General features: G+C 47.0%; 2 protein-coding genes and 4 long non-coding RNA genes across 12 annotated transcripts; 3 read left to right on the plus strand and 3 right to left on the minus strand.

Moving 5' to 3' along the window:
• The first annotated feature begins 723 nt into the window (after positions 1-723).
• On the plus strand, positions 724-27,815 carry SCPEP1 (serine carboxypeptidase 1). Its single transcript, XM_070560789.1, has 13 exons — positions 724-899; positions 3,204-3,352; positions 6,877-6,966; positions 9,050-9,205; positions 9,563-9,637; positions 13,086-13,158; positions 16,651-16,688; positions 17,202-17,330; positions 18,211-18,304; positions 19,092-19,205; positions 21,459-21,596; positions 22,607-22,770; positions 27,027-27,815. Exons 1-13 carry the CDS (start codon positions 815-817, stop codon positions 27,087-27,089), a joined length of 1,368 nt encoding a protein of 455 aa, XP_070416890.1. The 5' UTR covers positions 724-814; the 3' UTR covers positions 27,090-27,815.
• An 8,765-nt stretch (positions 27,816-36,580) lies between these two features.
• LOC139073928 (uncharacterized) lies at positions 36,581-39,592 on the plus strand. Its single transcript, XR_011523118.1, has 3 exons — positions 36,581-36,761; positions 37,052-37,417; positions 37,978-39,592. It is a non-coding gene; the product is annotated as an uncharacterized lncRNA (long non-coding RNA).
• Positions 37,389-51,762, minus strand: LOC103546325 (uncharacterized). The gene is made up of 4 exons (XR_543666.2): positions 51,206-51,762; positions 50,857-51,000; positions 42,340-42,510; positions 37,389-37,524 (listed from the first exon to the last, which is right to left on the minus strand). It is a non-coding gene; the product is annotated as an uncharacterized lncRNA (long non-coding RNA).
• Positions 51,763-61,987: 10,225 nt separating this feature from the next.
• On the minus strand, positions 61,988-82,761 carry LOC103546324 (uncharacterized). Its single transcript, XR_543664.2, has 3 exons — positions 82,624-82,761; positions 81,156-81,243; positions 61,988-62,123 (listed from the first exon to the last, which is right to left on the minus strand). It is a non-coding gene; the product is annotated as an uncharacterized lncRNA (long non-coding RNA).
• Positions 82,722-116,230, plus strand: AKAP1 (A-kinase anchoring protein 1). 7 transcript variants are annotated; one of them, XM_070560788.1, is made up of 11 exons: positions 82,722-82,885; positions 101,419-103,060; positions 105,699-105,832; positions 107,437-107,563; positions 108,111-108,238; positions 110,130-110,307; positions 111,781-111,931; positions 112,396-112,463; positions 114,075-114,148; positions 114,654-114,716; positions 115,245-116,230. In XM_070560788.1, exons 2-11 carry the CDS (start codon positions 101,443-101,445, stop codon positions 115,317-115,319), a joined length of 2,616 nt encoding a protein of 871 aa, XP_070416889.1. In that variant the 5' UTR covers positions 82,722-82,885; positions 101,419-101,442; the 3' UTR covers positions 115,320-116,230. The 7 variants fall into 7 exon arrangements, with proteins under 7 accessions (XP_070416889.1, XP_008511045.2, XP_070416887.1 ...); XM_008512823.2 differs by lacking the exon at positions 82,722-82,885 and adding an exon at positions 82,903-83,116; XM_070560786.1 differs by lacking the exon at positions 82,722-82,885 and adding an exon at positions 83,682-83,812.
• On the minus strand, positions 92,381-93,420 carry LOC139073927 (uncharacterized). Its single transcript, XR_011523117.1, has 3 exons — positions 93,272-93,420; positions 92,673-92,918; positions 92,381-92,488 (listed from the first exon to the last, which is right to left on the minus strand). It is a non-coding gene; the product is annotated as an uncharacterized lncRNA (long non-coding RNA).
• Positions 116,231-142,141: the final 25,911 nt, after the last annotated feature.

Consider the following 142,141-nt stretch of genomic DNA (forward strand, 5'->3'; position numbering starts at 1 on the left):
TCTGTGAAGTGAGTTATTCAGTATACCCTAAAGTAAACTGACCTTACACACACACACCCATGAAAACATCTCTCTCATCCTTTTCCTCCCTTCCTCTTCCCAAACCTCCAATTCCCTCTTCAAAATGACGGTTGTGAAGATAATGTTAACACAGAATTACGCTGATGACAAATTATCGAGAGGAAAAAACACAATAAAAATTTTTATTGTATTTCAAAAGATGAAGTAAAAGACTAGAGGAAAAAAATATCCCAAAAGCCAACAATGATTATGTAAGATCTAAAATTTTTTTCAAATTTCCGAAATATCTAAAATATACATAAGTTTATAAGAAAAATAATTTTAAAAACAAATCTGTGAAAATGGAATCCCCCAGTTTCCAACGACCACCTGGTTCAGGCTTAATCTGATTTGGGGCAGATGTAGCAGTTTTTGAAACGCCAGGCCTTTTGTTAGGGAAAGAAAGGATAGGCGGGGCAGGAAGCACCGGCCTCGTGGTGTTCCTCCGTCGCACAACCCAAGTCAAATAAACGTACTAAACGCCTCTTCCTCTCGGCTAAATCCACCAAAAGGCAAAGAACCACGTGGTTGTGCGGACAGAACACCCACAGCGCCTTTGCAGAGGTTCTGGTTGGCCCGCCCCGCAGAGGGCGCGCGGGACATTGCTAGCCGCCTCGCCCCCCCAGGCCCCGCCCCAGCCCCGCCCAGGCCCCCCCCAGGCCCCGCCCCAGCCAGGCTCCGCCTCAGGCCCCGCCCCAGCCAGGCCTCGCCCGCCACCGTCACGTGCTGTGGCGCGGAGTCCAGCCTGTTGCTGATGCTGCGCCTGGTATTCGTCATGGAGCTGGCGCCGCGGAGCTCTCCCGTCCCTCTGCTCCTGCTGCTTCTGGGCCTGAGCACGGGTAGGTTGGGGCAAAAGGTGCATCCGCAGCCGGTGCCTTCTTCTTTCTTCAGAGATGAAAGTCTGTTAGTGGGATTGTGCTTTTTAAAGCAAATCTCTTCCCGCGGTTTCTACCTTGCGTAACTATGTTGCTTTTGAACTTCACCCTTTTTTTTTTTTTTTTTAATTCACAGTGCTTTTTCTACCCTTTTCTGGCTCTGGGTCCTCTGGGGCTCCTTTCTTCCCTGCGCCTAGATAGTAGCAGTTGTGCAAAACATGTGATTTGGAGAAACTGCTGATCAATGAGGTTTCCACGATTTTAAAGGCACCTCCCTTTTCCTGCCGTGATTGGCTGCTAAATGGGATTATGAGGTTTTACTATTTTCTGCTGAAACATGCGGCCCGAACGACCCCGAGAAATCCTACCACGAATGGGACGTTTCACTGACGTTCGGCCTTTCTCCCTCTACTTGATCAGAACGGACAAAGTAACATCTCCCCTCACCGTGCTCCTTTTGGTAAAAACAAATTCGTGTTTAATAGGATGACTTGCAAATTGATTTTTAGTCTTGTCTTTGAGCAGAGTATCTCTTGGTCTGAATCGAGAACTGAGAATTCGAACTAGTCACAAACTTGCCTTGTGATCTTGGGCAAGTTGCTTAACAGTTCTCGTTTTCCCTTTTGTAAAGTGGGAATCATGTGGCCTTCCAGCTTGTGTCTGGGAAATGTTGTCAAATATGTTGACCCCCACATTTTAGCAGTGGTCACTGCCAGGGAAGGGAAGGGTGCCAGAAGTTAGGTCAAAAGGGACCCGAGCCTTATCTGTCATTTTCAAGGAGACTGTAATCTCGTGTTACTGGTAGGTAGAATCTTATAGCCACATCTGTAATATTCTAGCCGTTTATTTTGCTCCTGAAGCCACTTTCTGGTTTTCTTAACCCCTGTCCTTATCAGTTACACAACAGCATTATCTATCTCCTCGTCTACTCCCTTCTCTTTTGGAGATGAGTTTTTGTTCTTTTACTTGCCATAGGGGTTTGAAGGGCTTAAGAAAGGAAGAAGTAGAAGGCAGAAAACTCCAGTCACTAAGGATCACCCCTCTCATTACCTTTTAACATCCCCTTTTTTTACCCACAGAATGGTATTTCAGAAAAAGATACTGTAATTTGAAAGTTGTTACTTTAGCAGAGTTGACATAGAAAATGTATTTAACCTACCCTCTTCCAATACATAGTTTACAGATGCTAGAAAAGTTAACTAAGGAAAATTGGAGATGCAGGATTAAAAGATATACACACACGCACACACTCGACTTTTGATATATTTTTTGCCAATTGCCTTCCCCAAAAGTTATGCCAGTGTGCACTCTTGCCAGGAGTGCTGAGGGCCAGTCTCCTGTCTCCTGTGGACATTGAGCACCTGCCATCATTTTTTGCCTATCAAATAAGCAAAGCTTTTTAGTGGCCTCATTATTGCTTTAATTTTCATATTTTTGGATATTAGTGATGTTAACCATTCTTTCACAAATTTATGAGACATTTATATTTCTTTTTTCATAAATTATTTCCTCACAGACTTTACCCATTTAACTGTTAGGATCTTCCGTTTTTGAATTGATCTACATGATTAAGGAAAATTACCTTTTTTCATATTTGTTGCAGATCTTTGTTGTTTGCCTTTTAATTTTATTTTTGATGTACAGAAATTTTGTTGGACAGGAATGTAACAAGTTTCTGTCCTCAACTCTGTTGATATTTTTCTTATAGTCTCTGGTGTATGCTTACATCGTTTTCCTATCCAAAGGTCAGAAAAACATTCAATTGTATTTTCATATTTTTTTAATATTTAAAATTTAGATACTTGATTCACTTGGAATTTATTTTGGTTTATAGTGTTAAGAGAGGACTACATTTCTTTTTTTTTTTTTCTTTCAAAAAAGCTAGCACTTGGGGGCCGGCCCGGTAGCATAGTTCAGGGCCAGTCTTCCTCAGCGAAAAGAGGAGGATTGGTGGCAGATGTTAGCTCAGGGCTAATCTTCCTCAAAACAAAAAAAACTAGCAGTTGTTCCACAATAATATAGTGAATAATATTGGCCCCACAAATTTGTTATGCCTCTTTAATCATATAGTAAATGAGATATAAAAACCAGCATGTTGCATTTTGAGATTTTTCTTTTTTCCTTATCTCCACAATATATTAGAGTGAGTAAATTGCCTAAAAGATAAACCAAATCGTCTCTAGCCTAGCGTGGCCGTCTCTACTGTGCTTGGAATTTGCCTGGACATTAGACATTCTTCAGGAAAACCAAATCGCGCTTCTGTTTCAGGAGCTGTCATCAACTGGCCCACAGAGGAGGGCAAGGAAGTGTGGGATTATGTGACTGTCCGGAAGGATGCGCACATGTTCTGGTGGCTCTATTATGCTACCAGCCCCAGCAAGAACTTCTCAGAACTGCCCCTGGTCATGTGGCTTCAGGTAAAAGTGGCTTCGCTGCCTGGCCAGGGTGGGCCAGGTTTCCCCCACTTATCACTTTGCTTGCTCTTAAGGGCTCACAGCCCAGGGGTGAAGGCCTGAGCTGGTCCAGCAGTCAGCTGGGGATCGCCTAGGCTTGGGGGCTCCAGCATCCTTCCAAGACAGGCAAAGGCAATTGTAGAGCCAAGAAGGCCAAATCAGAAGGTGGGGGATCCTAGCCTTTTGCCAGGGTCTTTTATATTATATTGCCAGGCAGTGGCAGGAACCCTTCCTGGAAGCTCCTGAAGACATAAGCTGATAGGAAGTGTTCTGAAGGATTCCAGAGCAAAGTCCGTCCTCCTCCCCCCTTTCCCTCTGCTCCCAGTCCTTCCCTAGACCCTAACTTCTTGCCCCCAGAAAAGCTGACCTTTGAAAGGACTCAGCCTTTTGCATCTTAGTGTTAAATATTGGGCCCTATCCTTCTCCCTAAGTGTGTTGCATTTTAATTGACCTCTGATTGTAAGTCGGAAGGTGGGGAGCTGGTTGAAAGGTGTTTAGGGGCAGGCAGAGAATCTTTCCTTGCATTCCTAAAATATCTAGCCAGAGGTGGCCCACACCCTCCCCACCCTCCCTAGAGATCGGGAGGGGTTGAGGCACACAGTCTTGCTTCAGCCTTTGGAAAATGTAGGCGTGGCCCAGCTAGGGCTTCACGTTGCTCACTGGTAAATAGGGCATCCTGGTTCTCGCCTCCATGAGATGCAGATGTCACCTCCTCTGAAAATGTCGGCCTCTTCATAAGCAGCCTCCCAGGCCAGTCCATGCAGACTTTCTGGTGAGACAGAGCGAAGATGAGCAGTTTGCAGGGGGGACCTTTATCTCTCAGGATTATCAGTGTCTCCTTTGAAGGCTGGTGGTTAGGCTCAGCCTGAGGGTGCAGATATGAAAATACCTCAGGAGAGGAAGCCATATATGTAGGCCAGGGATCTTCTGTCCACCCCGGGTGGCTAGAGATGAAGATGCAGCATGGGTGTCAGGAGGGGCGAGCAGGGGACAAGCCCAGGTCTGCCAGACTGGAGACCTGACTTCTCCATGCCTTCCTGCCACGTAACAGCTATGGTAAGACACTTCCCTTTGGGCTTTGGTTTTCTAATCTGGGGAATTTTAGTGGTTTTCAAACTTTTTATTAATCAGCAGAACTTTTTCTACCCCCAAGTGAAAGCTTACTTTCAGAGCCAAAGCAGAAGAAAACAGAAGTGCTGAGGCTGGGATGGGGGCTGGGCGCCGATCCCCACCCAGTCAGCTCCACTTTGTCACATGCTGCCCCTTGGCACTTTCTGGGCTCTCTGGAACACAATTTGTAAACCACCGAATTTCAGAGGTTGCAAACCTTCCTTTTGGTTGACTGCAGAGTAGGGTTGTTTTTTTTAATTAGTTGCCAACATTTTAAAATCAAGACATTTTCTTCCTTTTTCCAAAAATCAGGAAATGTAGCCAGTTGGGACCTGAATTTACTGTCCCAAAGCTGGGTGGTGGTGGCTGCCTTTCAGACGGGGCCTGAGGAGGAGCTCCTTTGAGAAGGGGATCCCTCTGCCCACATGTGACTTCTCCGCTCCATCTGGTGCACTTTCTGGCCCCTGGAGGCCGTCTCATTTGTGTCTTTTGATTAGATTAACCCTACGCCACTGAGATGCTACTTGAAGGTTATCAGCTGGCTAACTAACCAGCCTACTCTTCATTTCCTCAGAGGCCCAAGGGAGAAGAAAAAAGCTTATGATTAAGGAAGAAATAATTTATCTAGATTAAAAGGAGATCTTTTAGGTAGCCTACTGAGGACGCGTACACTGACTGCTCTGGGCGGGTCTCTGAGAATCCAGGTCATGTCATCTGAGTGGAGTAGTAAGCTATGTTAGGTACACTTTCAAGTCGTGTAAGCGTTTCAGTTGGTCCGCTGACACATTTACCGTATTTCAGAGTCACTGGGTAGCCCGGGACTATGACAGCACCCCATCCCAAAGTTCTAGTCAAAAAAGCTTTTGTAGTGGGAAGTTCTCAAATAACAGAAGTCTCCTCCAGCCAGCTTCTCGTTGCCATTGTCGGGGACGAGGGGGGTCATTGATGCCACCACAGCTTATCAAAAGCAGGATGGGAAAATGGCATTTCTCCCACAAAGACCAAGCTCCCTAGGAGACCCAGCTTCCCTCCTTTCGCTTGGTCCTGTCCCATCCCACTAAGTCCACTAGGAAAAAGGGGCCCAGCTTCCATTCGAGGATGCACGCTTGCCCTTAATTTACTGCATAATGCATGATAAGCATTTTTCAGTGCTGCCACATAGTTTGTGATTCTAAATGGTGGTGTCACATTCCATCCTGTAAATGTGTCATGAGTTACTAACCTGTTCCCCGACTGGGGGTCGTTGGAGTTGCGTTTTAATATCACTGTGGTGAGCAGCGCCCTCTGGTTTGTGAGCTTTTTTACCACTGCATTAGGAAGTCTTAAGATCAGAGTGTGGACAATTAGAGGGATTTATAGCCTTCCACTTTTATAATAGTTAGCTTGGTGTAGGTTCAAAACATTAAATGGTTTCATAAAGTCTTTCCCTGGTAGGGTCCTCTCGTTACCCCTGAGCCCCGCCTCTGTGACATCTTTTGTCTTTTTTCTTTGGATTTCCCTGTACAGATTGCCCTGACTTCTGTTTGGCCTGAGCTGTTCCCTTTCATCTTTGCGTATCTCCATCTGCTATCCACTGTGCTCATGCACAGGGATGGAGCACCCTTTTATTTGAGGCCCCAGGCCTGTCCCCTCGCCTCAGCTGATCACGCTCTCCTCATAGCCTCCTCAGTTCAGCTGGCCGCTGAGATTTTGTCCAGCAAAGCACTGACCATCCTTTGCTCTGACCATCTCCTGAAGGGCCTCCTCCCCTCTCTCAGCTGTCAGAACCCATGGAACCTTTGCTTCTCACCGTCTGGGCCCCCCAGCCCTGATTTCTCTTCAGAATCCTACCTCGCCATTGGTCCTGGATGCCCGCAGTATTGAGTGCTCCCTGCTCTGGGGTGTCCGCATTTGCGACATTATATCCTGGGGATAGACTTGACCAAATTGCCCCTCAGCCTGGGTCCCTTGTCCATCCTCAGGGACACTGGTGGGATGGAGAGTCACAAGGCCCTGGGTCCAGTCCTGGCAGAGCCCCTAATTACCACATCCCCTCCCTGGGCCTTACTGCTTTGAAACGAGAGGAGTTGGACAAGATGTTCTAAGGTCAGTGAGCCCCATGGCATGCCAGAGTTCAAGCTCGGAGAATCAGAGGCTGGAAAGTTCCCTCTGGGGGGCGCTTAGCCCAGGTTAGTTCCTTTTAGAAAGATTTCAGCTATTACCGGGGTACTCACTGCAGACGCCCCTGGTTCGCTGGATCAGTTGTGTCTTTTGTGTGGGGTTGACCCAGCCATCGCTAAATCATAAATCATTTATAGTGGATGTGGTCATCGTCGTCATGACTCATGTTTGATTAATGTTTTCTCTGGGCTTATTTTTGTTTCTTTTCTGTTCCACAGGGTGGTCCAGGTGGTTCCAGCACTGGGTTTGGAAACTTTGAGGAAATTGGGCCCCTTGACGTTGATCTCAAACCACGAAGAACTTCCTGGGTACAGTGAGAATGGCCCCTAACTGAATTGCCCAGTGGCCTCTCTGAGGCTGAGCCCCAGCCGGCCCTGCCCCTTCGTGGGTGGGGTCACAAGTTTAGCAGCACCATCCTGCCACCCCTCTCCTCCTCCCTCTGTAGGCTGGGACTTTGGGCACCTGTCCACAGGCCTCCTTTCTAGCCAGCTTCTCCCTTTTCTCGGGACAGTTTATCCTGAGATAAATTGTCTTTCTTGTTTTCCCCTCCTCAGTGACCTTTCTCTCCACTGGCCTGCAGAAACCTTCTCTAGCAGACACCCTGGACCTTGTCATTTCCCACATACTGGCCATCTTTGCAGTCTGACTCCCACCCTCTGGCCACAACTTCCAGTCCTTTCCCCCCTCTCCTGTCTTGCTTCCTGACTTCATCAAGACTTCACACCCCTTGTCCTCTGCCCTTTGGCCGTCTCACTAGTCCCTCCCCTCATTCTTAGCTTCACTTCCTCCCTAACCCCTCTCTGATCACTCCCCACCCCACCTCCTGGCTCCCTTATCCTTCTCCCTTTACAGCCTTGCCATGCCAACCTTGGGTCAGTCCTGCTGTACATCTGCTTGGCCCCTGCCCCCAGGCCGCCAAACATTAGTGGGCAAAACACACTTCATTCCTTTGGCCACCCAGTCACACCTACCTAGCTATACTCACATCTACTCTTCTTTAAGACTCAGTGCAGGAGCCAGCCCCATGGCGTAATGGTTAAGTTTGGTGCACTCCACTTCGACAGGCTGGGTTCATGGGTTTGGATCCCGGGCAAAGACCTACACCATTTGTTGGCCATGCTGTGGTGGCAACCCACATATAAAGTGGAGGAAGATTGGCAACAGATGTTAGCTCAGGGCTAATCTTCCTCAGCAAAAAAAAAAAAAAAAGAAAGAAAGAAAGAAAGAAAAACCCAAACACTCAATGCAGATGACCTCTTCCTGAAGGTCCCATCAGTCCTTTGAGTCTCCCATCTGTCTCCACACTGGTCTTCCTTAAATACATTTTACTCTTACCTCAAGGTTTTTAGACATGCTGTTCCCTCAGCCTGGAACATTCCTGTACTCAACTCCAACTGAAATATCACTTGCATTTGCAGTAGCAGAGTGCCCCACTGGCTTGTCCCCAAGGCCCCCAGAACTAAGAGGGTAATATAACTCAGATAGAGAGCCTGAGTAGAAGTGAGGGGTCTGGGCCTCAGTCCTAATGCTGCCGTTATCTACCCAACTTTGTGACCTTGGACAAGTCCTGGGCCTTTTCTGGGTTTTAATTTCCTAATCAATGGAGGGCATGCCTGGACTGTGTCATCACTAAGGCTTCCAGATGTAATATTCTATGACTCTAAGCCTCTTCAGGAAAGGTATTAGAATAATTCTTTTTTTTAATTTGAGGAAGATTAGCCCTGAGCTAAGTGCTGCCAGTCTTCCTCTTTTTGCTGATGAAGACTGGCCCTGAGCTAACATCCATGCCCATCTTCCTCTACTTTATGTGTGGGACATGCCTACCACAGCATGGTGTGCCAAGCGGTGCTATGTCTGCACCCGGGATCCGAACTGGCAAACCCTGGGCCACCAAAGCGGAACGTGCGAACTTAGCCGCTGCGCCACTGGGCCAGCCCTTGGTATTAGAATAATTCTGTTCTCATAGTGTACAGGGAAGCCAGGCCTGGGTGGAAATTGGCTTAATCTTGAAGAAAACTGACGTGTGGTATTCAGCCCTGGGCTGTACTCTCACTGCTTCGAGCTGTTGCTCGGACTGAAGCTGCCAGGTCTGCCTGTGCTAACATATTGCTTCTAGGGCATTTGTACCCTGTGAAAAGTGACAGCTGAGATGCTTTGATCCCCACGTATATGTTAATCTTTCCTTCCTGTCTCTCCTTTCCTTTGTCTGTCTTTGCTGTAGTAGTCTATGTTCTTGTCCCTTATTTTTTTAAATCCCTTTTAGAAACAAGATCATAACCACACCAATGGCCTCATATTTGTGTTTTTTGTTGAGCTCATGTAAGATGATCAAAAGTTAATTGGTGGCTGGCTGGCTGATGGCAACATGGGATTTTCCTCTGTGGCGTGTAGCTCCAGTCGGCCAGTCTCCTGTTTGTGGATAACCCTGTGGGCACTGGGTTCAGTTATGTGAACAAGAGTGACGCATATGCCAAAGACCTTGCCACAGTGGCATCAGACATGATGGTTCTCCTGAAGACCTTCTTCAGTTGCCACAAAGAATTCCAGGTAAGCAAAGACTTAGGGACCGCTCAGCAAGGGCTGGGAGTCACAGCACGGCGACCATCAGAAGAAACTTACACTCCCCCAAGAGTTCGATGCTCAGCGGGTTCCAGAGAAAACCTTTTTGCACCCAAGATCAGGTTGTGGACTTTTGTTTCTATCATCTCTCAAGATAATTTTTAGCTTGAAAGAATGACCCTGGTGCCAGTATTCTAATCAGACATAATAATCAGATATGGGAAAAACCAACAAAAGTAGACTTGTTGTGTCTGGCCATTACATGCAATAGAAACTTGAAATTAATTCCTGTGAATTAAGAGACATTCAGGGTATTTAATTCTTTGTAAATTTCTTTCTTGCTAGACAGTTCCATTCTACATTTTCTCAGAGTCCTACGGAGGAAAAATGGCTGCTGGCATCAGTCTAGAACTTTATAAGGTAATGGGGATATGACTTTGTTGTTTTGGTTTCAGACAGAAACTGATTGTGTTACTTTTTATACTCACCTGATATTGAATATACTTTGAATAGGACCTTGTACATACAAAGTAAGAATCTGTAATAATAACCATGAAAAGTTTCAAAAAGAACAGTAAAGGATGCCTTACCAGATATTGCACAAGCTATAAACCTATAGGGAGTAAAACAACATGGTACTGGCCTAACAACAGACAAATAGGTTAAATGCAACAGGATAAAGAATATAGAAACAGATTTTATATATATATGTATATGTATCTGTATATGTTTATAGCATATACATATGTATCATATTTACATATGGTCATATATAAGTACTAAGAGGGCTGGGGCCGGCCCAGTGGCACAGCAGTTAAGTGCGCACATTCTGCTTCGGTGGCCCAGGGTTCGCTGGTTCGGATCCCAGCTGCAGACATGGCACTGCTCATCAAGCCATGCTGTGGTAGGTGTCCCACATATAAAGTAGAGGAAGATGGGCATGGATGTTAGCTCAGGGCCAGTCTTCCTCAGCAAAAAGAGGAGGATTGGCGGCAGATGTTAGCTCACGGCTAATCTTCCTCAAAAAAAAAAAAAGATTTAGTCTTTAACAAATGAAGCAGTATATGTGCATAACAGAAAATTAGAAAGTACAGCAAGCACATATTAAAAAATTAAAATTTCTCCTTCCCACCAGATAGAGATCACCACAGTTAACACCTTTGTGTATAGCCTTTAAATCTCTTTCTGCACTTTTGTAAAGAAATCGCTTTTTTAACCAATATGAGATCATATTTTACGTGATGTCTGCAGCCTGCTTGCTTCCATCGCTAGTCCCCACCTTCCCACTTCAGCAAACTTTTGTCTCAAATATTCAGGCTTCCTTAATAATCCCAACGTGTCCTTTATGGCCAGTTTGGCTAAGCCAATACTCAATCCAGATCCGTGAATTACATGTGGCTGTGATGTCCCTAAGGTCTGTTTTCATCTAGCACAGTCCCTTTTTTATGACCCTGATTTGGTAAAGAATCCAGACTCCTCGATTTACAGAATGTCCCATTTTCTGGATTTGTCTGGTAACATCTTCACGGTGTTAATTTAATTTAGTCCTCTCTTCACTGTTTCCTACAAAACTGGAAGTTATATCTAAAGGCCCGATTCATTCAAGGTAAAAGTTTTGGCTAGATTATATTACAATAGGTCAGTCAGGAAACTGGGGCCCAGAGGTCATCTCCAGCCCACGACCTGTTTTTTATGTTTTCAGGGGGTGGGGGTGGGGAGGATTAAAAGAAGGACATTTCATGACACGTGAAAATTATATGAAACTCAAATGTCAATGTCCACAAATGAAGTTTTACTAGAACTCTCATTTGTTCCTATGTTGCCCGTGGCTGCTTTAGCAACACAGTGGCAGAGTTGAGTAATTGCAGCATAGACTGTTTGGTCTACAAAGCCTAAAATATTTAACATCTGGCCCTTTAGAGGAAAAACTGCCAAGCTCTGATATTGGTGATGTTGTCCACTTCATTTTGCTTCAGATCAGAAGGCTCATGATGTCTCGATCTAGTCTGATCCCTTCATCACGTTCTTACACCCTGCCCAGGCCAGAAAGTTATCTGGGCAGTGTGATTTTCATACTATAGGGACATCCGCTTCATCCATCTTTCACCGAATGACTTTAACATCAATTTTTAGTTCTCACATAAATCAGTAACTTCATTACGAGTTTCAAAGTGATGGTTTCCTCCTCCTGTCATTTTGTTCACGTCTCTTAGCTCATATTCTTCTTAAAGTGGAACTTTCTCTCATCTGGGACTATTTAGGTAACTTGAAGTAAGTTCCTTCTGGAAAAGCCAGTTAAATGTGTAATTCTTTCTCTTTAATTACCAGTGTTCAGTCAGGATATTCATCGTTTTCTTATTTCAGCTCTCTGAATAGCTTGTGCATTCACCTAATTCAGAATTCAAGAAATGTAGAAGGTATACTGTAACAATCCTCCCTCTTGCCTCTGTCACCCTCCCCTAAGACACTCTGGTATTAGTTTCTTCTGGATCTTTCTAGAGGTATTTCATGCCTGTAAAAGCTAATTCATATATATTCTTTCTTCCCATTTTTATACAAATGATAATATACGCTACACTATATACATTGTACGATATATTCTACAATAAATATATATCTACATACAGTCATGCGCCACTCAATGACATTCCAGTCAATGACGGATCATATATACGATAGTGGTCCCATAAGTTTAGTACCATATAGCCTAGGAGTATAGCAGGCTATACCATCTAGGTTTGTGTAAGTGCCCTCTGTGATGTTCGCACAATGAGAAAATCACCTAACAACACATTTCTCAGAAGGTGTCTACGTCGTTAAAGACACATGATTATATATTCTATGTATCTCTTTTTTAATTTAACAAAAATAAATAGTATTTTATATAAATGATAGTGCACACTACACTATACTATACATACTACTACGTATATATTTTATATATCTCTTTTTTTTTCTTGGTGAGGAGGATTGGCCTTGAGCTAACATCTGTTGCCAATCTTCCTCTTTTTGCTTGAGGAAGATTGTCACTGAGCTAACATCCGGCGCCAATCTACCTCTATTTTATGTAGGATGTAGCCACAGCATGGCGTGACAAGTGGTACTAGGTCCGCACCTGGGAGCCAAACCTGGGAACCCCAGGCTGCCAAAGTGGAGCGTGTGAACTTAACCAGTACACCACCGGGCCAGCCCCCAATCTCTCTCTCTTGTTTAATTTAACAATGTACCTTGGAGATCTTTTCATATCAGTCCCTGAAGAGCCTTGTTAATCTTTTTTCAAGGTGCATCATAGACCATGGAAATAACCATAATTCGTTTAGCCCATCCTATTGATAAATATTTAGTCTGTTGCTAATTTTCTGCTTCTGGACAGATGTATTATTTTTAAACATATAAAGGAGCAGAGGGGCAGGAGCTCCTAGTCCTAAGGCATCAGCACACCCTCGAGGACCTCCTGAGGAGGCCTCCCAGCCCTTGAGTGACTGTCACTTGGACAGTGCTGATTGTACCCAAGGAGCCCCCTGAGCACCTTGTGAGAAATCACAGACCTCAGGGGTGGCTGGGTCCCTCCTAAGGAAGATAGAGCTGCACTAGACCCCACACACGTCCTGCCAACCCCCTTGTGAAACGGTAGGGAGAAACTCCAACACCTCCTACTCATTTTGCAAATGGCGGCAGGAGAGAGTTACTCTTGCTCTCTAGTGGGTATCTGAGGTCTTTGGATGCCCAGGGAATCTTGGAAAGGGTGGGCAGAAGTTTGCTGTGCTCGGGAAAGGCAGCGTGTAAAGGCTTGGCTCCCTCTGTCGAGGACGGGATGGAGGCCCCTGGGTGCCCATGCAAGGCTGTTTCTTGGCTTCTTGTCCTTCAGGCCATTCAACAAGGGACCATCCAGTGCAACTTTGCCGGGGTCGCTCTGGGTGACTCCTGGATCTCCCCTGTTGGTAAGTACAGCATTTTCAGGTGTTTCTTTACTTCCTTTCCCCATCCTTCCCTGTGACTTTGGGCTGTGTTGTCCAGATCACACAGAACAAGGCAGCAGAATTTTCTGGGTCTTCAGAGAAGTCAGCCCAGAAAACATTTGCCTCCGGAACATCCAAGAAATTTGGGGATGAGAACTCGTTTACAAAGCACCCACCATGGGCTGCTACAGGCTGAAGCAAGTTCTCTTATTTGATTGTCACAACGAAAGAATCCAATGTTACAATTGAAGACGTTCTAAAGACTCAGAGACATGACAAAATCTGCCCTCTGACACACAGAATGAGTGGCCTGGTCGGGATTCAAACCCAGGTCTGTTTGTCACCTTGTCCCTTCCACCACCCTGATGCTAGAATGAACATTTGGGGTGAGATTCCCATATGTTGATGGGAATCACCATTATGTTGATGGTGAATCAAGCTTACTCTCAGGTCCTGCAACGCAGAGGGTTGCAGTTTCATGACCTTAGCATCGTTGAGAGTGCAGAGGAAAGTTGTTTATGTGGCAGACATCCAGGGTGTGGCTTCAGACACCTGAAATAACCGCCTCGGTGGGGTTAAATCTAACACAAGATTTCTAAATCCTAGCACCATTGACATTTTCCTTCGCATACTTCCTTGTTGTAGAGGCTCTCCTGTGCGTTGTAGGGTGGTTACCAGCATTTCTACTCTCTAAATGTATTATCACCCCAGTGTGACAACCAAAAATGTCTCCAGACATTGCCAGATGTCCTCTTGGTCACAAAATCGCCCCCAGTTGATGACTACTGTTCTCACCTAAACAAAAGGTGACTTTTCCCAGGCAAAACCAAACTGTACAGTGAGAAATCAGAAGAGAAGTTACCCCAGAGAAGTGAGGGGAATAAGCCAGGAAGGGACCTGAGGGAACTTTCTAGGCCGTCTGTGCTCCCTATCTTGATTGGGGTGGTCATTACATGGGCATATGCATTTATCAAAACTCATCTAAATGTATTTATGACTTGTGAGGTATGATTGTGCCTCAGTTTTAAAAAAATAATTTATAAAAGATAATATTTCCCCCCTAAAAGAGAGTTGGCTCCTCACAGAGCCATGTCCCTGATGGATTCAGGCTATTCTGATGCTCCTCGGAGTGGTAATTTCTTGACCTCATTCTTGGCAGCTCCAGGGTAGGACTGACATAGCATAACTGAGAGCCGTGAGTCGGCACTGGAAGAAGGGTTGTTGGTTTGTCCTTCCTGGATGGACCGCTGAGGACATCAGGAAGCTGCAGAGCCTTGACCAGAGGCAGGAAGGTCCAGCCGGTTTCTTACCAGACGTCTCACTCAAAATGACAGCGCTGGCCCTTACACTTCCTTCTGGGGTCTCATCACAGTTTCCTAACACCCCTGAGCACTTTGCATGTGTTAACTTCATTTAGTGCTTACAACAACTCCATCAGATGGATGCTGTCCTTATCCCGATTTTTCAGATGAGGAAAGTGAGACTCAGAGGTTAAGCACTTTTTAGAGTCACACAGCTCAAGCCAGGATTCAAATCCAGCGTTCAAATCCAGGCAGCAGGCACTAGAATCCAGGCACCTGACCATTACACTACACTACCTCCACAAGACCAGCAAGTTTAGCTTCCAGGCTTTGCAAGGGCTAGTCATCCTGGCCAAAATCTATCTTTTCACTTTGCCATGACCCACCTCCCCTTATAAATCTTCCTGCCCAGCCCTTACTCCCTCCTTCCAGATCTACTTTAAGTAGCACCCCTCTCTCCCAGAAGTACTCCCTTTTTGAGGGAGAGATACTGTTAATTTTCATGAACAATTATTCATTGCTTGCTTGGTAATAGGTGTTGTGCTAGGTGCTACGAAAGATGCCCAGACACACTCCACGTCTTCAAGAAGCTCTGCCTGGTTCAGTGTGGTACCCAGAGCCACCTGCGACTGTTTACATTTAAATTAATTCAAGTACATAACATTTTCAATTTTTCAGTTGCACTATCCACATCGCAAGTGCCCAGTAGCTACACGTGGCTATTGGCTATCGTTTTGGACCACACAGATATAGAACATTTCTGTCATCACAGAAAGTTCTATTGGACATCTCAAATCTACATCAGAGGCCAGCAAACTATGGCCGACAAGTCAAATCGGTCCTGCCACCTGGTGACTAAGTTTTTTATTGGGACACAGTCACACCCATTCACTTACATATTATGTGGCTGCTTGGAGGCTGCAACAACAGAGTAGAGTAGTTGCAACAGAGACAGGCTGGCCTGCAGAGCCAAAATATTTACTATTTGTCCCTTTGCAGAAAGAGTTTGTCAATCCCTGGTGTAGATCAAGTAGGGGATGGAATCCATGGGAGAATAACAGATGATTCTATATTTGAAGAAAATAAGGCGCCAGCTTGAAGGTTAAGTGGAGCGGAGAATAGTACTAGGTCCCGGGAGACCCGGCATCCCTGCATTTCTCAGGGTGTACTCTGAAGAATACCAGGCCAATGAGGTGCTAGACAAAGGGCTCTGTGGTCAAATAAGTTTTGGAAGTGCTAAACAACTGCTCCATCTCCTCAAGGTTTCACAGGCACATTAAAGGCTCTGAGAAGTCCTGCAGTAAAGAAATGTGTTTTACTTTGTATAACCACAAAGACTTACCTGAAGAATCATTTTTTCTTCCTATCCCTAGATTAAAATCCTTCAGAACTGAGGTTATTTGAAAAATACTTTGAGATGCTTGACTTTAGGGAAGCATTGAAGGCTTTTAAGCAAAGAAGTGACATTCAAATGTGCTTTATAAATTGTGGTCTTTGATACTTTGTTGGCACTTCTCTTGATGGCACTAGCCTTACCTGGTGTCATGGTAATTGTGAACTTGTCTAAACCAAGCCCAACTATTCTCCTTGAGGGCAGGCATTGTCTTACTCATATTTATATCTTATAAAGCTCCATACAGGCCCTTAGTAAGTTCTCAAAATATCGGTGGAATAGAAATGAATTGATTGGCAGTATAGTAGCCACACACTCTTGAATTACAAAATCATTAGTCTTTCTTCTGTAATTAGCTCTTGGCAGAAGCTAATGTCCCCAAATTGGAGGAGTAGGCAGGATGCAGAGCAGAAATGCGGGGGCGGGGAAATATTTTAAGCTGGCAGAAAGTCTGGAAGTCTTCAGATAAGAGCATCCCCTGTACGTGCGTGGCCTGCCTGCCGTGTCATCACTGACTGTGACTCCCTTGCTGGGCAGTATCAAGCCAGGTTAGCGTGCCATTAGTCCTGAGTCAGTACAAGGGCCCCCACCCCCTCATCCCACCTCCCAGCCACCGAGACATCAGCCCTGCATGGGCACTGTGAGTTAAGGAGCCCTCAGACCCAGGGCTGTTGCCTTTCCGGCTTCTGTCTCTTTCTGCTTCGGGAAGGAGGTTAGTTAGGTTTTTCTTTGGGAGAACAGAACCACAAACTGACTTTGTACATCTGTGGTTTCTTTTAGACTCGGTGCTCTCCTGGGGACCTTACCTGTACAGCGTGGTAAGTAGATAAGTTCTTACTTCTGCACCCTCCGTGGTAAGTGGCCCAGCTGACCTCTTCTGGCTCTGTCCCCAGGAAGGACAAAGCTAGCTGGGTTTGCCTGTGTGGTTGACCCTACTCCCTAGGGACTGTTAGTCCATATCAAATTGGAGCCCCCAAGCAGCAGCTGGCCTCGAGGACAAATTTAAAGAAACATCAGCACAGTTATCCCATTTCTCCAGGTACAAGAAACACCATTTTTCAAATCCCTCCAACTTTTTATTATAGAAATTGTCAAATATGCAGAAAAGACGAAAGATCATGGTGAACAACCATATCCCCACCGTCTAGACTCAGTTAACACTTTGCTGTATTTCCTTCATAATAAATATGTGGCTTGTGACAGGATGCTTTCGTCTGTAAGCTCCCTTTTCTCCTTCCTCCTGCTCGTCCTATTACCCATCCCTAACTGAGCAATGCCAGATTTGTGTCTCTCAGCCAAGCGGGCCTTTTTGTTCTTGGTTTGCATTCCAGTCTCTTCTTGACGACCAGGGTCTGACAGAGGTGTCTCAGGTTGCAGAGCAAGTGCTGGATGCTGTAAATAAGGGACTCTACAAAGAGGCCACCGAGCTGTGGGGGAAAGCGGAAATGGTCATTGAACAGGTATCAGGACACGCACGGGGGCCAGCCCACTTGGCTTTTTCTCGTGAGTGAAGGGTTCCTGGTTGGTGGTGTCAGGTTTGGTGTCTATGCTGAGACTCCCCACAAGTCTGAAAATGATGGCATCCTAAACAATAAATCTGACGGGTCTGAGCAGTGACAGGGTTAGACAGCCACCCAGGCCTGCAAGACTTGTCCCTTGACTGAATGTTTGGATTCTAGAAGAAGGACTGTGTCTTGCAGAGGTGAATGTTTGGATCCTGGCCAAGCAGCCATCTGCCCAAAGTGAGCCAGAAGGGAAGAAGGCCCAGCTGAGGCCTCGAGTGTGTCAGACCCTCTGCAGCTCTGTTCTCCCTGTAAATTAACACATGGGCCTGTGGTTTTCTCCTGCAGCCTCTGAGCTCCACTCACATGAGCTGTTCACTACCCCTGGGAGACTGGGCTGGCACGGCTGGTCTCTGAGCCTCCAGAGCTGCATTTCTTTCTGGTCCAAGCAAATTTACAAAGTCAGAGCTATCCCCAGATAAGATGGAGAGCCGGGTTCTTTTCTGTTTTGCAACTTCGATAACAGATACATTAGGAAACAGCCAAAGGGGCCAGCCAGTGGCGGAGCGGTTAAGTTTGCACACTCTGCTTCGGCAACCCAGGGTTTGCAGGTTTGGATCCTGGGTGCGGACCTGCACACTGGTCATCAAGCCATGCTGTGGCGGCATCCCACATAGAAGAACTAGGACTTTACAATTAGGATATACAACTATGTACTGGGGCTTTGGGGAGGAAAAAAAGAGGAGGATTGGCAACAGATGTTAGCTCAGGGCCAATCTTCCTCACAAAAAACAAAACAAAACAAAAAAACAGCCAAATATACTTTTTTGTATTTCAGAACACAGATGGGGTGAACTTCTATAACATCTTAACTAAAAACACTCCCGTGTCTGCAATAGATTCAAGCCTAGAATTCACGCAGAGCCACCTAGGTGAGTGAACCTTAAAGTTGCTAGACTCCTGCCTTAGCCTCCAAGCAAGAGGCAACCAATTTTTTTTAAAAGCTTTGTTGACCCATAATATACATACCATAGGATTCACTCGTTTTAAGTGTATAATTCAGTGGTTTTCAGTACATTCACAGAGTTGTGCTGTCATCTCCACTGTCCCGTTCTAGAATGTTTCCATCACCCAAAAAGATCCCTTGTGTCAGTTTGCAGTTGATTCTCCTGCTCCCAGCCCTGGGCTAATCTGCTTTCTGTCTCTCTAGATTTGCCTTTTCAGACGTTTCATATAAATGGAACGTTGCAATAGGTCATCTTGCATCTGGCTTCTTTCGCTTAGAGAGTGTTTTTAAGTTTGGAAACCAACTTCTGCACGCTGAATCACAATGTCAGTCCTCCTAAAGGCTGGATGGAGTTGTCTTTCGGCTGACTCAGCCTCACTGCGGGTGCCGAATGCTTGGCATCTTCCCTCCGTAAGAGGCGCATAAAGGCTGCAAGAGTCCTGGATTCCTCTTCTCAGCTGATTTCCTTTGGCCATGCCAGATAATCTCAGTGGCCCCGAAGGACATAAAATGCAGCAATCGGAACTATTGAAGCATCTCCACTTTCAATGTGTTTCAGACTTTGTCCCTCCATCTGGGGTGAATCAAGGTGATGCTTTTCATTTTCCAGCTGAATGCCTCCCTCTTATGCACAGCATCTCCAGCAGTTGGAAAAGAGGTTCTCTTGGTCTTATTTCCAGTCCTTTGACTCACCATGTACCAATTTGTTTTAGTTCGTCTTTCCCAACGTCACGTGAGACACCTACAACCGGACACCTTAAGTCTACTCATGAATGGTCCCATCAGAAAGAAGCTCAAAATTATTCCTGAGGATTGCTCCTGGGGAGGTACTTATGTGACTTACTTAAGTGCAATTTGTAGGGTTGGGGGTGATAGATGTGCAAATTTAAAGGCCTTAAGTTGTAGAAAGTGTTTTGTTGGTGGTGATGGTATGTTGCAAATAGAACAGTATTATTATCCACGTTTTATAGATGAGCAAACATATACAGAGACAGTAAATGACATGCCAAAATTGGTTCAAAATGAGGGGTTCAGTGGCCAGCCTGGTGGTGTAGTGATTAAGTTTGTGCACTCCGCTTCAGTGACCTGGGGTTTGCAGGTTCAGATCCTGGGCGTGGACCTACACACTGCTCATCAAGCCATGCTGTGGAGGTGTCCCACATACAAAAATAGAAGAAGATTGGCACAGATGTTAGCTCAGCAACAATCTTCCTCAAGCAAAAAAGCGGAAGATTGGCCACAAGATGTTAGCTCAGGGCCGATCTTCCTCACCAAAAACAAAACAAAACAAAATAAGGGGTTCATAGGGAAGTGAGTAGGGAGAGAAATGAAATGATCAGTTATGAGACTGGTTATAAGTTGATAATTGTTGAAGCCAGGTGTGGGTACCTGGGGATCATCAGTCCTCTATTTACTTTTGTATCAGTTTGAAGTTTTCCATAATAAAAACTTTGAGATAAAAAAGCCATGCCCAAGGCTTGCAGGTGTGGATTCCAGACAAAGGTCCTTTTGGACAGGCTTTGACCAGCTCTCTGTGGCCGGCCTCCCCAGGCATCCTGATGCTGGATATGGTCCAGCGTCTACTGCTTTCTGGTCTGAAGGCCATAGTGAGGAAATATTGGGGTCCCCAGAGACCAAGGCCAGGTAGAAATCTTGGCTAAGTTCCTGCTCAGTCCTATAGGGAGGCATGATGAGCAAGTGGGACTCCCAGGCTCCTGGAGGGGAAACGCTGCAAGCTGAGGAGGGTTTCGTCTGTGTCTAAGGTGCCCCAAACATGTGGTCGGGAGGCCTTTCTCGGGCGGCCCTGTGACAGCTGCTGAGAGGCTAAGACGTGGCTCTGGCCCTGGCTTCCTTGTGGGACACGGGCCACCCTCCCAACCCGCAGTCAGCGGAGAGCTCATCCTAGACCCGTGTCTTCATTCCCCCTCACCCATTAGAGCTTTCTAGAAATGAAGAAAAAAGTTAGATCAAATAAAAAGAATTACGGTGTCAGAGCTGTAAGGGATGGGTACAACTGTGGGGAGCTGTCATGGCACTGAAAAAAAAGCTCATGGAACACATCTTGTCAGCTCAGTGCCCTCATTTTATCTTTATGATGGTGTTTCCAGCCCGAGCTTCTCTGCTTATAGGGGACCCCCCCACCCCATTCCTGCCCGGTGTGGCTGGACAGGCAGGGTGACTACATTTTGGCAGAAGATGACTGATACAGAAAACTCTCTTTGGCTCTAGATGTGTCTTTGTGTGGTCTGGAAAGGACAAACTGTCCTTGGCCAGTACTCATAATGTCTTGAGCTCCAGTTTGTGGTTAAGCCTATGCATACTGTAGAGTCAGCCAGGCCTGCATTCATATCCCAGCTTGCCACTGACCAGCTATTTCACTCTGGGCAATTTTCTTAGCTCTCTGAGCCTCATTTTCTTTAACCATTGCACAAGTTAAGATTCTTTACCTCCCAGGATAGTGATGAAGAAGAAATGGGCTGTTGCTTGTAAAGTGCTTCCTTATTAGCACAGTGACTGCCAAATAAAAATAAATGTGGTGGTTGTTCAGTATTAGGAGGGTGGTGGTGGTGGTAGGAATCCAGCAGGAATACCGTGCTGCCCGTCTCCTCTCTGGCCAGTCATCCACGTGGCTTTACTGAGGACCAGCTTGAATTGGTTTAGGTCTGATTTGGTTTATTACGAAGGTAGCCCCACTTGTTCAGAACTTAAAACTTGGCCCTGGTGTCATTCAGCAAAGGAGGAAAATGAACATTGGCCCAGAACCACGGTTTATGCCCTTAGAGGACCAGCCTAGAGGGTCTCCAGGTCTCGTTTCCTCACTAAAATGCATCCGATGTCATCACAAGCGCTTGAGTGAATAAAGCACATGTGCTGTTTGTGCTTCTCGTCCACCCACCTGCTCGGGGCACGGATTTCTGGGCGGTGGGTCCCAATTGGTGAAACAGCCCTGTCTGCAGTCTTTGTTAGATGCTGCACAGTGGTTGCATGTGGGTGCCAGAGCCCAGGATGCTCTTGGCTGAAAAGTGCCTCTTGTTCTGGCAGATTCCAAGCTGCTCCCTCTTTCTCCTCCCCCTGTGCAGGCCAGGCTACCGAGGTCTTCCTAAACATGGAGAAGGACTTCATGAAGCCAGTCATCAGCGTCGTGGAGGAGTTGCTGGAAGCCGGGGTCAACGTGACTGTGTATAACGGACAGCTTGATCTCATCGTGGACACCATGGGTAGGAACCCCCTCTGAGGGGCACATGGAGGCAATTTCATGGGTTGAGCTGGAAGGGGACTGGCCTTGGACACATCAGTCTTGGGGCTGGTGACACTGAAATGCCAGGAGGAAGCCATTTCCTGTTACATCCCTCCACCCCTGACCCTAACTCATCGAAGAGGGCAGAACTACCTGAGGCTGTGACCCCTCAGAGAAGCCTGGGCCCTTAGGTACGATTAAGGAAAAGAACAACACCTACCCCCATCACAAGAATAAAAAAGAAGACATTTTCTTGGCCATTGGACAAAGACACAATTTAATTGAGGGAAAACCTCATTTTTGTGCATTGTCACAGCAGATGGTAAGCACGGCAAGGTGAGTTAAGACTAAACCCTAACAGCTCTGTAAACCCAAGGACCGAGGGGAAGTGGTCTTGATGGAGTTCCTGTTGCCCTGGCTGCCACCACGTGCTCCCTTCCAGTGTCAGTAGGGCCAGGTAGAGGCTCAGAGGCGGGTTCCCAGAACCAGCAGGCAAATCTAGGCACGTGGTCTGGTGGGTGTGATATGCTTCTTGAAGTCAGCAGGACTGAATATTTTTGCAACTTGTGAGCCAAGGGCACCAAGGGCAATTTGAAAAGGCTCCGCGTTTCTTCCCTGGACTGCCCAGGTGATCTGTGTTACTGTCCCCTCACCCCTGAGACTTCTCAGTCCTCCTGACAGCCCTGTCGCCTCCAGAGCTCCCCAGGCTTCCTCCCTGCAGAGCCTATGGCAGTGGGAGACTCACAGAGTAGCCACACTTCACAGTTCTCGGGTTTGCCCCGTCATCCTGGGTATCACTGGGAGCTTGCTAGAAATGCAGAATCTTAGGCCCCACCCAGCCCTCCTGAATCACATTTTGCATTTTAGCAAGACCCCAGGATGAGTTTTGTGCACATTGTGGTTTGGGGAACACCAAGTTGTAGGACCTGAATTATTTTTTTCTACTCCACCAGCTGTTAATGCCAGGCCCTTCTTTGTCCCTGTCGCCAGGTCAGGAGTCCTGGCTGCGGAAGCTGAAGTGGACAGAACTGCCCAAATTCAGTCAGCTGAGGTGGAAGCCCCTGTACTGTGACCCCGAGTCTTCTGAAACGTCTGCTTTTGTCAAGTCCTACAAGAACCTGTCTTTCTACTGGATTCTCAGAGCCGGACACATGGTGAGAGAGTCAGCTTTTGTTCCAGACTAAATGCTTCCGAGAGGGAAGCCACGGGCAGTGGATTATGCGCGCAGGCACTGTCTGGACTGGTCTTACGGGTTCTTTGGGCTTGGGCGTGTTTCGAAGTCTCTACCGAAATTCTGCTATTAGCACTTGATTCCTTTGGGCCTAGAAGTTCTCCATTTAAAAAGCAAATCCTCCGAGAGAGTTAAGCCAGGCTCCCGGTCCTTTACTCTTTACCTTAAATGAATATAGTGCTACTTTCCTCTTAACAATTTGTCCTGAAGGAACAATTCGTGCTGCGGGAAAAAGGGAGAAATTGTCTTTCCTTGACATTTTCGGGGAGGGAGAACCAAGCTCTGGGTTCTGTAAAGCTGAGTCACAAGCGCTTGCTATAAGGTGGGGGCGTGTCGTCCAGCACCGGCGGCTCCAGAGTTTCAGTTTGGAAGAAGCTTTGGGTGCAGCGATGGGCAGTGAGACTGTGCCATTCCTGCGCCTGCGGAGCGAACTTACTGTTTTCCCTCAGGTCGTATGTTGACTGAGTGGCTATCCATGGGCTGAGGGAGATGATGGAGGGATGCATCCACTACACCCTCGCGTGTGCACACAGGTGCGCGCACACACTCACCTGCAAAAGTGTCAAAGTGGGGAGTGCCAGGAGGCAGGAGGGCCCAGATGCTTCCCTCATGGTGATGCCTTGATCTGGTCACTTAAAGTCAGAGTCTCTCTTCTCCCCTAGATTGCGGTTTCCCGGAGGAGATTAGTTGAGAGTGACGTTAAGGCTCCCTCCAGCCTGCCCTCCTCTCTTAGCTCCCTTGTGCCTCCGACAGAACCTCCACAGAGAAAGGGCTGAGGGCAGCAGTCTGGCTGGCAGGGGGGCCCAGGGAACTGGTCTTAAAGCTCTGTTGGCACAGCAGGCACATGGTGTGCTTAGTTGGATGGCTTAGGAGTTACTAAGAGAGATTTGGGGGGACCAAGGTGCTCTCTCCACAAGCCACTCCTTAGGGCCATTAGTGGTTCTCAGTTGGGGTCAGTTTTGCCCCTCAGGGGACTTTGGCAATGTCTGGAGACATTTTGGTTGTCACAGCTTGGGGGAGGGTGCTACTGATATCTAGTGGTTGAGGCCAGGGATCCTGGTAAACATCCTACTATGCACAGGACAGTCTCCCACAACAAAGAATTGTGCCACCCAAAATGTCAGTGGTGTCATGGTTGAGAAAGCCTGGTCGGGAGGGAAGGCAGAGCTGGGGTATTTGATAGACTTGGTCTCACAATATTTTTAGGTGTCTGACCGCAGACCACTTATTCTTAACCTCTCTGACCCTTAGTCTTCTCTTAAGAACTTCCCAGAAATGAAGATGCTGCAACCTTTAAGAGAAACCAGCATTTCTCTTTGGTTCCTTTATTTGATGAGCAAACCTTTGAGTGTCTCATGGCTGCTAGTCACAAAGATGGATGGTACCATCTCTGTCCTTAAGGAGCTCATGGGCCAGAGGGGCAGACAGGCAGAGGCTGTAATAACATGGGGCTAGAAGTGTTCAGATGGGCGTTGGCCGTGGGAAGATGGCCCAGCCCAGGCTTGAGGGTCTGGAAGACTGGGCCCTAAACGATGAGTAGGAGTTAGCTAAGTAAGGAGGAGGTGTGGGAGCAAGGACCATGGCTTGTGCAGGTCCAGGGGAGCCTTCAGACACCCGAGGCCTCGAGGGACCCTGGGAGAGAGAAGGCTGGGAAGGGAGACTGTACCACGTTAAGGAGGTCAGACCTACCCTGAAAGCAATGGGGTGCCGCTGAGGGGTTTTAAGCAAAGGAGTCAAATTACCAGATTTGTCTAAGAGATAGCGTTCTAGCAGCAGAGGGCATGGGACAAGACTGGAGCAGAGAGCCAATCTAAGAGGCTCTTATGGGGGCTGGCCCAGTGGTGTAGTGGTTAAGTTCACCTGTTCCGCTTTGGCGGCCCAGGGTTTACCAGTTCAGATCCTGGGTGCAGACCTATGCACCGCTTATGAAGCCATGCTCTGGTAGGCATCCCACATATAAAGTAGAGGAAGATGGACATGGATGTTAGCTTAGGGCCAGTCTTCCTCAGCAAAAAGGGGAAGATTGGTGGCACATGTTAGCTCAGGGCTAATCTTCCTGGAAAAAAAAAAGGAAGAGGCTCATATGGTAACCTAGAGGGAGGGAAGTAGAGGGATCTGATGAAGTGTTGGAGGGAGAATTGGCAGACTTGGTCCCTGCCTGCAGAACAGCCAGGTGGGATGTCCACAGGGCAGTCAAACGTGTAAAGTGTGTGTATATGGATCTGGAATCAAATGTTTGTCCTTGGAGATAGAGATTTAGGAGTCAAATATGGAAAAGCCTGGGGACACCAGTATTTAAGAAGCAGGAGGCAAAAGAAGGACCTGAGAATGAGACTTGAGAAAGGAGTGGCCAGAAAAGTGGGAGGGAGACCATGGACACATGGCATCCTCAAAGCAGAGAGAGAGCAGTCGCGCGAATGCTGCTGAGAACTCAGATGAAGCACTGAAATATGAGCAGTGCTTTGGTTACACTGATGTCTGTAGCGGTCCTGGCGAGCATTTTTAGTGGAATGGCAGGTGCAAAAGCCAGAATGGAAAGGCTGGAGCAAATGGATGAGCAGTGAGAGAGAGAAGACCACTTCCTCTAAGAAACCAGAAACGAGTAGCCCCACTCTTTTTTTTTTTTTAAAGATTGGCACTTGAGCTAACATCTGTTGCCAATCTTTTTTTCTTCTTCTTCTTCTCCCCAAGCCCCCCCAGTACATTATTCTAGTTGTAGGTCCTTCTGGTTGTGCTATGTGGGACGCCACCTCAGCATGACCTGATGAGCGGTGTGGTGAGTAGGTCTGAGTCCAGGATCCGAACTGGTGAACTCCTGGGCTGCCAAAGTGGAGTGCACGGACTTAACCACTCAGCCATGGGCTGGCCCCAAGCCTACCCTTTTAAGAAGTTTGGTCTGGAGAGAGAAAGAACAGGCAGCAGGACACAGGGTTATGAGGGCAATTTTTTTTAATGACCCTAAGTCTCTGAGTGCCTTCAATATTGACCGGGGAAAAGCTAGTAGGAAGTCTTGGAGCACACCACTATTACTAGAGAGGGGTCCCCGTGGAGGCAGGTAGGAGGGCAAGGGAAGAGCTGACCATGCACTTGCCCATTTTCTCTTGGTTTGTCACACATAGAACAAGAGGTCTGTTGGGGGCAGCCTTAAAATAGCTCTTGGAGACTATTATTAAATCATCTGCCAACCACTTCCCCTTTGGTTGAGTAAATGTCACTTTCGTATTCCCCACTGTGCCTGTGCCTCCTGGGGACCTTGCTTGGCAGGAGAGTCAAGGACAGGAGTGGGCTGTAGAAGATCGTGGAATTTCAGAACTTGGAGCCATCTATTATTCTACTCCCGTCTTTGTGGAGGAGAAACTGAGGGCTCTGCCCCTCCCCCTTTTAATGCTGGGTGGGAAGGAGGTTTTTTTGTTTTTGGGGGGTTTTTTTGGCGAGGAAGATGGCCCTGAGCTGGCATCTGTGCCAATCATCCTCTACTTTGTATATGGGACACCTCCACAACGTGGCTTGGTGAGCAGTGTGTAGCTCCACGCCTGGGATCAGAACCTGCGAACCCCAGACTGCCAGTGTGAAGCGTGCAGACTTAACCACTACGCCACCAGGCTGGCCCCAGGAAGGAGAGTTTTTAAAGGAATTATTCAAAAAATCTAAGGGAACAACAGAACAAAGTTGAATAATAATACAAAAATGGGGTGCCGCTCAAAGTATCCTGTTTGTTTGTTTGTTTGTGTTTGTTGACACTTTTGCTGTTCGCTCCCCTCTCGGCCTGTTTTCTACTTCATTCCCAGTCTGGGATCCCTCCTTTGCAGAGAATCCTTGAAAATGGTTAGAATCTTCCCTCTTCCTTGACCAGGCTGGGTCCGAGAACCATCAGCACAGCCCTTATAAAGAAATCAACAGACCAGCCCCAAATGGAGTAGAAGATTCTTTCCTAAACACCACCTTCTCCAGAGCCACACCACCCAACACACCTGGGGCCCAGGAGAGCTTTTGTCTGGTGCAGGGGTCACGTCACAGAAGGGACCCCTCTGTAAGGGGTGCACCCAGGTGTAGCTGTCCTCCCAGTTTGCTATCAGAATGCTGGCACTCTTCCAGGGAGCAGGGTCTCAGGACGTTACCCCTAAACTCAGCCCCAGGAACAGAACCAGGGGTGCTAACTCCGATACTGCTTGGTTCTAGGTTCCGTCTGACCAAGGGGACATGGCTCTGAAGATGATGAGGCTGGTGACTCAGCAAGAATAGGACAGAGTGGGCTGGAGGTGAGCTGGCTCGGCCTTGGCACGGGAGCGGAAGCGAGCACCCTGAAGCTGTAGGAAGCACCGACCTCCCCTGGAATCCGCCCTGGACCGTGACTGTGAAGGTTCCGGTCAGCTCCACGCAGAACAAAATCATTGCCTCTGTGGCAGCTTGGAAATCTAGGGGTTTTTTTTAATGGATTTGTTTTCATCAAAATGAAGGATTGAAATAGATTAACATTTTCTTATTACAAAAGCAAATTATGAGGCCGGCCCTGTGGCCGAGTAGTTAAGTTCGCGTGCTCCACTTCAGCGGCCCAGGGTTTCACCGGTTCCGATCCTGGGCAAGGACATGGCACCGCTCGCTCATCAGGCCATGCTGAGGCAGCATCCCACATGCCACAACTAGAAGGACCCACAACTAAAAATACACAACTATGTACCAGGGGGCTTTGGGGAGAAAAAGGAAAAATAAAATCTTTTAAAAAAGCAAATTATGTGATTTATAGAAAAAAAGGGAAATACAGATAAACAAAGTCCAGGCTAAATATCCATGTACTCCTTTCTCAGGGATAAGCACTGATATCCTTGCAAATCTTTTTTTGCCATAAATACATATATATTTTTTACAAAAATGGAATCCTTACTGTGTCTTATTTCACTGTCTACTTTGTTCACATATCTGTATGGCCTAAACACCTTTTCATGCCAATAAATGTTCTTCTGTAACATTTTTAATGGCTGCTGAGCATTCCATTTTATGGATGTGCCATAATTTATGTACCAAATGCCCAATTGTTTCCCATAAGCAGTTTCTAGTTTATCACTATTATAAACAGTGCTTGGTGAGTCATCCTGATAGTTATATTTTTATGCACATCCTTATTATTTTTTTACAATGAATGCCTAAAAGCATGATCTTTTAGTCAAAGGATTGTAACGTTTCTTTAAAATTAAAATGATGGAGCCAGCGCTGATGGGCTAGTGGTTAAAATTTGGTGCACTCTGCTTTGGTGGCCTGGGTTCAGTTACCAGAACCACACCCCTCGTCTGTCAGTGGCCGTGCTGTGGCGTCTCACACAGAAGAACTAGAGGGACCTACAACTAGAATATACAACTGTGCACTGGGGCTTTGGGGAGGAAAAAAAAAAAGGAAGATTGGCAGTGGATGTTAGCTCTGGGTGAAACTTTTCCAGCAATAAAAAAAAACAAAGAATTGTTATTTAAATAACTAAAATTAAAATGAATTCAGGACTTGTAAGGGATTTTTTTGAATTTTGGAGGGTTTTTTGCTGACGAAGATTCACCCTGAGCTAACATCCACTGCCAATCTTCCTCTTTTTGTATGTGAGCCACCACCACAACATGGCCACTGACAGACGAGTAATGTAGGTCCACACCCAGGGACTCAACCCAGACCACTGAAGCAGAGCATGCCAAAGTTAACCACTAGGCCACCAGGGCTGGCCCCAGGACTTTTAAGTTTTAATTCGGGGCTCAGGGTCTGCATAAGGGACCTGATAGCTTCTATGATGGCCCTGAAAGAAACACCACCTCCTGTAGTTGTGGAGCTGAGATATTAAAAACCAAACCTAAGTCTATTCCTGCAAAATATGGCATAATACTTAATAGCAAGTTATGCCTACATAACCAGCCCCTTCTGATCTGAGACAGATGAGCTTCCCCGGGCAGAAGCTCTCCACACTTTCCCTATGGTTTGCTGTTGGAAAGAGAGCATTCCTCTGCGTGTGCCCTTGGACAAGGAAGAAGATGAGAGGCCTGTGCTGCATCTCCCTGGACTCCACCAATGCCTATCATTCTCCTGATGCTTTTGCTGGGTATCCTTTGCTGGAAAAAATTTTAGCTATGAAAATAACTAGTTACTGAGTTTTATGAGTCCTCCTGGCATTTGGTTACAACACAAATTGAATTCCTAACCTCACAGGGTCTCTTTTGTTAGTAGTTAGGGCATTGGTGGGGAAGGAATGCGAGTCTGAACATTAGGATGGGTCATATGCGCAGATTCCAAGGAAGCTAAGGACCTCAAACCTTTTTTGCCACTAGAAGCAGCCCTTCCATCCCTGCCTGAGGATGTTAATCATCTGTTACCCTGAGGTCTTATAATCAATTCCCAGACTTGCCCATGGCCCCTATTCTTGCTAGACTACATCCTCTCTCAACTGATACCCATGCCTTCATGGGGAGTTTCCTGTGATCAGTCGACTAAGGAAGAAAAGTCTTGGACTTGGTTTACAGACAGTCCTGCGTGATCTGTATGCATCACCTGAAAGTGGACAGCGACAGCTCTAGAGCCCACTCTGAGACAGCCCTGAAAGGTGGTGGTGAAGGGAGATCCTCCCAGTGGACAGAACTTGGAGCAAGTCACCTGTTTGTTCATTTCGCCTGAAAGGAGAGATGGCTAGAAGAATGAGTGCACCAAATCGTGGTTTGGCTGGGTAGTTGGACTTGAAAGGAAAGGGATTGGAAAATCGAAAGGAGGTCTGAGCAAGAGGTATGAGGAGAGACCTCCAGACGTCAGAGTATGAAGATATTTTTGTTCCAAGTGAATGTTCACCAGAGTAGAGGAAGATTTTGATAATCAAGTGGATAGGATGGCCCATCCTGTAAACATCAGGTAGCCTTTCCCAGCCACTCCTGTGGACTCATGAACACAGTACCCATGGTGACAGCGATAGAGGTTATTCACGGGCTCAGCAACATGGACTTGCACTCACTAAGACTGACCTGGCTACAGCCACTGCTGAGTGTTCATTCTTCCAGCAGAAGAGACAACACCGAGCCCCTCATATGGCACCATTGCTTGAGGGGATCAGCCAGCTACCCAGTGTTAGGTTGATTACATTGGACCACTTTCATTATAGAAGAGGCAGCAAGTTGTTCTTACTGGAGTTGACACTTCCTCTGGAAATAGATTTGCCTTCTCTGCCCACAATACTTCTGCCAAAACTGCCATCTGTGGCCTTACAGAAGGCCTCATCCACCATGATAGTCTTCACAGCAAGTGAAATGCAGCAGTGGGTTCAGGCTCTTGGAATTCACTGGTCTTACCATGTTCCCCATCATCTCGAAGCAACTGCCTTGACAGATGGTTGATTGGCTTGTTGAGGATTCATTTACAGTGCCAACCAGGTGGTGACCCCTTGCAGGGCTGGGGCAATGTCCTCCAGTATGTGGTATATGATCTAAATCGGCATCCATGTTTCTCCCATATCCTGGATTCAGGAGTCCAGGAATCAAGAGATAAAAATGAAAATCACTCGTCTCGCTATTAACCCTAGTGATCCAATAGTCAAATTTCTGCTTCCCATCCCTTCAACTTTAGCCTCTGCTGATCTAGAGGTCTTAGTTACAAAGGGAGAAATGCTTTCACCAGGAGACACAGCAAAGATTCCATTGAACTGGAACTTGAAGCTGCCATCTGGCCTATTTGGGCACTGAATCTGCAGGCACAGTACTGGCTGGGGTGATGGATCCTGACTATCGAAGAGAAGTTAGGTTGCTACTACACAATTGGGGTAAGGAGGGAGAATGCAGGAGATCCTTTGGGGCATCCCTTAGCACTCCCATATCCTCTGATTAAGGTCAATGGAAAACTACAACAACCCAATCTAGACTGCTGATGGCCCAGACCCTTCACAAAAGGTTTGGGTCATTCCACCAGGCAAGGAACTATGACCACCTGAGGTGCTTGCTGGGAGCAAAAAAATACGGAATAGATAGCAGTTGACAGTAGTCATAAATACTAGCTGTGACCTTGTGACCAGTTGAGAAATGAGAACTATAATAGTTATGAGTATTTCTTCCTTATTTTGATGTGAATATATTTTAATAAATATTAATCAATTTTTTAATCTCCTCTCATACCTTTATCATCTAACTTATGTGTTCATAATAAATAACTTTATATGTAAGTATTTAAGTTACAAGATGTCCAAAACTGAGTATGAATCAGCAGGAAAATAATGAACATTATCCAAAGACAAAGAAAAGAGCTCCAGTGCTCTTCCAGGGAAAAGGTTAGTGTTTTTGGTTGTAAGAGGGATAGTTGTGTCATTAAGCATGATTTTGGTACTTTTTTTTTTTGAGGAAGATTAGCCCTGAGCTAACAGCTGCCTCCAATCCTCCTCTTTTTGCTGAGGAAGACTGGCCCTGAGCTAACATCCGTGCCCATCTTCCTCTACTTTATATGTGGGACGCCTACCACAGCATGGCTTGCCAAGCGGTGCCATGTCCACAGCTAGGATCTGAACTGGCGAACCCCGGGCCACCAAAGCAGAACATGCGCACTTAACCGCTGTGGCACCAGGCTGGTCCCTAGTACGGTCTTTCTTTGGAGATTAACCGTGGTTTAAGGCAACATGTGTAGGTGCCAAGTCGATAAGGGATGCACTGTGGTGTCTTTGTAATGTTTCAAGTTGCCTAGGCTGAATTACACTTTCCAGATTTACCTTTCCTGTATGCTTTTTATTAGAATGGCTCACAAGATTAGAGACTGTGGTAGAGATTTGGAGGGTGGAAATGAGGCAGCAGCCATTTTTAGCTCAAACATGTTGTCATTTCTCTGCTGGCTGGGCTCCAGCTTCCCTTGCATCCTCCTGGAGCTTCTCTGCCTCCTTGGCTGGGTGAGTGTGCTTAGCTCTGTGGTGAAGGACCCAACTTCTGGCATGAGTTTCTGTCCCAGGTACTGTCCTCATGACTCCATCTCATGTTGTGGGATTCAGATTGTTCTTGCACTGCTCTACTCTATATCTGATGTCCCTTCCTGACAGCTTGCCCTGTGTCTGTCCATTTCAAACATCAGGCTTGAAGACAACAGCCTTAGGAAGGTTCCCTGTTCAGCTCCCACACTGCACAGGTCAAATCACTACAACCCACACATGCATGTGCACGCTCACTTCTGCTTCTTTGATTAAATCCTGACTGACTCAATTACTCAGATTTCGTTATTTCTTAATAGATTCAAAGTTTTCCTCAACTGGAATCTGCATATTTAATTATGTCTTTCTCTTGCCAATACATGTGAACAGCAACTTGATCAGACATAGAACTCTTGAGTCGCATCTTTCCCTTATTATTGGCATCTAACGTTGCTGGGAAATTTGAAACCGACTGGACTTTTTTTTTTTTTACTTTTATAAACAATCAGTTAATTTTAATATCAGGATGCTGTACACATCTTTGTTTAATCTTGTAAATTGGTAACTTCAGATGGTTATGTTAATGCTTATAGTTTTTAATTCACTTTGCTTGACATTTAGTGAGCGTTTGATCCACAGGTTCAGATCTCTCGTTCAGCAATGTTGCCCAGTGTGTTGAAATATTGTTTCAAGTTCTTTTTCCCACTTTATTGTCCTTTAGTTTTCATTTCAGGTACTTTTAGTCAAGACTGCCATGAATATCGCTACTTCAATTTTTGGTAATGTCAAATCTACACTTTGATGTTTCTAAAGTGCTTTTATTTTCTGTTTATCCTTAATTTATTTTCCCTATCTATGCCAGCTGCTGTTTCACCTTGTTACTGTTGTCTTCTCATCTGCTTTTTAATTTCTTATTTCATGGCCTCTGTATTTGCTTAATTTCTTTGACAAGGAGCAAAGTATTTCGAGTTTCCTACCAACCCTCCAAGGAATGCTCCTCGTTTATCATTTATATTTCATGTTAACTTCCTCCATTTTAGTTGAGGTTCAGTTGGTTTGGTTTTTTTCGTGTTCGTGTGTTTGCTTTTTTATGCATCCGTATCTTTGAATGAAGGGAGTTATGGGATCATCTGATTCCCCATCCTGTGCATCTGGTTATTTTTCAGCTTGTCCACTTAGTTCTTATTCAGGAAGATTGGATGTTGGGATCCTCATGGACTGTGTAGTCTTTCAGCTGCCCACAGGGAGCTGGATGCTGGGATCGTGGGCAATATGTACTGGGAACTTATTCCCTGTGGCCCACTAACGGCAGAGGCACTCAGATTTTTTTGTGTTCCCCTACTGCAGGAGGGACCAACCACTCTGGTAAGAAGGAAAGTCCAGAGAGACCTAAGGACTCCTTATCTGATGGGTGTGCTAGTTACCTTACCTATTGCTGCATAATAAATTACCCAGAAATATACGTAGTGACTTAGAACATCTATTATGTGACGTTTCTGTAGGTAAGGAATCTGGGTATGGCTTACCTGGGTCCTCGACTTGAGGGTCTCTCCCAAGGCTGCCATCAAGGTGTTGACAAAGTCTGCAGTCATCTCAAGGCTCAACTGGGGAAGGACCTGCTTCCAAGCTCACTCATCAGGTTGTTGGCAAGACTCAGTTCCTCATGGGCTGTTGGACTGAGGGCCTTCTTCATTTACTTGCCATGTGAGCCTTTCCACAGGGCGGCTCACAATGTGGCAGCTTGCTTCATCAGGGCAAGCAGGAGAGAAGAGTCAGAGAGGGAGCAGGAGCGAGATAGAGCCCACCGTCTTTTACAACCTAATCTCATAAGTGTTATCCCATCACTTTTGCCTGTTATATTCTTTAGAAGCAGGTCAATAGGTGCCACCCACATTCAGGTGGAGGAGATGACACAGGCCATGAATACCAGGAGGTGGACAGTGGACATCATCAGGAGCCATTTAGAAACTTCTACCATGGAGGGTCAGCACTCACTTTTCTCATTCTTCCCTCTGTCTTTCTGCACCTCAGCACTCTTCTCGTCAGGAGCAGGGTCAAATGAGAAAGCATGGTGATGTGTGGCCTTTCAGGCTCTCCTCTCTCCCCACATTCCTGTGGTAGGAGAATGGGCTTCCGCATGGCCTTAGGTTCAAGTCCAAAATCCTTAACTAGACCCAGAAGACTTAATAGAATCAGGCCCCTCTACAGTCTCATTTGGTGTCTCTCCACCCCTAGCTCTTTTCACTGCAGCCATATTAGAAGTAGGGTTCTTTGAGAGGACCCTGTAAATTGTACCCTTCTTCCTTACTCAAGTTCTGAAACAATTGAAAACAACACAAAAAAGTGCAGATAAGAAAAGTAAAATATGTGAGAGGACATAGCTTAGAGTTTGAGTCAAAATGCACTTGCTAACTCCCAATCCCCAGTCTTGACCTTGGACCAGCCCATCTAAGGGAAAAGTGGAGTGTGTAGGGCCCACACTGCCTCCCACTTATAACCATGGGCCCACCACGACCAGTTAGAACTGACCCCATCCGTTATCAACAGAGTGACTAAGAATTGTTTTTCAGAAAATTTGCAAAGTCATGTAGCCAAAGCACGCACAGAAGAGGAAATCTTGACCTGAAATGACCGTGGAATCAAGGATTCTCCCCATGGAATCAAAGGACCGGGACATGACCAGAAAGTCGGACTCTCATCAGAGGCCAGGGGTCTGTTGTCCAGGAAGATTTGGTGTTAAATCCCCTTCCCCACCTTACCATAAATGTTTAAAACCTTACTATAAATACTTAAGCCCTGCAGTCAAAACCTGCCCCACCAGCATCTCCGCATGCCAGCCAGTTTTCCAGACTGTTTTCCCTAGACTCTTAAATCTCACCCCAAATCCTGAATGGAGGAGACAGATCTGAGAGCACATGCCTCCTGTCTCCTTACAGTTTGATCTCGCAGTGAGGCTGCTTTTCTTCTCCCAAAGGCTGATGCTGTAATAATTGGCTCTTCATGCACGTCAGGTGGCGAGCCCTTGCTCAGTAACACACTCATCCCGGCAGAGATGGAAAAAGAAAAACCAAGTCCCCCAAACGAAGACCTATGCTAGATTGGCTCTACCCAGTCAAGAAATGTAGACCAGCCTCTGTGCCCCACTGTGATGAGTACTGTGGGTTAGCTCTCAACCTCCAGCCCACCCTTGTAGGCACCTTCCCAGCTGTAGAGGTCAGAAAGCCAAAAGCTATACTCACAGACTCCTTTGTAGCTAAGGTTCTGGTTGTAAATAAGGTGGAAATTAGATGGCGGCCCTTTTTTTTCCTTTGCTGGAAGCCAGGTTGTGGAAACGTGGTTTTTCTGCAGCAACATTCCAGCACCCATTTTTCCTGCTATGAAGAGGCGGCTGTGGTGGCAGCTTCTTGTCGGAGTTCTCCTGGTCCCTGACTGGCGACTATGGAGGTCTATGTTAAATCAGCAGTTCCAGCAGAGGGTCAGAGGTAGTCGTTCCACAGCGGGCCAGTTTTCCCATGTTCTCGGAGTCACCCCTGGAGGCCTTATCCCAGAGCCAGCTCTCCCCTCCTTCTGCTCTTTCCAGCGATGTTGTAAGCACTGATACTTGGTAAGTTCTTTCCTACCCAAAATATCTACAGTGCTTTCTAATTCCTGCGCTAAACTTTGAATGATGCTGTAGTGTAAGTGCCTGACAATTAGCTTTTTTTGTTGTAATGTAAGTGCCTGACACTAAGCTTTTGGTTGCCATTTCACAGACATCCATCTCAAATAAACATATTGCCAGCTACACAACCAGATGAGCCAGGCAGCCCCAGCCATGGATTTCCCCTTTTAGAAAGCCCTGAGTGACCTAGATAACTGACCACTTGAGTGACCCTGATTCCCTTCCTGTGCTTTAATTCCTGCTCTTATGTTTTAAATTCACCCATAAAGAGAGAACCCATGAAACCCTTGGCACCCCACTCTCCACCCCAGTAAAGGCAGAACCCAAGGTCTGTGCTCTCTCCTTACCCATGACCTCGGTGTGTGGCTTTCGGGCATGCCGTGTACCCTCCAGGGCTTGTGAGTAATAAGCCTTGTTTTCTCAAAGTTCCCTGTTGGTTGTTGTGAGGTGCATCTTGTAATCATAGTAAGAGCCACAAGGGCTGGTCCAGCTACAACATTGGCTCCAGTGTGGGGAGTAGAGGTTCACCACAAGTAGTAGGGCCCAGGGGAGTGCTGCCAGGCAGTCCTAGAAAACAGCATCCATATAGGCTGACATAAAACAGATACTCATCAGATAGCTCACCCTTCCTCACTGGTGAGGAATAAAGGGGGGCAAGAGGGCAAGAGTCTTTAGGGAAGACTTAAAACCAGAAAGAGGGAAGCAGCATTTCCCCGTGCCACTCTTCAACACCCAACACTGCACTTTTCGTCAAGTCCCTCCTGCCCCTCCCCACCGAGCTACTTTCTTGGTTATCTTTCAGGTCTCAGCAAAAACATGGCCCCCTCCTGGAAGTCTTTTCTGCTCCCCCAGACTAGGTTAGAACCCCCTTACTCACTCTCATAGCACTCTACCTGCACTTTGTAATCCTCAGTCTCCTTGTGATTATGTCCTGTGTCCCTGGTACATCGTAGGCCTTCAGTTATGCAGTGGTTGGCTGGCTGATTGGCATTCCATGGTGGGAATGGGGGAACCAACACAGTGCGCCTCCTCCACATTGTGAAGTGCAGCCGCTGAGCTGCAGGCTTGGTCTACATGAGTTTGCTCTATTGCAGGCAGCTACCTACCTCATTTGCTGTGACTGGGATTTCCACAGTCAATGATGATACCCACTTTTTGCCTTATCTGTTCATGAAAATTAGCCACATTTCCTTATTTTTAAAAACTTGGCCTTTTCATTTGTGCTGCTCTCTTTCCAACTCTCTTGGCAGATGTGGCTCACTGTAGCAGAATTCTTGGGAACAGTGTCTTCAGTTATGCCAAGAAGAATGGCATTTCTCACAAGGAAGTGTGCCGCTGACTTAGAGCTGTCTGTTGGAAGGTTAGTGGGACGTTATGGAGGTCCCTATCTATGCTGTAGTGTAGATAACTGAGAAGGTTGTAGATTGAATGTGCCAAAACTAAGAGCCTTCTCTGTCTTAAAATGGATTTGTCTTATAACTTGGGCCACTTCAACTGCCCAGATGGGTCTTCTGTGACTGCACCCCAACCCTGACCTCGTCCCCGGATTATGAAAGCTCTCTGTGCTCACAGCACACTTGGTGCAGTCTCTGACAGGACTGACTCCCTCAAATCATCATTATCTGTTTTTTCACCTGTTTTCCCCGCCAGGTTATAGAGCTCTTCAAGGGAACAGAGTGTGTCCTGCTCATCTTTACATCCCAAGTACTTGACCCAAGGCCTAACACATAAAGAACACTTGGTAAATGTTTGTCGAACTGAACTAAATTGTGAACATCACATAGGGAGCCTGTAGCCTACCTAAGAAGTGGAAAAATACATTTCCAGTTTATGCTTCCAGTTTCATTTGGGACTTGGGTGATGTCGGACTTCCCTTCGCCATGCAATCCGTCCCGGACATCGATGGGGCTGCCTTGGTGAAGAATGGTTCACCCATCCTTTCACCCATCTCTCACATCACTTTGAGACCTTAGATGGTCTCTTGCTGGGTGCACATTCATTGTATCATCTAAAGAGGTATGTCTGTTAGACAGTTGTATTGTCCAACTTGGATCCAAGCTTGGGTTTCATTTTTTCCATTATCTCATCAGGGTCTTGATGAGGAGTTTCTCGATGTGTCAGGTCTTGTTGGAGATACATAGAACTCTGATCAGTTCATCAACAGACACTTTTGGTTTTTTACTAATCTAAAAAAGTTTTCATATGATTTTTTTTCTTAAAAAAATATTTGATCTTAAAACAATTTTACACACACACAGAATTGCCCTTCCTACCTCATCATCTTATAACAATTTGCATTTCTTAATACCATACTAACAATTAACATTTATTGAGCACTTGCCGTGTCTAAAATGCTGGGCTGAGCATTTACATGCCTCATCTCATTTATTTTTCACATCAACCCCATGAAATGGACACCTTGAAAACTATCCTATTTTATTTATGAGGAAATAGGTTTAGAGATATTAAGTATAAGCTTTTCCAATTTTGATCCCCATGGAAATTTAATTTTATATGGTTTTTAATCATTGTGTGTTTATATATTTTGCCCTACCCTCTTTTTTTCTACTTAATAGTATTTCCTATAAAAGTTTCTGGTGATTGGAGCTTCTGGATTGGTGAATACATCAAGATTCTGGGAGGGTGATGTTCCAGGAGAGGGCATGGGAGCTCCACATTCCTCCTCCCATACCTTGCCCTATGCATCTCTTCCACTGTTCCTGAGTTGTATCCTTTATAATAATAATAGTCACAGTAAGTAAAGCACTTTCCTGAGTTCTTTGAGTCATTCTAGTGAATTATCGAGTCTTGGAGAGGGGACTGTGGGAACCCCCAAATTTGTAGCCAAGTCAGATCCTGTCCACCCTGTTTGCAACTGGTGTCTGAAGTGAGGGCAGTCTTATGGGACTGAGCCCTTAACCCTGTGGAGTCTGATGCTAACTCTGGATAGTTAGTGTCAGAATGGAATTGAATTGTAGGATGCCTAGTTGATGTCAAAGAATCAGAGAATTGGCTGTTGTGTGGAAAGCCTCCACACATTTGGTATCAGAAGTATTGTGAGTAAAAACAGCGCTTTTGGTGTTAGAAAATGTGGGATTCGCTAAAACAGCCCGTGCCCACTGAAACAGGTGGTTCGGGAAGAGAAAGAATTAAAGGATGCAGGATGAGAAACCTTTCATTCCTGGGTGGCCACGTGGCCACTCATAGGGTGGTGCAGCAGCTGTGCTGCAATAAGTTACTAAAGGTAAAAGTTACCAAGGGAATGTAGAGTTGGATCCACTTCCCAGGGAGTTGGTTCATTGGATGTATAAGAAATACAAACAAATAAGAAAAAAGCAAAATATACAGTCCCTTGGTTATTGGTATCTATAATAGCTAAAATAAATTAAAAGAGTGCTAGGTCAGATCTTGATGCTGAACCAAACTCAGATTTCGATCAGTCTGAGCTTCAACCACTAGTGTCAAAGCCACCTGCAAAAGGAAGGATTAAGCAAGACAACAGAGAGTACCCCTAATACCCCTGGTCACCAAGAAGATGGTCCTCGCTGAGGGAGGGCAAAACCAAAAAACTATTGAAACCAGGAGGTACAGTGTGAAGGAGCTGTTGAAACCGGAAAACAATCATTGACGATTAAGTATCTAGGTATTAAAGTTTTTTCCTTTTTGCAATTACTGATTATAGCTTTTAGCTGTTTCACCCACCCATTGTTAACTGTGCTGCTTAGGCAATATGCTGTCTGACTCCCACTAGGCTCCTATAGAGAACATCTTCCTGGAGCCTGGGTCACCATGGTAGGTAATGAGTGTGTGAGCTGTTTTTCAGGAATTAGAACTCCTTGTCCACTCCAAGCTGGTTGAGACCACCAACTCATCAACTGGGCCCACAGAGATGTCCAATAAGCGACCTTTTGATGTCAAGACGCTAAAAACTCCACCCTCAGATCATGCTAACACCATCATTTTGTAAACATGGGTCCTATGAAGAGGCATGAAGTCTGACTACGCTTGCGCACATCATCAATTACCTCATCTCTCCTCACCTCCAATCACCTCTCTCCACATTTCAGACCACCTTGCCCCCCCCATCCCATAAATATCCCTGAGCCCCTATTTTCAGGGAAGTGAATTTGAGGCTCATGCTCTCGCTTCCTCACATGGCTGCCTTGTGAGTAAACCCTCTCTCTGCTGCAATCTTGTTGTCTCAGCATTTGGCTTTCTTGGTGGCGGGCAAAAACAAACCTGGTTTGGTAACACTGTTGCATTTGTGGATTGGTATCATCAGCTTCTTGAAGAACCTTTACTGAAGTGAATTGTGAGAGTGACTAATCTAGGGGCAGTGTCTTTGGTTTTGAATGCCGCAGAGTAGAAGAGCATGTTTGGGCTGACATAGGACACACGGCTCACTGTGGAACAATCGCAGATGGCTGTACGTGGTCCAGACACATCCCAGGTTATTCCCGAGGAAACAGCCAGCCTGATGGACTGGATGTAATCCACCGGAAGGTCTGTTTACCCTGGGAAGAGGGACTATCTGACTCTCCCTATAAATGCCGAGAGGAACACCCCACATGAAGTAGCTGATATTCTCCATATGCAAGCCATGTGGGACTGACTTTATGACAACCAGATGAACATCCTTGTTACCCAGGCCGTGGTGAGTGCTGTGGTTAGGGGGGCCCCTTTTGCACAGGCACCCTACATAACCTTACTGCTGCAAAACCAGCAATAATCTCAGAAGCTTTATTGAATTTGCTGTCTCAGCTTCCTCTCAGGGGTTTTGCAGATGCTAATAAAAACATTAGGTTAATTAACAAGAGGATGCTGAGAGGCAGCGGGGAGGGTCAAGGAACTCATCCCAGAAGGTGAAACTCTTTAGAAACAGGATAAATAAAACTGGACATTAATGGGATTGAAACAGAGGTCTTAGTAACTATTAAGCACTAATAACTATATAGCACTATTGAAGGCTGGGTAGACTAAAGGGACCCTCTGTTGGGCCCCCAAACAAGTCTGGTCTATTTACTTCAGCTTTGAGAAATTTTTTTTAAATTTTTATTTTTTTAAAGATTTTATTTTTCCTTTTTCTCCCCAAGGCCCCCTGGTACATAGTTATATATCTTAGTTGCAGGTGCTTCTAGTTGTGGCATGTGGGATGCCGCCTCAGCATGGCTTGATGAGCGGTGCCATGTCCGCACCCAGGATCCAAACCAGTGAAACCCTGGGCTGCTGCAGCGGAGCGCGGGAACTTAACCACTCGGCCACCGGCCGGCCGGCTCAAGAGAAGTTTTTTATTAAATTTAAAAAGCCGGCAGGCAAAGATTACAATGAGAAACCTAACCTGGAATAGCCTGGGGCAATAGCTAGGCAGATTAACCAAGATAAAGACTGTTAAAGTAACCAGATTCGGCCCGAGATGGAGTCACTCATGCTAAACTCCAGGTCAGCAAACCAAAACTTCACTAAATTTCTACCCTGGGCTCTCCCAGAAAAGGAGGGCCTAGGTCACCCAATCAGCACTTGCTGCTCAGCATAGGTTACCTGACCCAGCTCAAAGACTTCCCTTTGCTCCATGTGTGGGAAGAACGCTGCCTTAACCAATCAGCAATTGCCCACGGTATCTTCCTTGTTGCTGCTCCCTTGTGCTTGTAAAATCTCTTGTCTTATACAGCTCTTTAGAAGTCCTTTCTATCTGCTGGATTGGATGCTGCTCAATTCATGAATTGCTGAATAAAGCCAATAAGATCTTTAGAATTTACTCAGGGGCCGGCCCAGTGGCGCAGCAGTTAAGTTCGCACGCTCTGCTTCAGTGGCCGGGGGTTTGCGGGTTCGGATCCCGGGTACGGACATGGCACCGCTTGTCAAGCCATGCTGTGGCAGGTGTCCCATATATCAAGTAGAGGAAGATGGGCACAGATGTTAGCTCAGGGCCAGTCTTCCTCAGCAAAAAGAGGAAGATTGGTGGCAGATGTTAGCTCATGGCTAATCTTCCTCAAAATAAAATAAAATTTACTCAGTTGAATTTTGTTCTTTAGCAAGACTGACAAAATGTTAGGGTCCCTAGGCTTGTCCCCTTGCTGAGGACCCAGTGCCTTAGGTACTTGAGTGGGTAAAATGATCCGGGAGTGAAAAAGAAAAGTTTCTGGGACTCCTTGATGTGAGACCCCCATGCACTGTGGTACCAAACTCATTGGTGAAGCCCTGATGCCGGCTTCAACAAGACAGAGAGAAATGGAAATGCAAGGATTGATAGGATGAAGGTGGAGGTTTGGATGAAAATTGGAAGGTTTAAACAAGCTTTATGTCTCCTTTACCTGAATGTTTTGTGGGAATGGATATCACGTCTGACTGGGGAATGCCTCCCCTGTCTACGTTAGAAACGTAAGGATTGATGAGATTAAAGTGAAAGTTTAGATGAAAATTCATGTCTGAAGTGGTTGCATCTCTTTTACCTGAATGATTATGGAGACGGACATTGTATCTGACCAGGGAATTTCTATAAAATAGAAAGCATGGAAATCCACCCTTCAAGCAGTTTTAATTGGACATGCTCAACGAGAACCAATAAGATGGCCTGAGCCCGAACAGTCTAGAGTGTGGAGAGCTGATATCAACAAGTTCTCTGTGCCGTAGCTCTAAGTGGAGCATCCACTGGGGCTTATTGTGAAAGTCTGTGAGTGCCTCCCAGCACCGACGACTGACACTTGGCTCTCGAGATTCCCATTCCAGGGTAATTACTAGCTTGCTATCAGACCTTAATTGAAACTGCCCCTATGACTGAAAGCCATAAAACAGCCTTCAGTCTAAAATGCCTGTGAGGTCTTGGGTGAGGTCAGAAAAACACTCATTGGGGAGGCCAATGCCCAGAAAAGTTCCATAATGAAATGGAAATGGTTACAAAGGATCATGCTACTTCTGCAATGCAAGGATGATGTACTTACAAGCAGGGAGCTTCTTTTCACCTTGGACTGATGTGTGAGGAGCTGCCAGATTCTGTCATCACTTGGACGGTGCCTTATAAACAGCTCTCAACTGGCCAGCAAAGAGCGGCTTGGTTTATTGTTGGCAGTTGTAAGGTAAACAGACAATATCCTCTTTGGAAGGCCAGCATCCTGGTCCAAGAAAGGTAAAAGCAAATCAGCTTGGTGGGCTGGATCCCATGCTATTTTCCTAGCAGTAGTGGAAGAATTAAACAATGATAAAAGCTCCTATATTTTGCTTTTTATCTACTCATGGACAAAGGCCTATGGCTAAGTAATGAAACCTCCATAAAAACCCTAATCAACAGGATTCCACATTGAGAGGTTTCAGATTGGTGAACATGTCACAATGCTGGGAGGGTGGTGCACACAGAGAGGACAGGAGCTCTGCACCCCTCGCTCCAGACCTGGCCCTGTGCGTCTCTTTCCTTTGACTGTTCCTGAGTTGTATCCTTTATAATAAACCAGTAATAGTAGGTAAAACATGGCAACAAAAAAACCTTTCCAGTTATTTATGTATTTTTACGGTTATGTATTGACTCATAGTAATTCCATGAGTTGGTATATAATGGTTTATGTCATTCAGCCATTGTTGGTTTCTCTATATTTATTGCCACAAGCTTTCTATATCTGCAGCAAGATAATATTTTGAAATATTAATCTTTGTGATTTTCTTTTCTGTCCTACTGAGTATATGATTCTTCACCTAATCATACAAGGACACTAAAATGCCTGGAGAAGAATTGGAGTTATTAAAACAGGAATGCAAACAGAAAGAAACAGTTAGCTTTTGACTTTCCGACTTAAGCTCTTGAAGAAAAGAAAAGGCATTGGGAAATCAAAAAGACCCTGCAAGGAAAGGGCAGAGAATATGTGTGTTCACAATAGATGGTGTCAAAGGTAAACAAAGCCAAAAACAATTAAAGTGGTGAGGACAGATTTTATTCAGTAACACTACCGCAGTAGGGAACGGAGTCCAGCATAAACTGAACTCGACGTCAATTTGTGCAGAGGTCTGAGCTAGAATTACAAATTTTGGATCAATGGTGTCAGTTGCCTGCCCAATATCAATTCTCTTCTTTTTTTTTCTTTTGATTGACATATGATTGACATGTAACATTGTGTAAGTTTAAGGTATACAACAGTGTTGGTTTGATACATTTATATATTGCAACATTCACTAATACTTCTATCATGTCACATATTGTAATTATCATTTCTTTTTTGTGGTGAGAACAATGAAGATCTAATCTCTTAGCAACTTTGGAGTTGATAATACAGTACTCTTGACTGTAATCACTATGCTGTGCATTAGATCTCCAGAAATTATTTATGTGCTACTTGCAAGTTTGTACCCTTGAATAACAACTCCCAATTCTCCCACGCCCCAGACCTGGTAACCACCATTCTACTCTCACTTTCTACCAGTTCACCTTTTTAAAATCCCACATATAAGTGATATCATACAGTATTTGTCTTGCTCTGTCTGACTTATCTCACTTATCATGATGCCCTCAAGGTCCATCTATGTTGTTGCAAATGGCTGTATTTCCTCCTTTCTCGTGGCTGAATAACATTTCATTGTGTGTGTGTGTACATATATACTTTTTTTTAAATTCCATCAGAGTCTTAAATTATTCAGAGTGCAATGTGCCCAGTTAAAGATACCTTCCCTGACTTGCTGGCTGCTAGACATAGCCAGCTCTGACCAATGAGAGGTAAGCAGAAGTTGCTGGATAAGAGTTCCAGGAAACTTTATACAAAGGGATAGATTAGACTTGGGTGCATTTTTGTCTTTCCCCCATCTTCCTGCCCAGAACGTGAACTTGAGGCAGAGGCAGGGCATCTGTCTTGTCATATGAGGCAAAAAGAACATGAGAATGAAAGCTATGTGAGGATGGTGGAGAGGAACAGTCGCAGGTCCCTGGGACGTTGATGACGTTGTGGAGCTCTGTGCCAGCCCCAGATCAGGAATTTGTGTCTCACTCATTTGGTTAAGCTAGTATAGTCACTTCTTCTGTTCTATGTAGTGAAATGCAATCCTAATACTGATGGCAACTGAACCCAAGGGCCTCGATGAAATTGCCCAGGGAGAGAGTCTAGACTGTGAGAAGACAGGAGGGCCTAGAGAGTCCTATGGGAACTCGTAACACTCAATGGCCAGGTAGAGAAGGCTGACTTGGAGAAGAAGAAACCTGAAACCAATGTTTAGGAAGGAGTACTTGGAAGTACTTCCAAGACCAGGAAGCAGAAGGGTAAAAGAACCAGCTCAGGGGCCAGCCCAGTGGCATAGTGGTTAAGTTCTTGCACTCTGCTTTGGTGCCCTGAGGTTCAAGCTTCTGATCCCAAGTGCAGACCTATACACTGTTCATCAAGCCATGCTGTGGCAGCGTCCCCATATACAAAATAGAGGAAGATTGGCACAGATGTTAGCTCAGGGCCAATCTTTCTCACCAAAAACACCCCAGCTCTGTAGCCAGATTACCTGGATTCGATCCTAGCTCAGGTCACTACTAGCCAGGTGACTTAGGCAATTGACTTAACTGGGCTCTGCCTTGACCTCCCTATTCATGAAATGGGGATGATAATAGGGCTATTGTGATGATTACATATGAATGGCATGCACAGTAAACCCCTGGCCAGCATTAGCTGCTATTGTTGTTAATCATTACATAGAAAGAAGACCTTTTTGGTTTTGTTTTTGTTTTTGGTAAAGGCTAATCTCTTGGGAAGCCTGCAAATGGTATTATCCTCCATGGGATTACAGACATTAGTCAGCAAACAGGCCTAATGAAAGACGGTTCCCTCCAGGGTGTAGCAGAGTTCCTCCTCCGAGTCTGCCTGGCTGGCCCTGTAGTTGTACGCTGGTAAAAAGCTTTCCATTCAAAGAACGCTTTAGAAGCGTTCGTTGAACCCCTTCCATGTGCAAGGACTGTGTTGGATGATGGCGGGATACAAAGATGAATGCAGTACAGCGTGCGTGCGTGTGTGCGTTGGGGCTGGGGGCAGGGGAGAGAGATCCCTCTGGGGCACCAAGAGCAGCTGCTACCCTCTTTTTCCACTGGGCTTGAACCACGGCAGATGGGAACCTGGAGAGACACCTCATGAAAGCTGGGGATGGAGCTCACTTGGCAAAAGGCAGAGCCAAGTGATGGAGAGAAATAGAGTCCCAGCACCATGACGTGTTTGAGCCCTGGATCAAATACCACCTGAAGGGAGAAGCCTTCTCCAACTTTTCATTTATGAGGTCCAAAAATTGCTAAAACCACTGTGAGTTAGATTTTCCTTCACTTGCAACTGAAACAGCCCTAAATGATGCAAGTGATACCTAATTAACATTCGCCTCCTGCCTTAAAATGTACTGCTTTGTTTGCAGCTGTTAATGCCTAATTAAATCAACTGTTGAAGTTGCATAGCCAGCCAGTTTCAGAAACTGGAGTAAACCCTAGGTATCATTTTAAAAAGATTATATTAAGGAAAATTTCAAATACAAAAGTAGGGACAATAGTATAATGAACCACTATGTACCTATCACTCCATTTCAACAATTGTCAATCCGTGAACAAACTTAATTTCACCTGCCTTCCACCCCGCAAAATGGATTGTTGGTTTTTTTTTAAGATTGGCACCTGAGCCAAAATCTGTTGCCAATCTTTTTTTCTTCTTCTTCGTCTTCTTTTTCCTCCCCAAAGCCCCCCAGTACATAGTTGCACATGGTAGTTGTGGTCCTGCTCGTTGTGCTATGTGGGACGCTGCCTCAATATGGCCCAACAAGCGGTGCCATGTCCACACCGTGGATCCGAACTGGCGAAACCCAGGGCCACCAAAGCAGAGTGCACGAACCCAACCACTCAGCCACGGGGCCGGCCCCAAAATGGATTGTTTTAAAGCATGTCCCATGCTTCATGTCACCTGGTTGGTGTCCCCAGGTGACAGGACTGCATCGTATCTGCCCAGGAGCAGAGAGAGGGGAGGTCTAGCCCACTTCAGACCCCAAGATTCCCATGGCAGAGGGTGTCCTCTGATGCTGGCAAGTCAAAACAGGTGACTTTCCACTACAAGTGGTATTAACAGTAATGTGGCAGAGAGACAGAATGATTAGGAAAAGTTTTCAGATTGGAAGAAAGATTATACTGAGCCCTATGAGATGCATAGAAGGTAAGTACCTAAAGAAACTAGAGAATAGGGTTTATTTTTATTTCTAATAAAATAAATAAGTGTAATAGTAAGGAAAATTGGAAAATAAAGAAATGTAGGGAAAATACTCATTAAAAGTCTCACTAACCAAAAAAGCCATTGGCATTTGGTTTCTAGTGCTGGTTGGTTGGTTGGTTTTTTTCCTCTCTCTTTACATTAGTTTTTTTTTTTTCTTTTTTTTTCTTTTTTTATTAATGTTATGATAGATTACAACCTTGTGAGATTTCAGTTGTACATTTTTGTTAGTCATGTTGTGGGTACACCACTTCCCCCTCTGTGCCCTCCCCCCACCCCCCGTTTTCCCTGGTAACCACCGATCAGATCTCCTTATCAATATACTAAATTCCACCTATGAGTGGAGTCATATAGAGTTCGTCTTTCTCTGGCTTATTTCGCTTAACATAATACCCTCGAGGTCCATCCACGTTGCTGTGAATGGGCCAATTTTGTCTTTTTTTATGGCTGAGTAGTATTCCATTGTGTATAAATACCACATCTTCTTTATCCAATCATCAGTTTCTGGGCATCTCTTTACATTAGTTTTAACTGTACTATATTTTTACTTAACAGGCCAAGCAGTTTTCTATGTTACTGAGGACTCTTTACAAACATGTATTTTTAACAGATACATAATATTTTATTAAGGACATATTCCATAGTTTATTTGATCAATCTCCCGTATTTTGGCATTCTGATTCCATTTTTTGGTGATTATAAAGAACTATGTGATATATATTGTTCTGCTTAAGACTTTTTCTGTATTTAGAGTTATTTAATTAGTATGGACTACCAAAAGCAAAATTATGAATATATGAACATATGGACATATGAAGTGGAGCATTTCTAATACTGATTTTACACCATCTCATATTGTTATACAGTAATCTCAAGAGGCACTTCGAACTTCTCAAGAAAAAATTGATAGAAACTGATTAATTTTAAGAACATAGACCCTAGAGTATATGGCATAGAAATAGAATTTTTAACTGGGCATATAGTCATCCAGAAAAAAGGACTACATTTCCCAGCCTCCCTTGTAGTTAAGTGTGACCATGTGACTAAGTTCTGGCCAATGGGATAGAAGCAGAGGTGTTCCCCCAGCTGCAACTGGAAAACTTCCCCAGTGGGTGCCTTTTGCCCTCTTTTTCTCCTCCTTTTTTCATTTAACTGCCTAGAATGTGGATGCTACCATGTGGGACAATGAGCATAATGACCAAATCATAGGCATGGTGGGGAGATGACTTAGAAGCCAGGGTCGCTGAGAACTTTGAAGAGTGGAGCCATCATTCCACTTCTCCATCACTTCTCTCTCTTTACATGGGAGAGAAACAACCTTCTATCTTAAGTCACTGGAGGTTTGGGTTTTCTACCACATACAGCCAAACCTAATTCTAATAACAGGGTGGTTTTAGAAACTGGGAATGGCACTGTTACACACTTTTTCATACGCCCAGAGAAGTGAAGAATTACTGCCAAGGGAAAAAGCATTTCAAATGTACTTTGAGACTGTGTCCTTCGATTTGGCTTCATCAGCACTCCTGATCACAACAAAAAAGAAAACTGTAGTGTCAGCCGCAGCAAATTCCAAGTAAAGCTATAGGATTCATGTCATTCAACTTCCAATTTAGTTGCCTCAAGTGTAAAGGAAAAGAAGGGAGTTGGTGCACAGTAAACGTCTCCCAGTTTATTATGTTTCCGCAGATTACCCTTTCTACTCCAAGAACTACTTACAGGCTCTCTTGAGAGAACTGCAATCAAAAATACAGTGGCATTTGGCATCTCTTTGGGAGCACATTTAACTCTGCTCCTAGAAGAATAACCTGTTTTAATTTGCTAAAGCTCAAGTCAAATCCTGTTTTCATCTGGGCTGGGCAAAAGAAACCACTGAGAAAATATTTTAAAATAAAAATACCACTCTGAAAAAGAGAAGCAAAATGCCAAGTCAAAAGAAGGTTGTGTTAGAATGTACTTTAGTTATAGTAAGTCAAATCTGGTGAAAACACAGAGACTTTGGGGCTCAGATCTAAAATATGTTAGGAGTGGGGAATCATGCTTTTTGGTTCCTCAGAAAAAGTGGTCATTTCTGGTGCAGCGAAGAGAGTGCAATATTTTCTTGTGCTATTTAGAAGCAATCCTGGTGCTTGCTTTTTCCTGCCATTAGAATTTGTCAGCAGTCAAAATTAGATTCAGCAATCTTCAGAAAGAAGAACAAAGCTGGAGGCATCAAACTCCCTTATTTCAAACTGTACTACAAAGCTATAGTAATCAAAACAGTGTTGGGGCCGGCCCCGTGGCTGAGTGGTTAAGTTCACCCGCTCCGCTTAGATAGCCCAGGGTTTCACTGGTTCGAATCCTGGGCACGGACATGGCACTGCTCATCAAACCACGCTGAGGCGGCGTCCCACATGCCACAACTAGAAGGACCCACAACTGAAAATACACAACTATGTACCGGGGGGCTTTGGGGAGAAAAAGGAAAAATAAAATTTCAAAAAAATCTTAAAAAAATAAATAAAATAAAAAACAGTATGATATTGGCACAAAAACAGACTACATAGATCAATGGGACAGAATAGAGAGCCCAGAAATAAACCCATGCCTATATGGTCAATTAATCTATGACAAAGGAGGCAAGAATACACAATGGGGGAAAAGACAGTCTCTTCAATAAATAGTGTTGGGAAAACTGGACAGCCACATGCAAAAGAATGAAACCGGACTACTTTCTTACACCATATACAAAAATAAACTCAAAATGGATGAAAGACTTAAATGTAAGACTTGAAACCATAAAACTCCTAGAAGAAAACATAGGTAGTAAACTCTTTTACATCAGTTTTAGAAATATTTTTTAGATATGGCTCCTCAAGCAAGGGCAAAAAAATCAAAAATAAACAAATAGGACTACATCAAACTAAAAACCTTTTGCACTGCAAAGAAAACCATCAACAAAACATAAAGGCAACCTACTGAATGGGAGAAGATGTTTGCAAATGATATATCCAATAAGGCATTGATATCCAAAATACCTAAAGAACTCATTCAACTCAATATCAAAAAGACAAAATATCCAATTAAAACACTGGCAGAGGACTTGAATAAACATTTTTCCAAAGAAGATATACAAATGGCCAAGAAGCACATGAAAAGATGTTCAACATCACTAATCATCAGGGAAATGCAAATCAAAACTACAATGAGATATCACCTCATACCTGTCAGAATTATCAAAAAGACAAGAAATAACAAGCGTTGGTGAGGAGGTGGAGAAAAGGAAATCCTCATATACTGCTGATGGGAATACAAATTGACGCAACCAATTTTTATGGTGCAACCATAAACCATACTGTTTATGGAAAACAGTACGGAGTTTCCTTAAAAAATTAAAAATAGAACTACCATACAATACACCAACACCACTTCTGGGTATTTATCTGAAGAAAGTGAAAACACTAATTCAAAAAGATATCTGCACCCCTATGTTCATTGCAGCATTATTTATAATAACCAAGATATGGAAGCAACCTAGGTGTCCATCGGTAGGTCAATGGATACAGAAGATGTGGTGTATATACATATACACACACAATAGGCTAGTGCGCCACTATAAAAAAAATGAAATCCTCCCATTTGTGACAACATGAATGGATCTGGAGGGTATTATGCTAAGTGAAATAAGCCAGACAGAGAAAGAATACCCTATGATTTCACTTATATGTGGAATCTAAAAAAAACAAGTCAAGTGAACAAACAAAACAAAACAGAAACAGACACATAAATACAGAGAACAAATTAGTGGTTGCTAGAGAGGAGAGGGTGGGAGATGGGCAAAACAGATAAAGAGAAGAGGTACAAACTTCTGGTCATAAAATAAATAAGTCACAAGGGGGTAATGAACAGCATAGGGAATATAGCCAACAAGATTATAATAACTTTGTATGATGAGATGGTTATTAGTCTTATCAGGGTGATCATTTTGCAATGTAAATAAGTGTTGAGTCACTATGTTGTATACCTGAAACTAATACAATATTGTGTTAACTATACTTCAATTTAAAAAAATGAACACAAAAAAATCAGGGACAGACTCAAAAGCAAAGAGCTATTCCCAGTTGACTCTCTCCAGAATTAAACAGCATCATCAATGATGTAGCTTAATTTGATGTCCCTTGGGTACAGAACTCTCTTTGGACCAGATCTCCCCTCGCACTTCCTCTCTGCCAACCACGTGTGATGGATCTGGCCAGTTTCTGCAAGATCCCCTCTTTCCCCTTAACTCACCCTGGACTGAAGCTTCAGGTACTTGCGCAGCCATCTCTCCAGCGAGCTGAGGGGCGGCCATCTAGTTTGAGATTGCACAGGGTGAGCCAGCTTCCTCCTGCCGGTCTGCATACCTCTGGACTACTCCAGTCAGTTGCTGTTCACCTGCGGGAAGCAAACAAATAAAGCTGAGTGTTGTTTTAGGCAAAGCCTAACAGAGATAGCAAATCTGTCTCAAAAGGAATCATAGATATATATGGATACATATATATAGTGTATCCCAAAGCCAATGAGAGTAAAAGAAACATGTCACCATCCTGGGCCATTCTATTACGATAATAAATAATTAACCTTCAGCAGGTCCAATTACCCATTTATGTATGGACTTCAGGAGGTTTCTGATGTTACGTCTTTTTCAGAATAGATATTTCACTTCCAGGGTAAAGGAGATGGGTGTAGAACTTGGCAATGAAATCTGTACTCTTTTGGAGGAAAAAGGACTGCGTTTAACTTGAATTGATGATAGATTTTAACATTATATTCCAGAGTGTTCCACCAGGGTAACAGCTCATTATTGCCCTGTGCTTTTTCTTTAAAAGCTGTCCGCCTGCTGCCAAGGGGCCCCGAAGGTTGCCTTTGCTCCTTGCTCGCTTTCTCTTTAAGAGTCGTTAGCTTTTAGGCTGGTTAAGTTCCAAGTGCCCTCTGGACTAATTGGCACCCTGTGAGGATTTTCCAATTTGGGAGAGAACGAGCTTGTTCTTCAGGGAAGGTTCTTCAAGGTAGTTGCTCTCTGAGAGCTTCTTGCCCCCGCCTTCGGCAGCCTTCACCAGAGACAGATTCCTCTTGCTGTTAGGAGGAGCTAGAAACTCACAGACGGAAGAATAGGAGCTCAGGGCAGACTTGCTGAGACCTTTGAAACCAGTGACCTTTCGAAAGGGAGCGAGCAGGGGAAAGGCCAGCGCAGGCAAAAGCAGCTGAACCACCCACCCCACCCCCCAGGACAGGCACAACAGCTCTGGCTAGACATTTCCATTCTTCCTTTTTCTAAAGAGCTTCAGCGCACGGGGTTGGTAGAGGGAGCTAATGTATTAACCAGGATTCCAAGCAGGGAGAGAGAGCAGCACTTACTTGAAATAAATATTTAACAAACCACCTGGACTGGAGGTAGGTACCCCAAGGATTGCTGGCTAAGAAAAGGTGGTGGCTCAGCCCAGCAAGACTCCAAGAGGAACGTGTGTGTGTCCAGGGGGTGAGTGAGGAAGCATGAGAAGAAAAGACGTGGAGAAGAGGGAAGTCCTCTCTGAGCCACCACTTGCCACCCCAGATCGGGGATGTGTGGGGAAAAAGGCTGGAGTGGAGGGTGGGGTGACAAATAAACAAGTGACCGCCTGGAGGGAAGCAATGAAGAGTAAAATGGAATGGTTGTTTTCTGTGAGTTGTGGGCTGTCGTCCTCTTCCCCAGCTCTGCTCTGAAATCTGCAGGGAAGTTTACATTGTCCCCTGTGGCGAGTGTGGGTGCATCCTTTCTGTGGAAACTGAGGAGGTGCTGAGTTGTATGGTCTGTTGACATTGGGTGAAGAAAAGATGAATCAGTGCTGGACACAGGATATAGGACCAGCTGGGTTGTGGCACCTTTGTTCCTCTGGGTGTTCACATTGCAGTCCTGGCAAATGGCAGAAAGGAGGTGACAGCCAAAGTTGGTTTTGGGTGGAAAAGAGGAGGCTCAAAACTGAACTGGGGGCCATCCCCCAGGGGAGCGCTCCAGGCTCGATGTGAACTGAGCACTGCCTGACTCTAAAGCTCATGCCTTGATCATCTGGATAGTCATGTCCCTCCTCCTGCCCCTGGACAGGGCTTTAGAACTGTTGGAATTAGTGCCTCATTGCGGCTGGCCCCAGTTTCTGGTAGGAGGAGCATAGCATGGGGCATAAATGCATGGGTTGTGGAGCCAGAGTCTCTGGGTTTGAATCCTAGCTCAGCCAATTACTAGTTGTGTGACCTTGGACTTGTTATTCGGATTCCCTCTACCTCAACTTCCTCTTCTGCAACATCAAGACAACAATAGGAGCTTCTTGTACAGTTGTTGGGGGAGTAAATGAGATTATGTCCATAAGAATTTTAGCACAATGCAATAAATGTTAGTTGTTATTTTCTAACAACAACACAGGACCACTCACTCCATAAACAGCCCTGAAGCTCAGCAACACTGATGTTATTTTTCTATCCATTGTGGGGACCTGGAATTGGCCACCCCAAGATATGTCTCTTTGGCATCAGGATTATTTGAGGCTGATTGCTTTTGATAAACTGGGACAGGGAAGGAGGCTCTGAGGAATGGAACTTGCCCTTTGTTAGGACACGTTTACATTTGTAAGGTAAATCTCTATCTGTAAAAGGTGCCTCCCTCTCTGTACCAGGAAGAAGAAAGGCGATGACCTTCTCTCTAAAAACTCTTAATCAACACCAAAGGCAAGGACTTAAATCTGCATTTTATTGTGCTTCTCTGGTAACCTCCTGTAACTGACTTCCCTCCCCCTCCCAACGTTGGCGTCTCCTTAAAGATTAAGCATCTTTCTTTGGGCTGGGAACCGATTGCGGTGCTCATCTGTGACCCCCCAGCCCGAGGTAACACACCCGCCACCCTGCGGCGCTCACTGTGACAGCAGACCTATCTGCCATTTCCATCAAGAGCTGTGCTGACAGAGCAGCCTCCTGACTATTGTAAAAGGGACATTTCAATCACATGTGAAACACCTGTTTGGGGGTATATATCCACTATGTGCACCCCACTTCTTCGGTGCCCTTTCTTCGTTCGGGAAGAGAGGCCCCGGGCCATGGTTCCTCATAAAGCTTTGTTTAATTTTCTCTTGCTATTCTCTCTCATGTGAATTTAATTCGTTCTCCGGCCAGACGAACCCCCATTTGGGGAGAGGAAATGTTCCTTCTCCCCTACACCATCTTTCTGATACACAGAAAGAGTTCAGGTCCTGGAGCCAGACAGACTCGGTTCCAATGCCAGCTCTACTCCTGATTGTGTCACTCTGGGCTAATTACTTAATCTCCCTGTAAAAGAGGTGAAAAACATGAAAACTTGCCTGGCCGAGTCCTGTCCATCTGGTTTGGTCATGAAATGATCTGGCGGCTCCCCTGCCCTATTCTGCTTTGCTACCCACATATTCTAAACAGCTCTGAGGTCTCCTAGGACATCAAACTTTTCCCATATTCAGTTAAGTTTGGCTGGAGTTACACTCACTTGGTGGGAAGTGTTCCCTCTGTGTTGTGTGGGAAGCCTGTGGGCCTCACCTTAGCACCTTGCTGGGTGGGTTGGCTGAAATATGACGGGGTCAGTTCAGCGATATGGGCTGTTTGGAGAACTGCTGGGAATCCTAAAATTGGCTAAGATGGGATAAACTAAGTCAAACACATTTATTATGAGGCAAACTTGTCTCTTTTTCCCTCAGCTTTGGGCAAGTCTCTGTTAGCTGCCCCTCCCCCTACACTTCCAAGGGCCTCCCCAAAGGCTTTTGTCACTGAATACCACCATCTGTAATGTTTTCTCCTCCTAGGATGCCCAGCCCCATTATAGCCCCTCCAGTAGGCTTGATTTCCCTCAGCGTGTCGCATGGGGGACCAAGACATTTTGTTTGGCTGTTGGAAGAGTAACTACAGGAAGTCGAAGGAATTGGGAGCATATATATCCCCATATATAGATAGATAGAGATGCGTTGAAAATGCCCTGGAAGATTATCTCTGAAGGCTAATGATGGCTATCTCTAAATGCGGGATAGCATGGTTTTATTTTGGTGTGGCTGTACTTTCTAATCTTTTCTGTAATGAAAAGGTATGGCTTTTGCAATAGAGGGAAAATAATTGTGAAAAATAAAAGTGATATTCTCAGCTAGAAAATTCATCCAACAGGTATTTATCCAGGCTGTATTGTGGCCAGCACTGGGCTTGGCACCCAATGAACTAAAGGGGTAAGATCCCTGCACTCAAAGAAACTGCGACAAACTGAGGGAAACCTTCAACAAGCAAATAAATGTCATGACAATGTGGGGTGCATGCAACAAAAGAAATGACCTGGGTGCTGTGGTTGAGAGTAATGGGAGGAGGCTGTGTCTGGTGGATCCTACTTTAGAAAGCAGTTAACAGATGATGTTTAGGCTCAGACCTTTAGGAGGAAAAGGAGCCTGCAATGCAAAGAGTGGGTGGAAGAGAGTTCTAGACACAGGAAGTGCCTGTGGGATGGTCTTAAGGCAAGAGTGAGCTTGACACGGGGAGGGACTGTTCGGGGAGTGAAGGCGAGATTGTGGAGGGTGCAGGCGCCAGCTCATGCAGAGCCTTCAAGCCTTGATAAAGAGCCTGGTCTTTATTCTAAATCCAAGAGGGAGCCAGTTAGGAAGCTCTTGAAAGAGAAGAGGTTGCGGGGTGTGGGTGGAGAAGGAAAGAGGTGCAGACTTAGGGCATTCTGAATGGAGAACAGATAGACAAAACATTGGATTGGAGGTGGGGAATGAGAGGCGGAGGTGCCATGGATGCCCTTTCCTGGCTTGGAATTATTTATCAAAGTGAGGCAGACTGTGGGAGGAACAGGCGTGGACATGTCAAATTTCAGACGTCTGGGTTTACTAAAAGGGCAGCATTCAGAGGCGGCTCAGCCCTCTGATGTGATCAGGCCCAGCGCAAACAGGAGAAACGATTCGCCAAATTGCTTTGGCATAACTTAACAACTTTAAAAGTTCTAGTTCCTTATTTATAGAACTCTTAGGGATCTAAAAGAGTCACATATAATTTTGCATTGTACTTTATTTCATTTTATGGGTGACAGCATGTGTATGGTGGCATTTGGTAGTTTGGGGTTTCATAAAGATAACGAGTGTAATCCTCGTGAATGTCAAAGGTCTACTATAGATACAATAGATGATGCATTGCACGAATTTCCAATAGAACTTTATGGAAAACATAAAGTGGCTAGTTGGTGTGTGGTCTGTGGATAGACAATAGTTACCCTTTATCGAGCACTTACTATGTGCTGTGCATTCTGTTACACTCTGTAAATATCCCATTTAGCCCCATAGTACTTATCATCCATTTTTGTGTGAGCAAAAAAGACTCAGAAAGGTTAAGCAACTTGCCTAGTGTCATAACTCTAGCAAGGGACGGAGTCTGTATATGGACCCAGGTCTGGGCTGACTAGGAAGCTTGGGTTTCTATGAAGCAAGTGTTGTCCTTGGTAGCAGAATAGGTTATCTAGGAATCCTAGGTTGGGATGGGGTTGAGAATGAAAACGGTTTATTGAAGAGTGACATTCATGGACAGACAAGGCCCCACTGCAGACTTGTCAAAGTCTCTGCCAGCCCAGCATGGAGCTCTGAAGCAAAGACTGCCCATTGAAGAGGTCCTCCATTGGGTAGAGATGGCTAGGCCCTTGTACAGCTACCTCAGCTCAACCCTTGGCTGGGGAGAGCACTCCAAGAAAAGCATGATCTCAGCTTGGAAGCTGGGCTGGACCCCAAGGGCTGTCAGTTAACTGTATTCCTTGCATCTGGGCATTTAAGATCCCCTTAAATGGGGATCTGAACAGTGCATCTCCTTGGCTGCCACCCGCTCTAAAAATTGCCAGCACTCCTTTCATCCAAGAAAAGACAGTGCATTATTTATCTATTGTTGTGTAATAAATTGCCCCAAAATGTACTAGCTTAAAATGACAAACACTTATTATCTCACAGTTTCCATGGGTTAGGAAGCCAGGCATGGCTTAGCTGGGTACCTCTGGCTGAAGTTCTTTTACAAGGTTGCAGTCAAGCTGTAGCTGAGGCTGCAGTCTCATCTGAAGGCTCCCTGTAGTTGGAATATGCTTCCAAGCTCACTTGCATGGTTGCTGGAAGGCCTTGGTCCCTCATCACATGGGCCTCTCCACAGGACTACCTCACAACATGGCAACTGACTTTCCCCAGGGTAAGCAACCCAAGAGACAGCGAGAAAGAGGACTCAAGGCAGAAGTCATGACCTTTTATAATCGAATCTTGAAAGTGACATCCCCTCACTTCTGCCACATTCTGTTTGGTAGAAGCAACTCAATAAATCCAGTCTATACTCAAGGGATGTACAACTACAAGAATACCAGGAGTTGGGCATCATTGGGGGCCATTTTAGAGGCTGCCTACGATAGGCAGGTGCATATTCAAATAAACAACACTGATGGCAATAATAATTTTACCTACCATGTATTGAACACTTGCTATGAGTCAGGTGTGGTATTAGGCTCTTACCTACATCATCTCCAGGCAGCTCCTTTATTCACCCAAGATTCATCAGGTATCAGGCCCCATGAGCTGCAGAGAACAGAAAGACAAAGGAAGTACACTTCCTGCTTTTGACGTGCTCATGTCCATAGGTATAATTTGTGTCACCTTTACAGAGGAGGAAAAGAGGTCACACAGTGAGCAAGTAAGTGGCTGAGGTAGGAGGCCAAAGCTGGTCAGTGTGACTTCAAGGCCATAACTTTTGTGAAGACAGCATACTCCTGTATCCACAAGCCCACAAACATCACTAGCCTAAGAACAACTATGAGGAAGGAACAAGCCACAAAGAATACATACAATATAATTCCATTTATATGAAGTTCAAAAACAGGGGCTTGTGTAGCAGAGCACAAGTAGCAGTAACACTAAAGAGAAAAGCAAGGAAATCATTTCCACAAACTAGGATAGTGGCCATCTCGGCGGGAGAAGGGGAATGTGATGAGAGGGTACACAAGGGACTTCTGGGGGCTGAGAATTATTCTGTACTTGGTGGTGGTGGTTATATGGGTGTCCAATTTTTAAGGACGCATTAAACTGTACGTACATGTTTTATTTATTCCTCTGTATGTATGACATATTTCCCAGCAAATAAAATCACAGTAAGAACAACTGTGTCAAGTGGAATGTTATTTGCCAGGTGCAGGCACCTGTGATGGCAGGTAAAGAGCTCTTTGCCAGAGACAGGAGGGGCATACGGCCTTCTTGCCTTTGGCAATCTCCCACATAGATGGATTCGCAGCCTGGCTCACCACTATCTTCTCGACGTGTGTTACACCCAGAATAAACTCTGAGGAGGACAGTGCTTGGCAAGATCCTGTTGCCATTTGATACAACGTGTCTGAGCAAGTTGAAGTTTTTCTGTTCCCGAAAGGGGGGTTGAAGAATGAAACCTGATTCACATTTTAACAACAGTCACTTAGATCTTTACCCAGCAAAGAGCAACTTTGTACAACAGCGTGAGAGAGCGCTCAATCCCAGGGTATCAGAGATGAATTAGGCTTTAATTTATTCCCTTTCAGAACCTGTTGAAAGGCAGAGGGCACTTTTAGGTTCGGTTCTGTTGGCGATGTTGAAGCCAGACCAGCTGGAAATACAGGAGGGCTTCCGAAGCCAGTCTGTCCACCGGGAGGATGAGGGCAGGGGACTGGGAGATGTCCTAACTCTTTGCGGGATTTTGAGCTCATTGTGCCCAGTCCCACCTTGGTCAGATGGAGCTTTCTTTGCTTTCTGAGTTACCAGCTCTCTAGATGTCCTGGGCTTACAACAAGGCTCTATATCTAGACTTGGGGAGTGGTTACCTGTACCTGAGGTAGGGTCACATGGAGCTGAGGTGTGTTTTAGGGCCCAAAGATTGCCCTTCCACTGTCAGTTGGAGGCAGGGAAGCAGGAGAGGTAGAGTTGCCAGATAAAGTACTGGACTCCTGTTAAATCTGAATTTCAGATAAACAATGAATAACTTTTTAGTATAAGTATGCCCCAAGTATTGCATGGGATATACTTATACTAAAAAAGTATCCATTGCTTATCTGAAATTCAAATTCAGCTGTTCAGTGGAGCATTCTGTCTTTTTATTTCCTAAATTTGGCTACACTGGGAGGGGACGGTACCTAGCATCTAGCAAAGGGAAGGACAACTGGGTGCAGCAGAATGCTCCCAAGCTCTGTGAAGCTAGCAATTGATACTGCTTTCTTGATCTGCTCACGATCTCCATTTCTCTCCCTTTCCCCAGCCCTTGGAGGCTTCTAACTAGTGTATAGGCTGTGCACCTAATCTGCACCACATATTTGATAATATTCAGGAATTATTATTATGTTGTGTGATAATGGCATTGTGGTTTTTTTTGAAAGGAGGTCTTATCTCTTAGAGATGTATACTGAAGTATTTATAGATAAGCGATAACATATCTGACATTTGCTTCAAAATAATATGGCGGGATGGGGGGGGAGCCAATATATATCATCAAATAAAAGGGCAGATGTGGTGGCCAGGGACTGGCAGCAGAGGAGGGGATGGACTGCATAGGGGCACAAGGAAATTTGGGGAATGACAGAAATGTTCTGTATTTTGATGATGGCGGGGTTTCAAATTAGTTAGAAACTTATGTCCACACACAAACCTATACACAAATGTTTATAACAACTTTATTCATAACTGCCAGAACTTGGAATGAACCCAGATGTACTTCAATAGGTAAATGGATAAACAAATTGCGGTACTTGCATACAATGAAATATTATTCAATGATAAAACGAAATGAGCCACTAGGGGGTTAGGGGTGGGAGAAATGGGGAGATATTGGTGAAAGGTTACAAACTTCCAGTTATAAGATTAACAAGTTTGGGGACCTAATGCACAGCATGGTGATTATAGCTAATAATACTGTGTCATATATCTGAATGTTACCAAGAGAGAAGATCTTAAATGTTCTCACCACAAAACAGAAATGGTAACCATGTGATAGGATGTAGGTAGCCGCTAATACTATGGTGGGAATCATTTTGAAATTTATAAATGTATCAAATCAACATGTAGTCCTTAAATTTATACAATGTTATGTGTCAATTATACCTCAATAAAGCTGAAAGGAAGAAGTGAGCCACCAAGTCAGGAAAAGACATGGAAGACCCTTAAATGCATATTGCTAAATGAAAGAAGCTAGTCTGAAAAAGCTACATACTGTATGATTCTAACTATATGACATTCCAGAAAAGGTAATACTATAGAGACAGTAAAAAGATCAGTGGTTGCCAGGGGTTAGTAGGGAGGGAAGGGAGGAATGAGTAAGTGGAAGACAAGTGATGTTTAGGGCTGTGAAACTATTCTGTCTGATTCTGTATATGACATTATGCATTTATCAAAACCCATAGAACTGTATGACACAATGAATGAGACAGTGTAAACTATGGCCCTTAGTTAATAATAACCCAGTATCAACATTGATTCATTAACTATAATAAATATATCACACCAATGTAAGATGTTAATAATAGGAGAAAATGTGTACTTGGAGAGAGGGGGTATATGGGAATCCTCTGTGCTTCTACCAATTTTTCTGTAAACCTAAAACTGCTCTAAAAAACTGTCTGCTAATTTCTTAAAAAGTAAGGAAAATAGAAGGAAAAAAATCCAAATGAGATATTTTGGAATTTCTCAATAAAAACCAGTTGCTAAAAAATCATTGAAATTAGATTTAATTGAGATAACTATGAATGACTGGAAGAAAATTATTAGAAGGATTTTACATTCAGGTTTCCTCTGAGTGACTCCAAGTTCTCATTGCACATTAACCTGAAAAATGGAAATTCTAAAAACTATTAAAAAGATGGACAAAAACACACAATCATGTTACTCTACAGATGTACTCTGCAAGCATGCCCTCCCATCTCTTTGTTTACCCAGCAGTAGTTTTGCATGTAACCGCGCTGTATTCGCCAACTTTGTTTTCTGATTCTGTGGGAGGGTTACTCATGTTCACAAAGGGTGGGGTATGCAGGGAGGCCCTCTGGAAATTTGATGAGAATGAGGGGGAACTTTAAAATATCAACCCAGCCACACTTACAAACACTTGTTGGAATTGCCTCCATGGAGGCTGGGATCCTGTGCTGTTAGAAGCCTTCCCCTGACGGGCTGGCCTCGGTTTTATTGCTTTGTAACCATTGGGAACCAGCTTCTGGCCAAGCATCTGGGAGGGCACACCCAGTTCCCAGCTCTGGCTAGATGTGAAAGTGAAAGGTTCTCATTGAACTCTGTGGGCTGGGAACAGAGCCACCTGTCAGGAGGAAGAACAGGTTGCGCCTAACTCGAGGGTGCTCCCAAGCGGCTGTGGACCAGCAATGGTCCCTGCAGAGAGAGGCAAGAAGTGTGAGCCAAACCGTAAGTATATAAGTGTGAGTACATGGAGAGCACAGAGGAGTCTGGGGTACAGAATCCTTGACTGTAACTTCCACTCGTGGCCTGGATATGCCAGTATTGTCACAGGGTAAACCCGGAGCTTAGAACAACTAATCAATGGTAACTGATGTTTATTCGGCACTTACTCTGTGCCAGGCATTGGGCTACACGTTTATGCAAAATATCTCATTTAATCTTCACAACAATCATAACAGGCAGGCCCTATTTGTACCTCCATGTTATAGGCGAAGAGATGGAGGCACAGAGAAATTAAGTAGCTTGCCTCAGGTCACAAAATTAGCATGTGGCAGAGCTAGGATTTTCATCTGGCCTGCTGGACCCCAGAGCTTGTTGTCTTCATCACCATGCTAGTGAGGAGGAGGGCAAAAAGATTACAGAAAGTGTTCCTTAAATGGCTACAGCGGCTTTCAGCTATTACTGCTTGATGAGGGAGACAGATGGGTCTGCTGATACAGGAAGAAGCTGAAAGGGGGAGAGGGGTGGGGCTGGGATGGCAAACAGCTGTGACAAGTGCCCTCCGACTGGAAGGAAGCTTTTCCAGGCCAGAAGTGTCTGTACCTCGAGTGCTTAGCATGGTGATGGACACAGAGGCGGTGCTCAGTAAAGGTTTGCCGAATGAATGCAAGAAAGAATATGTTTTTGGCCATCAAAGCCATTTACATAGAATTACCTCCTAGGCCCCTAATAAACATCTGATTGCCTGCTGATGATATTTTTTTTATTTAGGTAAAATATATTTCGCATAAAATTGACCATTTTACCCTTTTTTAAGAGTATAGTTCAGTGGCATTAAATACATTCACATTGTTGTGCTATATACAACGACACAGAGATTAAGAAACCAACAATCCCTTTCCTCTCTAAACTAGTCAGCATTAGAGTTGGTCAGGATGGCCTAAATTAAGCTGTGGGAACAAAAAACTCCAAAATCTCAGTAGTTGAAAAAAATAAGGTTTATTTCTTTCTCATGCTATGTGTCCGTCACAGGTCAGCTGGGGGCTCTGTTCCACGTTACTCTCACTCTGGACACCAGGCTGACGTGAGAAACACTAACTGGAGTACCGCTGGTTGCTATGGAGAGAGAAAGAAGTGGGAGAATTTGTATTGGCTCTTAAAATATCTGCTCCCATGTCATTGGTCAAAGCAGGTCCCGTTCCACATCTAACTTCAAAGAGGATATGGAAGTATACTCCCATCACGTGTCTGGAAAGAAGGAAACAGGATGTTTGTGAAGAGCGTGAGAATACTACACGACTCTTTCAGTTGCAAATAACATAAACCAAATTTTAATTGGCCGAAGCAGAAAAGGGAATTTGCTGACTCACGTAAGTGTAGGGATTGTTTGGCTTCAAACACGGTTGGATCTAGATAGTCAAAGATGTCTTCAGTGCTCCATCTCTCTTTTGTCTGGTCCTTATTCTCAGCTAGCGGCCTCCCAAGTCACGACAGAAACAGCCATCAGAAAGTTTCACAATTATTTTCCATCAACTATAAAAAGGAGAGTCTCAGGGCAGTGTGGTGGCATAGTGGCTGAGTTCGCACACTCCGCTTTGGCAGCCCGGGGTTCACTGGTTCGGATCCTGGGCATGGACCTACACACTGCTCATCAAGCCATGCTGAGGCAGCATCCCACATAGAAGAACTAGAAGGACTTACAAGTAGGATATACAACTATGTACTGGGGCTTTGAGGAGAAAAGAAAAAATTATTTATAAAAAAGGGAGAATCTCTTCCCACTCTGTTCCACAAAAGTACCTGGAATGATTTCCATTGGCCTAGATTGAGTCACATGTCCATTCCTGGTCCACTCTCTCTGACTCTGATTAGTCTGGCCTGATTCAGGTGCCCAGGCTTTTGGAGCTGGGAAGTGAGTCAGCCCCACTTGAAAACTGTGGATGGATAATGGGGGAGGGTTGTCTTCTCCAAATGAAGAGATGATTCCATTACTAGAAGAAGGGACACTGGGCAGGCCAAAACAAAAGATATTCATCGTGTTCTCTCTTCCCTTTTGTGGTGGGTCAGATGCACCTGTGATGGAATCCTGTTGGAATGTGTGACCCCAGGCTTATACCTGCTACCACCCTTCAATTTATGCTCAAGGAAAGGCTAGGGCTTACTTCTCTGAGCAAGGTGTGGTGGGGAGGAGCTGCTTAGAAGTGGGCTATGGAAGAGGAATGATCAAAGATAAGTTGAGATTGGAGCCCAGAGAGTGAGAGAGCAATAATGCCACTAACAGAAATTGAGGGATGAGAAGGAGAATCAATTTTGGAGGGGAGAGTTGAGCTCTACATCTTGAATTTGAAATGACTGGGATATGCACGTAGAGCAATCCACAGGCATTTGGAGCTGCAGAAGCATAACTCTGGATAAAGGGGAGAGCTAGATATTGACTTGAAAATCATCTGATGATAAGAGGTAGGCTATCCGGAGGCCTGAGACACCTGAGGGAGAAAAGGAAAGAAAAGAATGTGGTCTTCCTTGGGAAATATCCCCAGCTAGTGGGTGAGACAAGGAAGGGGAGCCACCAAATGTGACTGAAGAAGATTGGTTATAAGGATGAAAAGGAGATAAAGGGTAGTTTCTACTTCTCAGAGATGTCCTCAACTTGCCCAGGGAAAGGATGAAAAACACTTTCCATGTCATTTCCTCTGACCTCACTCTCACTTCTGATTTTCCTTCTTTTGATCCCGGATTGTATCATTATATCTCTGTGATCTACAAACACCCCTGCACATCCATGTATATGATGATATGCTTGATTATACTTACATTTGTTTCTGTATGTCTTTTGATTGTCAGTTGCCTGATTCACCTACTACCTGTTGATCTATCCCTGTTTTTACTCAAAAGATTATTAGAAGATGATGCTAAGCGGAAGTCTTATCATATTGATTAAAAACCTGAGCTTTCTCAGCAGAACTGGGCTCTAATCTGTGATGTCACTTACCACTTTTGTGGCATATTTTAAATTACTCAAGCTCTGAGATTTAATTTCCTAATCTGTGAAATGGGGATAATGATATCCACTTCCTAGAGTCACAGAAATGACTAAATGACATGACTTAATTGGAGCTCTTAGCATAGTGCATGGCACATAAAAGTAGCTACCATATATTGAGAATTTATTTTCAATAATAACGGTAATAAAGCAGAAAATTTGAAGCCATGAAAAGCCTTCATAATATTGTTGATTAAAAAGGCAGACTGTCAAATAGCATTTACAATATGACCTCATTTTTACTAAAACACATGCACACACACACACATACACACACACAAACACAAACACAGGACTGGAAGGATATATAGCAAAGTGTAGCAGTGATAGTATGGGTAGGATTACAGGTGATTTTTGTTTTATTATATTTTACTTTGCTCATCTGCAGTTAGCTGTATGTTATTTTGCTTATCTGTGATTCCTGTAGTTTGTACAATACATAGCCACTCCTTATGGAATAATAAGAAAACATGTCTCTATAAAAGACAGAGAAACAGTGAGTGATTTTTCTGCAAGACCCAGCAAAGCTGAACTCACAAGATGCCCTGGGGTGGGTAAGGTACCAGCTTATTTCGTCAGGCTTCAGTTGTCCTATTTTTCCGTGTGTTTGTTTTTTCACTCTCCCAGGCTGTCTTTGAGGAATGGAAGTACTGCTCTCAGGGAAATCCCACCCCACAGACTCTAGGCTCTTCTGGACATCAAAGAGCCTGGAGCAGTCCATCCCTTATCTGGATGTGGGCACAGATTGCCACTAAATTCTTCCCTTCGCAGCTACCCTTGAGGGTCTGTGGTAATAGAAAGGAGCAGCGCTGTAATGCACGAGAAATCTTCTAAGCGACTGAACCCAGAATGTTACCATCTGCATGTACTTCTTATTTTTTGGATCAGCAGATGTACTGCTCCAACAATTAGGGACAGCTTGCATCCCACGGTACACAGTGGCTGACAAATGGGGAAAGCACCTCAGAGGCTGGGACATGAGGGGAAGGTGGGGGCTAATTCATCCAGCAGATCAATCATTTGAATAATTAATATGTGACTTCCCTAACTCTTAATAGCTGTAGGAGTTCACACAGACCAATGGCCTTTAAGTAATTAGGCTTTGAGAGGGGAAGATTAGCATAAACTTAAATCTCTCTTCACTTCCCACAAGACTGGTACTCACAGTTCTCAAATACCAAATACTGGTGACCTGGGAGTCTGGAGGGTGGGAGAAAGGAGTAGGATGGTTTCCTCAGCTGGTAAAAGAGTTCTGAGTATTCTGAGTTCGCCTGTGAGGCCACTCCGCACACATGCTTGGTTTAGTACGTTTCACACTTTCAGAACTCTGTTGTAGCTACACACGTGCACTTGATCCTGAGACGCGCTGGTACATCAACAACGGGCTAGGTAGGTTGAGGAAGAAGCTGGGGATTGGGGTGACCAGGGCTTGGCAAACTGATGTGGCTGCACAGCGAGTTCCAGGAGGCTCTGAGGATCCACACCTGAGGAAGTCAGATCTGGTGGGTGGCAACCAGGCTTCCTGCCAACGTTTGTTGGGCCCAGGTAACAACACAAATAGAGACTCATGTACCATATGTCTAAATAATTAAAGTGTAAAATCAAGCTAGCAAACGGTTAAATAAAACACATCCTCTCTGCTTTAACTAGTTTCATCACAACAAAGAGAACATACTTTCATGACAACAAAATAAAAAAAATCCATAAAGCTGTGGTTTTTAAATGAGTGAAAGCCAGCAAAACAGCAAATACGATTGAATGTAATTATCACTGGAAATGTAAACTCAGGGAATATTAATTTCAATTTCCTTGGGTTTTTTCTTTCTGGTGGTTCATCAATATATATATTACTTGTTTCCATGACTTTTAAAATCTAATATATTACTTTTATAATAATAAAGAAAAAGAAATATACTACTTTTGATTATAGTTTGTAATATAATCTAATTAAATTGAGTAAGATTTACTTCTAAACATGTTGTGTATGAGTTCTCTTACTTTAAAACAAATTAATAATCTCATTTTGCATTCTCCATTCTATATGGTGATCATCTGATGCATTTTTAAACCTATATTATGTGTTGAATATTTTCGCATCACATTTTGAAATAATTTCTACGAAACCTAGAAAATTTCCATTATTTTCTGTAAATTTTGAGCTGTCATTGCCACAAAAAGCATCATGTTTGATTAAGTATTGGAGATAAATTTTATTTTATAAGGACATCCTACATCATATAAGAACATCATTTGTCTCTGTTGAATACTATTTTTGTTTGGCCCTTTATTCAGTCTTTAAAAAAATTAATTCTAGTAGTCGTGTATGCATTTTTTTTTGTGTGCACAAGTGATATTTCACTTTAGTCAAGAACCTAAGTGTTTCCAGGCACAAACACCTTAACTGGCCCAAACTGATCTTGTGGACTGGTTATAGAACTCTGTCACAGCAGTAATAAAATATTTGCTACCTAGGATGTAAAAACATATAAAAACTATTTCTACAATTTCTTTCTCTATCTAAAATAATTTTGCTGTAAAATTAAATACTAAATTTTCTGCCATGTTCAGGCAATGGAAAATTGTAATCATTAATTTGAATTGAATTGCATTTTGCTGGGAACATATTTATGCTGTCAGAATGTGACAGCCATTTTTCAGGATCTCTATCCAATAAGCGTAGTAAAGCTCCAGAGGTTTTTCGGTTTTCACATTCAATTGCAGCTCTTATAAATGCAATTTTCTTCATATGCTAATGGACAGGCAAGAATTGCATTTGGCTTTCTGAGTTATGACTTTATTATGAATAATTCTTTTGTTGTTTTCATTGTTTTAGTCAATAATTAAGTCTGCATTTAGTGAAGAAGATGAAGTTGCAGGAATTTCATCTGAGGTTTCAAATTGTGGGTTGGAAGATATTTTTGTTCATTTTCATTTGATTAGTAGTGAAATCTTTATTAAACAAAGAATGTGTAAAGTCCTGTCTGCAAACTTTAAGTGGGTCACACTCAAGAGAAGTCTGCCCCTCCCATTGTTTCCAGTTTTTAGACATTTAAGAAGACTATGTTCTATTTCATTTTCCTTCAGCCTTTTTCTTCTCTGAGCTCCACTTTTGTATTTTCTATCTCTATGGTGATCTTGACTTGTACTCATTTTCAAAATTATTTAAATAAAGCTGAAATTAATATCTAAATTGTTGGAAAATTTACATCTTATTAAAATTTTTATAAAGAACTATAATTCTAGCATTCAATGTGCATCTAGTTGATGATTCATATAATGTTTATATAGTGTTGCATCAAGACCTGCATTTATACAAATCTGAGTTATATGAGTTATGTAATGTTACAAAATATTCCTTAGCTGTCATTTGCAACTGTTGCAAACACCAGAACTATGCACCACTGGGAAAAGATACCTTGTTATGCAAGAATCTACTGCATTCATGCCAGCTGAGATGAAAGATTTGACAACTTAATAGATTTGTCTTTTTTTCTTAAGTGCTTCCTCCTCCTTGCACTCTGAAGCAGTGTCTAGCTCTCTGTTAGCAGCACTGCAACTTAGAAACCTTCATGGCATTAGATTTCAGTCCTTTTTGTTCCAAGGACATAGGGCGAGAAATGTTAACAAAGCAATTTCTTAGGACCTCAACAGTGTAAGTGATGGGAACAAATGTTTAGGGTTTATGGAGTGTGCCGTGCCAGTCCTGAGTGCCAAATCCCCACTGACGGGCCCCCTTACATTCCCTCATACACCTGTTGTGTGTGTGATATGTGGGATCCTCCAAAGCTCAAGGTCTAACCCCCTTTGCCTGGGTTAAGGGCAATAGTGGCCAATTTGGTTGTTGTCTTAGGAACTAGTGAGAGATCTTTGCAGAGTAGGATCCCTTTGGGAGTGGGGATCTCCCAGACTAGAGACTGGGAGAAAGGAGCCACCCCAGGGGAGATTTGGGAGAGAAGGCAGAGGCAGATAGACCATGAGGCTAATGAAGCTTAAGCTTCAAGGTCCCGCCCTTGCACAGATTGCTCCAAGACCCAAGCCTGATTTTGTGTTCTTTTCCTTAAAGCTGGCCCCCAGCTCGCAAAACTTAAGGTTGAAAGACTTAAGGTGGGAAGCCAGGGCCCAAGCTAGACAGGTTCAGGGTGATTCAGGGCAGGTGCCCTTCCAGCAGCGTCCAAGAGTACTCAACAGGAACCAGGGGCACTAGAAGCAGAAGGTCTCCGCCACTCAGCTGGGTCTCACAGTGACATCAAAAACTGCGGTAGCGAGATTCATACAAATCTCTAGAGCAGTGCTGATCCGTAGAAATATAATGCAAGTCACATGTGTAATTTTAAATTTCCTAGTGGCTAGGTTTAAACAAGTTAAAATAAACAGGTGAAAGTAATTTTAATAATGTTTTTTAGGTAACCCAATGTATCCAAGACATTAACCAAGTCCTTAAAATCTAGTGGGTATTCTACACTTACAGCACATCTCAGTTCAGACTAGCCATGTTTCAATTGCTCCACAGCCCTATGTGGCTAGTGGTTACCACATTGTCAGCACAGCTCTAGATAACCCCTCAGCCTCTACCGTCCAGACAATGCTGGCTGGGGCACTGTATTAGTATCCTATTGCTGCTGTAACAAGTTACCTTAAATTTAGCAGCATAAGACAACACAGATTTATTCTCTTACAGTTTTGGAAGTCAGAAGTCCAAAATGGGTTTTACTGGGCTAAGATATGGGTCAGGCTGCCTTCTTTCTGGAGAAACTGTTACCTTGCCTTTTCCAGCTTCTAAAGGCCGCCCACATGCCTTGGTTCACGGCCCCACATCACTCCAACCTCTGCTTTGTAGTCACATGTCCTTGTCTGACTCTAACCCTCCTGCATCTCTTCTATAAGGACCCTTGTGATTTCATTGGGCCCACACAGATATTCCAGGATAATCTCCCCATCTTAAGATCCTAACTTAGCGATACCTGCCAAGTTCCCTTTACCACGTAATGTAGCATATTCACACATTCTGCGGATTAAGATGTGGACATCTTTGGGGGGCATTATTTGGTCTACCACAGGTATTTAGGAGAGGCTTTGAGGCTTCGGGGGAAAGTGTCAGGGCCTCTAGCCAAAATAGGGTCAGGAAAAGAAGGAATAGCTCCATTTTGCCCGGAGTAAGAACAAGAATGAGCTGAAATTCCATTGGAAGAAAACTAGAGGAAGCTGAAGGTGTTGTTGAGTCTTAAGGGGAAAACCTGGCTCACGGTTATCCCAACTAGCAGCCTCTCCCGTTTTGTTTTTGTTTTTTTGCCATTTAGGAAACATCACAGTTATCAGTCCTAGAATAGAGCTTCTCCTCCAAGGACCATATTCATTCCACGCCACCCCCTCCCCCACTATCTGCTACACACGCACACCCCCTTAGGGCACAAATCAGAGGCAGGACTCACAATATGCTCATGGTAGAGTGGATCTTTTAAAAATTAAAATCCTCATTGAATAAAAAATTAAAATATAGGGGCTGGTCCCGTGGCTGAGTCGTTAAGTTTGCGTGCTCCGCTGCAGGCGGCCCAGTGTTTCATTGGTTCGAATCCTGGGTGTGGACATGGCACTGCTCATCAAACCACACTGAGGCAGCATCCCACATGCCACAACTAGAAGGACCCACAACAAAGAATATACAACTATGTACCGGGGGGCTTTGTGTAGAAAAAGGAAAAAAATAAAATCTTTAAAAAAAAAATTAAAATACACTTCATTTTCTTAAAAGAATACTACTAAAACGGGACAATGGGCTCCTGACCAAGGACTCAGCAGTAAATAAGTCAGAATTGTGGTAAAAATTCCATCATAAGAGGGGCCAGCCCGGTGGCATAGTGGTTAAGTTTGTGCGCTCTACTTCAGTGGCCCAGGGTTCGTGGGTTCAGATCCCAGATGCAGACCTAGCACTGTTCATCAAGCCATGCTGTGCCAGCATCCCACATACAAAATAGAAGAAGATTGGCACAGATGTTAGCTCAGTGACAATCTTCTTCAAGCAAAAAGAGGAAGCAATCTTCCTCACATACACACACACAAAACATGCTAAGAGAAAAGATTATAAAATCTGCAATCACCTAGAAGAACAAAAGTGTGCTGCTCCAACTTCTGCAAAATGGACTTAGATGGACTCTGCACAATGATTACACAAGGAGTCCAATGAGGAGTAGAGTGCATGGAAGTGCCATTGGATCATATGTTTGAACTACAGCCCAATTTGATGGCTATCATGTAGTCAGTGATAACCCCACTCAACTTGTTAGAATTTAGGATGGCTCATAGGAGATGATTAATGAGCCAAGCTATCTCACTGATGCCTTTATTTTCTCTTGGTATATTTCCCTGCAGCAAGCAGAAGTATTTAAAAGTATTTCCTTGACTCAGTACAACCAGTGTTCAATGTGTTATTGGTAATGATGGTCATCCTAGCCAACCTGCTCCAGAGCATTGAAGAAACAAGGCACATTGGAAGGGGTGGGAACCTGACACTTGACACACCCCCCCAGGGTATGTCCTGGGAATGCAGCTCACAGGTGTGAGTGCTGGGAGGCAGTCTACTTTGGCAGGCAGAACACAGAATCTAGGGAGCAGGGCAATTGATGATAAGCAGTTGTTCAGTAAAATAGGAGGCATCAGGGTCATCTGATATGACAAGAGGAGGATAGAGGGTAGCAACAGAGCAGTAATAAATTAACACCCTTGGCATTCCTGGATGCCACTCACCACTTAAAATACCTTTGAGTGACCCCAAGGATCTGTGACATGCATTCATTTGTCATTTGCCAAGACAGGCATCTTAAACACCTCGCACATGGGAATGAGTTGAGTGAATGATCGGTATTCCATCTCACCTCGACTCTGGTCCTTTGCTCATGGTTGGGCATGCAGCAACATTCCTTAGGTAATTACAAAATAACAATAAGCACAATAGTTTTTTCTTTGGAACAGAAAGTCAGCTGCTGCCGCCGGTATCAAACTAAAGAGAAATTCAACCAGAAAATGAAATACAACTGAATGTCGAACTCAGCCGGGTTGGGCTCAGAGGGATGAACAGGTCCACTTGTCCTCTACACAAAAAAAGAGACTGAAGAAGCTGTTTGAGTATGCACAGAAACTGTCATCAAGGGAGAGTCCAATTTTAGTGAAAGTTGAAAAGGAGGTGAATATGTGGTGCGAGGCTATGCACAACAAACAGGTGACCCTTTGGTTCTGGAGAACAAGTCACCTGCACAAACAATGTAGGGGTTCACAATGGCTTGGGAGAATCTTGCTCAAGCATGTCATGGGTTTGCCGCAATCAGAAATCAAACTTGTAGGAGCTGATATCTGGGAAAGCGCGTTTGCAGGTAGCAGCTGTTGCTCCGGCTGGAGTTCAGAGGCAGGACTCAGGTGGGACTTGGGGAGCAACGAAGCTAGGCAGGCACTTAGTCCTGGGAGCCCTGGAGGGGATGCTCAGCAGATAATCAAAATGGCATTTCTGGCTCCTGGAGCAAGGCAGAAGCCAGCCAAGAGAACCCAGGGCAGGGGCAAGAAGTCAAAGCTGACCTCGGAGCAAACTTACCTTTGTGCTATGTCGCCAGGCAGCAGACTACCCATCCTTAACCTTCCTGTTCTAAAGTTGGAATCAGTCCTAAAAATTATGGCAGGGCCAAGCCTACAGATCTGAGAGGAGGATCGAAGGTGCTTAGGTATAGAGAAGAGGGCTGCAGAGCTAGGAACCTGGGAAGGTGTGAGAAAAATCGCCCAAGGAGAAGCGCAGCTGGCAGCTCGGGGTCAGACTGCTGCAGAGGCCCCGGTCAAGTCAAGTATGGTAGCATCTGGTTTTCCTTCTTTACAGAACCTTTACAGGAAGTTCTCAGTGTGTGGCTGCCTGGATAAAGGTTAGGGCAGTTTGTACTGTGCCAACTTGAATAACTTGGGATCTACATTTCCCAGAGTTCTCTCCCTGTACAGGTCCAGGCAGGAGTTGGTCCAAAGAGGAATGTGCGCGAGACAGAAGGTGGAGGTGGAGCAGCAGCTGTTGCCTTCTGAAGACTGTTGTGGTTAGAAGTGGTTGCAGATAGACGCAAAGGTGCCCATGGGTTCCAGCCTGTCCTTGTTCTCTCCTCCTGATCTACGTCTTCTTTCCAACTGCTGACCCTCTTGACTGACAGTGGCCCTCAACTCACCACCAGATCCTTGACAGTGATCCACAAAGGTGCTAGCTACCCAGAGGCACAGCTGCCCACTGACCTCTCACGAGCCTTGCCTCAGCCATGCCATTTCAGTGCTGGATGTGCTTAACTTCTATGATTGACCAAATGGTGACCTCTCTTCTGATCACCAACTTTCCTCCTGATCCTTCACTTCCCCAGCTCCTCCCACCATTATGTAAGGTCTCCTTCCTCTAATAATTTCTTTTCCTGTAACTTGTAGTGTTTCAGCTTCCCTGAATAACTTCTGGCTGTGTGACTAGCAGCCTGTGTAGACTCCTGGGAAATTGAAGCTTCCACCTGCTTATTTATTGTGAAGAGTCTTTGGTTGTAAGAGACAGCAAGCCATACTGAATTTATTTAAGCAAAAAAGGGGACCTTTATTGGCTCATATCCTCAACCCACTCAAATGAAGGGGTGACTGGAGCCAGGGGTTCAAAAACTACTGGTCTCTTATCTCTTCTGCTCTTTTCATGTTAGCTTTATTCTTTCCTCCATCGGGAAAGACTGATCAGCCCAGGGTTGGTCAAGTGTCCCCTACCTGGTCCAATCACAGGCCAGAGGAATGAGGCATTGGAACCGACCCAGCCCGGATCACTTGCCCACCTCTGTGACGCAGGGTCGAGTCAATTATCAGAGGAAATGTAGCACAAATGTGGCCACTGGGAGTATTGTTGGGAGCCAAGAAGCTGCCTTCATTACATCTACTGCATTCCATTTTGTAAGTTAAACTGGGCACTTTGGAGCACAAGAAAAGTTCTTTTTAGCTAAGGTACCAAAGAGATATCCAGCAGTTGGAAGACACAAATAGATTGCCTAGGCCGCTCATGGAATCTGATATTACACTAATGTTTAAGAACTTCTTGCACTATACTGGAAACCTTACAAACAACCCCCAGGTTATTATTGGGCATCTCTAGATGGAACGCTAAAACATGTCTCATTAGAGGCTTGCTAAGACAGGCAGAATTCTAACAACGAAAGAGCTAATACCTTCTTCATTTGTGGATATTCTAAGAAACAAGAGAATGAAAGGGTAAGAAGAAAAATGTAAATCTTAATTAGGAAGCAAAAGGAGTGACAGATGGAGACTTACATCTTTACCACATTGAGTCTTCCAAACCACAAACATGGTACCTCTCCATTGGTTTAGGAATTCTTTTATGTCTTTATCAATAAAGACTAAGTTTTCTCCGTAGAAGTTTTGACCATATTTTATTAGACTTATTCCTAGATAGTGTGTATATTTTGGTCCTATTATAAATGGTATTTTTAAAACTAAATTTTCTAATTGTTTGCTATTGGTGTATAGGAAAGCAATTTTCCTTTTGGCAAAGATCTTATGTCTGGAAACTTTAATGAACTTTCTCATTAGTTCTAAGGGTTTGTCTGGAGAGGCTGTTGAATTTTCTATATATTATCTCATAATTTTCACATGAAAGTTAATTTTCCTTAGGTGACAAATACAAATTAAGTAATGTAAATTTAGGACCATAATACCCAGTATTAATTTTTCCCTGCTTTAATAAGTAACATTTATTTAGCTCTTACTGGAAATCACATGGTCTATGGAAGTGTTTTGCAAAGTATGTTCCATCAACCAAGAGAAGGTTTTCATATTTCATATTATATTCTTTTCTTGGCAATTCACAAAGGCCCTGAGAAGTCCTTCAAAGAAACCTCTCTACCTCGGTTAAATCCTGCAATACAAATGTACTTCATCAAGGAAGGAACCCCTTCAAGTAATACCTCTAGCCTTCTGAGGAACTATTTTTTATAAAGAGCACACTTTGGGAAATGATGGTCTCGAAACATAGTCATCATGAAAACTAGTTAACGCCAATACTTTTTCAAAGAATCGACCATCTTTTTCATTATATTCTTTGGAAGCTAAGCTGGGTAGGACAAGGCTCTATTTGGCTTTTTCTTTCTACTCTTTAGTCTTTAACAATAACTCCCTATGACTCAATGCCAGCATTATAAAAGAAAGAAAAATATGCATATTAATCTCATGAGACTATTTGAGACTTCTATTCCTTAGGAAAGGGCCACAGCTGGTCACAGTGGGAGATCATCCTTATAATTCCATCAATACTTTTTGAGTGACATGCAGATGACATTTTTTTCTGCTTTTATTCCTCTTCCTGCTAACCCCTGGCTATCACTCCTATGCCATATTTTTTCCTTACATTGTACAGAACCACACGTATTTATCAAAAGCTGTCCTTTCTGTGTTCTGGATTACGTACAAAGGCTACAAATTTGTCAGAGTACAGCTAAATAAATGGAAATGGAAAAACCCACAAGTAGGAACATATTTTATTAGGGTAAAAAAATTCTAATTATGGAAGTTTTCTTTGTACTGCTATTTCTGATCAGACAGAGTGTTTATTAGATCATTTGACAGGATAATGATGAATGTCTATCTCAGTGGGTCTCACCCTGCTGAACATCAAAATCATTTGTGGAGGTCTGAAAAAATAGAAATACCTGGGACCCTCTGAATGAGAATCTTCAGGCGGCAGCTTAAGCACTTGTACTTTTAAAGGCCCTGAAATTTAGTCTCTGGTATTTATTTTGTGGCTTTTCTTTTTTAAGAAACCATTTTTCCATTTGGGCTTGGCTAAATTTTCCTTCTAAATTTGATTAAAATAATAAAGAACAGGCCAGCCCAGTGGCATAGTGGTTAAGTTTGCATGCTCTGCTTTGGTGGCCCGGGGTTCACTGGTTGGGATCCTGGGTGTGGACCTACACACCACTCATCAAGCCATGCTGTGGCAGCCCCCTACATAGAAGAACTAGAAGGACTTACAACTAGGTTATAGAACCATGTACTGGGGCTTTGGGGAGAAAATAAAAACAGGAAGATTGGAAAAGATGTTAGCTTAGGGCCAATCTTCCTCACCAAAAAACAGCCTGCAAAAAGAAAAGAAAAGAAAAGAAAAGGAGGCCATTAGAATCATCTTTAAAAAAATAAATTAAAAAAGAATATTTTTAAAGAAAACAAATCAATTCCAAACTCACTTTCCAAATGCTAACAAATTTTTTCCACATCTGGCTCTAGTCCTTGTTCATGTGAAGAAATTTTTGAATTCTGAATTTGTCACTTAGCATTTTACTTTTTAAAATTTCCATGCTATCCTATAGTGATAATACTTGTCACTTTAGGAATTGTATAATATCTCAGCAAGTATTTCTTTGTATCATAACTTAGCTTACAATTCCCTTACTATGGGACATTTAAGCTGTTTCTCTCTTTTTAGTTACTCTAGAGAAAATGGCAATGAAGAATTTGATGTGTATGGATTTTGCTTTTCTTTTGAACCAATTCCTTTGGGATAATTTTCTGGAAATCTAGTTATTAGGTCAAAGGATATGAACGCTTTTTATGACTCTTGTTAATGATTACTAAATTGTTTTCCAAAACGTTGAAGAAAATTGAGAAGCCATGCCCCAACTCCATGGCCTAATTGCTGAGGCTCTCAGGGAGGGGCAGGCAATACTAGAGGTCTGTTGGGTGCTTCCAGGACAGACAGGAGTGGCTCCAAACGTACCAGTCGTATCACTCTGCTTAAGAAGAAAGGCACGAAACCTAACAACCTCACCAGTATTAAGGCTCTGCTCAACCATCTCATCTACCGTGTGCAGTGCTTTCTTGCATTCTCTCTAATCCTCAAAATAACCGTGCAGAATTAGATCTTACTGCCCCTCATTTTACGGAGGAGGAAAGGGTGGGAAGAGAGGCTTGGTAACTCACCTGAGGGCCACATAGTGTGTTAGTACTGAAATGAGCATTTGAACCCTGTGTTTTGCTGCTGCTATGCCACACTGCATTTCATACCACTGGTTCCTGAAGCAGCCACAGAATCTCACCAATTAGATACCTCCTAAGTCATAAATTGGCTGTAAAGTGGAATATGATAATAGAAGTGGTAGGTTTAAAATGTCCTCAATTCTCTACCTCTTCTCCAACTTGGAGGTGGGGTCTATGGATGTTCCCCTTGCATCTGGGTTGACCCGGGGACTTTTTTTGACCAATAGAGTACAGCATGAGTGATGGTGTCTAGGTCTGGGCCTGGATCTAAGACACCTGGCAGCTTTAGCCTTCATCTTCTTGGAGTCCTAAGCCACTATGTAGAGAGGTCCAGATTCCTTGCTGGAGAGACCACAAGGAGAAAGAAATAAATGCTTGGCCATCCAGCTGTTCCAGCCATTGCAGTTGAGGTACTAGACATGTGAGTGACCCCATCTTGGATCCTCCAACCTCAGTCAAGTCCCCCAGCCAACAACATGTGGAGCAGAAACAAACCATCCCAATGAGCTAATAATCAGTGGATGTTTGGGGGTGGTTTGGTATGCAACAATAGATAACCGAAGAAATATATTTTATTTTGGTGAATCTCAAATGCAGAAAGAGTACCAGTGATACATTCAAGCTTCCCTGACCCTAAAACAAGCAGAATGAAACTCATGGACATTTATCACTTCTCATCCCACCTAGTACTTACCTCTGTCACAGCGCTGACCCCGCCGCACACGGTCTTTGCGTATGTTCACATCCACCTTCCCTACCAGATAGGGGTATTCACCTTGGTAACCACAGCACCTTATACGAAGCCTGGCAGAAAATAGTTGCTTACTGCCTATTTGTTGAATAAATCTTGACTTGCTCTTGATTGATTGATGAAAGCACTTGGAATAATAGCTTTTATTTCTTGGGCTCAGCACTGTGCAGAGTATTTTGTATGGATTATCTCATGTAATCTTCACAACAACCCCATGAAGAAGGGTCTGATTATTATCTTCATTTGACAAATGAGGAAACTGAGAAGGTAGGTAACGTTACTTAGATAATAACTGTTCTTTAAGTACTTATGCTGAGCATGGCAATACTTCAGGCTTTGGCAGCAATTAAATGAATGAAGCCATTGCAGTGTGGTGCACCAAACCCCAAGAAGTCTGGTTGGCTGATTGTGTCACGGTAGACAGCACTAGCTCTGTCAGGACTTGCTCCCAACTGCAGGAATGTCATGGAGGGTCATGCAGGTCATGTCCTGCACAAGGGCATCCAGCCCAAGGGCAGCGGCAGCTGAAATCCAGGATGTGCTATTTTACTCTGCTCACCATGGAGCCTGGCACAGGGCAGTATCTGCCTGGGGGCAGGGACACCTGTTGCCTAATTTGCACAATGCCACTGTGTGGGCTAGTGGCAGACCTGGGTAGAACACATTAGTCTGTGGGAAAGTGCAGCGCCTGATCAAACAGGAGACAGAGGTTACTAAGAAACTTCCCAGGTTTTAGAATAAATAGTGTGAGTGAAATGGTTCCAATGGAATGGCAGGGGGTGCGTGGAGGCTGGGAACAATGGAAGATTTGGGTGAAGTGTGTGAGCTCCCGTATTGCTACATGCTCTGCCTCATCACTTCTGGGAGTGGATCATCTTGGCTAAAGGTCTCATCCCCAGGGGAGTTCCCATCTCCCTGCAGTTATTTGACACTCCTGGATCTTGTGGTTTTGGACCATCTCAGCTGCAACGGTGCAGAGAAAGGTATGCAAACTAACAGAAACACTGCACAAAAGGTCATAAACCCCACCCAGAGAGGGCTCACAACAGTTTTCTTATAGAGCCCAAGCAATTCAAGCATCCATATACAGGCACCCAGCATGGTCGGGGGCCTCCTGCGGGGACTCCCACAGTTGGGCCAGAAAGAGATACCTTCCATGGAATAAAATGAGGTAGGTAAGAGTCTCTGATGATTTAACTGCTTCTCTACATGCACGAGCTTGGCTGTAGTTGAAGGACCTAAATTGGTTTGCGTTAGAACTTCACCCTGCCTGAAGTAGTTTGTAGAGTTTCTTAGGCTTAACTTCCAAACTGAAGTGCCAGTGGAAGAAGCTGGGAAGAGTGAAGGGGGCTCTGGGAAATAGCCAGCCATACTGCCAGCCACCCACTTAACAGAACCAGAATTAAGATCTTAACTATACGGCTGGAAAAGTCCCCAAAAGTATGAGGTGATGATGGTGCTGGAGCCTGGGTGGTGCCTATTTGAGGCCCCTTCATCATAGCCACTTGGGTGGGGCCTATGCCCTGTGAAGCCATAGCATCTTGGGTCTGGAGGGGAGGAAGGGGACAGCCACCTTTTATTATCTGCTGAATGACTTCACATTCCTTTTTTCTACCCGGCATCCACGGGTGCAAGAAAGAAGGCCACTGTATCGGTTTCCTAGGACTGCTGCAACAAAGTACCACAAACTGGGTGGCATAAAACAATAGATCGATTGTCTCATAGTTCTGGAGGGAAGAAGCCCAAAATCAAGGTATCAGCAGGGCTGAGCTCCCTCTGAAACCAGTAGGGGACGCCTTCCTTGCCTCTGCCTCACTTCTGGTGGTTTGCTGGCAATCTTTGGTGTTCCTTGGCTTGTGGATGCATAAATCCAATCCTTTGTTGTCACATGGTGGTCTCCCTGTGTGTCTCTGTCTTCACACAGCTGCCTTCTCATAAGGATACCAGTCATATTACATCAGGGGCCCAATCTACCCTACTACGACCTCAACTGAACTAATTGCATCTGCAACGTTCCTATTTCCAAATAGGGTCCCATTTTGAGTACTCAGGGTTAGGACTGCAACATATCCTTTCTGAGGGGACACAATTCAATCTACAGCAGCCATGCTTCTGCTCCCTGGTTTTCTAGGTGTGCCTCCTGCAGCACTAGAGTGAGCTGGTTAATCCATGGGCTTCAAGTCAGATTGCTTGGGTTAAAACCTTGCCTCTGCTGCTGTGTGACTAAAGGCTATAAAACGAGACTATAATATAACAAGAGTATCTAGTTTTTGAGGTTGGCAGAGGATTAAGATAAAGTACTTTGCACAGTGCTGGGCATCAAGTGCTCATTAAGTATTGGCCATTAGTATTGTTTATTCCCCAGCTCTTTCCATTGACTTGTCTGGGAGCAGATCATTTATTCTTCCCTGCAGACACACACAGTCCTGGGGCATAGCCAAGTGCTTCCTCAGTTTAAGGGAATAGGGAGTTGGGTGGAGAGTGGGAGGGGTTGAGTTCCACTTGTTTATTCAGTTAAACTGAAGGAGTAAAGACACTCCTTCACTGTATTGCCTATAAAGGGGACAGTTCATATTTGTGAGCACTGAAAAAGTTCCTTCTGTAGATCCTTCCTGTAGGAAAGGCAGGACATTTCTCAACTATGTGCCCCCTGAAGTTGGAGGCGCTCTCAAGGGAAGACAACTGGGCTGACTTTTTAAAGAGCCTCATGGATGATGTTTTGATGAAATTCCCCACGGCCCTGTATCAAGCCCTCACTCAGCTTTTCACCAGACTCAGAAACTTCACCACGTTGGAGTCCCAGAACTGAAAGCTGAGTCAAACAAAAAACATTCACGAGATGTGCACCAGATGCAGAAAACAAGACAGCCACTTATGTAATTTACAATGACAAAAATCTACCTGTCAGGTGGACCAGTGCCTTCCACAGTGCCTCATCAGAATGTTGCTCGGTGGGTATGGAGTCAGAACGAGGGGCATGAGTTATATAATGTCAATGAATCATTGCGTCGGGTTCTGATCTGACCGTTTCCACTTATCCAAGATGGCAGCTTCTAGATTAGATCACATTGGGGACCTCCTCCCTTAGGTGGGCATGGCCCGCTTCTTTTTTTTTGTCTCCTTTGGGTGCTTTATTATTCATCTCCTTTTGACTGACATATTCCTTTTTAGATATGGCTTTACCCTCTCTCTTGCTCTACTTACCAGATCCTTATTCTTTTTTTTTTTTAACATCAGGATAATATCAGAGAATCTGACAGAAGCTATCCACAACTATTTCTGCAGAAAAGCGCCAACCTTATAAAACCATCTGAACAATTTCATGGGGTTTGTGGATGTCCTTGAAGCTGTTTTATGACTCCTAGCTTAAAATCCCTGCCTTCGGCGGACCTTTGCCCATTTAGAATTGATGTTAAAGTTTAAGTCTAACAGCATCATCTTATTTTCCTCATGGCCAAGTTCTTAGGATCACCTTCCACCCTCACCTCTCTTCTCATTCCTCCACCTTCTAATCTTAAACTAGGGCCACCCCATGACCTCTGAACTGCCCTGACCTGTGGCCACCTCCTAAGCCACAGCTGCTGGGTGGATCTCTGGTTATGATCCCAGCTAATCCTGTGCTCTCGTCTTCTCCCCTTTGACTCCTGTCTTGTACTTTCTCTCATATTCCAGTTACCCCTCTCCTCTATTCTTCCCTCATTCCTTTCATCCTGGCAGGCATTGCCCATGTCCCCACACACAGGATAAGACTGATAATCTCATTTGCCCCCTGCTTTCTGTCCCTCCTTCCCACCACCACATTCAGAGCCTCATCTCCCTCTTTCTTCTACTCCCTCCCTCTCCCCATTTTTTCCTACCAACGCTTTCCTGTACTTACCCTCCCTGGACATCATTTTCTCAGTTTCTTCCCTGTAGACCATTCCTACCTCCACCACCACCAGGGCATTGTCTTTCCTTAAAATATCTGCTTTTTACATGATTTTCAATACATATTTGTATTTCCCACCCAGACCACTCCTCTGAGGTCCAGACTTGCACATCCAACTTAAGTACTGTTTGCACTTAGATGTCACAAAAACAGTACAAACATAATGGGTCCAAAATGAAACTAATGATTCTCTGCCCCTATCGTCCCCCACCTCAATAAACTGTACCCCATTTCACGTAGTAACTCAAGCCAGAGGAAGCATCATTCATTGTCTCTTTTTCCTTACCCCCAATAACATGATGGAGTCTTGTTGCTACTACTTCCAAAATATATCTTGAGTCCCAAGCAGCCTCTTCATACCCACTACCATGACTCTTAGCTCAGGCCAGCATCATTTCTCACCTGGACCACTGCATCAGCCTCCCAACTGGTCTCCTGCTTCTATGCTGGTCTTTCCCTAATCCATTCTTTCCACAGCAGCAACAGCTCCCTTTTAAAAACAGAAATTATATTATGTCAATCTCTACTTAACTCTCTTTAATGGCTTCCATTCATTCACTAAACACATTTTTACTGAGTGTCCTCCATGTGCCATGCCCTCAATAATGTGTCCTCTCATGAATGTCAGGTAGACAGTATGTAGATAGTGGTAAGTACTATGAAGAAAAATAAAGAAGGGGTGAGGAACAGGGAATTGTGGAGGTGGGGAGGAGGAGTGGTTACAATTTTAAACAGAGTCCAGGGAAGACTTCACTGAGAAGGTGACTGAGTAGGTGACCTTTGAGCAAAGGACATGAAAGAGGTGAGGGAGTGAGCTCTGCAGAGTTCTGCAGAATATTCCAGTTGGAGGGGATAGCAAGTGCAAAGGCTTTGAGGTGGAAGCACGCCTGGCTTGGGGGTGCTGAGCAGAGTAGAATACAATTCAAGCTTTACTATGGTTTATAAGGCAGCCCAGTTCCCTCACTGCCACCCTCCAAAAAACAAAACCTCCTCCCTCTCCCTTCTTTTCCGGTCCCCCCCCCCCCCCCCCCCCCCCCCCCCGTCCCCATTCCATCCACACTGATCTTCTAGTTCACCAGAAGCTGTTTCCTGTTTTTGCCCGTGTTGTTGCCTCTGCAGGACATATTCCCCAGCTCTTATTCCCAAGTACAATTTGCAAGGCCAGCTCCTTCTCAGCCAGCAGGTTTCAGTTTAAATTTCACCTCAGGCCTTTTCTAACCACAGGACCTAAAGTACGTCTCTTCTTGTTACTTCTTTCCTCTTTCCGCTTCCTATTTGTTTCCTTCATGGCACTAATCACACTGTGCATCAGGACTCACATATACTACATGAATTGATACCTAAAATTCAATAGGTAAATAGCATCTCACTGTCCTTTAAATTTGCATTTGACTAGTGAAGCATTTTCCCAAGTAATGGTGAGTTCTTAGCACGATCTCTTTTCTATATTTTGCCCAAACCAATATTCACTTCAAGTCCTTATGTTTTAGGACCGGGCGCAGGCCTGGCCAGCCGGGACCCCACCCACTTGTCTGGGGGCAATTTATTTTCCCAAGTTTCCCGGAGGAGTCAGTGACTCATGGTGATTATCATGTCCTCACGGGAATTATTCCAAAAGCCAAACCCACTTAGAGGAAAGTGTTCCACTTCGACATCACCAAGTTGTGAAAACGGGCACGAACGCTGCGTTGAAGCGGTGCCAGGCACTCCCATTACGCGGTTATTATTAAGCAATTATTAACGGCCACGGGGCTATGCATTACAATGTAAGGCCAGTTACGGGGAAGCAACGGGAGCCCTGCCGCTCACCCGCCCCTCCGCCTTTTCCAGGGGGCCCTCCGTGACGACGCAGGCAGGTGGTCCAACTGACCCCTCCAGTCCGCTCAGAGCCGAGGCGGGAGAACCCGCGCGGGAAACGCGGAGCACACCTTTCTGCTTCCCGGGGTTCCGAACGCTCCTGCCAGGCCCCTCTCTCGAGCCCCGCCGAGATTACAGCTCGTCTCGCGAGAGCACGAGCAAGGCCCGGCTGCGGAAGGCGGCGGCGGGATGCTGGCCGAGCGCTCCACACCGCGCCCCCTCTGGCGCAGCTGGGAGCGGCGCGGGCGGGAGCGGCCGGCGGCGCGCACGCGCAGGTGAGCGGAGCGAGCGCGGGGGCACGAGGGCGGGGGGCGGGGCCTTGCGTCGCGCCGCGGGCACGTCGCTGCGCGTCCTCAGTATTTAATGTCTCTGTGTTCCACCGGCCTGGGCGAGCACGTGGGGGAGCGGCCGGGGTGCATCGCTGCGGGGCCGGACCGCGGGGCCCAGGCGGGAGCCGGGGGGCGGCGGCGCGAGAGCTCTGCATCCCGACGGGCGCCGAGGAGCTGGTAAGTTGGGGCCGCCCGTGGACCACCTGCCGGGGCCCTAAGGGCCATGCCGTCTGGGTGATGGGGAGCCGAGGGTGCAGATGCGGGGTGCGACGCGCGTTCCAGGTGTCCCGGGGACCAGTGGCTCCGGACGCCGAGCGCGAGCGGAGGCTCTCCGGCCCGCCGCCTGCTGTCAAGCAGGCCCTTCCTTCCCTTCCGTCGCCTGCGCGCCCCCTCGTCCTCCCCCCCGGGGTTGTCTGCCCGCGGATTCCCGCTGACAGGTCGCCTGTGTGTGGCTGGGGGCGCGCTCTGCAGCCGCCCTGTGCCCCCCACGCGCGTCACCATCCTCGGGGGCGGGGGGCGAGGACGCGACCGCCGGGCCACCCCTCTGAGGCTTAACTTTCCCCGAGCGCGCACGCCCTCCCGTGACACAGACCTGGGCGCGTCCCACCCAAGGTCGCCCAACCCCACACGCGTTTACTTTTCAAAGGTCGTGTGTACCCAGTCTGAGCAGGGAGAGGCAGCGGCGGGGCGGGCTGTGGGCAGGGCCAGGTGCTCAGAAGGGCGAGGAGGTCCCCTAGGGCCCGCAGACACGCCTCTCCCCGCCCTCGGGTTGGAGTTGAGTTGGTCACTTCAGGAACCTCGCCCAACTTTTGGCCCCTTGAGCTCGCCCTGAGTTGCTCCCCACATAGGGCCGGCGGTGGCCAAACCGAGCAGGTAGCTCAGCCCCTGGGAGTTCAGTGCGGCGAACCAGGGGTAAGGGCTCTGTCCGCGGAACCGGGAGGATAGGCTAGCAGACCGATTGTTATTGGAACCGGTCTCGGGTAGAGGGACCACTTGATCCGAGTTAGGGTCCCAAGGTCCAAGCCTTGGTGTCTCGAGAGGATTCGCATTTGCAGCCCCTTAAAGGGTGACTGGAGAGGCGGAGGCCGTCCTGCCCGGTGTGCCCGCTGACTTCATGCCCCAGGGCGCGTAGGTCACATGTCGCGCTCCGCCTGCACACCGCCCTCCGCCGGCCGGCGGTCTGGAGGGACCACACTGGTTTCGGGGTTAGGATCAAAATTATGCTTGGAGAGGCTGTGGTCTGGACGCTTCGGGGGCGGGCTTTCCACCACTTCAACTGTTTTGCGCCCTGGGATGCGGTTCCTCCTGTTTCCTCTCCAAGGGAGGCTTAAGGAAGGAAAGGAGCTGGTGGTGGTGGGCGGTGCCGAACCGACCTGAGACAGCTTGGAAGCCCTGGGCGTTTCGCGATCTTCCTCTCCGGTGGAGATGCCCAGGTTGGTGGGCGCCTTCCTGCTCCTCGGCCGCCGCTAACACAAACCCGGTGGACTTCGCTTCAGGTGTGAGTGGAGACCTCTCAAGCCGGGTAGGGTGTGGTATGGGCACGGCAATTAGGTTAAACTAGCCATCTTTCCCTTACTGAAGTGCAGGCTACTTGGTGTTTAAATTTATTTCCTGCAGGAAAATCTGGACTGCTGGACACCTGTACAATCTGTTGGTTGGTCTCAATTACTGATCAAGGTACACGGTCCACAAAAATGCTAGTAATTTTGGCAACGAGTAACCTCATTGTGCCCTTGTAGCTAAGTCTTTCCCAAATTAGTTTTTTGTTTTTTTTAAGTATTTAGAAAACAAAGCTTGGAATCTTAGCACCACCCATCCCTTTTGCTTTTAAAGGTACAGAGCATCTTTGAAATGGAGAGAGGGCAGCATCATTTGATCATTTATCAGATTCCTCTTCTCTTGGCGTTCATGTGGTTCACCTGCTGGTTATTTAAGACTTTCTGAGCACTGGAAACAAGTGAAGTTATGTTTCGAGAGCTTTTGGACTTGTGTTGAGCCTTTCGTCTTTCACCACTTAACTAGTTTTGTGGGTTCTGGGTAATAATTCCTGGGTATATATATTCACAGATTAAGTATGGCCCTGGGTGAGCGGAGGTCCTCTGGATCCTACAGGCATGCAAATCACTGAAATTTCAGTGCCTACCTGGATTGAATAGGCTGTATTGTCACGTGTATTGTTAGGTGATGGCCCAGAATTTGCAAGTAACTGATCTAATCCAAGCCTGTGAGTGGATTTGTGTCTAGTTAGAGCCCTTTGTATGAATATCAGTTCCTTCTCCCAGCTGTTTCTAGGAAATGCATTCACACCTGGCCACTGCAGGGTGACAGTGAAGGTGTCTGTTGTAAGTGGCCTGCTCAGGTGCCAAGTGGATGTATCTCCAGTGTAAGGTTGCTGAGCATCAATATTTTAAATCAGTTTGTTTTGCTCCACCTGGTAACCCAGATTATTCTTGGGCTTTGGACCCAGGCTGGCTTATAGCCATGTTCGTGGGAGAAGGTGAGTTTTAAGCCTTTACAATGTTCTCTCTCCTCATCTCAAAGACCCATTGAGATAACACAGTATTGTGAGGCTTGGCGCTGTGCCTGGTAAATGATGAGTGCTCAAACATTGTGTTCCCCCCCCCTCCTAAAGAATCTCTGAGACTGACGTTAAGTTTCTCTGGAATCGCTTGAATGATTTGAATTTTATTAGAAGTTCCCCTCACCCCAGCCTCTGACCTGGAAACTTGGTTGGAGGGAAAAGGAAAACAAATTGGTTTCCCCACACTTTGCCAGCCAAGCCTCCTGGCTCTAGCCTGCAACCACGCAACTGGATCGAGCGAATGTTTCAGGGCTTGGGGGAGCGGGCACCCCATGTGCCTAGCCAGTGGTGCCTGCTAGCCCATTCTCCCCAGGCCACTCCTTCCTAATCTTCCTTGTGAGTGCACCTTGGTCTGTTGTGCTGTTGTGGGGAAGTTGATAGTTTTGTGTTAATGCTTTCGGCTTGCCATTCTGAAGAGTTTTCTTCTGCTCTGGGGAGGTGGTGAGTCCTATGGGCCTCTTGTCCCACCGAAATCATCTCATATTGTTTGAGTTGCTAATATATGTGGGATGTGTTTTAATCCTAAACCTTGCTTTTTGGGGCAAGTTCTGTTTCTTCCACATTCTTTGTGGTGTAGTACCTCACACAGGTTTCAGCTTTGCTTTGTGATCACTTAACATTAAGTACCCATTATATGTGGCACTCCAGTGAGCAAACCTGGCCCTAGTACCTAATTTTAAACTTGGGCCGTGGAAAACATGATCAATGACAATGTTCTGAGTAGGACAGAGTCTAGCTTGAGAAGTAGGTGGTGGGGGGGGAGTGGGAGAGGATGCCTTTTCCTTGACAGTAACTGTGCTGCATGAGTTTCAAGCAAACATATCCCTAATCCTTTAATCCTCACACCTCTGAGTACAGTTGAGGAGGAGGGTGAAGCTGGAGGTCATCTGGGATTGTTTCAGTGGCTAATGAAAATGCAAATCGAGGGTTAGAGAAACTGACAAGTGTGGATTCGGACTTAAACTAGGTCCTCTGGAGGGCTTTTGTGAGAAGCAGCAAGGAGGTCAAGTCTGTGGGCTTCTCTCCTAATCTTTCTGTTGTTTTCTAAGCACATTGTTGCGGTGAAGGAGTGTGTGTGGTTATTCAGCATCAGAGGACTGGCTTTCAGTAATAAGTAGCTTTCAAGGTGTCCTTAAGTTTCTTTTCCTCCTAAGATGGTTCTACTAAATGGTCTTCGCTCTGTCCAGGTCCTCGCTGTTTGGACTTTCTACAGCTCAATTTGATAGTTTGCAGCTGTTGACAGTAAACATTCTGTTCCCATCTGGTAGTACTGGCTGGCTGCCTTGGTTTAGCAGGGTGTCGCTGAGGCCCATGCACTTAGGAACAAAGCAGGGCCCCAGGTGAGTTCTGGAAGTCAAGGTATGCAGCGCTGAGGGCTGAGGAGACCTGTTTCATGGCTGGGTTTAGCTGGCTAGAGCCCTGAAGTGGAGGGGTGGGCCTGGTGCAGCTCTCAGGGCTGAAACCTGGCGGTGGTTCTAGGCAGGTCTGTTGGCCCCCTGGGGTCTATTTCTTTAGCTGGTAAAAGAGTTGGTCAGCATCAAAGGTGTTCAGATTATGCTCCTGGGAGCCCTGGCATTAGAGTCAGGTGCCTGCGGCTGCGGGAAGGTGGAGTTGCCTGCAGGGTTGTGTATTGGGCGGGAGGGGTGTGTTTGGGCTCTGACGCATGGCTCAGTGGGTAGTACAGTCCAAGACTAAGAACCCTCAATCCACTGTTTCAGGTGCATCTCAAGTTCTCTTAGCTCTAAGGTGCTGCTGTGCTAAATATTTTTGATTTCTAAGATACCTCTATTCTCATCTCCTAAATAAATCCTAAATTTTAAATAAAATTTAAAAATCAGTTCGTGAGTGACGTCAGGCACAGTTCAAGTGCTCAGTAGCCTCTTGTGACCAGTGGCTGCAGTACTGGACGGTGCAGGTCTGGAACATATTCATCATCACAGAAAGTTCTATTGGATGGTGCTGGTCTTAGTTCTTTGCCCAACTCTGAAAGGTTGTTTGGGCTTAGTCTTCCATAGTCCACAGACCCAACAGCTTTGGTGACAAATTATTTATGTATCAGCGCTCTCCATGGCATGTTAAGAAGCAAGTTCCGGCCTGCCAGTTGGGAGGGCGGTTATCAATTATGAAACAGTTTGAGAGAGGAGCATAGTGAGGGGTCTGGGGACGGGAGCGTGAAGCAGAAGGACCAGATGCCAAGCCCTTGGGAAGCTGTTTTGGCGTGAGACCCTGTTTGTTCTCATGAAGGTCCTTGCTGGTTCTCCAAGCCCCGCGCTCACTGTCCTTGGTCTTCACACGTCAGCATAGCTGCTACTTGGTCCTTCACCCACCTGATGACTTCCTGCAGGACCCCAGTGTGGGCCCTCTGCTAGACCAATTGCAGACACCTTGCTAACCAGCCTCATTTTTATCCTGCGCCTCCACTGCATTGTTGCAGAAGGCGCTGAGGAGAGTCGGGCCGCAGTGGGGATCCTGAAGTGTTGGTGTGGGGCTGGCTCTGGGACGCAGGCTTTATTTCCAGATGCCCCCTCATCTCAGTCCTCGGCCTGCTCAGTTTGAACTCTGCTAGACTGACCTTTGACATGTAATGTGAGATCTCTCTTTTCTTGGAGCCGGACAGCTTAAGATGCATAACAGAAACTTAGTGAGCATCTACTGTATACCTGGCATCTTAGGGGGTTTTTTTTTCCAAACGATTCCCTTTTCTATTCCCTCAGCCCTATGAGGTTAAGTATTTCTAGGCTGTATGAGGAAACTGAGGCTCTGAGGAAGTAAGTTGATCCCAGGGCACAGTGAAGGCTGGGCTGACCTTGGACCTAGATCGAGGCTCTGTCTCCAGCTTAATGCTCAGAGACTGTTTCATATTTACTGCCCCATTGTCCCTCCATCCTTATCCGGAAAATGAAACTGGGTTTTTAAAAGATTAAAATCGTTTATCCCACAAACTGAGTCAGACTGTTGGGTGTTTTGAGTCATTTCAGCCCTATGAGGGAGGTGATCGTATCCCATTTTACAGAATATTTTCATTTTCCAGGAAACTGAATTTCAGGATCTTTAATGATCTTGGCTTTCCTAAGCCATGTTTTATCATCATGTTATGCAACCATTCAGTGCCTTTGAGCTACACAAATAATGACTATGACTAAGGCAGCCTCCTAGACTAGGTAGCTGTGCCTTAGGGCCTGCAAAACTGCTCTGAAGGCTATGGTTTAGCTCAGTTGCCTGGTTGAAAAGACAACCTTGAACTAACTGATTCCCCGGCTAATAATAATGTGGCCTGTCAGACCTCACATGGAGGTCACGAGACCATCCCCTGGCCCTCAGCAGGCTGTCACCCGGGAGTAGCTTGGTCCCTGTTGGAGGAGGAAACAGGATCTGTTCAATCCCAGCCATCAGCCCCACGCCGCACTGCTACCCCCGCCCCTTCTCCTCCAGCCTTGGCCTGGGACAACAGCTCTGAAGGCCAGTGCAGTCTTCTGGAGATCTCCTTCTTGCACCTCCTTGCTCTCCCTCCAAAGAGAAAGGAGCAGGAGTGACTTGCCTTGAGCTGCCTTGGAAGGAGGCCTGCACTCAGATGTGCCCTGAGCTGTCTCTGGTTAGAAAAGGCTGTGCTGAGAATAACCTTCCTGCTTTGTCCTTTGACTTTGGTGAGGCCCACCCGGCCAGGAATGTGCTACTGTGCTATTTTTAGCAGGTGGCATCCTTTAGGAGGGCCAAGTGCATGTGGCTTCAGTGTACAGGGCAGGTCCTGGTGCCAAAGCTGCTGTTGCCTCCAAATCAGGAGAAGAAGGAGAGAAAAGCCTCCCTAGAAACTGTCATGGAGTGTGTATGTGTGGGAGGCGGCCCCTTAGCAGGTCTCTGGAACTGCCTTTTCTATTCCAGCTCTGTGGCAGGGACCCAACCCTGCCTCCTGGGCCAGGCCCGCATGTGACCGAGGCAGTCCAGTGAGCCAGGAATTCCCTGTGGAGGGGCATGAGGACCCCTTGTTGCCTCACCAGCCAATCTCAGGAAATCACGTAATCCCATTTTCATGGGAAGTGACCCAACCTAAGGGCAGGTTATTAAAGTGGCACTAAAAACTCTGTAAAACTGTGGATCTGCTGGCAGCCTGATTACTGGAGTCCTTTGGCTTAAACTAAAAGAAAAGCATAAGAGGAGGCAAAGCCATTTCCCTCAGTAGGAAGTCTTAGTGGGGAGCCACTGAGGCTGAGGAGATGTGAACAAGGAGTGTGACACACAAGTTCTGGGCTTCGCCGCCACCCTTTCTTTTCTTTTTCTTTTTCTGTTCCTTCTGTCTAATTTGGAGCTGCCAACTCCAGCCCATCTATTTGTTTCTGATTAAGAAAGCTTCGAGCCATATAAGGTCCTCTGTTGCCTATGGTTTATGTTGGCTGGAGAGCGAGCTTGTTTTCACAAAGTCTGATTCGAAGTAGCAGCAAGGGCTGGTGTGGGGCACTGTGTGTGTCTGTCCCCAGCCACCCCCCCCCCCCGGGGCAACACCACCTTATTGGAACAGATTATTTTGAGGGGGTGCGAGCTGAGGGTAAGGGTCTAGCCGAGGCTCTCGAAGACTGTTGTGTGATGCAAGCCCAGGTCTTCCTGGCAAATGCACTTGCTGAGAACTCGAAGTGAAAAATGAGTCCCTGTGTACTTACACATTGTGTACCTGTCATGCCACCAGCCACAGAGGCATCCTGTTTCTGGAATAGTTTCTGGAATCAGCTTCTGTTTATTAATTAAGAAACTACCGCCCCCTGGCTCTTGGTACAAGTCGGTTCCCCTCTCTGGAGGAAGTTCGGGGAACCTGTTCCTCCGGGTTCTTGACTTTCAGCAGTGCTTCTGCCCGGTGATGCTGGGAAGCCGTTTTTCTGGCAGCAGCCCTCTGACCTCGTCCTCGCCTCCCTTTCTTGCTGTCTCTTGAGTCAGCCAAGCTTGTTCCTGCCTTAGGACTTTGGCACACGTTCTCCCTGCCTGGAACTTTCTCCCCCTCTCCTTTCCCTGTCCTCCCGTATCTTGGCAGGGCTGCTCCAGCTCTGCAGCCACCTCTTCGGAGAGGCGTTCCCATACTGTTGTATCGAAAGCTCCCCGCTCTCCCCAGCATGCTTGTCCACCTTTCTCATCCTGGTTTCCTCATCTAAGCTACAGAACTCAGAGGTGATCCAGTGCCTGTTTCTCAGCTCTCCCAACTAGTACCATTCTGGATGCACAGGGAGTATAGTTAATTCATTACATACACGGGATGCCTAGGGCTCAGTTCTCTGAACCGGTGGAGAGAGGCTGCAGGTTTATTATGTTTGGTTGTTGAATCTTCTTTGCTATCTTGTTATCTGAAATGTGACTCCCTACCCCTCCCTCCACCTTTGCTTCCTGAGGGCTCTTTCCATTGCATCTGCAATGGAACCCAGCTCACAGCGGGCATTAAAGTCTTTATTAAATGACTAGCCCTGAGGGGTCCTGCTACCTGATGCTGGTGGTGGAGTGCAGAGACCAGATCCCATGGCTCCAAAGGGTCCAACTATCAATAAGCACGTCCTTTTTTTGATTATTGCTATTTTGTCAGCAGGGCAGTTGGGGATCTCTGGAGCAAAATTGGCATCAATTATTATGGGAAAATAAAGCATTACAAATTTGTACATAAATGAATTGACTTAATACGTATTTATTTGTTATAATGGTTAACAAGAAACAAAGCTGTATGGTAATGGAGCATCCATTGCTACTTCTATATAGCTTAAGAATGTATTTATTTTCTATCAGAGCATTGCTGGTGGAAGGATTTGACTTTTGACTCTGAACAAGGTTTGGAAGAACAGCTCTTTGCCCTGAGTGCCCCCCACCCATCCTGTTCTCTTCCAGAGGCAGCTGCTCTCAATTCCCTGTCCTTTCCGCCATTTACCTCTATTTCTAGATAGTATGCCCTCCTCTCCTTCCTTTTTAATGTTGTCTGTTTTGCTTTGCTGCTTGGCTCAGTCCTACACGTTTTCCGCCCTCATCCTCTTGGTGCAGAGGTAGCACAACGTGGTCAAGTTGCTGTTCGGAGTGTACATTGTTATAGATGTTGCTTCTGGCTGCAGAGTTCTTAGTTTTCCATGTTTGCTTTCTTGTCCCCCCCTTCCCTTCTCCTCTCCCAGTTAATTTCCTTTATGTCTTTAGCTTAGTTTCCTCTGTCTCTCACCAGTACTCTGACTCTTCCCTGGGCCTTGGCCATGCTGTCGAGCTCCTGTCCTCGGAGGGGAAACTCCTCTCATTGTGCTTCGACATTCGGGGTACGTGGCAGTTGTGCGGTGCTCCTGGGAAGCACCCCGTCCCTGGCTCTGCTTCCCCTTCATCCTGGGAAGTCCTTCTTCCCTCCTCTTGTGGAGCTTCCTGGGTTGGTGCCCCACTCCTTTCTTAGTTTACTCCCTTGTCTTGGTGAGGCCATCTTCCGGCAGCTTGCTGAGAAAGCGTGTGAGGGTGGGCAGCCAACAAGAAGCAAGCTGATTCAAGCACAGGGACAGGCCCCTTTGAAGGCATGGGTTGCGGGGTTGCTGGGGGTGGGTGGCTGAAGACAAAAGGGTTGGTGGAAAGTTGACAGAGATGACTAGGCCCCCAGATGCCTTCTGCCACTCCAGTACAAGATCTGGCTTTACTTTATGGAGTAGCTTAAATGAGAGGGATCTGGATTTGAGCACCAGGTAGTGGTGAAAATGGGTGCTGAATGAAAGTCTACGTATTGAATGGTGCAGGTCAACTAGCCCTTGGCTCCCACATGCTGGCTTTCAGGCTGAGATCCTCTCATCTCCCACCCCAGGACATTAGAACATTCTAATCTGGAGAAACTGGCAGCCTGATTCCTGTTTACCCTCCCCCCAACCCTAGTTAAGACACTTGCCTGACTGTTGGACCAGACTTCTCAGTTGGTCGGTGGCAGGGGGTGACAGTAACAGGCCCACTGGAGGAGAAGTCATTGGGGGTTTTTGCCCTAAAAGAAACTGGAAGATTTGAAAGTGCCTTGAGAACAGTGCATTTGTCTGATTCATTTGTGTGTCCCACTGTGCTTTGTACCCTGTAAGTGCCAATAAAATTGGATGAATAGAAATTACTTTATGCCTTTGTGATTTCTGAGTTGGTCATATTGCACTGTTCGCACTAATTTTTGGGAAATCAGTGTCTTACCTCTTTGCCCCGTTGAGGTGGTGGTGTGAAGGGGTTTCGCCTCACACTGACATCTTTTCTGATTCCTTTTGGAGGCATGTGTCATCTTTATTAGCTTTTAAGTGACGTCATTTTCGTTGTCGGATCACAGCTTCATACCTTCTGGGCCGTCTCGTGGAGAGTTCTGTGGTGGGCAGGAACTCTGTGTACCCAGGAAGGCTTTCCTGGCACCTGCTTTCGCCATTCTCAGAAACCTGTCCGAATTCACTTGTAAAGCAAGATGAGTGCCACAAGCTGGGGGTGAGGGGCAGGGTGGACGTGGCGCAGTCTTTAAAGTTTTCTGAAACCACATTCCTACCCTCTAAATGAAGCAATGGGAAGACCTTTGTAGGAAGTGCTGGTTTTTTCCTTTATCGCTTGAAGCCTGATGAGGTTGGACCTGCCGTGGGGTTGGTCAGCAGAGGAGGAGGGGTCTGGGCAGTTCACCCTGGTGTGGTTCTCTGTTGTACCAACTTTTCCAAACTGGGAGTGAGTTTAATTTTTTATTGAACGGGAGGAGGAGGAGCTCTTAACTTGAGCCCATGCCCAGGATGGGATTTTTCACTTCTGTCTCTTCTTACCTGGAGCTCCTGGTACCTAACTCTAGGTTTCCACTTTGGCTGGAGAAGGCTTCCCCGAGCAGGTGATGTTACTGGCTTAAGCCTCCAGTCTCCCGGAGAGCAGGCTGGAAAATGTTCTGTGACGTGAGGACAGCTGGTTTACCCAGAACGGGGCGTGTGGCTGGTCTAGCTGCACTGGGCAGCTGGCTGCTCTGCGGGACCATCACAATGGAGGGTGTGGGGGACAGCCCTGGGCAGGACCTCACAGCCCCTCTGTGAGCTAATTGGGAATCTATAGGGTGCCACTGTAAGTCACAGCTCACTCAGGCCCGCTAAGGATGAAGGTAACGAGCCTGTGAACACCGGGGCTGGGCTGAGACCAACGCGCCTGAGGCATGGCTCCAGCACTCTGATCCCTGGGCCCCAGCCATGCTGCTGAGGTTGAGTGGCCCAGCTTACCATCATCCTTCACCCTCAGTGGCAGGACCAAACACTGCCCAGCAAGGTAGGCGTTGGCCATGGTCGCATTTATCCAGCTCTTAGGTTTCCTTCAGTTCTGTTGGGAACACCCTCTAGAGCTGCGTTACTAGGTAGCTACCAGCTCTCTGTGGCTACTTATATTTAAATTAATGTTAAATTAAAATTCAGTTCCTCAGTCACACTGGTCACATTTCAGGTGCTTAGTAGCCCCCTGTGACTAAGTGGCTGCCAATATTAGACTGCAGTTGCCACTTGGGGATCACTCAGACCTTTGCCTCTTGTGACCTGCTCTGCTTTGGCCATCTCACAACTGCTGCGACCCTGTGGTTCCCATTGCCTTGACAGTAAAGGTCAAACTCCTTTTGTCTGGCCCCTCCCAGTTCTTCAGCTTCAGCTCCTAGGACTTCTTCTGCTCTCCTCTGGGACTGGCTGCCTGCTTCCACCCACAAAGGCACCTTGGGTTTAGAACCTTAATTTACGTCATTAACCCGCCATTGCAGCAGCCTCAGGAGATTCTCGCCTTCTTTGAGACAGCCTTCCTTGGGTTCTCTTTGCCCACTTCTGAAATCGAGCTCAGCTTGATGCAGGGATGTGTGAGAGAGACGCACACACAGAGATTCTTCCACCTGGATTGTGAGCTTCTGGTGGACAGAAACTTTTTCTTGCAGCAACTTAAACATATTTGAATGTATGTGCCTGATCTCAGCCTGGTGCGGAATTAGGTAACTGCACCCTCTACAAACCAAGAGGCACTCTTGTGGTCTTGCAAAGACCTCTGTGTTTGTGGTCTTCCTCCAGCATACTTGGGGAGGGAAGGGGAGGAGGGAGGGAGGGGCCTTGGCCTGAGTGCGAGGCAGCCAGTGCTGGGCTTTCGGTTCTGGACCATGTGGCTATTGCCTCTCCTTGGAAGGCCTTCTTCAAGGGAAAGCCCCTCAGCAAGGACTTGATGTGCTGGGCACAGTAGAGAGGGAGTGTCTTGAGACTCCTCCTGTTGGTGAACACTGGGGACAGTCTTTCACAGTGTGAACACATAACCCTGGAATAATGGAAGATATGTTCAAATTTCAACCTAGAGGGTCTGTAAAAGTCCATTCAGAACACAGAGTGGGTGTGGCATCCCATACCAGGCCCAAGCCCTGACTTGTTCTTGGCTCCTAAGCTCTTGTTTTTATGATTGACTTTCCCATCAATTAATTATGTGTAGCTCTTTTTCCAAATTGGCTTAGTCACTGGGACCAACACTCTTTGTACCATTCCTGGAGATTTGTCTTCTTGTTTAGCAGAAGGCTCTAGACTGTGGTGACCCGTTGGTCGTTGGGGTTGGGAGGCCATTGCTTCTGCAGAGGTAAGCTGTTCTGAGAAGTGCAGGTTCCTCTGGGAGAAGAAGGAATCCCTTTAGAAGCTGGAGTTAGCAGGTGAAGCTGAGGCCTGTGGTGGGGCTGTGGCTCGTGCCTGCCTTCAGCCCTGTGTGACCACTGGGCAGCCAGCCAGCATGCATCTATTCGCAGGCAAATGGACCTGCTAAAAATAAGCAGGCGGCTATTTGATTCCAGCAGATTCAAAATAGCCCAGTCTCCACCCGACCCTCGCGAGGGCAAGGCTCTGCTTCCTTCTGGAGGCAGGTCTGCCCGAGTGTCCTGGGCCTCAGGAGGTGGGGACCGCCTTCAGTTAGCTTGTGACTGTGAAGGCCTTTAGACTCACAGGGTTAAATGCCACTTATGTCTTGGGAGGTTCAGGTTAAAAAGAAAACCCACATAGAAAACCAGGGCAAAGAGAGCAACTCAAGAGTCTGGGCCCAGAAAAGGAAGGTAGCACAGAGCCGCCTTCTTTTTTTTTTTTAATTGAGTTATTGATAGGTTACAATCTTGTGAAATTTCAATTGTACATTAATGTTTGTCAGTCATGTTGTAGGTGCACCACTTCACCCTTTGTGCCCACCCCCCACCCCACCTTTCCCCTGGTATCCACTAAACTGTTCTTGGTCCATAGTTTTAAATTCCTCATATGAGTGGAGTCATACACAGATTATCTTTCTCTTGCTGGCTTATTTCACTTAACATAATTCTCTCAAGGTCCATCCATGTTATTGCAAATGGAATGATTTTGTTCTGTTTTGCAGCTGAGTAGTATTCCATTGTATATATGTACCACATCTTCTTTATCCATTCGTCTGTTGCTGGACACTTAGGTTGCTTCCACGTCTTGGCTATTGTAAACAGTGCTGCAATAAACATTGGGGTGCACAGGACTTTTGGGATTGCTGACTTCAGGCTCTTTGGATAAATACCCAGTAGTGGGATGGCTGGATCGTATGGTAGTTCTATTTTTAGTTTTTTGAGGAATCTCCATACTGGTTTTTTTTTTTTTTTTTAAAGATTTTATTTTTTCCTTTTTCTCCCCAAAGCCCCCCGGTACATAGTTGTGTATTCTTCGTTGTGGGTTCTTCTAGTTGTGGCATGTGGGACGCTGCCTCAGCGTGGTCTGACGAGCAGTGCCATGTCCGCGCCCAGGATTCGAACTGACGAAACACTGGGCCGCCTACAGCGGAGCGCGCGAACCCAACCACTCGGCCACGGGGCCAGCCCCCCATACTGTTTTCCATAGTGGCTGCACCAGTTTGCATTCCCACCAGCAGTGTATGAGGGTTCCTTTTTCTCCGCAACCTCTCCAACATTTGTTGCTATTAGTTTTAGATATTTTTGTCATTCTAACGGGTGTAAGGTGATATCTTAGTGTAGTTTTGATTTGCATTTCCCTGATGATCAGCGATGATGAGCATCTTTTCATGTGCCTGTTGGCCATCAGTATATCTTCTTTGGAGAAATGTCTGTTCATGTCTCCAGCCCATTTTTTGATTGGGTTGTTTGATGTTTTGTGATTGAGTTGCGAGAGTTCTTTATATATTAAGGATATTAAGCCTTTGTCAGATATATGACTTGCAAATATTTTTTCCCAGTTAGTGGGTTGTTTTTTTGTTTCAATCCTGTTTTCATTTGCCTTGAAGAAGCTCTTTAATCTGATGAAGTCCCACTTGTTTATTCTTTCTATTGTTTCCCTTCTCTGAGAAGGCATGGTGTCCGAAAAGATCCTTTTAATACTGATGTCAAAGAGTGTACTGCCTACGTTTTCTTCCAGAAGCCTTATGGTTTCAGGTCTCACCTTTAGGTCTTTAATCCATTTTGAGTTTATTTTGGTGAATGGTGAAAAAGAATGGTCAATTTTCATTCTTTTACATGTGGCTTTCCAGTTTTCCCAGCACCATTTGTTGAAAAGACTTTCTTTTGTCCATTGTATGCCCTCAGCTCCTTTGTCAGAGATAAGCTGTCCATAGATGTGTGGTTTTATTTCTGGGCTTTCAATTTTGTTCCATTGATCTGTGCACCTGTTTTTGTACCAGTACCATGCTGTTTTGATTACTGTAGCTTTGTAGTATATTTTGAAGTCAGGGATTGTGATGCCTCCCGTTTTGTTCTTTTTTCTCAGGATTGCTTTAGCAATTCGGGGTCTTTTGTTGCCCCATATGAATTTTAGGATTCTTTGTTCTAATTCTGTAAAGAATGTCATTGGGATTCTGATTGGGATGGCGTTGAATCACACAGAGCCTTCTTAAGGCTGAAGTGTGCATGTGCACGTGTGTGTGCACGTGCACGCATGAAGGCAGCCCTTTCTGAGAACTCAGGGGGATCAGGGCTTCCTACACCACCTCATCCTGGCCTGTCAGACCGCGTAAAGCAGGGAAATGGCACCTTACCGACTCCCAACAAGTCTGTTTGACGGATGAGCTTGGCCCAGAGAATTGAAAGTGAAGGGCTCAGTTGGGGAGGGACTTTTCTTGACCGGCAGGAAGTGGGGCCTTCGGTCACCCAGAGTTCCCAGTGAGGCGCCTCCAGGCACCCGGCGCCCTTAGCAGAACCCAGCTGGGCTCCGTGAACATGCCGCCTTTGGGTGGAGCGGCCTCTAATCCTAGGGCCACTTGGCTCTGTCCTTGGTGGAGATGGCTCGTGTCACTAATCATGGTCCCCTGACAGCAGGGAAAGAATGAACCATGTCTTCCCCCCCTATCTGGGGATCTCAGACCTCTCTTCTCAGAGCACTCCAAGTCCGAGTCAGGCAGTCCCTGTCCCTGGAGGCAGTCATGGGCAGGAAGGCTTTGCCCGGAGCTGCTCTTACCGCGTAGAAGCAGTGGCTCCTAGTTCTCAGCTTAGGGTCTCTCAGCTCTAGTCTGAGTGGTGGGCGGTGGGCACTGGGGATCCAGGTGGGACATTCAGGATTTCGCGGGTTGAGTGACGTGGCCTCAGGGTAGCAGTATTAAATGCCTTCTAGGGGGCCCTCCCGGCACAACAGCAGGGGGTATCTGGCTTGGAAATGGTGCAGAAACAGTGCTTCCTGAGCTGTAATTAGCTGAGTAGTTACAGCTACCTGTCTGTAGGGGGCTGTAGATCGTGGGTCTCGGGGCTTAGAGCCTCGGTCTCTTGGGAGCAAGCTGGGCTGGGAAGGTGGGTGGCAGCAGTGTGACCGTGAGCTACAGAGCAGCAGGCAGGGAGCCTGTGTTGTGGCCCCAGGCAGCTGGTTCTGTGTCAGTGTGAACTAGGACTGGGAACAGAACAGATGAAAGTGGCGGAGGGGGGTGGGAGGATGGTAGAGGGGGCGGAGGGGGCGTGGCACTAATATGTGGGCCAGGTCTGGGTTATGGTGTGGATCTCTTGGGGTAAGGACCAAAGCCAGACTGGAAGGTATGTCTGAGTGCTGGGCCTCTGCCTTCTTACAGTAGTAGAGCCAAGTTCTGAGGGGGGAGGGGGCAACTGCTGGAGGGGCAGAACCCCTGGGATCAGCCCTTAGTTTCAAAGGGGCAGTGGGGTGAGGGACTCTCCCAGCTGTTCTGAGAGGCAGTTTGTGTCTTGGGTAGCAACTCTGCCCATTACACACACATGTGCACACCTAATTAAGTCTGTGATCCTGGGCCCTTGGTGTGTAAAGGGGAGACTGCTGCCTGTGGGTCATTCAGACAGAGGATTCTTTTTCTTTGTTTGTCCCCCATTCCTTTTCCTCTTTTTCTGAGATCAGAGAATTGCTGCAATACTCTGGTAGTCACGACTATGAACTCTGCTGAAATGGGATTGCCTAGTTAATAAGGAGTCAACCTAAATTTACTGACGAGGGGAAAGCCTAGGTTCAGACCCCAGCCCCACTCCTGTTGCGTGCGACCTGTTGGTGGGACTTGATCTCCCGACAAGAGGCCCCATCAGGTGCGTGCTGCCTTCTCCTGAGAGCCCCTTCCCCCCATAGCCTCTTTGCCTTCTCAATTTTTGTTTTTTTTACGTGAAAGACATTGAACATAAAGCCAATCTCCTGTAATCTACACTCTTTTGGGGTGTGCAAGTTGTTGCAGAACAGTGATTCTCCAACTTAATGGCTCTTTGGAATCACCGGGGTTAAAAAGCCCGCTGCCCGGGCGTCACCCTCAGATTCTGATTTAATGGGTCTGGGTGCTGCCTTGGGATTTTAAACCTTCCCAAGTGGGGCTAATGTGCAGCCGAGTTGGAGAACCACTGTTAGAGAAATTAAAAATCTCTCTTTCTGAAAGGAAAAATGAAGACCATCTCTATTCGCAGATAAGAAGAAGCTATTCGAACTGCTGAATGAGGTCAGCAAGGTTGTGGGTTACCAGATCAGTGTGCCAACCTTCCCCTCTCCAACACTGAGAGGCTTGGTGTGCATCCTCCTCAGTTTCCCCTGGCATTATGTGGACGTAGACATCACACACACGTGGTCTACAGCTTTCATTTTCTGTTTCACAGCAGTTTTCCCATGTCAGTGCGTGAGATCAGCTTCCCTTTCCAACACTGGTGTGTCCATGCGTTCTGTAATCTATTCAGCAGTGATTCCTCTGAATTGTTTCAGATGCCGCCCCCGAGGACCTCCTTATATATGGACCTCTGCCTGTGCAGAGCTGTTTTTTCTTTTTGGAAAAGATTCTGGGTGTGAGACTTCTGGGTCATAGGGTATGGTCATAAAGTTTTACGAGCAGTACAAACTTCCCCTTTTCTTGGTTCATACAATGCCTCGTCCCCACAGACCCATTAATTAGCGGGTTCTGGATTTAATGTGAGGCAGAATATGAGTTCCAGTCCCTTGGCTGTATGACCTTGAGTTACTTTAACCTTTAAGATGGTAATACATTCCAGGGCAGCCCAGTGGCCAAGTGGTTAAGTTCGCGTCCTCTGCTTCAGTGGCCCAGGGTTTCACCGGTTGGGATCCTGCGCGCGGACATGGCACCGCTCATCAGGCCATGCTGAGGCGGCATTTTGCATAGCACAACCAGAGGCACTCACAACTTGAATATACAACTATGTACCGGGGGGCTTTGGGGAGAAGAAGGAAAAAAAAGATTGGCAACAGATGTTAGCTCAGGTGCCAGTCTTTTTTTTTTTGAGGAAGATTAGCCCTGAGCTAACTGCTGCCAATCCTCCTCTTTTTGCTGAGAAAGACTGGCCCTGAGCTAATATCCGTGCTTATCTTCCTCTACTTTATATGTGGGATGCCTGCCACAGCATGGCGTGCCAACCGGTGCCATGTCCACACCTGGGATCTGAACTGGCGAACCCTGGGCCGCCGAAGTGGAACGTGTGCACTTAACTGCTGTGCCACTGGGCTGGCCCCTGATTTTTGGTTTTAAGAAGACATTATTTTTGCAGACAGAATAAAATTTGCTGGCGTGGGAGGGCCTGAATACAAGGATTCTAGAGTAAGTCCATCACATACCTCTAATGAGAGCTAACTCTGCTTTGTGAAGCACTTAATACATATCTCAACTAATCCTTGTGCCAAACCTTCTTTACGAGATGTGTCTCCACCTTAAGGTGAAGAAAATTGAGTTTTCTATCTCCTTTACATGTCTACTGCCTTCTTCTAGGCCCTTATTGTTTCTCCTTGCCTGGATCTGACTGACTTAGGTCTCCAGCTACCTTTCGCTCCTTTCTGCTCCCAGAATCACCTGGAAATGTAGTTTGGTGTGTAAGCCTTGCAGACCTACGCTCGTTCTCTGTTGCCTACTGATGAAGTCCAGACTCCAGGACCCTCTTCTAGCCCACTAAACAACTTGAGTGTCCGAGCATGACCTCTGTCTCCATGCCACTGTGTGTGTTTTGCTGGTTCCTCGCCCTGGAGCATCCCTTTATCCTTTAAAAAATCGTATTCATCCCTTGTTCTGGTTCTTTATTACTGTGTAACTGCTGCTTCATTGACTCATGATCTTGTGGGTACATATGAGGGACATGTGTATGTGTTGATTCCATGGGTGTTTAAAAATGCTCCAATGTCACCTGAATAGATAAGTGTTCTGGGAGTTTAGAGAACTAAATCTTTAAACATAACTTGCCCCTTGGGGGAAAATAGGGAGAATTTGGTGTCGAGAAGTGATGAAGAAAGGGAGTTGGATTCAAGAGAAGTCTCAGCTTGTTTCACGGGAGTGTGCGTGGATGAGGAAGCAGAAGGGGGAGGTGTCTCTTCCTGCCCACCCTCCTCCAGCAGATCACGCAGAGTCCTGGGTGTGAACAGAGGGGGGGCGCTCGTTTGGAGGCAGGGAGAGGGAAAGCACACCTGTCGGTTGTCTTTCCCATGCACTCGCATCAGGATCCTCCCACGTGACTCTCACAGCATCCCTCTCTCCTCTCCTCCTGTTCCCCCAGGTGTAATTGCTTCAAGCCCGCAGGATGGCCATCCAGTTCCGTTCGCTTTTCCCCTTGGCGTTGCCTGGAATGCTGGCGCTCCTCGGCTGGTGGTGGTTTTTCTCTCGTAAAAAAGAGCATATTAGCAGCCATGACGAACAGGTGGAGGCCAGTGCCGTGGAGCTGAGGCCGGACCCTGCCCTCAGTGAACCACTCCCTGGGGAAGACGCCTGCCCTGGAGTAGTGTCCACACCCCCCAGCGTCACACAGCCGCCAGAGAAGGAGCTGTCCACCGCGAGCAGTCCTTCCACGGAGCCCCCAGCCTTGCTGCGGGTGCATCCAGCCTGTCGCAGATCAGAGTCCTCAGGCAGCCTTCCTAATGCCACGGACATGAGATTTCGACCGGGAATGCACAAAGACGACAGTACAAGGGTAGAACTAGCCCTGACGGGTGATGAAGCCAAGTCTGTTCCTCCAGAGTGTCCCTCTCCATCCCTGAAGGGTGTTCTGTTCCCCCATGAAGCAGTTGAGGCATGTAAGCGAGAGTCCACTTTCAGCAGGACAGCAGGGCGGGGCCAGCAAGGTGGCGTAGCCCCCACTGAGAAGCTTGGCCTCGGAGAGAAGGCAAGAGAGACAGGCGGGGCCGAAGGCACTGGTGACGCAGTGTTGGGAGAAAACTTGCCGGAAGAAGATATGTTGTCCCAGGAGCATGGCTCTGAATTGCAGAACGGCAAGGCTCCCGGCCCAGCTCCCTTGGGAGGAGGGGGAGAGGAAGGGAAGAGCAGCCCGCCCCTGGTGGAGGAGGATGCAGCAGGGAAGTTGTTGAGTAGCTTCGAGTCAGCTCATGTGGAGCTGGCGAAGGATGATGAGACGCCGGCACCCCAGGTCAGAGGTGGCAGAGCTCGGGGTGGAGACTTCACAGGAGAACTGCGCAAAGAAGAGACGTTGGATAAAAATGAGAAGATTGAGCAGGCTGCCTTCGAGATCATCTCCAAAGTGATCGTGGAGGCAACTGAAGAAGTGCTGGCCACCACGATGGGCAAGATTGCAGGTCGGGTGTATCAGGCTTCAGCTGGTCAGCTCCAAGGGCAGAAGGAGGAGAGCTGTGCCCTGGTCAGCCAGAAAACCTCCCTGGGGCAAGATGCCGGGGAGCCCACTCTGGCCACAGCAGAGGCAGCCACAGGCCCGTCAGACGCTGCCCTGCCCTCTCCAGGCCTGCCGGCAGAGGACCTGTCACCACCAAAGACCTATGTGAGCTGCCTGACCAGCCCTCTGTCCAGCCCCACCAAGGATGGGAAGCCAAAGAGCTCCGCATACCACATCTCCCTGGCCCCCTGCCCACCATCGGCCACCCTCCCCAGAGAGTCGCTAGACGAGGCAAATGTCCTGGTGGAAGATGCGGGCTGTGTCACCTGCATGTCCGACAACTGCCAGGGTGGCCCGACTTCAGTGGCCTCCTCTGGGCAGTGCTCAGATTCTGTCAGCACTTCAGGGCTCGAAGACTCTTGTGCTGAGACCAACTTGAGCCCCAGGGACAAGGCCATCACCCCGCCGCTGCCAGAAAGTACTGTACCCTTCAGTAATGGGGTGCTGAAGGGAGAGTTGTCAGACTTGGGGACTGAGGATGGATGGCCTGTGGATGCGGAAGCAGATCATTCGGGAGGTAGGAGGGTCTTGGGTGGTCCTCACTTAGAGGACCGGGGGTGGTGTCCCTTTATTCCATAGGGAAAGGGTGCTGGTCTGCCTCTCCCTCTCTACTTCTCCAGTAATGGTCTCTTCAACTCTGTCCCAGCTGGCCTGCAGAAAGTTGGGTACAGCATAGAGCTGGTGGGTAACTGGGAAGTTAGGCTACCCTGAACCCCAAAGCCATGGGAGCTGTAACTTGATTCAGCAGCCAGTGACCCTCCCCAGCCCTTCCGAAGGAACCAGCTTGCAGGTGGCTTCACCAGTGAACCTATGTGTGCCTCGTTCTCTCTTTTAAACCTCTTAATGGAGAGGCAGCCTTAGCTTTAATTCCCTTGAGTACCAAGAATGGGTGTGAGCTTTTTTAATGGTTTATTTCCTTTTAATCATGTGCTTGTTCCCACGTCTTCACCTGCTTTCCTTCTCCAGAAGCTCTTTCCGGGTAAGTGCCCAGAGAATGGCCCCAGCTTTGAATTGAGTACTTGCGGGAGGCTCATGCTTGCCTCGTTGTTGTCAGCTCCTCCTTCGCGGACAGCCTCAGCCACTTTCTTTGTGTGCAGCTGCAGCTCCACCCACCCCGGGAAAAAGAGGGGTAATTTGGTAACGAAGTGTCCACTGGGTTTTTCGAGTGCTGACCCCAGCGTAGACAGTTCAGACCGCTAACGTACAGGTCAGCAGCTCCTGACCCTGGTTTCTCAGCTACCCTGGGGTATTTTCGTTTATCTCATAGAAAGAGGCTATGCAGTTCCTGCAGAGGTCTCTGGCTTGTTGCCCTGGAGCCGTTCCCTACCATTTCAACTCCAGAAAGCCTGGGAGCGTTAGTACTTCAGCAGCATCTTGTGTGTACCACACACTACTTTTTGTAATCTCTAAGATGCTATTGATTAAGACGCTGCTGTTTTATGTACCACTAAAAGAAAAATAAATGCTGCTGATTATGGTATAGAAGACCAGAGACTGTAAGGTGCACCCTAACTTCAGAGATGTTAAAATGTTTTTTCTTAAAAAAAAAAAAAAAAGCATCTTAAAATTGGTGAAAATCTTTTAAGAATAAAGGAGTTTCCCTTTGTCTATTGCCCCTCAGCTAATTCACAAGCCCCTCAGCCTTATCCTGCCAACTCTAGGTTGATTGTAGTAGCTACTCTGATGGGTGGAAGGCATCTGAGTTCTGGCCTTGCAGGAGCGGAGGCTGTGACTGCGCCAAGCCGAGGTGGTGGGTGGGGAGGCGTGGGGATGGCAGGTGGAAGCCTGGGAGCTCCATTCACCGAGCGCTCACTTGCGCCAAGCTCCAGGCTCGTGCCTTCCCCTCATTCTCACAGTAGCCTTGCCTTGTGTGTGAGGAAGTTGAAACTTCGAGTAGTCTAGGGACCACCCAGCTGAGCAGAACCTGGCCTTTGAGTGCAACCCGCTGCAGTCCCGGTGTGGTCTGAGCCACCCCTAGGTGGTGTTGGGGTGGCAGGTATCGGCCAGCCCTGTTCTGTCGGGCAGAGGCTGGGGCTGTGTGTGAGCGGAGCGCCTGTCAGCCTGCTTCTGCGTCTAGCAGGCTGGCTAAGTGGCTGCCCTAAGGAGGGGTGGTTCTCCCTGCCTGAAGCCCATCCCTGGTGTGGAGGGAGGAGGTCACTTTGAAGGTGACTCTTCCTTAGCTGGGAGTGGAATTCATCTAAGCCTTACTCCTCTGCATCCAGCCAGCACATGGATTGCCTGGCAAATGATCACATCCAGGGTTTGGAGAAACATGTGGAAAATAACCCAATTAGTAGAATCTCAGGAGTGATCTATTTCTGGCAATTGAGTCGTCCATATTTAAGCTGCAGCCACTTTTCTTAAGCTGGTCTGGCCCCTGTTTTTCTGTGCTAGTCCCTTTGGCACACTCCTGAGAGAGAGTGGAGCTGCTAAGTGGGTGCCAGCGCCCTGCTTCCCACTCTGTCCCCTTGGGAATGAGCTTCAGCTCCGTCTCTGACCGGGGGTTAAGACCCGCCATGAGCCCGGAAGAGCATTCAGAGTTGCACAAGTCAGGCCTGAGCAGAGGGAAGGGAGGGCTTCCCTCATCCCCTTCTGGCAGGGCCCTGATCCGGATGAGAGCAAGGGAGAACGCTACGTAGCTCGGTGTGGCTGAAGGCCACTGCCCATTAGCCCAGGCCTGGGGCCTTTGGGACTGGGGACCCCTCGTCTGAGGGGCTGGCGTAGCTGGAAGGGTGTGGACCAGCTGTGACTGGTTGGCCTTCGTGGAGGGCTGCAGCAAATACCTGGCTTCTGGGACCGTGTGGACCTGTTGGCCTGTCCCCTCCCCCATGCCATGGACTCTCCTTCCTGGGCCAGCGTCTTTCTTCCCAGTTCACCACTTGTCTCTGCTCCAGCAGCTGTGGCTGGGTGTGGCTGCCAATTAAGCAAGTGGGACTGTAAGTGACAGGCTAAAATTAGGTGTATCTACACCCCCAGTCCTCCTTTCATTGGGGTTGTTCTGAGCCTTCTAGACTGTGACTTGACAGTCACCTGCCAAGCTTGAGGAGGGGGCGTGGGGCGGGGGACTCCCGGGAGCGTGAGTTTGGAAGTTGTGCATTATTAACTGCTCTGAGCCCGTGTCTGTGTGTCTGTGTCTGCTGCTTCCTCCCCTGCAGGTTCGGACGGGAACAGCATGGATTCGGTGGATGGCTGCTGCGGCCTCAGGAAGACGGACGGTTTCCAGAATGCCCAGGCAGGCTCCACTCCTAACAAGGTCGACCTCATCATCTGGGAGATTGAGGTGCCAAAGGTAAGAGCTGCCAGCTCACAGTTCCCTGAGGGCCAGGGTCATCAGGTTTGTGGGGTGGCCTCCGAGGGAGGGACAGCAATCCAGAAGAAGCCCCTGAGTGAGCCAGAGGCTGGAGGAAGGGGAACGCCACACTTTGCAGGGTTCGCAGAGCTGCCTGCAGAAGGGAGTTCCCCCCGCTGCCATCAGGGGCGTCCTGTTCTTGTCCTCTTCCAACTCACAGGCCTGCCTGCCTCCCCTGGGGCTTTTCCCCTGTGTGCTCAGGCTCAGATCTGTTTGGAGATGCCAGCAAAGACCAGACTGAGGACGTGGGCCGGCCAGGAGTCCCTTCACTGTGCTCTGCTCAAGCTCTCCAAGGCAGAGTGTAGTTCTAATTAAGCACAGCATAAATCCAAATTCTAGAGAACTTGAAAAGCGTAGAAATGTAGGAAGAAAATAAAAATCAGCTCGAATCCTACCCCTGAGAGTGACTGCGAAGACTTTTATTTCCTCCTCCTCTTGCACCCTGTGGTTTTTAAACAAAACTGAGATTGTTGCTTTAATTAATGCTTTTAAATATTTAACAATTTAATTTTCCTGTGTTATTCTTTGAAAATGTAATTTTAACTGCATTATTCATTGTGTGAATGTCAATTGACTTCACGGGTCCCCAATTCCAGGGTGCTTAAGCGGTTTCTAGCTTCTTGCTGTTCTAACTTACAACTTGCTAGCTTGATCTTGATGTTTATCTCTGGGGCTCAGAAATAATTGCAATCTCTGGGGGCATTTAGCTCCCTGCTGCGGCAGAGGCTTGGCTGGGTTTGAACTCTGGGTCATGCGGGCTGCTGTGACCCGGGATGCTGGCTCCCTTGGTTGTTCCCTCCCCCAGTGACCCTGAGAGTGAGTGATCCTATACTCTTCTCCTACAGTGGTTGCAAAGGGCACATCCAGGCAGCTCTGGGTGCCGAGGGACTACGGCCCTGGTGGCTCTGCTGGGGTGGGGTCGTTGGGGATTATTTCAGAGCTCCTCTTACGTCATGGCTAAGTTTGGCTGCTTCTGTCCGCCTTGAACTCTGGTCTGCTGGCCCTTGTGTTCTGAAGGCTCCAGCCTGCTGTCGCTTGGCAGCAGGAGCCCAAGGGTTCTTTCTTGGACCTTTATTTTCAAATTGAGCCCCTTTGTCTTTGGACCTGAGTATACTGGAAGAGATGCAGGAGTTGTAAGTCGGCCCTTGTGCTGGGGAAACATCTCATAGTGTGGATTTGGGAAGAGAAGATGCTGCCTTCGCAGCTGTCTGGATTTGGATCATGCTGTCGGGGATGAAACGGGAACTGCCTGGTCCTGGAGCCAGACTGCCTAGTATAACTGCTTCGTAGCTGTGTGAGCTTGGGCGAGTTAGTTAGTCTCTCTGGGCTTGTTTCCTCATCTGTAAAATGGTGACAAAGGTTTCTGTTTCATAGGTACTATGAGTAAATGTGAGTGCTTAGAACAGTGTCTGGCAAATGAGTGCTGACATGTTAACCGTTAATAATGTTTGAGCTTGCCCTTGTGTCAAACAGACGCAGGTCTTTGGGAATATAGGCAATTGGTTTCTCGTTAACTCTCATATCTCTTTCTTTCTCTCTGGAAGCACCTAGTCGGTCGGCTAATTGGCAAGCAGGGACGGTATGTGAGTTTTCTGAAGCAAACATCTGGTGCCAAGATCTACATCTCAACCCTGCCTTACACCCAGAACATCCAGATCTGCCACATAGAAGGTCAGGGGCCGCTGCTGCCCTGTGTTTGGTTTTCTTCCTTGAAATGTAAAGCCGTCTGAGCCTCAGTTGTTCCCTGGTGGCCTCTAAGCCTCTGAGTAGAAAACCCTGCTCACCCAGGTGGAGGGAGCACTGGGTGTCTTCCCTTTAGCCCTTGTCTCCAGTTTAGGTGCTTGAGGCAAGGAGAGGCAAGGGCACTCGGACGGAGGGCCAGGGGTCCTAGCTTTACAGTACCCCGTGCCCCACATGGCTCCATCACAGAGCAGAAATGTGTCCCCTCTGGTCAATGAGGGCCAAGTCTTGCCCATCTCCTTGCCTCCTGTTGCATTCAAAGCACGGGTCACAACAGCAGATGTATCGCTTGAAAGGTCAGTGGGTTTGAAGCCCCTTTAGATGCCTATCTTCCTAAGGCAAAGCTTGGCATTTTGGCACCTTAAAGATGTACGTGAACTCTAGGAAAAGTCCTGAAGGATAGGGAGTGTGCCTGAGTTTGGTTTTGCAGAATTTGTCGTACCCACTGTGACTGTGTCCTGCTTCCACCCCCATTTAGGCTCTCAGCATCACGTAGACAAAGCACTGAACTTGATTGGGAAGAAGTTCAAGGAACTGAACCTCACCAATATCTACGCTCCCCCACTGCCTTCACTGGCACTGCCTTCTCTCCCAATGACTTCCTGGGTGAGCATGCTCCTGGGGAACCAGGACTTCCGATACTCCTTTCCCCCATCCTACCCAAAACAAGAAACTCCCAAGACCATGGGCCAAAAAGGCCAAGAGCTCATTGATGCCAGTGTCCTCTCAGCTCTGACCTCCGGTCATTTCCTCTTCTGGCCTGTGTTCTCTGGGGTCAGGATCAGGGCTGGAATGCTGGTAGGAAACCAGAGGCCTCTCTGTCCCTACTTGAAGGACCCCTTGCCCCTGGCTCTGCCGCCTGGGCACCCTTTGTGTTTTCAAGGCATTTGCCTAGAAAGGGTTATAGTCCATCCAGGGGGACATGGTGTGTCCAGACTGGCGTGGGACTCCACAGCGTGTCCAGAGTCACAGTCTAACACCTCTGAGGCCTGGATCAGACCCACCATTGTGGGCTTGGATGGGCTTGTAATGGGTCGTCATGTTCCTTTTTCCCTGATGAGCGGGTGTGGTGGTGGCCCTGGTGAAGGATTCCCTTCCCCTTCCCTCTTCACAGGACGTACCTAGATTATAAAGGAGAAGGAATCCCCCCGAGGCCCCGGAAGCCAGCTGGCTCTTTGGAGGTTGTCCTGGGAGTTTGGCAGGAAGAAAGGCTGACATCTCGGGGCCCGCTGTGTGCTGGGGGCTTCAGGGTCTTTTGGGGCCTGCCACTCATATCCTGCGGCCTGCCTCCAGCCCTTTTAGGGCCTCATCTCATTGGGAATAGAATTGAAGGGTTCTGTAGGCCAAAGACCACTGCATTTCACACAAGTGGGCTGAACGTGCTGCTTCAAGAAAGCTGCCTCCCTGACCTTTGTTCAGGACGGTTGACCTTTTGGTTCTGTATCTTCACCTCCAAAGACCCTTGTGCTTTGGGGGAAGGGATGGATGTTTGGGAACTGAACCCCACTCCATGCTTCCCTTCAGAATCAGGGTTTTTTGCAGAAGGCTTGGCCCCAGGCCCACTCTCTATTTCTAAATCATTGAGTGGTTGGTAAGGCTTCCTTCCCTTGTTCTCTGTGTGGCTTGGTGGGACTGGGGAGGAGATCCCAGATGCCTCAACCAGCAGCATTGGGGCAGGGGCAGAGGCCAGGACACTTCTTGGGGCCACCTGATTGAAAGTGGACTAGAAGCCCTGTTGTGTCTAGTCGCCCTGTGTGTTGCCTGTAGCTTAGCATCAGCAAAACTGGCGTCTAAGAACAAGACTTCTAGGAACCAGTCTTGGCTTCTTTTAGGGCCTTTAATGTGAGGCCTGGCCACTGAGCAAACCTACTTTGCAAATCCTAGAGTGGGAATGAGTTAGAAGGGTGTCTGTGGAGTGTAGAGAAGAGCAAATACAGCTCAGACTGTTGCAGACCTTGACAGTGGACCCTTGCCAGCAGAAAGGCAGAGTAGAGAGATGCTGTCAAACCTGAAGCTCCTGGGGTCAGCTGCAGGCCCAAAGGAGCTGCCTGCAGGGTGTGAGGGCCTGCCCACCTCTTTTTCTCGGGTACTTTGTTCTCAGTGGCCACCTCATTCCTGATTGCCCTCCCTGGATGTTACTGACTCATCAAAAGAGGTGGGGGGAAGGGAAGCTCTGGTTTGTGGCCCTGGCCCAAGCCAGCAGGTCCCCACCCCAACCCTCCATTAACAGCTGGCTCTTGACAGCCTTCCTACCACCCTGAGATGAGGCCGCCTCTGGTGGTTGCTCGTGGTATTGCAGGACAAGGGCTCCAGTGGTGTCACACACTTTCCATGGCTACAGTAGTTTTCCTTGACCCTCTACCATCTGGGTTTCTTTGGGTTGCCATGGCCTTTTGAAAGATACGCTGGTTCAGAGACTTGCCCTGGGGCCTCGGGGCTTCTCCCAGACCTGAGAAAGGTTGCTGCAGTGCCCACTGCCCCCTCCCCTTCTCTGCAGCTCATGCTCCCCGACGGCATCACTGTGGAGGTGATCGTGGTCAACCAGGTCAATGCTGGGCACCTGTTTGTGCAGCAGCACACGCACCCTACCTTCCACGCGCTGCGCAGCCTGGACCAGCAGATGTACCTCTGCTACTCCCAGCCTGGAATCCCTACCTTGCCCACCCCGGTGGAAAGTGAGTGCTACCCTGGGAGTCAGAGGGGAGTGCTGGGCTCTGGCCAGGCCAGGGGGAGAAGCATTGGGGTGGCCTGTTCTGCCCTTGCTCTTGACTGGAGGAGGCCATTCTGGGATCCTTTGTGGGAATAGCATCCTTGAGCTCTTACCATTGGTTTGGAGTTTCTCCAGACTGATTGTCCTGCTAGCCCAAGCTGGTGTTTCCATTGGTTGACAGATGGGTTGGAGTGGAATATTGACGCATGGATTCAGATCCCAACTGTGCCACTTACCTGTTGAATGGGCCTGATGCCCACTTGTTCCAGGAATTGGGGTTGGATACTGTGTTATGTGTGAAGTACCTGGTGCAGATGCTGGTTCCCGTAGAAGCTCCCTAAGAGCAGCAGACCCCTGCGGTGGGTTGGCTCTCTCCATTTGACAGATGAGAAAACTGAGCCTCTGAAGGCAAGTGACTTGCCTGAGTGACAACTGAGCAGGAGCTGGAATCTGAACCCAGTTGCACTCCTGAGCCTGTCATTTGTCACTATGATCCTTGTTGTCCTTGTTAGCAAGAATTGAATGTCAGGACATCTCTCCACCCACCCCATCAGGGAATCCTAACCTGGAGCCCCCCAGTGGGCTTCCAGGCATTAGGAAAATGTTTGACATTATCTGTAGCATTGTTATGGTTTTTTCCTTTGGAGAAATAAGGATTTAGTTTTCATCAGATTTTCTAATGTTGCCTCAACCCAGCAGTAAAGACCAAACTGGAGTCCAAGAGGTGACTGCACCAGGGGTCAGGGTCAGGACACAGTGTGGTGGGCTGTGTCTCACAGGCCCTCATCCCCACTGGCCTGGGGCAGCTGCTGAGGGCACTACTGGGTGACCTCACCCCGTGGTTCCCTCTGTCCTGCCCCAGGGTAGGGTTGGTGACCATTGGGGCACTTGCTCTCCAGCCTTACTGGCTCCCCAGGGCATAAGTGCCCTCAGCACCTTCCTGAAGCCAAGGCTAGAAGAAGTGGGCTCTAGGCCTGGGAGTCCCCTTCTGATCAACTTCTGAGTTGTCATGGGCTGGAGCACCCTTGAGATACCAGGCCCCTGAGATCTGCTGCACTTGGGGTTCTTGATTCTTTCTGGGACTTTCTCTCAAGTCCCCAGTCCCTGAGTTTTGGATTTTACTTGGTTTATTTCAGTTAATCTGCATTCATCTCAGGCTTCGGAAAGTTTCAGAGTAAATACATCTGGATGCGTGCTTTTTGGTCTGGATAGCTTTCTGGGTAGCACATAGATGCTGGGCTGAATGTCACATGTCCGGGTCCTTCCATTGGCCAGTCTTGGCTCTTGGAGGCTTTGGGGACTCCTTGCCGTTCCTTTGCCCTGTGAAGGTGCAGGCCTCTGAGAAGGAACGTGGGGAGATGGGTAGCATTGACCGGCGTGACCCTTGTTGCCCTGCCCTGGGCCAGGCGTGTCCACACACTTTCCTCCTGCCCTGTAGTAACGGTCATCTGTGCTGCCCCTGGTCTGGATGGTGCCTGGTGGCGAGCCCAAGTGGTAGCCTCCTACGAGGAGACCAACGAAGTCGAGATTCGCTACGTGGACTACGGCGGCTATAAGAGAGTGAAAGTGGACGTGCTCCGGCAAATCCGGTGAGTTGAGACCCGTCAGGCAGACAGTCATGGGGCCTGCCTGTTGGGGGATGTGTGATTTCTGCACAGCCGGCTCAGTCCTCCAAGCCTGGGGCATAAGTTAATTCCCCCGCCTGCTGCCTACTCTCTTTGAGCAGAGTCTGATGTTAACAGACTCCATTGTTCACCTCAGCCAAGCTGAGCTAGAAAGGCCTGTCTCGTGGAGGGAGTCCCCCCAGTGTCACACAGCAAAGGGAAGCAGGCTTCTTTCTGGGAGTTTGATGCGAGAAGTGCCACTGAGGTCAGGCTGCAGCAGGGCTGGCGGGCTGCATTCTGGCGTGCTGGGCGCTGTGGCCTGCTGCCCGTCACATGCTTCACTTCATCCTGGGTTGTGGGGGTCACGGCGCTAAGCAGAAGGCAAATATCAGCTGGAGGGAGTCAGCCTTCAAGTCCATGTTAAATGTGCTTCTTTCTTGCCTTTCTAGGTCTGACTTTGTGACCCTGCCGTTCCAGGGAGCAGAGGTCCTTCTGGACAGCGTGATGCCCCTGTCAGGTAACAGGTGGGGCCTCTGGCCTGGGGAGGCAGTTGTTTGTTGAGAGGTGGCCTTTCTCTTTGGGGGCCCTCATTCTCACCTGGAGGGCTTATGCTAAGAGATTGCTGCCTCTATCTGTTTCTAACAAGTTCTCCAGGGATGCCAGTGCTGCTGGTCCATGGACCACCCTTGTCAGGTCCCTGCTCTAGACTTGACCCAGGCCTCCAACTTTGAGAGGCTTCTGATACTGGCACATTCCAGAATGTAATTGAGACCGAGAGTCTTTGCACCTGTGGTTGGAGGTGGCATTGAGGACCACAGCACTGCTCAGCCGGGCCTTGGCCCCTGGTGGCATTGTGGGGACCGTCCTAACACTCACCTATGTGGTGTCTTGGACTGTGATCACATCACCAGAGGGAGGGGGACTGGTGGTACGATCCTGAGCAAGTTATTTAGCCCTCTGGGAAATGGGGCAGCACCCCTCTTCAGGGTGGCTGAGGGAATTGCATTAACCCAGCAACTGGTAGTGGACAGTGATCACATGGCGTCTATTCATGGTGTGTCCTAGGTCATATTTGTAGGCACCAGTCCATTCATTCCACTCTCTTCCCTCCCCACGTTTGCCCTCTCTAATCTTTTTTTTTTTGAGGAAGATTAGCCCTGGGCTAACTACTGCCAATCCTCCTCTTTTTGCTGAGGAAGGCTGGCCCTGAGCTAACATCCATGCCCATCTTCCTCTGCTTTGTACATGGGACGCCTACCACAGCATGGCATGCCAAGCGGTGCTATGTCCATACCCAGGATCCAAACCGGCGAACCCCAGGCCGCCGAGAAGCAGAACGTGCAAACTTAACTGCTGCGCCACCAGGCCAGCCCCTGCCCTCTCTAATCTTGATCTTGTCCACAGCAACAAAGTGCGTTAGAAACACCACAGTTTAGCTGGAGTCCTGTTGGCTAGAACACTGGGCAGAGGCTTTGTTGATTTTCCTTTATTGCTCCTGTCCAGCCTTCCTCTCTATTTCTGTGCATCACAACAGTCTGTCCAGGCCCAGCTGAAACACTCCTTCCTTCATGAGCCTTTCCCAGACCTTCATAAACCTGCCTCTCCCATCCTTACCAGCTCTTGCTTGTGAGCCTGTTCTTGTACGTAACTTTTATAATCTATGAAGAGCGCTGTCTCAGTGCTCTGCCCACTGTAGAGTCACTGCCCGTCTTGGGCTGTGTGGCCAGCTGCCTGGATTTGACTTCTACCTTCACCTCTCTGGGAGCTGGTTGACCTTCGGCCATCAACCCTTGTCTCTGTTCCCCCTTGTAAAGCGAGGATAACACCTGCTATCTCATGGGGTGTTACTGATTCGGTGGAAGAACACAGACAACGTGATCAGCCCCCAAATAGTGGTGGTGGTGATCTTTGCATTGGAGGCAGAGTTTCTGTCCTTTGGTCCTCTCTCCCCAGTGGGTAGGTAGCACGTAGCAGGGACCCTGAGTGTGTTCAGGTGGAGGCCTGGGCTCTTCTCCAGTTCCACGGCAGCTTCTGGAGCGTTCTACTTGGAAGACTCCTGGAAGTTGTGTGACAAGAATGCTTTGCCTCAGTGAGAATCTAAATGTCACTTTCCCTTCTCATTCTAAAGATGACGACCACTTTTCACCTGAGGCGGATGCAGCTATGAGCGAGATGACAGGAAACACTGCCCTGCTGGCTCAGGTGTGTGGCTGGCGGGTGGGAGCGGGGCAGGCTGGACAGAGTCTGTCTGAGGAGCCTCCTGCCAGCTTCGGCAGTGCCTCCTGCCCTCGCTTTTCATGCATCTGGTCTTCTCGGGAACTGACCTTTGCATTCCCTCTTCCTGGGTTGGCCAGCAGTTTTGTGTTGTGTTTTTATTTTATTTATTTATTTTTTTTGAGGAAGATTAGCCCTGAGCTAACTGCTGCCAATCCTCCTCTTTTCGCTGAGGAAGGCTGGCCCTGAGCTAACGTCCATGCCCATCTTCCTCCACTTTATATGTGGGATGCCTACCACAGCATGGCGTGCCAAGTTGTGCCATGTCCACACCCGGGATCCGAACTGGTGAACCCTGGGCCGCTGAGAAGCGGAGTGTACAAACTTAACCACTGCACCACCGGGCCAGCCCTGGCCTGCAGTTTTTAAGGAGAGGTGCATGGAGTAGCTTCTAAACATGCTTGGGGTTTTTTTGTTTGTTTTGTTTTTTCAGGTGACAAGTTACAGCCCGAATGGCCTTCCTCTGATTCAGCTATGGAGTGTGGTTGGAGATGAAGTAAGTTCTGTCCTTCTTTTCCTTCTAAGTTATGGGCCAGCAGGAATGAATTGATTCTACCGTTGCTGCCTTGTAAGCTAATCGGAGGATGTAACTATGCTAAATGTCCCCTGGGGGGCACTGGTCCAATAGCCAGAGACATTTTTGGTTGCCCCAGTTGGGGGTGATGATGCTAGTGTCATCTAATGAGTAGAGGCCAGCGATGGTACACTATACAATGGTGTGATGGCATCATAAAACACCAGTGGGCCTTTCTGGACGTCTGTCCATTGGGTTTCCTCCCCTCCATCCCATGGTATTAAAACTTAGATTTCTTCAGTGTATTGAAAAGCCTACCCTCATGCCAACAGGACATTTAAGTAAACGCCCCTGTTGGCCTAGAAAATGAGTCATGCCCCCACCGCTGTTACTCTTGTGCCTGTTGCCTGTGGTGGTGGCCTGGGACTGGGAGAGGAAGGGCCCAGGCTGCCTTGAGAAATGACCCCGAGATGCCATGGGCAAAGCTCTCAAGGGGACTTTGTCTTCTAGGTGGTGTTGATAAACCGGTCGCTGGTGGAGCGAGGACTTGCTCAGTGGGTAGACAGCTACTACTCGAGCCTCTGACCCCGTCCTCACAGCCGCTGCTGGAGTCCTTTTTGCACTGTTGAAATTGGGCTTGGCACTCAAGGCAAAGACTTTACATCAGAATAACAAACGTTGTCCTCCCCAGAAAGTCCTTTTTTTCATACTGTAGTCACGTTAAGACATTTTGTCTCTGAGACAAGGAAGGAATGGTGGGTTCTCTTCAAGCCATAGGATGATGTTTAACAAGCCAGTTGGTTTAACCTGGTTCCAAGCTGTTAAAAAAAAAAAAGTGGAAGAAAACAATCTCAACCAGATTGTCCTATTTCCCCTTTATTCCTTCCCGCCTCCCCTACCCAAACCCAAACCTGCTGTAGCAGACAGACCAAGGAATGTGTTGCTTGCTCGAGAGGGTTTCTTCTGCTTTAAAATCTTTCTTCAGGGAGCAAGACATGAATTAACTAACTGGTATCGATCACTTATACCGCTCACGTAAATGAATTTATGATGTTTAACCAGTTTTTATAAACTTCATCTAGGTCTCTCAGAAGGCAGACTTTTTAATGCATATGTAGATACCAGGCAGTCACGCCTCTGGCCTTGGTCCGTCAGGGAGGGAACTGTTATCTTGCCAAGCCTGGTTGTAATTTGTAACCGTTTTCTATTTGTGCAAACTCTGTAAATATGTGTTTAAAAAAATGTAATATTTTGTATAAGATACACTGGAGAACAAAGGGAACTCAAGATTTTTCCACAGCCCATGTCACCTGTGAGCAGAAGTTACTTCTGCAGAGGACAGCTGCCCATCCCAGCTCCTGCCACGGGCTCGGCTCCGTGGCTTCTGCAGACTGGACGTGCCGACTGTATGGGGTAGATTGATCCTGGGATTTTTTTTTTTTCCTGTTTTGCTGTACAAATTTGTTTAAAAAAAAATAAGCAACTCATTGAATTACCTTGCAGTGGTGTGCGTTTGATTCTTTTTTAGACTGGCTTCAGCATTGTGCGATTTAAAATGTCACTTAAACTTATATAAATCTTGAACTGTGTACATGATAGCTTTGAGTACATTTTTTCCATGGTGAAAAGGATTGGGGGTGGGTGTGAAGAGGTAGTTGTGAGTGTGGTGGGCTTGGAGGAGCCCGTCTAAAGGAGACCCATGGCTCGTTGAAGATAAAGTTTAGCCAGCAATGTCCATCAGGTGTTTCCCCTCCTTGCCCCACCAGGTGGCAGCTGAGCTTCCTCTGGCTATCCCCAGTGAATGTCTCAAATAGCCAGGCTTCCAAAATTGTTTGGCTGTGCATTCTTAATAGGTCTGTGAGGTTTTTAATCTACTGTATTGGTAGGCGGGATGTAAAAATGCATCTATCTGCATGGTGAGAGCAGAACAAAGTCTTCACTTAACGGTCCCTCCTCTTAAAGGCAGGCTCTGACCGTTTGGCCCAGGCCTCCGGGGGTCTCTAGAGAGCAGCGATAACCTGAGGGTCCTTCATGCTAAAGGCATCCTCCCACAGAGCTGCAGCCACTCTCCCTGCTGCTTAAAAGCCTCAGTTTCCCTCATCTGGAGGATCAGATAATGGTACCCACCCCATAAGGTGATGAAGTGAAATCGTGGAAGTGTCCTCTGCTTGTGTGGAGATTGGCCCACAGCCTGCTCTTATGTGGTCTTAGCTGCTAGGAGCCCTAAGTCCCGCTGGTCATTGACTTTGGCTGAGTCTTGTTACACCCAGGTTGAAGCTTTTTCTGTACAACTCGGCTTTGCTGGAGCAGAAAAAGGTGTTTGGGAGCCTTCAGACTAGTGTGGGGAGAACTCACAAAGCTTGGTGTCCAGATTTGTCCTTTATCTTTGGGAGCCATTGAGGGGTTTTAAACAGAGGGAACCACAGGATTCTGGTGCAGGGAGGAGGATGGGCGAGGTGGATGGTGGATCAAAGCCAGGATGGTCCAGATGAGAGAGGGGCTTCCTCTGGGGTGGTCCTGGGGCAACAAGCGATAGGGTCAGGATCCTTGGGTAAAACCCCCAGGGCTGGCGGGGGAGGGCGGTGAGGATGAGGAAGTGGGCTGCTGCTGGTGTCTCGGGTCTTACAGTGTTAGCCTTCAAGGATGGGTCCGTTAAACAAGGTTTTGTGTATACGGGAGGAAAAGCGAGTTGAGGTTGGTGAAGGGCACATACTCTTTGAATAAACTCTGTCTCAGATTGTTGTGGGCCTTGGGTTATTCTAGAGTTCTGAAAAGGTTGATTTGGACCATTTTGCCAGTAATCTTGTTGCTTTGACAGAGGAGCGGATTCATGGAAGTCTAGCCCCACCATTCTGGATGTTGGCCCTCCGGGCGAACACATTTTAGACATGTTCTTTGAATTACCTGTGGGCCATGCAGGGGACAGCTTGTAGGTGGTTTGAAAACTTGTGGGAGAAGCTGGTGCTGGAGAGATTTGGTGATCTGTCCAGGCGCAGGAGAGAGAGGTGGGATGCTGGACGTAGGGGGGCTTCCAACCTGTACTCATCCGGGTGTTTGTGTCAACTACTTCCCCTCTGGTCCTTGGGGCCCTGCTAGGTACGAGAGGAGTGGCCGGTCCTCATAGGGTGCCAGCGTGGAGGCTGGGTTTTGGAGCTACTGCGACACCTCATACAACCTCAGTGATGCCACTTAGAGGCATCATCTAGCCATTATGGGCCTGAGAATAGAACAAGATTAATAGCTAGAGTTCTGGAGAGCTCACTGTGTCCAACGCCATGCTGTTTAACAGGTAATACTTGGTCCTCATGACACCCAAGAGGGGAAGGGATTGATGCCGGACGTGGAAGATGGTGATGTTAGAAGGTGGTTTTGGGTGGAGTGGAGCTGAGACTCGGAGCTGGGCTGCTGTCTGTGCTGGGTTCTCTTAACCACGGCTCCCCTGAAGTAGCCTGGGGGTGATTGTGCCTCATTCCTCATCCCCAAATAAATGCCATGGTGGTTAAATGATCAGCCCGTAGGAAAGTTTTGAACTGAGAATGGGAAAAACACTATCACAGGAGAGATTAATTACTTTGCGTATATAAAAGCTAAAATTTAAGGAATGTAAACAAAGCCGGGAGAAACTTGTAGGATCTAGACTGAAGAGTGAACATTTTAAAATCTGTGATGAAATAAAAGGAAAACGAAGTCTCCGTTGGAAGGTGTCATAAAAGGTATGAACAAAAAATAGAAAGTCTGGATTGTTTCTAAATCAACGCTGTCCTATAGAAATACAATATGAGCCATGTGTGTAATTTAAAATTTTCTAGGAGCCTCAATAAAAAGGAGAAAGAAACAGGTGAAATTGATTTTGATAATTGTTTAACCCAGTATCTCATTTCAACATGTAATGGACATTAGAAATATTACTGAGATATTTTACAGTATTTTCATACTAAGTCTTTGGAATCTCATGTGCATATTTTATACTTCCGGCCTGTCTCTTCAGACTAACCGCAGCTCAGGTGCTCAACAGCCGCAGGTGGCTCAGGAGGGGCTGCCACACTGGCCGGCACGGGACTAGGCTACCCCATGGATCACCACACCCAAACCGACAGCCTTACATCTATGTTCTTATCTTATCAAAAAGTTCTAGGTTCTCTTGCACATTTGTTTTTCCAGATGAACTTGAGAATGATTTTGGGGGGAGGGGATCATGGCAGATGTTCTATCAACAATTTAAAATAATGCATATTATTGGTTTGGTATAAAGTTTTATGTAATCTATTAAATTGGGCTTGTGAAGTATTAAAATCTCTTGTTTTTCTTTCTTGCCCTCTCCCTCGTTTTTTTGGTCTGTATTTGTCCATTTCTAAGAAAAGTACATTAAATGATTCTGGTATTGTCATGTTTTCCTGTTTTTCTTAGCTTCTTTTATAAGTTTCAGTTATATGTTGCTTAATTTGAAAAAGCTCATGGATGGTATTTTCTCATCAACGTAAAATATCTTTGGTATCCTGTTTGGTGCTTTTTGTTTTGAATTGTACATCCTTTTTGTCTGTCATTTAACTTTAGATGGGTGGCTTATAAACACATTGCTGGAATTTTTTTTTTTTAGTGAAATTCAGACAGTCTCTTAATAGGTGAATTTAACTGGTTTTTTTGTGATCATTGTTGCAATGTTATTTGCCATTAAGTTCATTTTCCTATTATGTTTTCTAATTGGTGGGGGGGTTTTTTGCTTCCCCTATTTGCTTGATCAAAAAATTTTCCTATAGTAAATTAAGCATTCAACATCTTCTTGCTGTGTTACTGGTGGATAACTTTAAAGTTTTAAACATGTTTGAATTTCTATTTCTCTCAATTTCACATATTTAAGGCCTCTATTCACCCTGAACAAGAAACTCAGCAGAAAGTCAGATTTCTGCCCATCTTCCTACCAGTGCACATACACATTCTCTGTCTCCTGGGTTTCGCTGGAATCATCTAGAATACAGTTCAGAATTCTAAACTTTTCACAAATGTCTCTATCTCAATCTCTTAATAGTGACACTAAATGTCAGTCATATTATTAAAAAATATTTTGGCCCAACTCCCTGTTTACCCAGCTTCACTGCTCACCTGTTTCTTATAAACCTGTTTCTGAGTTCTTGATTTTGATTTGCTTTCTTCTGGAGTATTTCTTTGGATTTTTTTGTTTTCAGAACATGTGCGAGTCCTTGCACCTCTGAATGTTTCTGTCTTTGTCCTGACACACCAGCGATCAGGCTGAGCATCTCTCCTGGAGAGGATGTCTCCTTGCCAAAAATTCATCCTCCCTCCACGCAGTGGGATTGCACATCCTAGCGCTGCTGAGCTCGGGCATGGTCCGTGAAAGATGGGTAGACGGGTGTGCGTCTCAAGGCGGATGCTTCAAGAACCAGCATATGGCTCACGTGTCCTCTCCCTCTCGACTAGCACTGGCCACGTTCCAGGTAGAGACTCCTCCATCCCCCTGGGTTCTGGCCCAAAGTCGACCTCAAGCAGAGCTGCAGCCAACCTGCCACGGCCATGTGGTGTGAGAAACAGGTCTGTCACATGTCACTGAGGTCTGGGGGTCATGTGTTACCCGCAGGCTGTTCTAGCCTGTCCTGATCTACGTATTGTTATGGGTTGCAGACCTTTCCTCTGAGAAGTTGGAGCTCTGGCCATGGGGCTGGGGCAAATTCCTTGCCCTCTCTGCTCCCTGAACACTGCCCACCTCCGCCACCCCCCTCCCCCGACCATCTGTAAAGCATGGGAGTGAATTAGATGAACACAGAGGTCCTTGCCAGGTTTGACATTAAACTGATCTTTTCTGCCAGATAAGGGCCTTCCTGAAGATTCCTCTTAATCAGGCAGCTGACTTTGTATTTTTACAAAGCAAATTATGTACGAGAGATTTTGGCTATTTGTTGCTAGAAATAGGCCCAGCTGACGTCTGGTGGGGACAGATATTTGAGAAGCCCTGGAAGGCACCAGAAGGCGGACACCTACCTGGAGCTGGGATGGATTTCTGGTCTGTCCTCGGCCTCCCTGGCTTGGTGACAGGCAGGAGCTCTGCCTGCGCCCGCTGATCTCTTTCTCACCATTGAGTGCCTGCTGTGTGCCAAGCGTCCTGCCAGGGCCTGCAAGGATGAGACACACTGACCCTCTAGGAAGCACCTCTATTTGGGGAGGTGGGCTTGGTGATCTTCATGTAGATGGGGCTTTCCTGTGGCGCTGCCTTCCTTCACTTCCTTGTGGGATCCTGGCAGCCGCTGGTGAGATGGGAAACGGACTGAGAATCAGCAGAGCTGGGACCGGAACCCGGGCCTTCTGCGGCTCCAGACTCTGCTCTTCCCTGCACGCGCTGCCTCTGCTGCTCTTTATGGTGGTGGCCAAAGGAGCCGTGCTGACGGGAAGGATGAGTGAGGCCGATATTCCTGTGCTGCTGGGAGGCCTTGCAGGAGGTAGCCTCCACCACCTTGAAGGAGGAGAAGGAGGAGGAAAAGCCGGGAGAGGTAAGGAGAACTGCATAGCGAGGGCCGTCCTCCTCTGATGTGGAGGCTGTCCCGGGGGTCTGGCTTGTGGACACTTAGAAAAAGAGATGGTGAAAGTGAGAGCAGGCATGCCCTCCCAGGAGGCTGTCTGCACATGTGTCATGTGTGGAAGTCCTTTCTTTGTTTTTCATTTTTTAATAGGTGATAAACACAATACATAATTCCGTAGATAACGTAGGCCAACCAGTGGAAGGACGTCTCCTTGCTGTGTCCCCCAGACACCCGCATTTCCTCTCCAGGAGAGACTGCTATTTTTAGGTTCTCATGTTCCTACCAGAGGGCGCATCCCTCCTCAACAACACACGTGAATGATTGCGGACCGTAAACCACGGGTCACAGACCAGGCCTGTGTGTGTAAATCAGTTTTATTGGCGCACAGCACGGCCGTTTGTTTATGTATTGTCTGTGGCTGTGTTTGTACCACAGTCATGCAGTTGAGTACTTGTGAGCGAGACTGTAGGCCCCGCAAAGCCAAAAATACCTAGTCCTTTCCAGAAAGTTTGCTGACCCCCACTGTGAGCACTCGTGTGCACTTGTTCCCCCATCTTGTCAAACTTAGATGCAGCCTCACTGTTTCTCACGTCCTTTCCAACCATGAATTCATTAGACTTTGAAAATGACAGGATCCTCAGATTCCTTAAGATTCTCTGCCGCGGGCAGCTCTGTGTCTTGTAGACTCTCTCTTGGTGGAAGCCTTGTTCCTGGTAGGGTGACCTGGCACAGAACCCTCTGCCCCCATATGGTGGGCACGGAACCTGGGGTAGGCCAGGAAGACCCTCTTTTGGATAGCAAAGTGTGATCAACAAACCCAGAGTGCTGGCAGCACCTGGGAGCAGAATCTCAAACCCCACCCTACGGAACCCACGTCTTTACTTTAATGCCTCCCGGGTGATTCGTGTCGCATCAAAGTTGGAGAAGCACTGACCCAGGGCTGCATGTTGGAATCGCTTCTGAAACTGTCAGTGCCTGGAACTCATTCTCAGAGATGCAGATTTAGTTGGTTTCAGCTGCAGCCGGGGCATGGAGATATATTTTTTTAAATGATTACCTTTGGAGTATAACATATATACACTAAGGTGCATAAAGTGCACGAACCTTGAGTGTAGAAGGTGATGCATTTTTACATATAAATATACACCTGGGTAGCCGTCATCAGATGAAGAGAGAGGAACATTTCCTGGACCCTGGGAGTTTCCCTCCTGCCCTCTTCTAGTCAATACCCCCTCCCCACGTAAGTATTATTCTTTTATCACCATAAGATTAGTTTTGCCTATTCTGGAACATCATATGAATGGAATCATCCAGTAAATACTCTTGCATCTTGCTGTTCCCACTCATCCTGACATCGGAGAGGGGATATATATCAGTGGTTCTCCTGTGTGTGTTCTGCTGTATGAATATATTACAATTTATTTACCCATTCTTTGTGGGTGTTCATTTAGGTTTCCAGTTTGAGGCTGTCATGTCTAGAGCTGCTAGGATTCATTCTTGCGTTTTTGGTGAACGGATGCATTCATTTCTCTTGGGCCTGCACCTGGGAAGAGGATTGCTGGGCCGTGGGGTCGGAATATGTTTAGCTTCGGTAGTTATTTGTGTACTGAGATTTTGAAACGCTCACCCGGTCACCGTGATGTTCTGCTGGGATGGAGAGCCCTGCCCCGGAGAGCGGCCCTAAGCCCTTGCTACCGAGCTCCCCTTCCGGGTCCTGCTGTTGAGTCTTCCACCTGCTGTGCTGTCGGTTTCCCCAGTTGCCTGCTGATAAAGTCCTAATCCGTTTTGCCGCTTGCCACCAGCAAGCCCTATCCAACCAGGCATGCAGTTCCAGTCCCACTGCCACCCCACCCCTCAATCCACTGCAGTGTTTAAATCTCGTCCCCATCATCCCTGTCGATTGGCTTCCAACCTCAACCCTGTATCTCCACCACCAGAGTGCGCCACACCTGCGGCAGCCGAGCTTGGAGTCTCCACCAGGTGGTTCTTCGGTGCCATCGGGGCCAGCAGGACGAGTGGACAGGACAGGACGATTCACAGCATCCTCTCTCTTCTTAAGAGCACTAACATAGGGTTGACATGAGGCTGAACTGGCATAAAGCACGTACAGCGCTTAGCGCAGGGCGTGGTGGAAAGTGCTCAATAAATGATGCCTAAATGCAGATAATAGAGCATTTCCATCATTGTTCAAACTTTTAATGGATGTGCTGCATAGACAGCTGTGCTGTCCAATATGGTAGCTGTTGGCCACTTGGGGCTCCTGAGCACTTGAAATGTGACTTGTCCAAATTGAGATGTGTTGTCAACGTGAAATATACACTTTATGAGAAAGAACAATTACGTGTTGAAATAATACTTTGCACATTGTGGATTAAATAAAATACAGTCACGTCTGTGTCTTTTTGCTTTTTTTTTTTAAAGATTTTTTTATTTTTTCCCTTTTTCTCCCCAAAGCCCCCCAGTACATAGTTGTATATTTTTCATTGTGGGTCCTTCTAGTTGTGGCATGTGGGACGCTGCCTCAGCGTGGTTTGATGAGCAGTGCCATGTCCGCGCCCAGGATTCGAACCAACGAAACACTGGGCCTCCTGCAGCGGAGCGCGTGAACTTAACCACTCGGCCACGGGGCCAGCCCCGTCTTTTTGCTTTTTAAGGGTAGCTAGTGGACATGCGAAGATCATGCATGTGGCTCATGTCATTTCTGTGGGATGGCACTGGGTGGAGGCATGCCTTTAGAAGAGGCCACCGCCTTTCAGACAGTGTTTCTCAAATTCAGGGCCCAGGCCATTTGCATCAGAGTTTACCCAGAGTGCTCGTTAAAAATGCAAAGTACTGGGGCCAACCTTGTGTTGTAGGGGTTAAGTTCACGGGCTCCACTTTGGCAGCCCGGGGTTCACAGGTTCAGAGCCCGAGCTCAGACCTACACATCACTCATCAAGCCACACTGTAGCGGTGTCCCACATACAAAATAGAGGAAGATTGGCACAAATGTTAGCTCAGCGACAATCTTCCTCAAGCATAAAGAGAAAGATTGGCAAGAGATGTTACCTCAGGGCCAATCTTCCTCATGAAAAAAAAATAGTGCAAAGTACTGGGTCCTACCCAGGAACTCTTAAGAATGGGACTGGACTAAACTAAATTCATGCCCTCTTAAATTTGAGATCCACTGCTCCTAAACTTGGGCAATTTGATTTTCCTCTTAAACAGGTGTGCTGCCTTTAGATTGTGAGAAGATGGAACTCTTATTTCCTCTGTCGACTTGGCTGCCAGGAAGTGTTGAGGCTAAGTTGTGGGTTAAATTAGGGTTTAATTATTGTGTAACCTGGTGGCCGTGTGTCAGAGTTGTTGTGTCTTAGGTTAGAAGTCTCTGGAGGGCAAACACTGAAGTCCGTTTGCACTGTTTAGAGATTCTGGCTTCAAAAGACTTGTCCTCCAGTCTCAGTGCTGCCTGTGGTTGTTCAGAGGATGAAGAGAAATCGTTTAACGTCGATAAAAAGCTTGCTTAGAAGAAGTAGAGATAACAAAATTGAACGCGCTCCACGCAAGCCGTGAGTTTCTTGGCACGTGGGGAGAGAAAGGATTTTCAAGTTCAAGCAATTCGCCCAGCATAGATCGCTGCCATGGTGGCCTGGACCAGTAGATGGCGCCACAGCACAGGTTTCTGGCAGTATTCCCTTCCTCCACCCGTTGTCTCACAACACTGGTTCTCTCCAAGGATGGTCTCAATTTCAGAAGTTATTAGAAATGCAAATTCTCAGGCTCCACTCCAGACCTACTGAATCAGAAGCTGTTTTAACACGCCCTCCAAGTGGTTCCGATGCACACTTAAGTTTGAGAGTCACTGTCCTAGACTATACCTGGGGGTAACCTGGGTGAATAGAAGTCATGGATAAAGGGCTTGCTGGAGAGGGGTGAGGGGTGGGTGGGGGAGGCTGGGAGAGCGGGAGAGTGAAGGTCACACGTGCAGGGACAATTCCAGATTGTCCCCATTTGCACAGGGCTCACCCATATCGGGGAGCAGTTGAGGAACGAGAGACTGAGTGACGATTTTGTATTTTTCTTTTTAGTTAAAGCATGTCAAATGGTGTCAGCTGGATGGAGGGAAAAGGGGGTCACTGGGGAACCCCTGCTTTAGGTGAAAGGCCTGGACCAGGAGCAGAAACACAGAGGCTGGCTGAGTTCTGCCGGGAGCCCTTGGCCAGCCTGTGTCCCCAGGGTGGCTATTTATCTCTGCCTGTTCTTAAATTTCACCGTGTTCATGGACTCAAAGCTTGCAACCCTCCCAAGATGATCCAGGAAAATAGATGCTCAGAAGTCAAAAAGAAGTGTGAGACTAGGCGGAAAAATCGCTAGTGAATTAAAATCTTATTTCTATCTTTTCAGTCCTGTCTGTATCCTAAGGGGAGGCTGGTGCCAAAATGAATTCCTATCTCTTTTTTTGATACAGACAAAAATTCCTTTTTGCAGGTGGCGACCAAGCCTTCAAAGGGGCAATGCATCATGCCAATAATTTTTTTCAGCTATGATGTGTACAGTTTAGTTTGATTTATTTTTGATGTCAGAAACAAAATGGAAAGTTAGCGCTTTAAAAATGAGCGTGGCTGGCTGAATAAATAAATAATATGCTCTTGGCCAGAACCTGCCAGTGCCTCCTTAATTGCCCATTGATTCTTTAATTCTCTGTACTTTAACATCTATGGAAATTAAGAGGCCACGGAGCATGGAGATGTCTTTTGTTAAACAAATTAAGGAAGCCAGGTTTTAGGAGGTGTAGTCTTCCCTGGGCTTTGACCTCGCCTTTAAAGGCAGGAGGACGAAAGCCAGTGCCCTCCGTGGTTTCTTCGGAGCTCAGAGGGACCGTCACCTTGTTTATCCAGCCATGAATATTTATGGTGTGTCCCCGGACCTGAGAACATACAGAACACTATGCGACTTAGCAACAGTGACACTGCGCGTCCCTCCTGTGGTTTCCTGGGACGTCTGGAGGTAGCCTGGTGTGGTCTTCCTCCGGAAGTGGTGGTGCCCATATTCAGATTCTTGCAGACTAGCCTGAGAAGACCGGGCAAAGGTCCTGGGGCGTCTCTTCCATTTCTCTCAGGGAAAGAAACCCTCCTGGAAGGTTTCTTACATCCCCACTTCCAGGCCGGATGGGGGCACCAGCCATTCTCATCACCCTCAGAGGTGACCCCTGATGCTATCCCGAAAGGCTTCCAGAACCCCATGGGCCTCCAGAGCCTCCGAGCTCACCACCACCTTCGGCCTTCAACTCCAGTCCATCCAAACCATGGAAAGTTCGAGTTCTCTCTTCCCCGTGCCTCTGCTGGGGCGTCTCCACAGCTGGTTCTCCCCTTCCCCTCACACACCAAGGCCCCCTCCCCCAGGAAGGGTTTCTGAGCCCTCGCCCCCAGCCTCCCACCTGTGGGACGGTGCCCCCCTGGTCCCCAGAGTGCATTGAGCATCCTCCTGCTGCGACATGGCCTCCTGGATGTGAGTGCTCGAGAGCAGGCGTAAGTCTTATTTCTGTCACTCCAGCGTGTGAAACAGGCCGAGAACATCATAGGCCTCAAAAATTCCTGGTCAAATGAATAAATGATTGAGTGCATTTGCCCTGAAGCAGATGCTACAGAAACTCAGTTAACAAGAGGAAATGCCCCACAGGGGATCCCGTGACTTTCCTTGTCTTTTGTGTTCCAGCCTCTCACCCTTCTGTGTCAGGAAGTCCTTCCTTGTGTCCCCTCTGTGCTGAGTAGAGTTGCCTTCAGGTAGAGCTGGAGGAGGTTCCGTGAGCACCTGTGTGCAGAGCGCTGGGCAGGTGGCTCATGCCAGCAGGGGGAGGTTTGGGGCGGGTGGTGCGGCTCTCAGCCTCTGCTGGATCCAGGCTAGGTCTGGCAGGACAGGTGTGAGGTCATATGGAAAAAAGGCTGTATCCTGCTGGGTTTTAGACCCTTGAACACAATGTATTGACCCCAATTATGCGCCACTAGGACTGAAACCTCCTCAAGGGCAAATCTACGTATATGGATGCCTCTGGGCTGGCATACCGCCTAAGAGCTGTGTCATCTCAGGGAAGTTACTTAACCTCTCTGGAACTCAGTTTGCTCATCTGTAAACTAGGGTCAAAAATAATAGTGCCATCTCAAATTGTGAGAATTGAACAAAGTTCCTGGCGTCTAGGATGCACTTGATAAATATTTTGTTTATTATTTATGCCCATTGGCTGCTGCATGAGGGAGGTGTGAGGACAGTATCTGCTCAAGGCTTCTCTGTAGAAGTCGCTGAAACAGGTCATGTTTGTCTGCTTCTCTGGGTTCTTCTGGGATGAGGTCTATACCCTTTCTCCTGGTCCAGGGGTCTCATCATTTCCTCCACATTGAAGACTCAGCTGCCAGGCTCCCTCTGCTCACTGCTTGGAACAACCACAGGATGCCGCCTTGGGCGTAATTATGGCTCCAGGGTAACACCACCATCCAAACATCTGCTGCCCAGGCCCCTGCTCCCAGATGCCCCTTCCTTCTGAGCTGGACCCAGGGTAAGGCTGGGACCGGTCCACGCCCTCCCCCATCCAGGCACACGTCCTTAACTGGCTGCCTTCAGGAGCCCTCACCTGCCTCTTCTCTTTCAGTCCCGATTCCTTTCCATCAGCGTCTTTATCACATTAGAATTCTCGCCCCTCTACTTATCAAGTCAGCTCTGTACCTGCCCCTCTCCACCACTGTCCACATCTCTGCTTCTTGTGTCTCCTACAGCCTAGCACCGGGCTGCTCCCCTCTCTCTGGCAATTACAATTCCCTCCCCAGCTCACGTCGAAAGTCTTTGTTCTTCTCCCTGAACGCTCAAGTTAATTTCTGCCAACTGTTTATTCAGCCTTTGTGCTGGCTGGCTTGCTACCTTGTCAGGAAACACAGCCCCCAGAGGGAGAAAGCAGGGACACCCAGCAACAGTTTAGGACAGGAAGGAAAGACTCTTCAGAGAGTGAGGGGGCGAGGCAGGGATTCTGAGGGCCCCAGGAAAGGTGGCCGTGGGGAGGGCACAAAGGAACCCAGGAGGGGTGTCTGGCCAGTTCTCAAGGCGGCTGTTTGGATTAGCATCTCGGTACCGTTCCTCACCGTGTAAGTACGCGTGCACAAGCACATGGATACGTATGCACGTGTAGTTACAAACCTGTACGTATATGTAGGAGGCAGAAAAAGTAGCTGTCAGTGGCCACAACGCTCTCTCTGTCGGCCTTTTGTTCTGCCGAGCACTTTGAGAGTTTGGGAGGAGATGATGGGCGGGCAGAATTGGGGCAGAGAAGAGGGTGGTCCGACAGGGAGGGGACATAGAGGAGAGAGGAGACAGGAAGGGGAGGAGCTGGGAGGGAGGAGGGCTGGGTGGTGTGGCAGGGAGAAACCCGCCACCCCCATGGGGTGGCCCGAGGAATACCGTGTCATTTTGAGCTATTTGCCTTGAAGGGCCAATGTAGTCCCTAATCTTCAGGAATTTTCGTCAGCTTTTAGGCTTCAACCTTGTATTCGAGGTTGCTTGGAGGTGAGGTGGGGGTGGGGGTGGGGAGGGAAGGGATGTGTGTCTCCTTGGTGGACTAACGCTGGGGTGCAGATAAGGCCACAGCCAGGAGACAGGACTGAAAGAAAGAATCGGGGGAGGCTGGAAGTCAAGAACTTCAGACTGCTGGGAATTTGGAGAAATCTTGGGGAAAGCTTTGACGTGTGTGGAACGGGGGAGTCCAATCAATGTTACACCTTACGGAACCAAGAGACCCCAGCTGACATCTGGGATTCTCCATATACACACACACACATGCACGAATATATTCATAAAACGTAAAATGAACAAACGCAAAACTATATATAACATACAATATGTATAAATTATAGTCTGTATAAATATATTTATGTGTATAAAACATAGAAAATATATAAGAGTCAAATATATTTACATAATACAAATACAATACGTGGAAGTATACATTATAGTATATAATCATATAATGATAATATATGTAGCATATAGAGTATGTAATCAAGTTTTTGTTTTTGTTTTTGTTTTAAAGATTTTATTTTTCCTTTCTCTCCCCAAAGCCCCCCGGTACATAGTTGTGTATTTTTAGTTGTGGGTCCTTCCAGTTGTGGCATGTGGGATGCCACCTCAGCATGGCCTGATGAACAGTGCCATGTCTGTGCCCAGGATCCAAACCGGTGAAACCCTGGGCTGCCGAAGTAGAGTGTGTGAACTTAACCACTCGGCCACGGGGTCGGCCGCTGTAATCAAGTTTTAAATGGATATAAATTGATATATGTAACATATAAATAAAGTCTTGGGACACAAAATAAAGTCGCATCTTTTATTTTTCCTGTTCTGACAATCTCTAACTTTCATTTGGACTGTTCAGTCCATTTACATTTTCAGCTTTGTTGATGTCTAATTGGCAATGGATCGTGTATGATGGCAACGATGTTGCACATATTTCAAGTGTACAACTGATGAGTTTCGACACATGCCCTCCTGTGAACCCACTGCCACCGGCCAGACGTATCCATCAGCCCCGAAGTTTCCTGGGTCCCTTGGCAGTCCCTCCTGCCCCTCCCCACCTCTCGGCCACCCCAGGCAGCCGACAATCTGCTTGACGTCCCTGTGATTAGTTTGTGTTGTCTGTATTTTTGTAAATGGAGTCACGCAGTGTGCACTCACTTCTGCCCGGCTTCTCTCTCTCAGCCTAGTTTCTGAGACGCATCCATATTGTCGTGCCGATCAGCGGTTCTTTCTTTTTATCGCTGATTTCCACCGAATGGACGTACCCCACTTTGTTTAGCCAGCCACCCGTGGAAGGACATTTGGGTTTAGTATTCAAATGAGAACATCTCCAACCTCCTCTGCACGAGGTGCGAGCGCTTCCGCTCTCTTCCCGAGTTGCCCCTCCTTTCGGAAGAGCCGCTGAGCTCATTTCTCCGGTGGGGTGGGGCTGTTCAGGACCTGCGGCCAGCACGGGAGACACCCCCAGGCTCCTGCTCCGCCTCGCTGGGCCCCCACCGGGCCCCTCCTGCAGGGGCAGCCTGGGTGGACAGGCAGGCCGACACTCGTTGCTTGTGTCGGTGGTTCCCCAGGGAGCTGAGTCAGGAGAGGTCCCAGGGTCGGCGAGCGCCATGCCCAGGCCAGCCCTACTCTACCAGTTTGCTCCAAGCCAGGGCTCAGCTGTGCCCTTGACTCTGTCGAGGTGTATTCTAGGCCTCTCCAGGGATGCACACCTGGTCACACTCATGTGAAAGCTCACACTAGGAATGCTCAGCCCTTGCTGCTGACCTAGAGCCTCAGGGCTATCCCACAAGGTCTCTGGTTGTTTCTGGAAGGCTCTGGGTTTTCTTAGGGACAGCCCCTCGTGTTCCATCCGGCCTCCTAACTGGTCTCTTCCTCTCACTCAGTCTCCTATAGCCGCACCGGCGCCCTGGCTGTCCCTCAAGCACACCGGTGTGTTCCCACCTCAGGGCCTTTGCACTTGCTCTTCCCTCTGCCTAGAATGCTCTTCCTCCAGATGACTGCTCCTTCCTTATCTAAAATTTCACCCCTCACCACCCTTTCATTGCTCCTTTCCCACTTTGTTTTTTCTCTAGGCATCACCATCCAACACTTGGTGTAGTTTACTTCTCTCTCTTGTTTATCATTGTCTCCGCACCAGAATATAGGCTGTGCCAGGGCAGTCATTGGTCTCCTTTGTTCATGGGTGGTCCCAGCTCCTAGAGTGGCCGGGGCATCACAGGTGCTTAAATATTCTTCAAAAGAACAAAGGAATAAATGAACACCTGGCTCATGTTCATTCTCTTGGAGAAGAGCAATCTAGTCCCTCCAGGATGAATAGCCAGAGGCAATTTCCACCGAAAAAGGGTGTGAAGCTTTCCTACTGAGAGCTGAGCACATTTAGCTCCCTGAGCAAGTCCTGGGAGGTCCTAACCCCGATGCTGACCCTGTGCGTCCGGGGGGCTGTCAGAGTTACATGGGGTCTCGAGGAACAGCTCCTCCCGTTGTTTGCAAACTTTTTTTTATAAACCGGAAATATCTGCCTAGAATTTCTTTCTGCAAAAGAGATAAAATTGATATTTTATTAGTAGAAAACTACAGCTTATGTTTTCAACATTTACTTATTAAATGAAGACATCGAGACTGATGAAAATACAAATTTGACTAAATGCAATGTGGTCACCTGGATTGGATCCTGCAACAGAAAAAGGACATTCGTGGAAAAACCAGTGAAATCTGAATAAAATCTGCAGTTTACTGAATAGCAGTGTTCCCATGCTGATTTCTTAGTTTTGACAAATGTCCCATGGTAATGTGTGATGACAAACCTTGGGAGAAACTGAAACTGGATGGGGGTATTCACTGGAGCGCTTGGGACCATCTTGACAACTTTTCTGTGGACATAAAATGACCAGAAGAAAAAGTTTATTTAAAATTTGTCATTGCATTAGTAAATAAGATTTAACAAATAAACAAAAAATACAGATTTGAAATTATGGATGACAATTACCATCTTCCACCACATACAAATTATTGCTGTGTTTTACTTTGGTTACACAATATTGAAGAAAATCTTGATGCTGTCAGCTGAGCAGTTGAAAATGGCAGCAGATTTTGCCAGCTGCTCGCCTGGCGGTCCCCGGATATGCTCCAAGTAAATGGAGAAGCGGGAGCGGCTCGTTCTGAGTTCCGTAGAGTATGAGCGGAGCAGACGTGACACGTGAACACAGGCCCGTCTGCCGGGGGTTAACATTTTGTACAAAGCACACTGGAGTGTGTGTGTTGTTTCCTATAGCTTTCGAATAGTTTAAAATATTTTTGAGAGATGACATCTGAATCAAACACTTGCAGGACCCGTGAGGCATCACAATAAAAACCATTGGTCTAGCACAAGTTCCCATTTTACAGATAAAGAAGCTGAGGTCTGGAGAGGAGAAGGGACGAAGGTCTGGCCGCAAGTCCAGCACAAGCCAGGTTGTCATATTTGCAGCCACGCGATTTATCGCTACGGATGGAGGTAACTGCATCATTCTTTCTAGGTGCTGGATGGAAAGTCATTGGCCGCTTCAGCCTGTCTGTTCTCTTGATGGGCAGGTATGCTATTTCCACTTTTTAAAGCTCTGGTGAACCATCTTGAACACGTCTCCTTAGTCGCCTGTCTAGATCTTCTCTCTCTGAGTGTTTTGACTCAAAGTAAGTTTTCACAACCTTCCTCATAAAACAGATGTGATTGCAGTATTCGAGGATTGAGAAAATGCAGCTACTATGAGTTCATTAATGATTTATAATGAATTTGTATTTCGTTAAATACCGTAACCTGATACGTTTTGAAGTGGCCATGAATGTCTCTGTGGTCGATGTATTTATTCAGTCTGCCCACAGTTTTATACACATACAGACGTGTGTTTCACGTCCCAGATTTATTCATGCTCCCCCGTCTTTCCGCCCGTGGTTGGAAACGACTGGTCTAGAGAACGCCAGCGAAGGGGAAGGTAGCATGGTGATTTCTGAAAGCCCTGGATTTGAATCCTGCTTTTGCCATTTACCTGCTGTGTGACCTCAGGCAAATCGCTTAACTTCCTGGGCCCCCGGTTTTTTCCTTAGGTGTGTGCATGCGCACCACGCATTAGTCTAAGCTCGCTTCATATAGTATTAAATCATATGCTTAGAACAGTTCTGGCACGTGAGTGCTCTCTAAATGTTAGTTCTTATTATTATCTCAATTACTCCTCCCAACAATCCTACAGGAGGCTTATCAGGCATTTACTTATTCAATAGATATTTATGGAACATGTCCACGTTCCAGGCATTGATTAGGCCCTGGGGATACCTCAGGGAAAAAAGGAGTCACAAATCTCTGCCTTTGTGGAGCACACCGTGAGCCCAAATTTACACCTAAGGACACTGGAGCACAGAGAGGTTAAGTGCTTTTCTGAGTCCGCACAGTGAATACAGAGAACAAGCAATCTGGATGTTGTGTCTACCGGCTCTCTTCACAAGATCCCTCTGCCTTCATCTGGGAACTGCTCCTTCTCACACCCAGTCAGTCCGTATGATGCCGGCAGGAGCGCTCTGGTCTCTCAGGACCCTGCTGGCGACCCTTGAACCAAGCATGGGACAGGAGATCCATTCTCGGGGTTTTTGTACTGGAGACCAGAGGAAGCGCAAAGTCAGTCTGTGGAAGCGGTGAGAGGAAAACTGGAGCTGTTGGCTGCCATGTTTTCTTCCATGTGGAATGTGTCACTCTGCAGGGAGAGAGGAGAGTGGAGCCAAGGCGCAGACGGAGAGAAGCAGAGATGTGAGAGAAAGGAGAGAGAGACACGCTGGGGCTCATCTCTCCAGCCTCAGCCATCCTGAGACCCAGCACGTTCCTCTCTGAGTTCCCAGAAACACCCAGAATCTGTATAACAAACTCCGCTTTCTCAGTTAAACTTGCATCCGAAGGAGGCCTGGTTAATCGACTGGGACAATGGCAAGTGCCTATGAGCAACCGCCCTAAGCTGCTTTGAGCTCCTGCCACATCCTGGGCTTGCCTTTTGGCTTCTGGAGCTGACAGTGTCCTGTTCTCAGAGAACTTTGCAATAGATTCTCTGCCTTCCAAGCATGTGGCTGCAACCTAACTCTTAATAAATCAGACGGGAGCTTTCTGCATGGAAAAGAGCCTCTGCCATACATCATTTTTGTTTTCCTCTTGGGGAGAGCAACTATGCTACAGCAATAACCTGCCACGTGTATATCTCAAAGCCCTATTTATATAGCCATATGGATAAATATATATAAATAGGACTGTGGGATAATAGATTAAGGGACCTGCTCATCCATAGAAGACTTATGGGCTTTCAGGACCTAATGGCGGCCTGATTCAGTAAGAAAAATGGGTCTTCGGCAGGATGTGGCCAAGAATTAGATGAGCCCATAACCTGATCGAAAGCCCACCCGGGAGATGGAGAGGTGGGGAGGACCGTGAGGAGCCAGAAGCTCTGGCAGGACGAGCCAAGAGAGGGAATGAGCGGGGCAGGGCTGTGAAAAGTCAGGCCCCCTGAGCTGTCTTCCCAGTTCAGCCTCTATTTTGCTGTGTGACCTTGGGCAGCTCACTTGTCTTCTCTGAGCCTTGATTCCTCATATATAAATGAAGAATGTGGACTTGCTGACCTCCAACGTCAGCTTTTTCCTCTCTGGCATTAAAATGACTCTGAGCTCTGTGGTCCTTGACCTCTGGGCCGGAAAGGTCAGGCAGTCTCAGTTAGACTGAGCCGATCCCTAGGCTTTGAACTTGTGCTCCTCATAGGTCTTGTACCTTCTGGAGGTCAATTCAAAAGGGATCGGCAGTCACAAACCAAAGGTCCTGGGGCTGTCTGAATAACAATAACAACAGCTGTTACTACTACTTCTCCCATTATTCTGCACGACTGCGGCTGGGTGCTTTGTGCTCATGATCCACGACTAACATTTATTGAGCACTTACTCTGTGCCAGGCACCATTCTATACACTTCACATGTGTTATCATTCTCACCAGAACCCCAGGAGGTAGGTACAATTATTATCCCCATTTATAGATGAGGAAGCAGAAGCACAGAGAGGCCCAGTGACTGGTCCGAGTTCACACAGCTGGTAAGTGATGCTGTTAAGACACCTGCTGGAATCTGACTCCAACCTCTGCATTCTAATCCCCACTGTGTACCTCCCATTTACAGGGGCAGAAACTCAGGCTACAAGAGGTTAATTAACGTGTGAACAGCCAGATGCTTGGAGCTCTCAGACCTGTCAATTTCGTGGGCTGCGATATAGAGGAAAGGGATTCTCGCTGCTCCTCGTGTTTCTTTCGGTTTTTCCAACTCAGTCCATTTTTTTTTCTAACAAAAGTCTATTTACAGAAGCAACATATAGGACCCGTGATAACCACATGTCGGCCATGCTTCAGTGAACCCCCAAATCAAAGATGGACTGGATAACGTGCACCTGATGCGATTGGCTTTTTTCAGGATTTCAGACTGGTTTTTGTTCCTTCTGTGGGTTGAAAGGAGGCTTTTGAGACTTGATGAGGGCACATTTCTCCTGGGGAGTAATAATGCGGCTGGTGTTAGACCTAATGCTGAGGAGAGAACATTTGCTATTTTGGAAGAGTTAATCCCAAAGCCTCTTTCTCTGGCTCCTGCCTTTAGAAAAAGGCATTTCTGAGGCAGGTCCAGGCGGGACCGCAGCCTCATAATCCACCCTCAATCATCCGAACGCTGATCATGGAACTTTGTGGAGCTCCTGGATGTGCCAGGCCGGGGCAGGAGGCTGACGTCATTCTCCCGACACCTTCCGAACGGGCCTTGCTGTCACCCCCACATTACAGATGAGGAGCTGAGGCCCAGAGAGGTTAAACAGCCTTGCTGCGCCATCCCAGCCAGCAAGGGGCAGAGCTGGGACTAGAACTCGACTCCGTACGCTGGGCTGTAACACCGTGCTCTGATACATCTGGGACCGGCAATCGAATTTACCGGAAAAAATGAAAATGTAGGGCCCCTTGTTCAACACTTACTAAGAATTTCAAGGTGGTGACAGCAGAATGTCAGGCAAGTGTGGGGCCCTTCTGAGTGTGACTGGAAGGACACATGCCCAGGAAGTCAGCCCTGACTACCCGCTTTGGGCAGTTTCCTGACTTTTTTAGCTCCCGGGGCCTTGTTTCCAAGGCTATGTTCTTGCAGAGTGACAAAGCCACCTCTGCCCGGGCAGTGTGCCTTAGGCATCTTAAAAGCTGTGAAAGGACAGGCACAGAAAGGCTTGGGCAGCTGCAGGCTCCTTCCAGGCAGGAGGCAGACCGGGCTCAGTGTCCAGACTGGGCACCCTGCGGCCACCGCCCCCCCCCCCGGCCCCCCCCCCGCCCCGTCCCATGAGTGCCCCCGGGGCAGGCACCTGGCCAGACCCACCCCGTCTCCAGGCTGTGCATGGGAGTCCAGAGAGCGCCCCTGCCCATCTTCACTGCTCCTGTGGCTGTGTCCGTGCTGGGGCCTCCCAGAGACTCGGAGAGGGCCAGACCACTGCCCTTTCGCTAAGCTTTGGTTTGTTAAACAATGAAGAAATGTCAACTGTGGTGCATTTCAAATTGCACATGTTTAAAATTAAGGCCATTAGCACAAAAAATAATATAATGCAATATAAGTGTGCTTTTCCCAAGACAGTTACTGGATTCAGTCATTCATAGCTCACACAAAGAGCAGTATCTGGTAAAGGAATATAATTATTTTTTCATTTTTATTCAGATATAATACACAAAAATGTAAAGTCCACTAATCCTAGATATAGTAGTCCCCCCTTATCTGCAGGAGATGCGTTCCAAGACCCCCCAGTGGGTGCCTGAAACCATGGATAGTACCAAACCCCATAGACATATGTTGTTTCCCATACATACATACCCATGATAAAGTTTGATTTATAAATTAGGCACAGTAAGAGGGTAACAATAGTAACAAATAATAAAATAGAACAATTATAACAATATACTGTCATAAAAGTTGCCATAGATCTTAGCAATGTCAGCATATGATTTTTTTCTTTCCTTAGTACGTCAAGAAATTTCAACTTTTCACTTAAAGGGAGCGCCTTACGGCTTCTCTTTGGCATATCCAAATTGCCAGCAGCACTGCTCTTGCACTTTGGGGCCATTAAGTGAAACAGGGGTACCTGAACACAAGCCCTGTGATACCTCGACAGTCGATCTGATAACTGAGAGGGCCACTAAGTGACTACGGGCTGGGAGCACGTACAAGGTGGGTACGTGGGACAAAGGGATGGTTCACGTCCAGGGTGGGTGGAAGCAGGATGGTGAGAGATTTCATCACGCTACTCAGAACGGCAGGCAATTTGAAACTTACAAATTGTTTATTTCTGCGATTTTCCACTTAATATTTTTGGACCAAAGTTGACCAAGGGTAACTGAAATGGAGAAAAGCAAAACCACAGAAAAAGGCAGGGACTACTGTATACAACTTGATGGTTTTTACGTATGTGTGCACCCCTGTAACCACCGCCCAGATCAGACATTTACAGCACCTGGAAGGTTCTCTCCGGCCCCCTCGAAGGCAATACCCCCCAAGAGGTAGCCGCCATAATGACTTCTATCACCCTTGCTTGGTTTTGCCTGTTCTTGAATTTCATAAATGGAATTATACAGTGTGTATTCTTTTGTGTCTGGCTTCTTTCACTGAACATAATGTCTGAAATCATTCACATTTTGCATACAGCAGTGGTTTATTCTTTTTATCGTGAGGTATTATTCTGTTGTATGAATATGCACAATTTATTTACCCACTCTTGCTGATGGGCACCTGGGTTATTTCCAGCTCAGGCCTATTACGAATAATTGTTATGAACGTTGACTATGGACTGAATGCTTGTGCCTCCCTAACTGATGTTCTGTATTGAAACCTAAGCCCCGATGTGGGGCATTTGGGAGGTGATTGGGTCAAGAGGACAGAGCCCTCATGAATGGGGTTGGCTTCCTTATGAAAGAGGCCCCAGAGAGATCCCTTGTCTTTTCCACTATGTGAGGACATAAGGAGAAGATGGCAGCCTGTGACCCGGGAGCTGGCCCTCACCAGATACCAAATCTGCCTGCACCTTGATCTTGGACTGCCAGCTTCCAGAACTGTGGGAAATAAATTTCTGTTGTTTATAAGCCATCCAGCTACAATATTTGGTATAACAGCCCAAACAGATTGACAACATTCTTATATGTGCTTTTTTGGTGGCCATATGCTCTCATTTCCCTTGGATGGAGTACACGTATGGTCAGCTTTAGAAGATACTGCCAAACAGTTTCCTGAAGTGGTTGTACCAACTATCACTCTCACAGCCGCGCATGAGAGTATGGAATATACATTAAAAGATGTGGGATGACTGTCGTCTTCCTTCAATCCTTTTAGTGTCACTCTGTGAATGCAATATTCTGGAGAGATGGCAAAGTTTAAATAAGGCGTCCTTGAGGTCTGGGCAGCTTCCTGGCCCCCTACAGGGTCCATATCTGATAGGAAAACTCCACAGAGGCATCCCTTTGCCTTAGGAACTGCCTGTATTAGGCAGGCTTCTCCAGAGAAACAGAACCAGAAGGATCCATATAGACATATGTAAGAGGACATTTATTATAGGAATTGGCTCACATGAATACCACTATCTGCTGTCTGCAAGCAGGAGGCCCAGGAAAGCAGGTGGTGTGATTCAATCTGAGTCCAAACGTCTGAGAACCAGGGGCGCTGAGGTCTGAGGGCAAGAGAAGATGGAGCTCCCGTCTTGAGCAGAGAGAGGAGATTCACTCTTCCTCCGTCCTTCTGTTCTATCAGGCCCTCTGTGGATTGGATGATGCCCAAATGCATAGAGGAAGGCCATGTTCTTTACTCAGCGTACTGATTCAAATGCTAACCTTTTACAGACGCACCCTCACAGACACTCCTAGAAATAATGTTTTACCAGCTATCTGGGCATCCCTTAGCCCAGTCAAGTTGACACATAAAATTAACCTTCATACTGCTGTACCTCAGCCGCTCCTCATCATCCTGCAGCCATCCAAGCAGTGGAGGTGAGGGGGTTCTTTTCCCAATTTGACCATTCTGTCAATGAGGTAACGAAAGGGACAACTAAACCAAGAAAGAGAGAGCCAGATGGGAGAAAAGAGGAGAAGGAAGCGATCCCATGTTACAATTCGTGGGATCTTGGGAAAGCCGTGTAGACATCTTGCTCAGGGTCCTTGACTGCCTTCAGCGGACATTTTTGGGCAGCTCCCACATGCCAGGTACGTTCCTGACTTCATGTGACCATTCCAACAATCTTGCAAATTTGCTATTATTAACTGTTACCCCGTGTCAGCACCTCGTTAATATTCATTATCGCTCATCTTCTTGATGTCTTCTTGTACAAAAGAGAAAAAAGCAGAGCAGACAGATAAGTAACTCGTGCAGGGTCGCATAGCCAGTAAGTGCCATCACAGGACCTGCACCAAAAGGCCCTGCACAGTGGGAAGCCGGGTGGTATCTTGACAAGGGAGCCGCAATCATTGTAAGTCACACACATGCAGGTGTGTGCACGTGTGCACACGTGTGCATATATACACAGATGCGTGTGTGTGAACGCCACTTCCTGTGACCGGCATTGCTCTTTCTGGAAGATTAGGCACAAACGGATGTTTTGTAAATTGCATTCCATTATTTACCAGGATAGGTGACTTTTTTTTAAAAAAAAGACCTAAAAGGAGACATAGGGTGAGGCCATTGGAAAATGTGACCCTATCTTTTTCTTGTGTGTCAATCTATAGTTTTGATAGTTGGAACTGGCTTAAAGCCAGAGCTATGTGGCCCCCCCCACCTCCTTCTGCCCCTCCCACTCACCCCTTTCTGGCTGTCATGTGTCCATTGCAAGGAGCTCAGCATCCTGTCTTGGTTTGCAGTGACCTGAAGTAGGCAAGGCCCGAGCCTCTGGCTCTTTGCTGGGTCCAGGTCAGGTAGGAGGTGTCCACAGCCCACAGGATTCAGGGTGGTGTGTGAGGGGCAGGCTCTTGTTTTCAGCCTACCCCAACTCCTCCCCCTCCCACTTCACCACCCACAGAGGGGCCGGTCATTTCAGCCAGGGCTGTTTATTTCAGAGTCAGTTAGGCGAGCTGACACAGTTAGTAAAGCGATAGAAAGCGATGCTTTCCAGTTCCAAAAATAATTGTCCCTTCTGTTTGTCCCTTGGGATGGGCAGGAGGAGCAAGCCGTGAGCCCTTTGAGGGGCTGGCTCATTCTGTGGGAGGTCCTCAGCCTCTCTGGAGCCCAGTGGGGCCCTCCTACCCGTAATCTCGCCTTCATCCAGGGTGAGCAGCTTTGGCGCCAGCTGCACAGCCCGGGCTGGGGCCTTTGCTCACTCCCACTGCCCAGCCTGCTCCTCCCAGAACTTCCCCCTTGAACTACTCGGGCAACAAAGGGTCCTTGCAGGGGGCGGTGGCCCCAGTTCCCAGGAACAGCAGGGCTAGCAGCCAGCAGCCGCAGCAGGGCAAGGCCAAGCGGTGGGTGCAGAAGGGCTTGGCTGCTGGTTCCCAGCAGGGCCAAGCCCACGGGTGGGGTCTGGAGCCATAGGAGCCGAGAAAGCTTGTTCTGAGAGGTAACAGACAAAGGAAGAGGAAGGGAAGATATAAGGGAGGAAATTAGCATTTTTTAGGATCTACTATGTGCCTGGAACTATCTAAGGTGCTTCCACGTACCTTTCGTATTTGGTCTTCACAACAACCCAGTGAAATAGATACTGTTATTTATTGTACCCAGGCCCAGCGTCACGGGCATGCAACCAGCGTGGCCGTATGTGGCCCTGTGTTCAGAAGGTGCCCTGCAGTCAGTTGGAGGCTCTGCCATCACCATCAAGATATTCTTGATAATTTTTTAACAGAGGGTTTTATATTTGCATTTTATACTGGGCCCTGCAAATTCAGTAGCCGGTCCTGATTATACCCACTTTACAAGTGAGGAAACTGAGGCTCTGAAAGGTTACCTCACCTGCCCAAGGTCGCAGCTGGGCGAGGGTGGATGCACCCCTTGGACTGAGGGCGGACTCCCAGACCACACTCACCGAGCCGGCACCGAGGCCCCAGGGCAGGAGTGCGCCTCGCGAGCCTGAGCAACAGGAAGGGGGACACTGGGGCTGCGACAACTGTGGCAGCGATGAAGCCACATTCGATGTGTCACCAAGCCTCTGGATCCCGATCCCCTTTTCTTCCTTATTCCAGCCATGTGACTCTCACCTGGGGAGACAATCTCGGAACAGACACCTAAGCAGGACAGAGGAAGGGCTGTTCCTCTTGACAGGCAATCATGCCCCTCCAGGAGAAGCCATGAGGCCCCACCTGACACTGCTGCTCCGTGGATGCACAGTCGGGGCCTCGTGGAAGAGCTGAGGCTCCTCGGCCAAGGTCTTTGATGCGGCAGTCTCACATCCTGGGGGGCAGCCCCTGAGGACAAATTGGGAGACATTTTGATGAGGTCTCAAGGGTGCCTTGAGCTGCTGCAAATGACACAGGAAGCTGCGGGACTCTCTCTGCCACGGGGACAGCAGGTCTATAGTCTCAAAGGTTTTCTCAGAATCTCAGGGTGACCCAGCACAGAATCTCAGGAGAAAGAATACTGGCACAGTTGACCAACGGTGGCTCACCTTCTTCCTAAGTGGCCTGGATTGCAGCGACCGTGTGGATTCATGTCGTAGGGAGGCCTCCTAACCCTTTTTGTCTCTTTTTCTTTGTCATCTCATTCCTAGTCTCCTCCCTTGGGCAGATCTGTCCCTCACTCAAGTGGGGTTGATGAGAACTTGGACTCCCCGGCAGCGATGGGAGGAAGGGAGAAACGGGGAAGAACTGATAAGGGTAAAGGATGGATGGACTTGGTCAAAGATTGTATGGGAGGTGTAATGGGGCAGGGAAATGGGAAATAATTTCCAGGTTGGCCACCTACATAATACTAGCCGACATTTAATTGAGCACCGACTCTGTGTCAGATAGTATAGTAAGTGCACTCTGTGCATTGTCACATTTAATTCCACATTATACCCATTTTATAGATGTGAAAACTGAGCCTCAGTCAAGAAAACACTTGCCTTCAGGCCACAGAGCTAGTAAGTGGTGGATTTGGAATGGAAACCCTGACTGAATCCATGACACCATTGGTTCTCAAACCTTAGCACATATCAGAACCACTTGGAATACTTGTGAAAATGCAGCTTCCTGGGCCCTATGCCAGAGTTTCTGATTCAGTAGGTCCCAGAATCTGCATTTCTAACAAGTTCCCAGATGATGTTGACGCTGTTGATCCAGGCACCATTCTTTGGGAACCACTGCGTCCCAATGTTGTCCTCAACCCCAGCTGTAC

Source organism: Equus przewalskii, chromosome 10, assembly GCF_037783145.1.
Source record: "Equus przewalskii isolate Varuska chromosome 10, EquPr2, whole genome shotgun sequence".
Lineage (NCBI taxonomy): Eukaryota > Metazoa > Chordata > Mammalia > Perissodactyla > Equidae > Equus > Equus przewalskii.

What these genes read in the sequence shown, in the direction of transcription:
- SCPEP1 (XM_070560789.1), top strand. Translation starts at nt 815, where the DNA reads ATGCTGCGCCTGGTATTCGTCATGGAGCTGGCGCCGCGGAGCTCTCCC. An exon ending in CTCCTGGATCTCCCCTGTTG is followed by an intron (nt 13,159 to 16,650) that starts GTAAGTACAGCA and finishes GGTTTCTTTTAG; the next exon opens with ACTCGGTGCTCTCCTGGGGA. An exon ending in TGAGGATTGCTCCTGGGGAG is followed by an intron (nt 19,206 to 21,458) that starts GTACTTATGTGA and finishes CCCCCTGTGCAG; the next exon opens with GCCAGGCTACCGAGGTCTTC.
- AKAP1 (XM_070560788.1), top strand. Translation starts at nt 101,443, where the DNA reads ATGGCCATCCAGTTCCGTTCGCTTTTCCCCTTGGCGTTGCCTGGAATG. An exon ending in GGAAGCAGATCATTCGGGAG is followed by an intron (nt 103,061 to 105,698) that starts GTAGGAGGGTCT and finishes CCTCCCCTGCAG; the next exon opens with GTTCGGACGGGAACAGCATG. An exon ending in GGGAGATTGAGGTGCCAAAG is followed by an intron (nt 105,833 to 107,436) that starts GTAAGAGCTGCC and finishes TCTCTCTGGAAG; the next exon opens with CACCTAGTCGGTCGGCTAAT.